This window comes from Catharus ustulatus, chromosome 1, assembly GCF_009819885.2.
Source record: "Catharus ustulatus isolate bCatUst1 chromosome 1, bCatUst1.pri.v2, whole genome shotgun sequence".
In the NCBI taxonomy this organism is placed as follows: Eukaryota; Metazoa; Chordata; class Aves; order Passeriformes; family Turdidae; genus Catharus; species Catharus ustulatus.
This window is the reverse complement of record NC_046221.1, coordinates 1,457,589-1,600,029: the sequence shown is the minus strand read 5'-3', so window position 1 is coordinate 1,600,029 and position 142,441 is coordinate 1,457,589. Positions and strand designations below refer to the sequence as shown.

Below are 142,441 nucleotides of genomic sequence, written 5' to 3'. Positions count from 1 at the left end.
AGGGAGGAGAGAGGGGCTTAAAGACACTAAAACCACTTAAATTCAAGAGCTGTCAAAGCTCAACATCTTCAGTGCTGAGTAAAAAAAAAATCTGATTTATTTCCCTGTGGCTGCTGAATGAGGAGGATTTTGTGCTGCAGAAATAAAATGGGTTTGAGGGAATTTTGGTTCTGACACTTATGGATTATGACAGGTCCAGCAAGGGGTTTAGGGAGAAGGAGTCTCCTCTGTTTGGAGCCTAAAAGGGATTTCCAAAGGGAGCAGGTTTTAAAGGAATGCTGACCTAAAATCACAGAATCACCATGGAATGGTTTGGGCAGGAAAGGATTAAAGCCCTGCCATGGCAGGGACACCTCCACTGTCCCAGAGGATCCAGCCTGGCCTTGGACATTCCAGGGATCCAGGGGCAGCCACAGCTGCTCTGGGAATTCCATCCCAGCCAGGAATTCCTTCCCAAAATCCCATCTAAATCCACTTCTTCCAGCTCAAAGCCATTCCCTGTGTCCTGTCCCTCCATCCCCAGCCCCTCTCCAGCTCCCTGGAGCCCCTTTGGGCACTGAAAAGGTCTCTGAGCTCTCCTGGAGCCTTCCCTTCTCCAGACTGAGCTCTCCCAGCTTTCCCACCCTGCTCACCAAACCTTTCATTCCCCACCAGACATTTGGAACAAACCAAACACTCGCAGAAAAATAATTTAAACTCAGAGGCAAAAAAGAGCCAGACCCAGGAGCTGTGAGATGCAAACATCACCAGTTTGAGCCTGCAGGCCAAAATTTGCTCCTGTTTAATGAGCAGAGCCAATGAGAGCTAAAAACAGAGCTGGGAAGTCATTAATCAGCGTGGGACGTGCAGGGTGGGAGGGGAGCTGGTGGATGGGGCAGGTAAGCAAACACAGAGTTATCAGCACCCTGTCATGCCCACATCCAGAACATCCAGAACATCCTGCCTGCCCTACACAGAGCCAGGGAGAGGGGCCAGGGTTGCTCGGCTACCCCGAGGGGGGAACAGGATGGAGGTGGCATTAATGAACTTCTCCTTCCCTTGGATGTCCTGGGAAAAAAATAGAAAGTCATCATTCACATCCTGCTGGGACACAGGTGCTTTTTCTTCTGCACAGAAAAAAAATAATAAAGTAAAATAAAATAAAATAAAATAAAATAAAATAAAATAAAATAAAATAAAATAAAAATAAAAATAATAAAATAAAAAATAAAATAAAATATAAAATAAAATAAAATAAAATATGAAATAAAATAAATAAAATAAAATATAAAATAAAATAAAATAAATAAAATATGAAAAAAAAGTCTTCCCACCCCAGGATTTAAGATTTAAGAACACTGCAAAGTCCTGAGAGCTCCCAGCTCATTCCATCCAGGACTGGGGTGAAAACCAGGATATTTCACCTGAATAAACACTCCCTATCATCTTTGCAATGCCCTGGGCTGATCTCTGTGTTCATTTAAAAATGAGAATAACCTGCATGGGATTTTAGGTTTGTTCTGAGGAATAACTGTGGTGTGCACAGATAATTTGGGGAGAAAGGAGGAGAAAACTGCAGAAAATCAGAATTTCTTGGAGCCACTACCAAAGATAAGAGAGGAATAAATTCAATCTCGATTTCTGGATGATGCCTTGCCTTGCTATTGATGTAAAATGCACAAAAGGCAGGATAGAGAATTTTTTTAACAACCTGCAACTCATTTTAGCTTTGTTCTGAGGAACAACTGAGGTGTGCACAGATAATCTGGAGAGAAAGAAGGAGAGAATTGCAGAAATCAGAATTTTTTGAGCCACTATCAAAGATAAGAAAGGAATAAATTTAATCTTGATTTCTAGACAACATCTTGCCTGCTGTTGATGTAACAGAGAAACTTTTTGAAAAGTGCAACTGATTTTGGGTTTGTTTGTTCTGAGGAACAACTGTGGTGTGCACAGATAATTTGAGGGGAAAGAAGGAGAAAATCAGAAATTTTTTGAGCCACTACCGAAGATAGAAAAGGAATAAATTCAATCTCGATTTCTGGACGAGGTCCTGCCTTGCTGTTGATGTCAATGCACAAAAGGCAGGAGAGAGCAGGGCACAACCAGACCCTGGAGCTGCCTTTGATCACCCAGGGAAGGAATGATTTCCTCTCCCTCCATCCCTTGGGAATTCAGACAAGTCCAAGGAGAGCCCGTGAAACCCTCCAACAAACCCTGACATCAAAAAGGGATGCCAAATCTGCAAAATCCCAGGCTCTGGGTTATTCCTGCTCCCTGCCCATGGCCCTGCAGTGGGATCTGCATCCAGCCCTTGCTCAATCCCATCTTTTTCCATCCATCCTCTCCCCTGTGCTGGGCTCCAGCTTTTCTCCCTGTTTATCCTCATTCCACTTCCCAACAAACAACTCTTCAAAGGCAAAGCTTGTTTTAATCACCCAAAAGTGAGGGACAGCTCTGCCCTCCTCAGAGGGGGAACAATAATTGTCAACAGGGCTGGAAAAAATGTTCTGCTTGGGAATAGAAACAGGCTGGAAGCTGCTCCTGGAGCCAGATGTGGTTTGGGAAGAGTTTAGGAGTTGGGACAACATTAAATTTCCATCCCATTTTATTAATCAGGAAAAGGAGTTGGGTGGGGAACTATTTATTTATTTATATTATTATTTATTTATTTATTTATTTATTTTATTATTCATTTATTTATTTATTTATCTATTTTTATTTATTTATTTATTTATTTATTTATTTATTTATTTATTTATTTATTTATTTATTTATTTATTTTATTCTCTTGGTCAGCACCAAGCTGGAAATTTGATGTCAACAACATTCCTCTATTTTATTTTATTTTTTTTTCAGCTTTTTTTCTCATCTCTCTGCCCATTCTCCAGCTTTAATCAGAATTTAAAGTAAACTAGAGACAGTCTTGGGAATGTTCTGTTGGAAATAATTTGCTTTTCCCATGTTTCAGTGGTTTTCTTCTCCTTTCTCCCAGCTGAGCATTCCCTGTGTTTTAGGGCAGTCACACCCCCCCTTCCTGGACTCATTCCCCAAGGATCCCAAGAAGTTCTCCAAGGAAATGGATCTCAGGATTTTTCTTTTTATTGTATTATCAGGACTCCCAAAAAAGCAGTGGGAATGAGAGCTGGATTTATCCTGCTCTGCTCCAGTCTTCTGGAAAGGTTTCAGGCTCTGAACTTGTATTCCCTGGAGATTTTGAGTTTCTGGGATCTCTGTTTCATGCAGTAAAAATTGGGAAATGCAGCCATACAGAAGAAATTTTACTCATCCTAACCTCTGGGAATTCATCCTGGGATGAATTCATGCTGGGAAATTCTGGGATTGGGAGAGCTTTGGAGACCAAGCTGTCTGCAGGAATGATCCCCTGGAATTCTTATCCTTCAGGCCAAAACTTGGGGAAAATCACAGCAAAATGGACTTTTGTTTTCCTTGGAAGTTGTTCTGTGTAAACAGAGGAGAAGAGACCCCAGATTAGTGTGGTGTCCTCGGGGGACATGGAATATTTTTATATATTTTATAAGGAGAATATATTATATTTATTTTTTATCTATATCTATATCTATATCTAATCTATATCTATATCTATACATATGTATATGTATATGTATGTATATTTAGGTTTATATTTATATTTATATTTATATTTATATTTATATTTATCTTTATATTTATATTTATACATGTATATGTGTATGTATATGTATATGTATATGTATATGTATATGTATGTATATTTAGGTTTAAGTTTAAGTTTAGGTTTATATTTATTTATATTTATATATATATTTATATTTATATGTGTATTTATGCTTATATTTATGTTTGTGCTTATATTTATATTTGTATTTATAATTACATTTATACGTATATGTATATGTATATCTATATGTATATCTATATGCATATGTATGTATATTTAAGTTTAAGTTTATATTTATATTTATATTTATATTTATATTTATATTTATATTTATATTTATATTTATATTTATATTTAAGTTTATATTTATATTTATATTTAAGTTTAAGTTTATATTTATATTTATATTTATATTTATATTTATATTTATATTTATATTTATATTTACATTTATATGTGTATTTATGTTTATATTTATGTTTGTGTTTATATTTGTATTTATATTTGTATTTATAATTATATGTATATGTATATGTATATGTATATGCATTTGGGTTTAAGTTTATGTTTATGTTTGTACTTATATTTATATTTATATTTAGATTTAGATTTAGATTTTTTATTTTTATATATTTTTATATTCCCCTCAACGATTCCATGGGAGCAGGTGCCACATCCCTGCTGGGAGAAGGACACTGCCCTGTAGCTGAGGAATGTGAACTTCCCAAAGTGACCTGGGAATCTTCCTCCACTGTTGGAATAACAACAGCCGGGGGCGTGAGGGCTCGGGACAGGGAATAAGAGAAGGATCCACGTGGGTCTTGTTTGGCACACGTGGGAATTGTGTTATCTTTGTGGTGGGTTGGGAATTTCCCGTGGATGGTGTGTGTGGATTCCTCCTCCCCCTCCAGCCTCGTTAGAATGACAGGGCTGGAATTTCCTTCACCTTGGACTCTCCCACGTCCTCGCTTTTCCCAAGGCTCCTTCCCTCTTTCCAGCGCAAATTCTTCCCATCCAAGGGCAAGGATTGGAGGTTTTGCCTCCATTTCCTCCGGAGTCAGAGCTCTGGAAATGCCTCTGGATCCATTTCTGCAGTGGGAGAATTCCCAATGGCTTTGGTTTGGGGCTCCACCATTCCCAAATTAAAAATTGAGAGTTCTCCATGGATTTAGGAAAGGGAGCTTTCTCCACCCACAGCTGAGCATTATTCCCTGGACATTAAATTGTAATTTTCTTTTAAATTTTCATATTCCATCAGATTTTATAAACACAAAATTGAATTATTTTCACAATCTGAAACAAAACACCAATGGCTTATTTTCTGTAATTTTAGAAGGAATTATTATGCCAATCAATTTAACGACAGACAGGAAGAAAAAAGATTGGAAAATATATTCCATGTTTTATATTCTGGGCTTCATCTTTAATTCAGCCTTTTTTCCCAGCAATATCCAGTCCAGATGAGCAAAAGTCATCCCAAATTTGCTTTTTTCCCACAGATCTGTCTCCTTCCATGACCTTTCATCCCTACACCCCCAGGCTTCTCAGAAAAATCCTTGGAAAATTACTAAATGCTCCAAATCCTGAAGTTTGGAGCTGGAATTAACATTCCAGAGAAGTCAGGAAGATGAAATGTCAGATTATTTTTATCTCCAATCCAAACCATTCCAGGATTTGAGATTTTTTTTCCATTCAGATTTTTCATTCACATTCCGAGATTGGAGTGATGGGGGGAAAAACCTGATTTTCCCCTTTGGATTTTTGCAAAGTCAGCACAAAATTTATGGAAGATACAAGAGGAACACCCAAAGATTTAGGTGGCCACATTTCTGTGAGAGCTGTCCCAAAAATCTTTATTTCCACACCGAGCCTGGAAAAGCAACTTGTGTCTCCTGCAGTCACAGGTTCCCAATAATTGAATTTACTCGAGTTCAAGTCACAGAGGGCTCCTGAAATTTCTCTCTGGCAGAAATCCCAGCTGAAGTATTTGCTCCTTGGGGAATGGTAATTCCTGCACCACTGGAATGGCCAATCCTCACGTCTGGGGCTCCAGTTTTTACTTCAGCACCATAAAACCGAAGCTGGAGCAGCTGAAGCCTTGTAAAGGCAGATTTGCAACTCACCCCCACCCCGAGGCAAAATATTTGTGTAAAGGATGCTGGAATAGGATCCCAGCAGGAGCAAATTAAGGGAATTTGTGCCTGTGGAGTATTAGGGAGATGGGAAACATTATTATTTTTTTTAGTTGTTTTATTATTTTAATTTGGGAAAACAATGTGTTTAAACAATGAGGAGAAATTATCTTCAGGGGAAAGGTTGCACGTTGGCAGGATGAATAAAATCTGGTCACACACCAGAAATAGCATTTCAATCAGGAATTTAAAGATGGAATCCAAAAATTCTTCATTTTCCTTCACAGAGGCCAGGCTGGATGGGATTGGGGATGGTGGGAGGTGTCCCTGCCAGAGGGGTGGAACTGGGTGAACTTCCAAACCATTCCATGATTCTATAATTCCCAATCTTTCACATCCTTGGAAGCTGCTGGTCTCCATAAACTCTTCCTCCTTTATTTTCAGGCCACTTTCTCTCTTCCCATCCCCACCTGCCAGGATTGGGGATCCGAGCACAGAGCAAGTGACACATTTTTCCCAAAAGTGAACATTGACAGCAGCAACCCAATGGATCTCAGAGGTGCTCCAGGGCTGAACTGGGAGCAGGAATGGGAAATTCCAGCTCCTGGAGCAGCTCCTGGAACAGGAAATGACCTCTGGACAATCTGCAGCTCCTTCTGCTGGGCAAGCAGCACCCTTGTCCCTCTCCTGTGGGACAAAATTAAACAGAATATCACACCAAGCTGTATTTATTGTTTAAATTGATGGCATTTCACCATGATCTTTCATCCTCAGGGTATTAAGGAATGAGAGGCAGCTATGGCCAAGTCCAGGGAGCCATGGGCAGCTGTTGGACAGAGAAAAGGAGGGAGGAGGCACAACATCAGCTCCCATGGTGAGGAAAATCCCCTTTTTTAACGTGCTGAAAGCTCAGTGCACCTCTGACTCATCCCAGAGAATCCCATCCTAAAGACTTACCATGAGCTGGCATCGTTATTTGTTCCAGCCCTCATTACCCACTAAGCCAAGCTTAGCTGAGCTAGACACGAGAACACCTCATTCCCAAAACTCCTACAAATGAGAGAGAGAGGAAAACAACCCCAGAGGAGCAGAGCCCAGCTCCTCTCACCCATCCTGGCTCCCTGCTGTTCTTGCACACCTTAAGTCAGGCTCATGGCCAGCCAAGACTAACAGCACTGAAAAGCTCAGCCTAGCACAAGGGTGGGAGGACCCCAATTCCTCCTCTCCCAAAGCAAGGTCTCCAGCTGGGCTTTAAACCAGGCTTAACAGGCAGGATCTGTTGGGCACAGTCCCCATCCCACATGGATTACTGGGGACATACTGATTTATTTCTGGGTGGCCCAGAAGTGCTCAAAAAACACCTTTGAAATTTATTTTTTCTCTTCCTAATTTTTTTTTAATCTCCTTGAACAAATATCAATGGAATATCAAGGATATCAAGGGCTCACCACCCTCACAGCCAGGAATTCCTTCCCAATATCCCATCCCAACCTTCCCTCCTTCATCTTCAGGCCATAAGGGCTGTGGGAAAATAATTTTATTTTGTCTTTGCAAGGAGAGCCCACCATGGATGCTGTGGCCGTGCAGAGAAGGAGAATCAGTGTCAGAATTCTTTCTCCATGCTGGTTTGTGAGTCCTTCCCATCCCTGCAGCAGACAGGAGAGAAAGGAATGTCCAATCCTAGATTTAGTGCTTTAAATTCCAGGATTTGGGGCAAAAGGGGCTGTTGATCCTTTTTTTAGTGGCTTTTCCTCCTAAAAAAAATTCTCTGGAAAATGGTGATGGGATTTGCTCCCAGTATTGAGATTCCTCAATATTTGATCATCCCCTGGAAAAGAATTGGAGGTGTGGGGTGGCAAGAATCCATGGCAAGGAATTATCTGGAGTTACCCCAAAATTGGATGTGGAAGAACACACAAATCCCTGATCAACCTAGCACCAAATCCCTGATAAACCTGGTACCAAATCCCTGATAAACCTGGCACCAAATCCCTGGTCAACCTGGCACCAAATCCATGATAAACCTAGCACCAAATCCCTGATAAAACTGGCACCAAATCCCTGATAAACCTGGCACCAAATCCTTGATAAACCTGACACCAAATCCTTGATAAACCTGGCATGAAATCCTTGATAAACCTGGCACCAAATCCCTGATAAACCTAGCTCCACATCCTTGATAAACCTGACCCCCAGTCTACCAGTAAAATACCCTGGGTTGGAGCCAAGGTGCTGAGAGAGAGGAAAGGAGGGAGAATCAGATTCAGATTCTTCCCCAAATTTGTCCTTTTGTTGCTCCCCACCTGAGCATCTCCTCCCACTGGAGTTTAAAAATTCCTGTTTGACATTTATCAAGTTATAAATGTGAGCTGCAGGTGAGCCAGACTCAATCCACTGACAGGGGGAAGATCTTGCTCCAATTTCTGGGATTTTGGGGGATTTAGGACCAAAAACCAGCGGAATGGGAACCTCTGCCTCACACAATATCCCATTTCCTAAAGCTGCAAATCCCAAATGAGTGCAAGGAATGCATGGAAAAGCTTCCATCAAATCCTCTCACAGTCTATAACAATTCCTGCTCTGGGGATTTCCTGAATTGGACACCATTTCTGCACATTTTAATGGTTTTCTCTGAAATTGCTTTTTTTTTTTTTTTCAGGGAAAAAAAACCCCCAGGATCAGGGACTTCCACACCCTCACTACCCAGAGTGACCCCATATCCATAACAAACCCCCTTGTTTTGTGGGTTTTGAACCCTAAATTTCTGTGTTTTGCAGTGGAATGTTTCCCTTTGCTCTGGATGGAATTTGAAGGGAAAATTTATCCCAAATTCAGGATGTTTTTTCATTTAGTTGTTTTGGTTTGGTTTTTTTTTTAACTTCATTGTACCAAGGTCATTTGAATTTTAATCCTGGTTTGGGACATACCTTGAAGTCCAGAACAGATCCTTCCCTTTTCCACACCCCCTGTCCTGGATGGAAGTGTGAATACCAGCACAGAGGACAACGTGTCCCCGCTGGATTCATCCTCCCTTTTGGACAGCAAACCCTTGGGAGCTGCCTCCAAACCCGATTTTATCCCTGCTCCTGCATCCCACACTTATCTGGCTCCTGTTTGCCCCTTGTCCCTGTACAAATGGATTTAAAAGCTGTGTGGATGTGGCACTTGGGGACAAGAGGCGTCTGGAGACTTGACAATATCTGTGAGTCCCAGCTCAGCTTTTTCTGGATTGTGGATTCTGCGTTTCTGGGATTTTCTTGCTCCTTATTTATGTTAAATATAAACTCCAAGATCTTCCCTCTCCCACTGGTTGAGGCAAATTCCTGTGGCCACTTAGTGGCCCAGAAATTGCTTTCTGGCTCCCAAATAGGTGGGCACTGTCACCAACCTCCTACAAATTGTCCCCAAGTCACACCACTCCCCACACCCCCCAGGGACTTGTCCTTGCACCGAGGGCTGTACCCAGGATTTGTGTTTAGATAAGGTTTGAAATACTCAGGATTGACAGCTAGCATTCCCAGGGGCTCAAAAAGGGGGAAAATTGCTTTGAGTTGGGGTTTTCCCCCCACTTCTGGGGTGAGTGTGAAGTTGTGGGGCTCTCCTGGGCAGATTTCCCCAAAATTCTTCCTGCCTGTGATTACCACAGTCCTGGATGGGGGTCAAGGTTTGGGGTGGGCTGGGGCACCAGAGGGTGGCTGGTCCAGGATCCCTGAAATGTCCAAGGCCAGGCTGGACACTTGGAGCAGCCTGGGATAATGGGAGATCCCTGCCCATGGCAGGGGTGGAATGGGATGAGCTTTAAGGTTCCTTCCAACCCCAAACCATTCCAGGATTCCATGAGAGGCTCATCTCAAGCTCTGCATAATCAACAGGGACAAATATTTTCACTCTTGAGTGGACATCTAAAACAGTTCAGACAAATAGAGATTTTTTTATATGATTATTTTTCCTCAATAGATTTGTAAATTGTGAAAATCCACCTTTAGGCTGGTCAAATACAGAGTTTTTCAGCTGATGGACTCTCTTCACTGATTTACAGTGCCCTGACTGTCAGCTGGGATGGTTTTACAAACCAGGATCAGAGCTGAGCTGAGCCACGAGAGGAACCTGGGCAGGAGCTTAGTGCAGCTCCAAACAACAAAAACCAGGAGATGTGCAAAGATATTCCTCTAGGGAGGAATGGAAAAGGGTCAGAAACGATGAAATGATTCCTCCAAAACGCACTTGTGCCGCAGCTAAGAAATGTCAGAGTGCTGTGAGGCCCCACGAGCACGGAAAAAGGAAAGGGACAAGATACCAATTCCTGGAAAAGCAACAAAAAATTCCCTGACCTGGGAGCCAAGGCTGTTTGGAGGAGAGATTCTGGTGACAGGCAGGGGATGGTGTGACAGAATTCCTTCTGGGTGCTGCTTCCATGACGCTGCAGCCTTTGGATGGATCCCAGAAAACCGCGGGGTAGGAGGGACGGGAGGATCTGAAAGGGCTCGACAATGGGAGGAAATGCCTCGGAGATAATCCCAGGAGCTCGGATATCTCCTCACCTAAGGAAATTAATTCCTATTCATTTCCTATTCCTGGCCTACACGCGTTCACTGAGCCCACTTCTGTCCTGTCACCTCGGGAAAAGCATCCAAAAGTCGTGGACGCAAATGGTTTTCCAAAGAAAGCTCAAGGCTGCCTCCTGTCTTCCCTCGGATGTGATTTCCCAGGAATTCGGTGTGAATCCAAGTGGGATGTCCTTTCCACTGTCACTGATCTCCTCAGTCACTCAAGCTGAAGAGCCAAACATCTTCCCTTGCTCAAATATCCACATCTTCAGGTTCATCCGGGTCCTCCAATGTGGAATTTTGGTGGAATGCAAGGCAAATGTTGGAATTCTCAGCAGAGACAAACGTGGATGGATGGACGGATGGATGGATGGATGGATGGATGGATGGATGATGGATGGATGGATGGATGGATGGATGGATGATGGATGGATGGATGATGGATGGGTGGATGATGGATGATGGATGGATGGGTGGATGGATGGATGGATGGATGGATGGATGGATGGATGGATGGATGGATGGATGATGGATGGGTGGATGGATGATGGATGGATGGATGATGGATGGATGGATGATGGATGGGTGGATGATGGATGATGGATGGATGATGGATGGATGGAGCATGGATGGATGGATGATGGATGGATGGATGGATGATGGAGGGGATTCCTCCCTCTGCCCCAGCCAGGTGTCAGAAACAGAGGGGAAGAACCAGGTTGTGGTGCCAGGCAGAGCCCAGGGGTGCTGCCTCCCTGTGTGTGAAGAGCTGACCTTCAAAACCTCTCCTCTGGTCCTCCTCTGGGAGATTGGAGTCTCCCAGAAGGATCCTGACACCCCTCAGGGATGGGGCCATCACTGGGAATTTCACAGAATTTCCGTGAAAATCCAGGTTTTGGATTTTGGATGAGGCTTGGACCAACCTGGGATAGAGGAAAGCATCCCTGCCCATGGCAGGGGCTGGAACTGAATGACCTTTAAGGGCTCTTCCAACCCAAACCATCCCAGGATTCCACAAGACCTGTAGGAAGCACAAAGCACCTCCAGCACCGGCGGCTGGAAAAGGGATCTGGAGGAATCCTCACAAGCCAGAAAGGTCGGAGTAAATCAGATGCTAGAAGACATCAGCTCCCCCCACCTGTCCTGCCCCTTTCCTGCCAGCCCACAGCCGTGGCTCCTCAAGGAATGGTGTCCAGATGTCTCCTCCTTGCCCAGGAATAACAAACACCTCCAGGGCAGCCTCTTCCCAAACCCTCTGCAGGCAATTCCTCATGTGAGGCTGTTTCCCTGCCTGACTCATTTCCTGTTTTGCCCAGATGGAAAAGAGGCACCTGGTGCCCGGCAAGTGCCAAAAGTTTCATCTTTGGGGTTTGGGGAGGGTGTGGGAATGGTTGTTGGGCTCCCTGGATCACCAGACCTCTCCATTTGCCAGGATAAACACCATCTGAGTCTGCTGGAAAGCAGGACAGGAGTTGGGATGTTTGCAGCTCTTTCCAACCTCCTGGTTGTGTCCTAACCTCTGGTTTCTGGAAGCTGGATGCCCAAAATCCATCTTAGAGACACACCATCCCCATCTCAAATTGGGAAAACCTTGAGCCAGAGGTGGATAATCCTACCCAGACCTGGAATATCCATCCAATCCCGAGGAATCACAGTGAACATGTCAGAGGAGGAAAGGGGAGCTCGGTGGTGATTCCCAAATTAAGGATCTCCTCAAGGGACATGTGGTGGCAGGGACAGGATGAGGGGGACATCCCATCTGTGGGGACATCCACATCTCACCTGATCCCAGACACATCCAAGGGAAAAAACGCGTCACCAAGAGCTTCTTCTCCTTTTCTACCTGTCCTAAAAACACCCCTGGATGGATCCAGCCTGGAACGCCCGAGGAGGATCCAGGGAAAAGCAGGAATCCCAGGATGGCTGTGGTTAAAGGCTGTCCCACCATGTGACTCCCAGCAAACATTCCCAAATAACGAGAGGCTGTCAGTGCCAGCTAATTAGCAGCCAGCTTGTGACTGGCTTCTGGAGCCCCTGGCTGCAGGGAAATTAAGTCAGAACAAAGGGAATGAAATCTCCTAAACGGAAAATGATTGGGGGGTGGGAGCCCAGGACAGTTCCAGGAATAAAGTTAATAGGCTTAGTAGTATTTAGGTGTAGCTAAAGCAGAGCAGGGCTTCCCATGCTGCTCGTTAATTTATTCCATCCTCTGGACTGAGGGGACAGAAAGGAGAGAAACCACGGAGTGGAAGGAAAGCTGACTCTTGCTGCCCCACACCTCCAATTCTTTTCCAGAGGATGATCAAATATTGAGGAATCTCAATACTGGGAGCAAATCCCGTCACCATTTTCCAGAGAATTTTTTTTAGAAGGAGGAAAAGCCACTAAAAAAAGGATCAACAGCCCCTTTTGCCCCAAATCCTGTAATTTAAAAGCACTCAGTCTAGGATTGGACATTCCTTTCTCTCCTGTCTGCTGCAGGGATGGGAAGGACTCACAAACCAGCATGGAGAAAGAATTCTGACACTGATTCTCCTTCTCTGCACGGTCACAGCAATCCATGGTGGGCTCTCCTTGCAAAGACAAAATAAATGATTTTCCCACAGCCCTTTTGGCCTGAAGATGAAGGAGGGAAGGTTGGGATGGATATTGGGAAGGAATTCCTGGCTGTGAGGGTGGTGAGGCCCTTGATATCCTTGATATTCCATTGATATCTGTTCAAGGAGATTAAAAAAAAATTAAAATAGGAAAAAAAAATATTTCAAAGGTGTTTTCTGAGCACTTCTGGGTCACCCAGAAATAAATCAATATGTCCCCACTAATCCAATAAAATATGTGAAGATACAAATTGACAAAAAATGACAATAAATTTATTTTCTTTGGTCAGGGAGAGAAGCTCTGATTAAGCTCAGTGGCCTGATGAGTCCCCAGCTTAAGCTCAGCTTTAGCCCTGCCCATGTGCAGCATCTCCAGGTGAACGATGAACTCTGGCTTAGCTAAGCCTTGGTTGGACTGAGCTGAGCTTTGACTTTGGGAGTCCCTGAGGAGCTCCAGTCTCATTTTTGGTTGGGGTTTGGGATTAAACATCGCCCATGGAGCACAAAAACCTCACCCTTTAATTCTCCATTAATTCTCCATTAATTAATTTAAAAGATCCCTTTGCAGGACCTTCATTTGGACCCTCTGAGACTTCCTGAAATTCCCATCCTGGTCCATCCTGCAGGAGAAATTATCCTGGGTTGTGTCCTGGTTCATTGCCCTGGCTGGGGGTGAAGATTCTCCCAAACTCGGGGGATTTCACATTTTTCCTTTTCACATTTTCATTTAAGGATTTTTCGGAAGGAATTCAGCAGGAAAAAGGGAGTTGGAGCATCCCAGAAGTTCCCAATCCCAACTCACCAACCCAATTCATTGCATATAGTTTTATTTATTTTATTGGGATATCAGAACATTTGGATTTTTTTCTTCATTTCAAAATCTACAGGATTTAGTTGAAGTTCCCAATAAAACCAGTTTAATTTTTTTTTTTTTTGCAATTTACACTCACAAACCCCATCAGGTTCTCACTGTAAGAGATTTTGGCCAAAATTATTTAGATGGAAAAGGTCAATTAAATCATAAAAAGTGGCTCCACAGCTCCTCTAAACCTGAAGGACATGGAAGATTTCTCTGCTTTCAGAAATGCAGGAAAATCAAATTGTTAAAGGAGATTTTTCTCCCTGGAATCTTGGATAAAGGCATTTTTAGGGGATAAGGGATATTTGGGAGTGAGGACTTGTCTTTATTCATTTTTATTGGTGTGAGATTTTAATAGATTAGATTTTAACAGTAAAACACAAATTAAAATATTTTTTTATCTCTTATCAAACCAGCAGTCAGGGAAAAGCCTCAGGATTTCCAGAAGGGTCATTCCTTCTGGTACCCACCCATGAATTGGGCAGCTCTCTTTAGTCATCCAAGCTGGCAGAATAAAATTATTTAAAATGAAATGAAATGGAATGAAACTAAATGAAATTAAATTAAATTTTAAAAATTAAGAAAAAAAATGAATGAGAAAAGAAAGGAAAAGAAAAGAAAAGAAAAGAAAAGAAAGACAAAAAGAAAAGAAAAGAAAGAAAAGAAAAGAAAAGAAAGAAAGAAAAGAAAAGAGCTATAAAATGAAATGAAATTAAATTAAATTAAATTAAATTTTTAAAATTTAGAAAAAAATGAAAGTGAAAGGAAATGAAAAGAAAATATAAAATGAAATGAAATGAAATAAAATAAATAAAATAAAATAAAATAAAATAAAATAAAATAAAATAAAATAAAATAAAATAAAATAAAATAAAATAAAAATAAAATCAGTCATGGAAAGCTCTCCCAGGTTATTTCAGACCAGAGGGATTCACCTGGGCTACCCATGAAGAAAGCTGGGTGGTTTTCATTTTCCAATGAAAAATCAGCGTGGGATGGGAAGTTTGAAGACAATTTTCCCATTTTTTCCATGTGTTTTAATCCACATTTCAACAGCCCCTGCTCATTCCTGATTATTTCCCAATTTCCCTAATTTTTTCCTGATTTAACACAGAATTTCTTTGTGTCCTGAGCCGAACAGGGACAGCCTGAGGAGCTGGAATTCCCCCACAGATTGTCTCCCCACATTGTGATAAATATTCCACATCCCATTTTTCCTTCTCCCCCTCCAGAGGCGGCCGAGCAGCCCATTCAGGAATGTCATTAGAGAGGGGCTTTAAAATAAAGCAGGGCACACAAAAATGTGATGACTTGTCAAAGGCGCAGCCTGCAAGGTGTTTAAGGCATGAATTTCCTCCTAACGAAGCCTCGCCCGGGGAATATTGGGTTCAGGCCGGAATGGGAGCGATGATGTGGCACAAATTTATGGCTGTCCCCCCGTAATTCCCGGGAAAGGGGGCAGGAAAAAGAGCCCCACATGGAAGGGCTCGTAAATCACCCCCAGGAAAAGCCTTGTCCTGGCTGGGAGCCAGCGGGATCAGAACTTTGGGATGCAGCACAGCTCAGCAGGAGCAGGGGTTTGGGGTGGATTTACCCCTTGGATGGGAAAATCCCTCGGGATTCTTTGGATTGAGGAATTGCAGAGGTTCAACAGCACAAGCTGTGCTGGAAAGGAGCTGGAGAAGAGAAAATTCCAGGGAAATCTCAGAGCCCCTTAAAGGGCTGAAGGGATCCAGGAGAGCTGGAGAGGGACTGGGGACAAGGGATGGAGGGACAGGACACAGGGAATGGTTTCACTGGTTGGATGGGATTTGGGGAAGGGATTCCTGGCTGGGATGGAATTCCCAGATTTGCTGTGGCTGCCCCTGGATCTCTGGAATGTCCCAGGCCAGGTTGGATCATCCTGGGACAGTGGGAGGGGTCCCTGCCATGGGATGGGATGGGATGGGCTTTAATCCCTTTCCATCTCAAACCCTTCCAGCATTCCATGATTCCACGATCACCTGAGTCACCAGAACTCAGGAGGGGCATGGAGTTTTTTCTCTCTTTTTCTTTTTCCCATCCCTCCACCAGAGCCAGCACCAACCATCCCCTGCCAGCCCTGGGGTCCTGGAAAACCAAATTCCAACATGAGGGAATCTCTGGTTTGTGCCAAATTCCCTTCATTTCAGGCTGGCACCATGTGGGTATTTTTAACCTTGAGGACGCAGAAATTCATGGAGTTGTGGCCATTCCAGCCCTTGTTCTTTTCCCATCCTTCTACCAAAGGCACCACTCCCCATCCCTGGCCAGCCCTGGGGGTCCTGGAATGACAAATTCCAATGTGAGGGAATCTCTGGTTTGTGCCAAATTTCCTTCCTGTCAGGCAGGCAGCAGGAGAAAAGTTAATTTATGGAATGGCAACAGGAGAAAGTTGTGATTTGGCACAGCCCTGAATAAAATCAAATTTCTCTCGGTGGCAGCACCATGATGGGATCATCACATCCTAGAATCTTTTAGGTTGGAAAAACCTTTAAATCCATGGATTAAAAGTTTTAAATCCAACTGCTCAAATCCACCACTAAACCACATCCACACATGGATTTTAAATCCCTCCAACCTGCACTTCCAGAAGGGATACAGCTGAATTCCCAAAATAAAACCAAACATTCTCCATGTGCCCCTTGTGGAACTGAGAGCAAATCAGGGCGTGGGGCGATTTGGGAAAAATAGTTGGATTGTGCAACGTTCAGGAAGCTCCTTCCTCCCTTCAGCCTCTCCAATTCCAAAGTGGAGTGAGGTCAGAGCTGGGCTGAGCCCTGATGGGGATGGGAGAGGGTTTGTGGGAGCAGGTGGAGCTCTGGGGTTTGGTTTTTTTTGGGATGAGTTTTCCGACTGGCGGCGTTCGGCGCAGGAAGCACAGTGTGCGCATTGGATCCCATTCAGCAGAGCTGGAAATCCTCAACTGACCCCAAAACCTGCCTCCTTTCACCACTGAATTACCTTTTATCCCCGTTTTCCCCCATTCTTTAAGGAGGAAAAATCGTTCTTTGATGCCTGGAATTGTGGGATTGTCCTGGGAGATAAAGGTCAGGGAGAAAGGAGCTGTGTATTCCTATTTTATCCTGAGGAATTCCGAGGTCCAGAGAGGTCACACAGCAGGTCACCAGGATTAGAATCCACATCCCTTGATTCCCAGCCCAAAATTTAATTTGGAGTCAAATTTGACTTGACAGGATCCTTGTAAGCCTGGAATTTTACAGGATATAAAAGCGAAGCGATCAGTTCTGACTCGAGCTCCTTCCTGACTTCAACAAACAAATTTAAAAATTAAGGAAAAGGAAAAATGAATGGCATAAATTCAGTATCAGTTTACAGGTTGTTCTCAATCCACTGAGATTAAAAAAAGGTGGAAAAAAAAATCCAAGCCTAGAGAACATTTTCCTCCAGAATTCAGGCCTGTGTCTCCCAAACTCCCCAATCCTTTGGGATCTTTCCCAGGTAATTTGAAGCAGCTGACATTTCCCCTCCATGAAAGAATAAACATTTAATTTGCACTGCCGAGCTGGGGGGGAAGAATTCTAATCCTGTTTGCTCCAGCTCAGCCAAAATTCAGGGAATGGGAGCTCTTCCCTAATTACTGCTCCCCACGGAGTGAGTAATTCAATTAGGGATCCCAACGGGCTGGAACAACCCAAACCCAACATTCTCAAACGGGATTTCAGTCCCATCCACTCTCCCAGGTGGGAACAGGCCAGGAGCGTCAGAAAATCGAATCCAAGGGAGTCTGGGGTTGAAGGATGAGCTGGTGGCACTTCCCAGGTGGATTCTTTGCTGTCCAAACCATTCCTGCCCTTTTGGAGTTGCTCCTTGTGGAATAGCCAAGGGTTAAAAGGGTTTCTGAGGAAGGGAAAATCTTTCCTAGCCAAAGGTGGCTCCTATGGAAGAGCCCAGCAGGAAATATTCCAGCTAAATCCACAAAATTCATTATTTTTTGGCCTTTTCTTTACATTTTGTGTCCCTTTTCTGTCACTCTGCCCCACATTTTTTATCATTATTTTTTCTTCTATTTCTGTTTTTTCCTTCTTTTTATCAATCTTTTCCTTCTTTTGGGATCAGTTAGGAATGGGGTGTAGCAAAAAAGCTACAGGTACAAAAAAAGACAGGATCATGGAGAGAAGAAAAGAAAAAATTTTCTGGAAGCAAAAATATGGAAGGAAAATTAAAGAAATGTCTTAAATAAGTGAGAGATTTCTGCAAAGATCACATGGAATATTTCTCCCAAGGAAATGCCAAAATAACTGGGACAGGATTTCTTTGTGCTGCTGAAGATACAGAAATGGAGTCAAGGAGGGAGCAAATTATCCAGACACAGAAATTTGGGATGAATTCAGGGAAATGTAATTTAGAAATCCCTTGATGGCCTGCAAAGGGAGCCCAGGGTGAACAAGCTCAGGGGTTTAAAGAGAAAATTCCTGAGATCTGACAGGAATATTATCTCTGGGAGAACTTTCCTGTAACATGATGGATGGATTCATCACTTGGGAAAAAAAACTTGGAGCCTTTGTTATTAGGGATTTAAATTCCATAAAAATCCCCTGAGTGGAAATTCCTGTATTTGATGCTGCACTTTGATTATCATGGAATTATGGAATTATCATCTCTGAAACCTCTCAGGCAGCTTCCTGAAGAATATTCCTGTGGGTAGAGGCTGGAAATTTGGAATATTCTCCATCCAAAGAGGGATATTTCCTCTAGAATGCACAATTCCTGTTCGGAGCAAGGATGGAAAATCAAACAGGATTTGCGTTGCAAAGGTCTCCGCTGCGTTGTCACCACCTGGGATGCCACATCTGCCCCACATCCTCGTGATGTCACCATCCCCATGGCAGCAAAGTGAGGGAGGAGGGGGGCTGGAATCGGGAATGGGATTTGCAGGATCCTTGGGAAAGGAGTCAAAGGGAAAAGAGGAGTGAAAGGAACAGATCAGCAGGTGAGGGATGTCCCTGTGCTGTCACGGGAATTACAAATCCCAGCTGAAGGGACACCTGGGAATTTCTGGGGAAATTATGTCTAAGATAGAGAAATAGAAAAGAGGAGTTAGAGAAGATATCTGAATTATCACGTTTTTCTAGGCAGGATCCTAAATCCATAAAATGTATTTGGCTAAAAAGGACCTTTAAATCTTTCCACCTCCCACTGTCCCAGGCTGCTCCAAGCCCTGTCCAGCCTGGCCTTGGACACTGCCAGGGATCCAGGGGCAGCCAAGATAATCTTGAATATCCAAAGGATTGCTCAAAGAATTCCCAAACATCTCCATACCAGATTCCCTTATCTCAAAAATCTCACCAAATATCACCACTAATCTCAGAGCTGAAACTGAGGTTCAGTGTGAACTAAGGAAGATATTTCATTTCCAAGGGGAGGCAGCTGGTGGGTGGGGTGCTAATTAGTTTAAATTAGGTTTTAATTAGGTGTTCAAATATTAATTAAAGCAAAAACTTGGAATGTTCGAGATCTAAAACCCCACAGAAATTATTTCAGATTTTTCCCTTTCCCTCATCAAAATGTACACCCAAGATACTTCCTGGAGGTTCTAGATAAACTTGCAAATAGATTTGTTTTTATTTTATATAAATTATATATTTTTAATTATATTTATTTATATGTTACAATTATTTCTATATCAAAAACCAAATTATTTGCCGATCCATCTCAAATAGGGGTACAAAAAATGCAAATATAAAAATACAGGTTTTGATATAAAACTTGGAATTTCCAGACCACAAAATCCAAGGGAATTGGCCAGGAAGAGATGGACTGGAGATGTTTTCCATAAGTTATGTAAGGAAAAATGGGGGTACACTTCTAGGAAAATCAGGGATATCCATTAATTGCCATCCAATCTTTAATCCCTTCCCAAATCCTGACAAAAATCCCATTCCACTGCCTGATTTTAATTCTTATCCAGGTCAATCCACCTTCCTAAAGGAAATGCAGTTCCCAGGGGCCCGGGATGCAAATCACCTCCGTGTTTTGCTGTATTTGTTCTGAGCCCTTCCCAAAGTTTGGGAATGGAGCACTGGAATGTGTAAATGTGGGATTGAACCCCCTTAATTTCCTCAGTGCTAATTAATTTGCAAATTTACACAGATAAATGTGGGTCCCTCTGGTGAAGAGGCTAGAAAAGGCCAAATTAGTCCAAAAATCCATATATAGACCAAATTTAGGGATCTGGGGAGACCTGGACAATTATTTAGGATACACTGGCTGTACAAATTCGGGTTTTAATTCCATTCCATCCCATCCCATCCCATCCCATTCCATTCCATCCCATCCCATCCCATCCCATCCCATTCCATCCCATCCCATTCCATTCCATTCCATTCCTGTTTCCTTACATAACTTATGGAAAACACGTTCTTTTAGATAGAGGGAACCTAGTGTGGGAAAATTGTCCCAGGTGGACACGGAGAGGACAGGAAAAGGACCTGAGACCACATGGATCAGCAGCTGGAACCCAGGACACCCCAAATGTGTCCATGGACAGCCCTGATCCCAATGGAGACACAGATCCCTGAACTCTCCATTTGGGAAAACGATCCAGGTGCCAAAGTGCATCCAGGGAGAGCTCTGGAGAGTCCACAGGACGTCCAGCTCCACAGGGATGTGTTCATTGGAAACTCTCCTGGGTTTTGGCACCTCCAGTGACCTTTGGCAGCTGATTCCTGCCCGGGTTGGATTTCCAGATGATTCCTGTTGTCCGTTCCTTGCTCAGGTCACCCGAAGAGCCACCAAAAGAGGTGAGGAAGGAATTTCAGCTCTTGGTCTGTGCTGGGGAGGATGAAACAGGAAAACTTTATAAATATGATTGCCTGGTAAAAGATTCTGAGAATATGGAAACCATGAGCGAGATTGCAATGAAAGCCATCTCTGAGATACCAAACCTTAGTTACTAAATAACTAGAAAACAATAGAATGGCCAGCTGAAAGTAATCCTCTCTGGATTGAACAATTCCCTCTGGATTGAACAATTCCCTCTGCTTGCAGACAGTCCAAGGGTCAGAGAAGACCCTGCTGGCTTGGCAGGAGGGGCCCAAAGAGTCATTTTTAGGGTTTAAAGTGTAACACAGCATGGTAATGCAATGATTCTTACAGGCTGTGTGTAAATGCTGTAGGATTTGTATCTTGTGTTAGATTGGTCAGTGGAAATCAGAATATTCAGCACAGAAGAAGATTTATTGTATTGTATTGTATTTATTGTATTTATTTATTATGTTGTAATGGGACCCTCGCTCTCTGAGCTCTCTCTCTCAACCCTTGCTCTCTCCCCCCTCACTCTGTCCCTGCCCTGCTCCGAGCTGTGGCTGCAGCTCCAGGCAGGGCCCTTCCACCCACGCCCTTTGCAATAAACCCAAAGTTCCAGACCTGGCTTTAGGGATCTCTCCATCCTGCCCACCGTCACTCCCACCCTGGGCTGTGGCTCCGTCCTGTTCCGAGCCCTCCTGGGTCACATCCCAGGACTCGGGTCCATCCGTTCCCCTGGAGCTCTCCCATCCCACGCAGGGCACTTTGAGCTGGTTCCAGCCTCTCCAGGAGGGGACAGCTTTTCCTGTTCCCAGCTCCAGCCAGCTCCTTAATCCCTTTATCCAGCCCCAGCCGTGCCAGCTTGTCCTCGTGTTCCTCCCTGACCTCACCTTGATTCCTTCTTCCCACCCTCCTCTCCCACTCCCTGCACCAGGAATCTGCTTTCAATGGAATTTTGGGGGGTTTAGGGGGAGAAACTCCAGAGCAAACGGGCTTAAACACAATTCCAGGTCATCTTTTTCCATTCCCCATCCAGCTGTGATCAGGAAAAGTCACTGAAGATTTCCCTGCCTGAGTTTGCCCAGCCAAAAAATTGGGATGCAAACATTTCCTTACTTCAGATCAGGCATGGTTTAATTCCTTCGTATTTCCAAAGTGCTCTGAGTTCCTGAAAAGGAGAATTGGCTCAAATTTTCTCAGGGAAGTGATTTTGGGATGCACAGTTGGAGATTAAATTTGTCCTCCCGGTGCTCAGTGGTTTCCCTCACCACCGGGAATTTTCAGGGAATCTCCAGTAAATTGTGCTTTTACATTAAATATGGAAAAGGAGTTTTGCCACAGAAAGGATGGACCTTTAAAAATTCCGAATAATTCTGTATTAAGCATTTCCTGCAGATCACTGAAATGCTCCCTGAGTTTGTGCTTTAAGATCCAGACAGGAATTGCTGGTTTGCACCAGGAGAAAACCCAGTTTTCACTGATTTACCCACAGATTTTAATTTTATAAATGAAATAAAGCCTTTTTTTTTTTTTTTACAAATCCTTGCTAAAAACTGTAAATACCATCATTTTATTTCAGACAAACAAAGATTGATGAGATTTTCTCCTGTGCTCATGTCCAGCTACAGGCAGATCCTGCAGCTCACCAGGAGGAGAAACACCAAAATCCAATGGCACAGAATTAAAATTTTCTATATTTGGCTTTAATTAAATCCCTGATTTTTTCAATCCAGGGGTCCTGGCCTCTAAAATAATTTCTTCATCTTCCAATGCCTTTCCAAAATGATGGCCCAGCCCAGAGAGGGGTTTTTTGGAGGATTTTGTGGATATTGAGGGAAATGCTCTGCTCCAAACTCTCTCATTGTCTCATTAACAACGTCAGTGGCTGCAGCAGCTCCTGCCCCCCTTCCCACCTCCTTTCCAGGCTGGAAGTTCAGCGATTCCAGGAGGAAATTTGGCATTTTCACCCCCTGATAAGGTGCACAGTGAGCATTTAAACCTGATGAAGATGACGCCTGCAGCATGGCAAGTAAAAGGACCATAAAGAAGTAATTTCCTATAATTTACCTAAAAAAATAAATAAGGCAGGAGCTGGATGAAATCCCAATTTTTCATCTCTCCTTCCTTTTTATTCCTCAACAGCTGCACGACTTCTGAAGGCTGTGCAGACACATCCCTCTTCTTTTTTTCTTTTTCCCTTTAAATTTCCTTTAAAAATTTCCTTTAAAATTTTGCTTTCAACCTTTTTCTTTTTTTTTTGTCCTCTTCACCCCCCTCACCTTCCCTACCCCATTTTCCAATCATTTTCCAGTGCCCTCCCAGCAAATTTGTCACCCAATTCCAAAGGAAACATCACCTTTGGATCGCTCCTTCTGCTTCCAGGGTGACCTTTGGAAACCAAACAGCCCCAGGCAAACACTGGGAGATAAGGAAAGGTTTGGAGCACAGTTTGTGTTTGCTCCAGGTGTGATTGATAAAGCTGCCTCTGAATTCCGGATGCACTTGGAAAAGTTGGTGCCAGAGGGAAGGGGTTTAACCCTTCAGCTGCATCCAAGGAAGTGGGAATTGTTTGGATTGTTTCTTTAACATGGAAAAGGAAAAATCCAGGATTTTATCCAGATGGTAACTTGGGAAATAAGAATTTCTGCCTTTGTTATCAGCTTGATAATTTATTTTGGATCACTCACATGGCTTCTCTGTTCCGTGGTTTCCTTGTCAGATCAGACTCAGGGCTCCCATGGAAATCAGGGAATCCTGGGATGGTTTGGGTCGGAAGGAACCTTAAGGATCATCCTGTTCCAGCCCCTCCATGGGCAGGGACATCCCATAAATAATAAAAAATCCCATAAAGTCTTTGGGGATTGACTGATGGAGACAATTATGAAAAAAAAAGAGCATCAAGCCTGTAAATCCAGAATTCCCAAGGCCACCACTGATCTGTGTCCCCATGTGCCACACCCACATTTTAAAATCCCTCCAGGAATGGGAATTCCATCACTTCCCTGGGCAGCTGTGCCAGGGTTTGAGGAACCTTCCCATGAAGAAATTTTTCCTCTTTTTTAATCTAAACCTCTCCCCTAAAATTTGCACTCCAACCTCCCAAATCTCCTGCAAGCCTTACACTTGAAGCAGCTTTTTTTTTTTCCATCGAAAGGAATTCAAGCTCAAAATCTGGATCAGCCAGAAATGTCCCAAAAACTGGGAATTAAGTAATTCCTTCACTCTGACATCCTTTTCCTCCTGGATTAAACCTCTCCACCTGAAAACAGCGATCCCTCCTCCTCTCATTCTCTGAGATCCAGGGATTGGAGACTCCCATCCCAAAAAATCAAAGCACCAAGTCCCAGTGGGACCCAAACTTTGGGATCAGAAAGGATTTTGGAGGCATTAAAGGCGTTAATTCCAGATAGAAGGATGGAGAAGGGGCATCACCAACCTGGAAAAGTCCCAAAATTCTGGGAAAACGAGTTTGTAACAGCAGCCCAAAGGATGGTTCCTCTGTCCCTGCACGATTTGCTGTCTTCTGTTTGGGATGAGCACATTCCAGCTGATTTCTGGCTGGTCCTGCCTGCAGGATAATCCAGGATCCTGCAGCATCTGTGAATTCCAGGCGTGGGGAGTGAGGATAACGTTCCAGTGGCAGGGGGACAGGAGGGTCCCTGGGCTCCCCTCCCACCTTTGCCTCCCTGGAAGCCCCCAGGTTGATTCCATGGAGGGAACGATGGAGAGGGGGATCAGGAGATGGCAGGAGCCATTTCTGCAGGAGCAGAAAGGACAGGAATTGGGTTCCAATTTCCATTTTCCACCTCTCCTGTTCCATGCCAGGAGCTGCCTGCTCCCATTCCCTCTTCCCAGCACATGGAATTCCCACATTTCTCGGAGCAAACAGACACTTCCAACTTCTGGGCACATCCCTCAGCCCCTGCATCCCAAAGCCTCAAATCCCAGAACAGGAGCAGGGCAGGTCTCAATCCTTCCCTTAATAATCCTTCCACTAATGGAACATTCCAGAGTTCCTCTCGTCCAACCCCCTGAGCCTCCCCAACCTCTGGGAGTGATGCCAGAGGGGCTGAACCCTGGGATATCATCCTAAAGGGCAGCTTCAGTATTTCCCCTTCCCTCATATTAGTGTTCACCTTCTTTTCCCTCTGCCTTCACTCAGAGTCAGGACTGAAGCACAAGAGATTGTTTTTTGTGTTCAGACTCAGTTGTTCATTAATTTTTATCTGCAATACAGTGAGTGCTACAGCACTTGTAGTTGAAAAGCTAAAAATTACAAAATGGAGCTGGATCTAGCTAGTTACAAGGTCTTTCAAGGCCTAACTATTAAAATTAAAATTTAATTGAATTTTAATTACATTTAAAATTGGAATTAGAATTAAAAATTAAAATTAAATTTAAAATAAAAATTAAATTTAAAATAAAATAAAAATTAAAAAAAAAAGAAATTAAAATTAAAATTAAAGTTAAAATTAAAATTAAAATTAAGAGTAATAAGTATATTACTTATACTTCTGACCCAATGACCAAACACTTGCGACTCACACTACAGTACTTTGTATCCAACCAAAAAGTGCCTGAAATCATGAAGAAGGAACAGGAAGGAAGAAAAAGTCAATGCCCCAGAACCTCCATCTTGTCCCATACCCATTGCTATATTCTAAACCCCAAATTCAAACCCTTCACCATGTGAAATCACACATTTCTATTCAAACCACACTGATCCCAACTCCATCACTCAATTTTGGAAGCTTCTCCAAGGCCTCAAGTCACAAGGAGTGAGTTTTGGGGGGCAGCGTCAGAAAGCACAGAAAGTTCAGAACTCCCAGGATTTAGGGTTCCAACACCCTCACCCCATTTTTCCCTCTCCTTTGAGGAGTGCCTGGATGCAGGAGGTGGCCCTTGAGTTGTTTTCCCAGCCATTATTCCCTGTCAGGGCGAGGTGTGAGGCGAGGCTGCTGAAAAAAGAGGATTTTGTCCATTTATTTAACAGGCGACACACTCCAGCCCCTTTCAAAACAAGGCAGCTTTGGGAATTCTCCTGGGAGCCAGCCCTGCAAATCCTGGTGGCTGTGGGCTCTCTGAGGGGTAATTAAGGCAGGAGTTGATTGACTGAGTTAAAATAGGAGAGGCACTGAGGGAAAGCAGCAGCTCCTTGGCGTTCCTGCTCTGGTTTGTGTCCCAGCTTGGACGATCCTGTGGCTCAGCCACTCCAAAGCCAGCAGCAAAACCCCTCCTTGGATTGAGCACAGCCAAGTGCTAAGCCCCAAAATAAATTTAATTCCAGGGAAAGCTCTGCTGATGCTGGTTTGGATGATTCTCCCCCAAATCACTCAGTTTGGAGCAACCCAGAAATGATCTGAACCAGAATAACCCAAATGTGATAATTGTAGATAATGATCACCTCCTTCACCCCCATAATTCAAGCTCCCTGAAATGAGTTTTCATTCCCTGTCCTCGTCCCATCCTTCATTTTCCATCAGCCACCCAGCACACCTGGAAAAGCAGCTCCCAAAAAATGCCCCAGAGCACATTCTGTCCTCATGGAGTTGTTGTTTCCTCCAGGAGAGCTCAGAGCCCCTTCCAGGGATTAAAGGGGCTCCAGGAGAGCCAGAGAGGGACTGGGGACAAGGGACGGACTTGGGATCCAGGGGCAGCCACAGCTGCTCTGGGAATTCCATCCCAGCTCCCTTGGCTTGGGCTCCATGGTGTTGAAGGTCTCTTCCAACCTGGTGATTCTGTGATTCCATCCCAGCCAGGAATCCCTTCCCAATATCCCATCCAAACTCCCCCTCTGGCAGTGGGAGCTATTCCCTGTGTCCTGTCCCTCCATCCCTGTCCCAAAGTCTCTCTCCATCTTCCCTGCAGCTCCTCCAGGTCCTGGAAGGTCACACTGAGCTCACCCCAGAGCTTCTCCTCTCCAGCTGAACTTTCCCAGCTCTCCCAGCCTTTCCTGCTCCATCCCTGGGATCATCCTGGAGCCTCCTCTGGATCTCTCCAGCAGCTCCAGCTCCTTCCTGTGATGGATCCAGGGCTGGGCTCTGCAGGTGGGGCCTCACCTGGGACAGGTCACGACAGGTGTGACACCACTGGGAGTTTGAAAATCGGAAAAATAAATAATTTTTTTTTAATTCCTTGAAAACATGGGAAAATGAGAACAGCAAAATCCTCAGAGGAGCTCAATCCCTGTCTGCAAAGGCAGCAAACCAAATTCCAGCTTTGAGCATTCCCACTTTCCTGATCAAGGGGACAACACTTCCACCTGGACATTTCCGTGATATTTCTGGCTGTGAACAAAATGCCACCAGAAGGAGACATTTCAGAAACTGCCATGATTTGGTGCAAAAAGTTCATTTACACCAAATTCCTCAAGCAGAAGGTCAAAAATTGTCTGAAATAATAAAGAAATATCCAAAAACTGCAGAATCAGAGGGGTTTGGGGAAGGAATAATCACTCATTCCAACCCCATTGCATTGCAGGGTATGGACACAGCCACACAAACATCATTGATCAAGAACAAATAATTTATCTGATTTGGGAACAGAGAAAATTAATAGAATAATTAGATAATAAGACAAAACCATCAGATAAATCTGCTCCTTTCCCCCATGATCTCCTCCAATTTCTCAGCTCTTCCTGACCAACTTTCCCTTCAACCCAGCTGAAGAGTTATTTCCCAGTTATTTTTCCCAGTTGGACACCAAACCTCCCCCAATTATTTGCTCTTAAAACCACCGAGTTTTCCTCTGAGGGGAGCAAAGCACGACAAGTTCAGGGGAATTAGGTCATGTTTTACCCCATAAAATTTAGGGTGCCAAGGGGACTGGGAGCTCATTCATCTCCTCAGCCTGGGCTGGGCTGCTCCTGCTGGAGTGGAGCTCATAAACCTGGAGATGGGATGAGGGAGGGGAGGAGGCTCCCGAATTTTTTTTTTTTTTCCTTTCAGTTTGGAGGGGTAAGCTTAAAAAAAACCTGGTCAGCAAACACCTGGAGCAGCACCTAATTAAGTAAAGTGGGATTTAATTTGGCAGGATTAAATACTCTGGGCTTTGTGGGTCTGGTTTGCTCAGAGCTGGGATAAAATCCTGCATTTCCCACCCTCTTGGGATAAAAATTCGGGGGAGGTATGAAACAACAACGGCTTTGATGCTCGATTTTCCCCGTGTGGATAACTGGGATTAAAATTCATTGGGAAGGGGGGGGTGCTAAAAGTTTTGCTGGGCTGGGCTGGAATTCCACCCCAATTCAAGTGGTTTATACTGGGGTGGGGGTGGCTCGAAGAAGCCACAAAAATAATATTAAATTCAAAATATGGAGTGGGGGAAAGTGATTTAAATAGGAAATTTCATCCTGGTTGTGTCTCCCGGGAAGCTCAAGCAACACTTCAGCATTATGGAAATGCAAAGTTGGAAAAGAAAGAATTTATGTCAAGTTTAAAAATTCACATCAGATACCAAGGCTTGGATGTCTTCATGGAGATAAAACTGAGATTAAACCTACAGAATTATGGGATCCAGGGATGGTCTGGGTTGGAAGGGATCTTAAGGAATGTTCCTCAAGGATCCAAACCCCTGCTTGGGCAGGACCTTCCCCTTCCATTGTGGGGGAAGGGAATTAGCACAATTAATATGGACATTCATTATATCCGTATATAATATCAATATATATATATCCACAAGTAATTATGTGGATATAATTAACAATTCTGATTGATTGATTGATTGATTGATTGATTAATTGATTTAAAAAGCAGTACAACAAGGGCAGAGAATCAGGAATTAACAGAGGGGCCCTGACAGCACTAAAGGCACAAACATTCCCAAGGATAATTTCCATGATTATCCAGATCCTAAAACTAAAGACACGAACATTCCCAATAATTTCCACGGATATTTTCCATGGGTATTATTCCCAAGGATAATTTCCACGATTATCCAGATTCTAAAACTGCTGTCAGAGAGACACCTATTCTTCTTCCCCAGTTTTAACTCCCAGAGCTTTTTATCTTTATGGTTGTGTGGAAATTTTAATATTTATTGTTCCTTAAAGATTAAAAGGTAAATATAATTATCATAATGGTGAAAATAAATTAAAATAAAAATTTAAAATATAATAATAGTAATAATAATGATGATAATAATAGTAATAGTAATAATAATAATAATTTTTAAAGTGAACAGGTGGGATTTTCTTATCTTCAGCACCAAAACTTGCCCCAAAAGAAGGGAATGGGACATTAAAAAATGTCACATCTGCAGGATGTTGAGAGTGTCAAATATCCCAGGGCTCCTGTTGGATCCCTGCTTTTTGCACTTCCCTGCTGGATCACAGAGTGTTGGATTATTCTGGGATGTAACTTGGGTCCATCCAGCCAAATCCTGCTGTCCACAGAAGGATCCCCAAAACTTTGGGTGGATGAATACATCCCTTGGCTGCTGGAGAATTTGGGAATATTGTTTAGGAATCTTTTGGCTTGGCTATTTTGGGAATGTGTTGAAGGAGAACATTTTTCTTGGGAATGTAAAGATCTTGCTGGAGCTTTTCCTTACAGGATTTTCCAGCTGAACTTCTAGAACATGGAAATACAAGAATTCCCTTTCCCTGCCTGTCAGGGATTCCAGGAATTTTTCATCCCCGTCCAGGCCCTTCCTCTGCCAAATCCAGGAGAATTCCTCAAAATTCAACCTTTTGTGACTTGGCTCGAAATTTTCTTTGCCCTGTTGCCTTTTTGGTCAATTCTGGGTTGTTTTTCACTTTCTTCTGGTTTAGCTTTCCTTAGCTTTTCCTTAAACTCGACATGGATTGAACATCAAAGGAATTCCCTCCTCTTTCCCAAATAATTTTTTAAGGTTTTTAAATTTTTTTTAAGTTTTTTTTTTTAACCTCAGTACAGCAGAAAAAAACTGACAGAATCAATGTGGAGGTAAGGTTGGTCCTATCCTGGAAGGTGGAAAAATCAAGGAAAACACATCCAGGAGAGTTCAAATAATTTGGTTTTAAGGAAATTCTGTTCCGTTTGAATTCCCAGTGCTGAGCTCTGCCCGTGCTCACAGGAAATCCATCAGAACCTCTTGGAATTCTGAGTGAATCCTGAAATTCTCCTAATGGGATGAGCTGCAGGTTTGAAGCCATCCGACTTACCACTCAAGTGGGAAAATCCAGAGGAAATTCAGATTCCCATAAATGGATAATATCCAAGGATAAACCAAGGGAATTCATTCCTACAGGATTTTTGTTCCTAAAATCCAAGAAGAGGGAGAAAATAAAAGATTTTTATCCTTAAATTCCCCAAATCCTCATATTATCCCTGTCCCCTTTCCTTCCCTGCAGAATTCCCCTGGTTTGAGGAGCAGCAGACAGCCTGGGAATGTCCCAAATTCTGCTCCCTCCCCACTGATTCCTCAGCTGAGATTTCATCATTCCAAGGCTCCTCACTCAGCAGCCACCAGAGCTTTGATTTCTTTGTGGTCAACCTGGGAATTCCCTGGGGAAGGATTGGATTTCCTCCTGCAGGCTTTGAACCCCTGGATTTGCACTTTCCATCCTGACAGAAGGAATTTGTTCCACAGCCTTTGGGGAAACCTCGAGGTAATGAAAATGAGGGAATCTGACAGCAAAATTCCAGTTTTCCTCATCCCAACAGCTCCCAGATTTTGCCAACTCAGGATGAGCTTTGTGAGGCTCCTGCCCTACAGAAAAGGCAAAATGGCTTTAATTAAAGATTTTAATTAAAATTTAAACACCTTTTCCTTTAACATTCCTATTCCTCAATTTTTTATTGGGTTTTTTAGAGACCTAAAAGCCCCAGAATCACCCTCCCATCCTGAATTTTCCACAGATTCCTGGGCTGCTAAAAAATGGTCAAATTCTGACAGGGAAATTTATGAAACCAGAAGTTCTCCCCATCTCAAAGGAAGCTTCACCAGCAGCTCTATTCCAATATTAGGATTATTTTCTCTCTGTGTGGATTTTATGGAAATCTGATTGAAAAATATTCACTGGATCCAGCCACTTCCTCATCCCACAGAAAATCGGGAACCACTGGAATAATCTCCATGGCTTTGAGGGTGTGGGGGGATAAACAAGAGCAGAATAATTTCTCATGATGGGGAATGGCTTGAAAATGCCAGATGGGATTTGGGGAAGGAATTTCTGGCTGGGAGGGTGAGAAGGGCTGGGATGGAATTCCCGGATTTGCTGTGGATCCCTGGAATTGTCCAAGGCCAGGTTGGATCACCCTGGGATAACAGGAGGTGTCTCTGCCCATCCAGGGGTGGAATTGGATAATCCCTAAATCCCTTCCAACCCAATCCATCCTGGGATTCTGGCTCAGAAACCACCTGCCCTCCAAATCCATTAGGATTTATTCAGTTATTCCCAGATTTTTCAGCTTTGTGTGGAAGCCCAACTTTGCCATACCCCCAGGGAATTTTTATTTCTTCACCAACCCCACACCTGCCCTGCAGCAACTCCAAGAGAACTGAAGGAACGACCCAAAAAAAGGGGAAAAATGAGTGGTTTGTCTGGAAATTTACAGGGCACAAAGCCCCTTTGGAACGGGAACGGGATTGGGTTTAACTCCACCCTGGGACTCGTGAGGAGAAACCAGAGACAAACCAGCGCTGGGAAATTAAAAAGGGACTTTTCTACCTGTGCATTCCTCAGCCTCCAGCCATTCCCACCTCATCCAGGGCCTCCAGGTGGATTTTATAGGGCTGGGGATGGATTGGGAGCTCAGGTCAGGAGTTGGGTTTCCACGGCTGATGGGATTTGCTGTCTGGACAGCCCTGGGGGGAATCCTCGTGAAAATAACTCACACGTGGAGCTTTGCAGCTCCTAGAAGGAATTCCAGCCATCCAGCAGGATTGTTCCATGCTGGAATGATAAATCTGCTGTGCTGAAGAGCCTTTGGAAGTCCAACCTGAGCTGGTGGTAATTAACTCCATGAATAATTAATGAAACTCTTGGAATGTGAGGAATGCGATTCCAGCTGTCAATCCATGCTCCAAGGCTGGAAATCTCCTGGAAATGGGAGGATTTTGAGGCTTTCACACCAAGGATTCCTCTTCCAGGAAGGGAATTCCATCTGGAACGGAGCTGTGAGGAGATTTAGCACAATCCCATCTTTTAATCACAATTAACTCTGAATTTCTCCCAGAGCAGTGTTAGCAGGAGCTCTGTCATTGTCAGCCGGATAATCCAACTGGTTTAAAACTGGAAAACATATTTTAAATATTCCATAAATTACAGAAAGCTTGGGTTAATCCCCCTTTTTGCTTAATTTGGGCAGAAATTGGGATTCCCATCTCACACAGAGAGACCCAGGATGGGTCAGGTTGGATGTGGAGAAGAAATTTATGAAAAGAAATAATTGAAGGGAATAAGAAAAGTCTGGGAAGAAGAAAAGTATTCCTGAAGAGGAAAGCAGAGAGATTTAGGACTCACTTTGTGGCTTCATTTTCTCATCGATGAGAGGGGGATTTTTCCTTAAATCCCAGTTTTTCCCACTGGAACTGGCAGGAATTTCATCTCCAGCAATCCTGGTCAGTGTAGGAGTTTCAGTTGTAGCAATGGATCTGGGGGGACCTCCTCACCCTCCCAAATTCCCTGATAGGAGCCTGGATCCAGGTGGGAACTGGGATCTCCTCCCAAGGAAAAAGGGACAGGATGAGAGAGAGCAGGCTCAAGTTGTTCCAGAGGAGATTTAGGTTGGATATTGGGAGCAATTCCTTCATGGAATGGATTTTCCAGCCCAGGGCAGTGATGGAGTCCCCCACCCCTGGGAGGATTTAAAAGCCATGGGAATAAATCTCTACCTGGTGGGACACAAAATATTTCCCATTTAAAGGCTCCAAGATCCAGGACCCTCCTCCAAATTTCCAGGGATCCAGGTGGATCTGCTTGAAATGGTTTATAATTCCACCTTTGAATGCAAGGCTGCTTTGCCCTTGTGTTTTTGTTTTCCTTATCCAGGAAATACATTTATTCCTTGGAATAAAAATGTTTAGGCACAGGCAAAAAGAAATGTTTATTTCCATAACCTTTTCCAACTTTCCAGTAGGAAAATTGAACCCAAAAAATAACCCTTCAATTGCAATTACTCTTTTAATTTTCTTTTTTTTTTTTTTTTTTCTTTTGTAATTAAAAGCATCAGTTTTGGTGATGCTTCCAAGAAAACTTTGTTACAAGGGTTTATTCCCTAAAATGAGGGAATAAAGGAGTTGGAATCAGATCTTTGGGATTCAAAGGCTGCCCGAAATATCCCACATTTTGGCACAATTCAGATTTCCTTTGTTAAGCACTTACAATTTCCTTGAGATGCTGCTAGACCTGACTGGGGCAGCTCAGTGCTGGCCAAAACCAGCAAAAATCAGAGGGTGCTCCACGAATTCCTGGTCTCCAGAAAATGCCAGGGTTTGGATGATAACTGGGAAGGGGAAAACCTCAGGAGAACATCCCCCATGCCTGTTGGAACAGGCAACGATCCTGCTTCCCACCGCCTGTCTCTGGTCGTGCTTCATGCTCAACATTCCAGCAATTTCCATGATTTTCACCTCCAGAGTTTTGGTGGAACCACGATGTCACCACCCAGCTTTGGATCTCCATGGAATCCTGGAATGGTTTGGATCAGAACAGACCTGAAGGGACACGGGCAGGGAAATCTCCATGGAGATCAGGCTGCTCCAAGCCCATCCAGCCTCTTCCCAGCGCTGTTCTACCAACCCACAAAGAGAATTCCACCTGTTTTCCGTTGGAAAATTGGTCATTCCAATCCTCTTCAGGTAATTTTCCCTAAAACCATTGGATTCTGGGCAGCAATGCTGAAAAACTTGGATCTCCTGTGGATTTCTCCCAGCCTGGAGAAGCTTTGGGGTGACCTCACTGTGTTTTTCCAAGACCTGAAAGAGGTGACAGGAAAGATGGAGAGGGAATATTTCCAAGGGATGGAGGGACAGGACACAGGGGAATGGATTCACACTGATAGAGGGGGGTTTAGATGGGATTTTGGGAAGGAATTCCTGGATGGGGTGGAATTCCCAGAGAAGCTGTGGCTGCCCTTGGATCCCTGGAATTGTCCAAGGAGCAGCCTGGGATAGTGGAACTGTTCCTGCCCATGGAATGGGGTGATTAAAGTCCCTTCCATCCCAACTCATTCCATGATTCCACGACCCTGGAAGGAAGCCCAGGATTTTCCCATGGCTGTGGATGAGGTGATCCCATTTTTCCCCCTCTGAGGATGGAGCACATGGATAAATGGATGCAAATCCTCCTGGATCCTGCAGAATGCAAACACTTGGGAACGTGCTAAACCATTCCAAGAGGAGACAACACACACACCTCCCCAAATCCCTTTTCCCAAGTGGAAATTCCTCATTATCTCCTGGTTGGATTTGCAAATCTGGGAAAGGACGGAACTCCAGAGGGTGAGGAGCAGTGCCAGGAGCTCCTTGCTGCCGAGGGCAGTGGTGGATGTGGAGCAGCAGCAGCAGCAGCTCATTCCCAGCAATAACAGCTATGTCATGTTTCCTGGAACATCGTCGGAGAAGGAAAACAAACACGGCCGCGCTCCGTGAATCACCGGCCGTAAATCCTCACCGGGGAGAAAAAACCAAAATAAAAAACAACTCCCCCAGCTCGGGGAGCCTCCCCAGCACAGCAGGGCTTGCTGATCCCTCTGGGGTGTCCCACTGGGATCAATCCCAGCTTTTCCATGTTGGGATCAAGCTACAGTGGGATGAAGCAAAGACAAACCGCATCCTCCTCCATGTTCTGAGGTGGGATGGAGTCTGACATTCAATCTGTTTGTTCTGGGTTTAAATCTCACTTTAATGGGTCCTTTTTCCTTTTCTCCCTCTGTTTTTTTCCCCTCTTTTTTTCTCCCCTCTTTTTTTCCCCACCTTTTTTTCCAAAGTTGATTGCCTTGGAAGGGAGATGGCAACTCCCCTAAAATCCCATAAAGGGGCTGCTCCTGGTGGCCAAAAATTCCATTAATTTATTTTAAAAATTCCAAGGACCAGATCTCAGTGGGTGAAAATAAACTGAGCCCAGCAGAAGCTCTGCTGAGCTGTGTTCCCAAAGCCTCCAAGCACACAGGGAGCAACATCTCCCAATTCCTGTGGGATTTGGGGAGAGAATTACGGAATCCTGGAATTATTTGGCTTGGAAGGGACCTCAAAGATCAGCTCCTTCCTATCCCTGGGACAGGAACACAGCTGGAACCAAGAGAGTGGGAATTTGATTTGGATGTCATGTTCTGCATTAGAAGTAATCATGGAATTATGGAATCTCATGGAATTATGGAATATTCTGAGTGACCCACAGGGATCAGGGTGCAGCTCCCAGTCCTGCACAGACACCCCAAAATCCCACCCTGGGCATCCCTGGGAGCAGTGTCCAAACACTCCTGGAGCTTTGGGAATGTGCCAGTTCCCTGGTGAGCCTGGGCTCATCTTTTCCTAAATCCAACCTAAACCTCCCCTGGAACATCTCCATACATTTGGGGGAGTCTTTTCTTAAATCCTTCCAAGCCTGTAAGACCCCCAAGGAGATTTTCATCCTGATGGAAGGTGGAACCTGTCCAAGGTGGGAATTTTTCTGGAGCAGCACAAGGATTATTCTGGCTGTCCAATCTGGCCTTGGATTCATTCTGCCCAAGTCAGGACAAACCTGGATAATTATTCAGGGAATTACATCCCTCAAACTCTCACCTGGCGTGGATGAATAAAGAAAAAAATCCTCATGATGAGGAATTCCCCAAGGAAACTTCTACCTGGAGGGATTTTGGGGAACATCCCTGCCAGTTAGAGCTCTTTATCCAACACCTGCACAGCTGAAGGCGGGGTGGAGCAGAGGAAATTCCGGGAGGCTCCGCGCCTCTTTTGACATCCGACGCCCTCTGAAGCCATTCCAGCAGCTTGGAGGGGTCCCGGGCTGGGATGGCTCTCCAGAGGGATGGGGAGATCCCTATCTCCCTCCTTCAGAGCCACAAATTGTTCACCTGCCTGCCAGCAACAATGGAGGCTTTGAGGCCATGGGTGACCAAGGCATGGAAAAAATTCCTTCCCGGACACTTCCCTCCTTTATATCCGTGCTAATCATCCCTCTGCTGTCAGCAGGGAATGTTATCAGCCTTCAGCGAGGCACCAAGCACAGACAGAGGGATCCCTAATCCCGCCCTGCCCTTCCCAGCCACATGAAAGGGGAAGAGAAAAAGGCTGGGAAAAGCCAGGGCAGGAATTTGGGATGTGGGGATGTTGCCTCTCTTTGGCTGCTGTGGGTCAGTTCTGCTCTTGCCTTCATTATTTATTTAAAATATCTATTTTTAATTTATTTTTATTAAGATAAATACATTATTTGGGAGCAGGAAATCAGGGATGTGGGGATGTTACCTCTTTTTTGGCTGCTGCCAGTTGGTTCTGCTCTTGCCTTCATTATTTATTAAAAATATATTTTTTTTCACTAATATTAAGAGAAATACCTAATTTGGGAGAAAGAAATCGGGGATGTGGGGATGTTGCCTCTCTTTGGCTGCTGTGGCTCAGTTTTGCTCCTGCCTTCATTATTTATTTAAAATATCTATTTTTAATTTATTTTTATTAAGATAAATACATTATTTGGGAGCAGGGAATCATGGATGTGAGGATATTTTCTCTCTTTGGCTGCTACCTGTCAGTTCTGCCCTTGACTTCATTATTTATTAAAAATATTTATTTTTTTCACTAATATTAAGAGAAATACTTAATTTGGGAGCAGGGAATCAGGGATGTGGGGATGTTGCCTCTCTTTGGCTGCTGTGGGCCAGTTCTGCTCTTGCCTTCCCTATTTATTTATTGGTTAACAAATTCCATCCTGCCCTGGAGTTTTGGGGAAATGTTCCATCAAAACTGGCTCCCAATGGGAAACTGGGGTTTGGGATTCTGGGGTTGTGACTTGGAAATGCACCTGCTTCCTGTAGGAGGGAAAATATTAATTAAAAATATATATTTTTTAGCTAATATTAAGAGAAATGGGAATATTTTTATAGGACCATGGAATGCTTTGGGGTGGAAGGGAATGGAATATTCTGAGTGGGAAGGGATCATCCAGAACACAGAACAGCCCAACAATCCCACCCTGGGCGTCCCTGGGAGCAGCCTTGGGAATGTGCCCATTCTCTGGGGAGCCTGGTTAGTGCCCCAGCACCCTCTGGGGGAAGAACCTTTCCCAAAAATCCAACCTAGATCCAACCTAGATCCAACACAATTTGATAACAAAATGTGGGACCTCGATTTTGGCTGGTCCTTGAACATCCTGGCTCGGATGCAGGGATTGGCTCCAAGGAGTTTTGTTCCTCCAGGATGTGTGCCAGGGGGTGATGGACTGCTGGAGCTGCTGCTCCCCAGGGTTGGCTCCTCCAGGGACATTCCAGGTGGCTCCTGGAATGTTGTCACCAGGCCATGGGGACAGCAGGGTTCAGCTGAGGGATGTTTGCCACCACCTGGTGAAGCAACTTCCCCTCATCCTTCCTTTGTCCAGGGAGTGACAACTTGGTGATTCCCTTCTCCCTGACAATTCCAGGCACTGGGAAAGACCCAAAGGAAAAGAAGAAAACTGAAGGAAAATCAGAGAACTCAGAGGCAGCCAGGCTCTTCCCACTCGGTGTGTGAAGCTCAGCAATTCCTGGATCATGATTCCATTTGCCTCCTGCACCCAGCACATCCCAGCTCCAAGAGGATCCCAATTCCTGGCTGCAGGAATGTGCTGTGATCCTCTTTAGGCCAATCAGGGATGGAAACGAAGCCAAGATCCCATTTCCCAAGGGATGGGGATCCACCTTTGGAACAGCTCCCGAGATCAGCCGGGGTCAAGGATAAGGAGCCGGAATCCTGAGGGAATTCCTGCAGGAGTGACCTCACAGGCTGTAAAGCAGCAAGTGTTTAGGGCCAGACCCCATAAATCCCCTAAATGAGATGTTGGTGACATTACAGACCCGGGCTGTTGGTTTTTCCAGACCACAGAGAATGATTTATATTCCAGGAGTTGGGATGGGGGGAAAGGGGAGTGGCTGATGGTGTTTAAATTCCTAATTAATTATTTTCTTCAGGAAGGAGGAGAAGAAGGAAAGAGTGGCTTGGTCTTGGTGCTGGGAAGTGAAAATTGCAAATTGGGGATGAGGGGGAGAAAGGAAAAAAGGAGCAAAAAATCCAAAGGGAAGAGAGGCACCAGCTCCTGTGGGAGGAGTGGGGCACAAACTTTGGGAAGGAGAAAGGGAATGGGAACACGTGTGAAAGGCTGGGAAATTTGGGATTGTCCAACCTGGAGAGCAGAAGGCTCCAGGGAGAGCTTCCAGCACATTCCAGAGGCTGAAGGGATTCAGGAGAGCTGGAGAGGGACTGGGGACAAGGGATGGAGGGACAGGACACAGGGAATGGGATGGGATTGGGATGAGCTTGAAGGTCCCTTCCCATTCCTCCTCCTTATCCCAAAACCTGGGAACAGAGCTGGATATGGGGGAGATTCTGGAAGGGGAACAAACCCCCCATGGTTTAATTTGACCAGAAAACCAAAGTCTTTACTGAAAGCAACAGTTTGGGAAAACTCCAGAAATCCACCCAAGCCCTTTCTCCTGGATTTGATGGACAACAAGGACTTGGATGATCTTGGAGCTTTTCCAGCCTTAGGGTTGGATTTTAGGATGGATGGGTTCCATCCATGGATTCTGCTCATCCTGAGGCTCCATTGGCAGGGAAGCCAACAGATTATTAGGGAAATGTAGACATCTGTATTTAATCCAGTTAATTCCATGCTGGAATTCTGATCCTGACACAGTTGCACAGAGGGAAAATACAGTTTGGAATATTATGCAAAATATAGTTTGGAATATTATGCAAAATATATTTTGGAATATTATGGAAAAATATCCTTAGGAATATTCTGAAAAATATTTATTTCTGCCCTCTGAAAAACACAGAGAAATGGAACAAGTAAATGGCCAAACCAGAGCCAAAAATCATTGAAGTTTCCTCATGGAATTCCCAGAAATTCCTATAAATTTTTTTTAAATACAAAGAATCATCCTTGTGACTGAAATTTGCCTGGATAACAAGGAAGAGCAAACAGAATTTGAAAGTTTTTTTTCATGATGGGCAGAGAAAGGTGAACAGGGTTAGAATGAAAGGAAATCTTTCCCTCCTGGTTTTTTGCAAATGTCCCAAGGGAACATTTTCACCCTGGTTTGAAGGATTCTGACAAGCCTGGGTTGGGTTTTCCAGGGATGCCAATCCATCCAAGGAATTCAGTGGGATCCTGCCCCAGGAGTGGCTCCAGGTGAATCCTGGGCTGGGTCCTGCATGGAACCCAGAGCCAGCGGGTTCTGGAGATGCAGGAGGAAGCCCTGGCTTTTATGAGGTGAAATGTTTAATGCCAGGGTTTAAACAGGAAATATCATTTTTAAAATGGATTTTAATTGTTATTTATCCAATTATTTAAAGCTCATTTCACCAGGAAAAAGTTTATCCTCGCTGTGACCAACTAAAACATTCCTGGGATGTCACCTGTGTCCCCATCTCCCTCCTTTCCCCTCTTTGTTTTTTATCTGGGATCTTCTTTTCAGGTTCTTTATTTAGGATTTCCACATGGATTTCATGCCCACTTTTCCAATCATTCCATCCACCAGAATCACCTTTCCTCAGGGTGGCTTTCTGGTGGTTTCAACCTCAAATTTGGATAAGACACCAATGCAAAAGAGAAGGGATGGAATTACAGAGAGAAGGTTCCAGGATCTCCTCAAATTTTGGGAATCAGGATCAGTTTTTAAAGTTGACCTCAGCATCAAAAAATAAAAATATTTTTGGTTTTTATATTTATATATTGTATTTACAAAAACAAATTTATGTATTTATGTATTTATATATTTACATAATAGGCTGTAAAAATACAAATCCAGAGGGATGGATCCCCATGGGATTTGGGAGAGAAACCCAGGAATGGGAAGGGGAAAGTGCTGCAGGTGCAGGTGGGAGGTGCTGGTGTTTTCACAGCTGGAGAACCAGGATGCTCCCACTTTTCCCTGGCTTTGAGGCATCACTCAGACTCTGCAATTCCACAGCTGCTCCATGAGATTCTCCTCAGATCCATCTTTGCTGCCAGAGTTGGGATTTTCCAGAACTTCAAAGCAAGGAAGAGGATTTTCCTGGTACAGCACCTGAGAGGAGATTTAGGGAAAGAAAATGGGAATGCTGAGCACTTTTCTGAGCACAATATTCCCATCCCACCTTCTCACCCCAGGGCAGTGCTAATTCCCACATTTTGGAATTCCTGTGCACAATATTCTCATCCCATTCCTCCCTCTCACTTCAAGGCAGAGAGATAATTCCCAAATACTGGAATTCTTGAGCACAATGTTCCCATCTCATCCCGCTGTCTCACTCCAAAGCAGAGATAATTCCCACATTTTATGATTCCTGAGCAGAATATTCCTATCTTATCTCCTTCTCACTCCAAGGCAGAGCTAATCCCCACATTCTGGGACTCCTGAGCACAATATTCCCATCCCATCCCATCCCATCCCATCCCATCCCATCCCATCCCCTGCTCACTTTAAGGCTAATTCCCACATCCTGGGATTTCCAAGCACAATTCCCATCCCATCCCCCTCTCGCTCCAAAGTTAATTCCCACATCCAGGAATACGAGGCCAATAATTTGTGGAATTCTCCAGGTGAGTTCCCACTTGCAATGAGCTCGATGTCACCCGAGGCTGCTCCCGCTATTCCCAATTTTTATCCATCCAGCACTGCGCTTCCCTCTGGAGGAGCCGCGAAATTCCCGACAAATCCTTGGGAAACACTGACCCCTTCTGGGAATCTGGGAATCTGGAAACTGCTTCCCCCAGGAATTCTGGGCAGCAAACCCTCGGCATCGGCCGTGAAACCTCTCCCAGGAATTTTCTGGAGACGTTTTCCTAAGGATGCTTTTTCCTATTTCATAATTTCATATTCTCCCTCACATTCCCGGATTTTTAAGGTCAGTGGTGCTCCCTCAAATTATCCAGTTCTGCACCATCCTCCTGCTCCTCCTTCCAGTTCTTCCCTGATATTCCAGCCTTTTTCCCGGTGCTGTTGGGCAATCATCCCACATATCCCACAGGATTTTGTCCTGTTCCAGTCTCCAGATGTGGGATGGAGCAGGGGACTCTGTGGGATTTGTGTGGGATCAGGTCCTTGGCCACCCCAGTGATGGGAATTGTCCTTTCCAAACTCTGGGGACATTCCCATGGATCTGGCTGAGCGGGAGCAGGATTTGGAGTTTAGGCTAATAATTAATATATTTCCCTAATATTAAATTAAACCGCTTAGGGGTGAAAAGTAGGAAGCAACCAGGAGTCAGGAATTGCTCATGGACACTTCCCACTGTCCTCAGGTTATTTGGGCTTAAATCTATTTCAATTCTTGAAAATCCTGCTTTAAAAGCTAATTTCAGACCAGATAAATTGGGTTAATTCATGCAGCTAAGCTTGGCTCACTTAGGAGCAGCTTAAAGACGAGTTTTCCAATGCTATCCACTGGGTTTTCCATTTGCCTTTTCCATATTTCCTTTTTATCCATATTCCCTACCAGACTGAGTGAATTATTTTCCATAAAAACCCCAGACACAGAGGATCAGTCTTGATAAACTTTAATTTTCTTCAGTTTTTTCAAAAAGCAAACAACCCTCTTTCTTTGTTCTGTTTTGTTTGTTTGTTTGTTTGTTGTTTTGTTTTTGGTTTGGGGTTTTTTTGTTGTTGGGTTTTTTGTTTGGTTGGTTTTTGTTGTTGTTGTTGTTTTGGGTTTGTTTGGTTTATTGGTTTTTTTGCTTTTTTAATATTCCCAGAATATTCCCATGAACAGGAATGCTTTTGTGAAGTCTTTATGATTTCCATTTGCAGGATAAATAGATAATTTTTTTTCATTCTTCTCCCTTGCTGGCTCCCATCACAATTGTTTTGCTTCCTGCAAACCTCAAGGCTTTTTCTCTCGGAGTTTTAATCCTCTTTTATAAAGTTTTGGATGTTTTCACATTCCAGGAGTTGCACCATTATTTCCTCCTTCGGGAACAAGCCACGTTTTCCCTTTTTGGACACAGCCAGTGCCAACACCGGAATCCTTCAGCTGAGACAGCAGCCAGGATTTGGGATTTGGAGAAAGGAGCATCAGGTACTGCAAGGATGAGATTTGTGGTGGATAAATTCCACTAAAATTCCATTTCTTGCAATGTGGCAGCAAAAAAATCCAAGTTCAAAATCTTTTCTCTCCTTTAATTTCATTTCTTTTTTGGTTTTTTCCTTTTTTTTTTTTTTGTTTGTTTTGGTTTTTTTCTGATTCCTTGTCATTCCTGAATCCACCCCTTCATTCCCAATTCCACACGAACCAACCCTGCTCAAACCTCATCAAACTTCTGCCTCCAGGGCATTCCATCCTTTCCCTAAAAATATTATAGTGCCATGGGAATGGCTGATGGGATCAGGCCTAAACATGGAAAAAAGTCATGGAAATGTTGAGGTTGGAAAAGCCTTTTTTGGATCCAGAATTAGGAAGGATATTCCTGAAGTCACCCATAAAAACTCCTGAAGTTTAAAGTGATTTAAAGAAATTTTTAAAAATAAAAAGAAAAAAAAAATAGCAAAAATAGGACAAAAGCAGAAAGAAAAATTCCTTCAATTTTGGCAGAGGAAAAATGAGACAAAAAAGTGGGAAATGAGACAAAAAAGTGGAAAAATCAGACAAAAAAGTGGAAAATGAGACAAAAAAGTGGAAAGTGAGATTTAAAGTTTCTGATTCAGTGGACATGAGTGTGGCACAGGGTGGAAGGGTCTGAAATCCTTGTCAGCCAGCAGAATCTATCCTTGATTTATTTGATTTTTTCTTTGCTCCACAAAGTTTTTCCCAGCATCAGCATTCCCACAGGAATCCACACTCGGGATTCCAAACAGAGCAGGGAGAACAAAACAAACACAAAATAAACAGAATTTCCCCCTCTTAAAAAAAAAAAAAAAAAAAAAAAAAAAAAAGGGTTTGGAATATTTCTGTTTTGCTTTGGTCTTTTCCTGGGAAAATCCCAACTCTCAGAATCTGAGGAAAATCTCAGATTTCTTTGGGAGTCAGAAGTGAATTCCCAGCTGCTGCAACCACCATGGAAATTTTGGGAATGTCACCACCAAAGGCCCAAAATCTTGGAATTTTGTTGCTAAAACTCTGATGGTTTTGAAGCCAAATTTAAAAGTTCTGAAGAGAGGGATAAACCAATGGAATCCCAGGATGTGGAGAGGTGGAATTGGAGATTTTCAGCAAACCCAGAGTGGTTCTGCCCCTTGAGGAGAGGGAAGGGCACAGGTGGGAAGGAGCAGCAGTGCCCAGGGAATGGAGCTGGGAAGGGCCTGGAGAATTCCTGAGGGAGCTGGGAATGTTCATCTGGAGAGGAGAAGCTCCAGGGAGAGCTCAGAGCCCCTGGAGGGATCCAGGAGAGCTGGAGAGGGACTGGGGACAAGGGATGGAGGGACAGGACACAGGGAATGGAGAAGGGCAGGGATAGATAGATATTGGGAAGGGATTCCTGGCTGGGATGGAATTTCCAGAGCAGCTGTGGCTGCCCTGGATCCCTGGAGTGTCCAAGGCCAGGCTGGATCCCCTGGGGCAGTGGGAGGTGCCCCTGCCATGGCAGGAGTGGAATGGGATGAGCTTGAAGGTCCCTTCCCATTCCTCCTCCTTATAGATTTGAGCAGGACAGGGATGGATTTAGGGTGGATATTGGGATGGAATTCCTGGCTGGGCTGGAATTCCAGGTTTTCTGTGGCTGCCCCTGGATCCCTGGCAGTGCCCAAGGCCAGGCTGGATCCCCTGGGACAGTGGGAGGTGTCCCCATCACTGGATGGGATTTAAGGTCTTTCCAACCCAAACCACTCCAGGATTCCCTGAGCAGATCCAAGTCTCCTCTGGCTGCTCCTGACTTTACAATGAGATGAAATCTCAAATATTGGTGATCTGGGACACAATCAGCCTTTCCCCCCTCACCAAAGGCTCCCTGAGGCATCCCTGAGGAATCTGGAGGAAAGAGCTGCTGGGGCTCACCAAAGGATGGAGCCGGATCTTTTCCACCCTCAGCCAAAATCGGGATGGCTGCAGGGATTTCAGCAAATTGTTTGTGCCAAGGAATGTTCCCTGACACCCAGCTCCAACTGCATCCCAGCAAACTGTGAGGACAACCCATGGCACTGCCCTGCTCTGGGTCAGCAATCACCTCCACCGAGCATTCCTGGGAAATCTTTGGGAATTTTTGTTGCTCCTGCCTGCAGGGGATTGTGGACAAGCAGAGAAAAGGGGATTTGATTGGGGTGTAGAATTTTCATTTAATTAAATTTAATTAAAGGTTGAGGCTTTCTGCCTGCTCCATTAATCTGATTAAAGCAGGCTGGAATTTTGGGAATAGGGGCCAGTGCAGGTGTGAGCGTGTGATGCCGAGGTTGGAATGGGATGAGGAAAACATCCCCTTTCCTGTCAGGATATTGCTGCCAAACAGTTCTGGTCACGGCAGCTCCCACAGCCAAACAAGGCCTGGAAACCACAACAAAGATGGAAAAATGGGATAAAGGAAAAAAAAAACAAAAAAACCAAACCAAACAAAAAAACAAAACAAAAAAACCAAACGAAAAAAGACAAACAAAATAAAAAACAATCAAAAAACCACCCCACAAACAAAAAAAAAAACCAAAAAAACCAAACAAAAAACCCACGAAAAACCAAAACAAAAAAACACAAAAAAATCAAAAAAATCCAAACAAACAAATTAAAAAATAACCAAAACAAACCAAAACCAAAACAAAAACCAACCAAAAAAAAAAAAAACCACAAAAAACAATTTTAAAAACCCTAAAAAAAATAAAAGGGATGTGAGGAATCATTAACAATGGAAGAACTGAGGATGGATTGCGGGGAGATGATGGAGGGTTATCAAATTCAGGGAAAAGGATTTCAGTGGAAGAGCCAGAGAGGCCCAAATGGAATCAGAAATTGGAATGTCCAGCACCAATTCCCTGCCAGAGAATCCATGGGTGCCTGAAACCAGCAGGGCTCCAAAATCAGACCCATCTCCAGCTCTCCCAGGTCCAGACATGGATTATTTATTATTTGGGGAAGAGAGCAGTGACATCTGCCCTGCTCCAGCCTCCCTGCCAGAGCAGGGACACAGGGAGGGACTGGGGCTGGCCCAGCGTGGCCATTCCATGGATTTGGGGACAGAAATCCACACCAGGGATTGGGAAATGGAATTCCAGTCACTCACCCTGGGGGCTCCCCAGGCTGGAGAGGGATTGGCGATAAGGTGATGATCCCAAAGATGATTGGGAGGTGATTCCCAAGGGACAGGACACAGGGAATGGCTCCCAGTGGTTAGGTGGGATTTTGGGCAGGGATTCCTGGTTGGGCTGGAATTCCCAGAGCAGCTGTGGCTGCCCTGGATCCCTGGAATGTCCAAGGCCAGGTTGGACACTTGGAGCAGCCTGGGGCAGTGGGAGCTGTCCCTGGATGATCTCTGAGGGCCCTTCCAACACAAACCTGGGATTCTGGGATGCCCCATCCCACCAGGAATGCCATTTCCCTCTCAGTTGCTGGGCTGAAGGTCCCTGCTCAGCTCCAGATCCCCAAATCCCCCAGGGGCAGCAGGACAGGGGGATCTGAGCCCTGGAGGCACAGCTGGATCATCCCTGGCTGCTGTGAGCCCCCTCTGCATGGATTCAAGCCCTGAGCCATCCAGCCCTTCCACATTTTATTTGGAAAACGTGAGCCCTTTGTGGCAAGCGCTGTTTCAAATTTCCCATTTTGCCGTCGTCGTTCCGGCCGACACCAAACTCCCCGGATTTCTAATTCCCATTTATTAAACTCCATTAAAAAGGCAAAAATAGCAACTCCCCTTTGGAATGGCTTCCTTTCCCTTTTCCCCTTTAATTGATTATTTCTCCAAGGTAAAACATTTCGTGCAATGGCCAAACATCAGCATTAATTAGATTAAGTAGCGGGGGGAGCTGTTAATTATTTCTTTTTTCAAGGGCTGTAAAGCAGAAATGAAACAAAACTCACTTTATATTCCCAGACAAGTGTGTGTGTGTTTATATATTCCCTAATTCCTGCCAGTTTTCCTCCTTTTTTCTCCTTTCAAAGCACTCCAAGCAATAACCCTGGGGAGGAGAGAAGCCTTTCTGTTTATCCTTGTTTTCCTTCCAATAAGGAATGAGCTCCAAGGGCATTATTTTAACAAGGCCCTCGTAATCCTTTAACAGGGTTTGTTGAAAATAAGACCCAGCACTGCCAGACACCAGGCAGCAAAAAGCTGCTTAGTGCCAAACTCCTTGGCACTGGAGAAGCTGGGAATTGGCTGAGTTTTCCTCCTGTTTTCTGGTGGAAAATGCACTTTCCTGGGAGCTCAGGCAGCACCTGGGACGTGGCTCCTGAGCCCAAGGAGTGGCCAGGATCAAACCTGCTCTGCCTGGTTCCAGGATGGGATGAGCCTGAAGGAACTGGAGGATGGAATTCTTGAAATCCCACAAAGATGTGGATCCCAGGTGCTGGTGAAAAAAAAAATTAAATGTGGCCATGCTGCTCTCCATGGAGAAACACCCAAAAGCACTAAGTCTAAAAATCCTAAACCAGAGAGAAATTTTTAAAAATCAAACTTGGTATTAATCATGATCCTAGGAGGGATTAAGGCAACAGATCCTGGCTGGGACACCCAGGGGAAGGGGAAATTCTGCAGGAGAGATCCAGAGGAGGCTCCAGGATGATCCCAGGGATGGAGCAGGAAAGGCTGGGAGAGCTGGGAATGTTCAGCTGGAGAGGAGAAGCTCTGGGGTGAGCTCAGTGTGACCTGCCAGGACCTGGAGGAGCTGCAGGGAAGATGGAGAGAGACTTTGGGACAGGGATGGAGGGACAGGACACAGGGAATGGCTCCCACTGCCAGAGGGGGAGTTTGGATGGGATACTGGGAAGGGATTCCTGACTGGGATGGAATCACAGGATCACCAGGTTGGAAGAGACCTTCAACATCATGGAGCCCAACCCAAGGGAGCTGGGATGGAATTCCCAGAGAAGCTGTGGCTGCCCCTGGATCCCACGTCCATCCCTTGTCCCCAGTCCCTCTCTGACTCTCCTGGAGCCCTTTTAATCCCTGGAAGGGGCTCTGAGCTCTCCTGGAGGAAACAACTCCATGAGGGCAGAATGTGCTCTGGGGCATTTTTTGGGAGCTGCTTTTCCAGGTGTGCTGGGTGGCTGATGGAAAATGAAGGATGGGACGAGGACAGGGAATGAAAACTCATTTCAGGGAGCTTGAATTGTGGGGGTGAAGGAGGTTATTATTATCTGCAATTATCACATTTGGGTGTTTTGGTTCAGACCATTTCTGGGCTGCTCCAAATTGAGTGATTTGGGGGAGAATCATCCAAACCAGCGTCAGCAGAGCTTTCCCTGGAATTAAATTTAATTTGGGGCTTAGCACTTGGCTGTGCTAAAAAATTTCCCCTTCCCAACAGCTCCAGTGGTTGGTAGCTGATATTTTCCCTGGGATCCTGGATTTTCCTCACCTCCAACCTTCCCAAAAAGTCCAAACTTGCCTCACCTTGCCCTGGCTGCTCCTGGGGGAGCCACCAGCTCCTCCTGATCCTTTGAACCCAAAGGAAAAGTGTTTCCAAGGGCTGGAGCAGGGCTGGATCAATCCCACCCCACATGAATAACAAGGAGTGTTGATCAAAGCTTTCACAACCCCAGCTCATCTCCCCTGATCCTTCCCCTCTGCCTGAGCTCATCCCAGGGCTCACATTTTCCACTGGGAAAAAGGGCAAAGGGAAGGAGCCACCAGGAAAAACAAACGGCCTGGAGATCAGAGGGAGTGGGAGAAGGGAGAGGAGGGAAGGGATCCAAAGCTCTTCCCTGTTTTTCTCTCCCTCTCCATTTCCTCTCCCTCCCACCTGCACTGCAGGTGACAGCACAGCTGTTGTTCATGCAGGAAAGCTTTTCCTGAGGTTTTCCAAAGACACTAAAAATCCTAAATTCCCCTGTTCTTACCCAGTGCTGGAGAGTCCCAGGTGTGTCAGGAGATGCCACGGGAATTCTGAACATCAGGGACAGGACACAGGGAATGGCTTCACTGCCAGAGGGCAGGGATGGATGGATGGATGGATGGATGGATGGATGGATGGATGGATGGATGGATGGATGGATGGATGGATGATGGATGGATGGATGGATGGATGGATATTGGGAAGGGATTCCTGGCTGGGATGGAATTCCCAGAGCAGCTGTGGCTGCCCCTGGATCCCTGGCAGTGTTGGAGCACCCTGGGATGGTGAGAGCTCCCTGCCCATGGAATGGGATCATCCTTAAGGTCCCTTCCCACCCAATCCATCCTGGAATTCTGTTATCCCACAAACAGCATGAGCAGCAGAATCTCAATTCCAAATCCAGCTCCCATTCCCAGCTGACCCAGCCACATCCACACACAATTCCCACCAGCCTTCCCTTCCTTTTCTTCTTGAATTTTTTTAAGGAATTTGGCCCAAGGTATTTCCTTGTAAATTGGAACAGGATTTTTTTTTCTCCATTATTTCCATAGATTAAAAAAAAAAAAAAAAATCCAACCGTGGTTACAGCCAAGGAGAGAGGGGGGAAAACCTCACCCCATTCTCCAGGGGTGTTTATGAGTTGAAGTTTCCCCAACTTTTTTTTTTATGGAAAAGTGGAAAACGATGCATTTCAGCAGTTTTTCCTTTTCTTTTTTTTTTTTTTCCTGGCCCACCTCCACCCCTCCATCCCCTAATGGCTCTCCCAGAAAACATCCCGAGGGCATTTACTGAACTAAAGCACAAAAACGAGGCCAGAGGGCCCCGGGGGAGCCAAACCCAGCCCGGAACGGGATTTTTCTCACTCTGGGAATTTGCTGTGCTTGGAAGCAGCAATCCATAAAAAGTGTGGAAAAACCAGCAGCCCTAAGGGCACAGAGCAGGGCTGGCACCGGGATCGTGGAATTTCTCCCTCTGGGATACAACAGCAGCGAATCCCAAGATGTTTCCTCTTTTTTTGGGGATGTGTTTTCCAAGTTTCACTCACCTGTGGGAGCTGGAGAGGATTGGATAAGGAAGAATTCCCAAATCCAGGAATCTCCAGGCTCCTTTGATGATCCAGGTTGTTCAGAGGGAACCATCCCTGAGGTCTCCAGAACCTCAGTTTCGGATCTTGTTTTCACATTTGTCACCTGGGACACGGAATTCCCAGTTGGAATCCCTCAAATCCAGCAGCACAGGGGAATTTTGGGATTCCCCAAGGGAATTTCTATGCCTGTAGGGATTCCAACAGAGTTTGGGAGTCAGGAATAGGGCACAAAGAATCCCAGAAAATCCCAGAATGGTTTGGGATGGAAGGGATCTTAGGGATCATGCCTTTCCAATCCCCCTCTCATGGGATAAACGGTTTGGAGCAAGCTGGGAGAGAGGGAAGTGTCCCTGGGGATGGGACTGGATGATCCTAAAAAAATCCCTTCCCACCCAATCCATTTGGGAATTCCATCCTTTTTTCCAGTTGGGTGTTCCCAGGATTCCTCCTCCCCAGGGCAGGATTTCTGCTGGTGAAATCCATCAGGATCCTCTTCCCAGGATTTTGAGACCCCTCTGGAATATCAGCCACGGAAATCTGGAATGGTTTGGGTTGGAAGCTCAAAGCTCATCCAGAGCCACCTTCCAGCAGGGAATATTTTCCATATTTTTAATCCCAAATAAACCCATCCTAAAGCCCAACCCCCCAGGATCCACAAAATCCCATTCCACAGGGATGGATTTTCCCCATGAATTCCCAGCCCAGTGAAGACAGGAGAGAAAATCACAATTCCAAGAGATTTATTAAGAAGGAATGACAGGTGGAAAATCCTTCTGGCACATGGAGTTCAGCCAATGTACAGCTCCAGGATGGGGTTCCCAAGGAATATCCCAAGTTTTTTGGGATATGCTGGACTCAACACAACCCACAAAATACGGAGTCGGCGCTAAAACCCCACGACAATAAAAAAATATGGCACAAAGAACACCCAAAAAAACCACTCCAATCCAAAAAATTTCCTTTTGGGAATTCTGGGCTGGACTCACCTTGCTCCCAGATCCCATCCCAGCCTCAACAAACATGGATTTGGTGCAAAATCCACCTGGAAATCCATGGAAAAATGAGGTGTGGGAAGTTTCTTTTCCCCTCTGAGCAAAGCAGCAGCGATTTGGGGGTGGGAAACAACAGCAGAAGCTCCAAGAGGATTTTATTTATTCCCAGGAAATAATTGATGGATATGGAATTACCACTGGATTTTCCAATAAAGTGCATGCCAGGAAAAAACTTGGAATAATTTTTATTCCAGTCCTAACTAAGATGGAGGAATACAAACCTTGCAAGCAACACCCTCGACGTGGTTTGGTGGTTTCTCCCAAAATTGGGCTGGATTCCAAAAAAATGGGAAAAATTCCCACTGGATCCAAGGATTTGAAGCTTCACTGTTGAAAAATATTGCACTGGAAGTGTTGGATTTGAAAGCAACACTAAAAATATTTTAATTAAAATTTAAAAAATAATTAAAGAAGATATTTTATACCAGTTCCTTGGAGGTAAAACGGCTGGAAAGTCAGGATTGACGAAATGGGAATTTTTCCTATGGAATATTAATAATTTAGGAGGGGGAATCTGCTCTCAAACAGAGCCAAGTGTAAACTTCAGACTTTAATTGAAATACTCCCTTTTTTAAGGAATTCTGGAAAAGCCTGATGAAATGTTTCATCACCACTGAGTGCAAATAAATAAAAAAACAGGATCTGAAGGATTTTAGGGAAAGAGCTGGAGAGGGAATCCATGGGCTGGAAAGCAGCAACATGAAAAAGCACATTAATTAATGAATTAATTAAATTAAGTCAGGTTTTGTCACATCCCTTCCTATTTACAGGGGTTTGTAGTGGAGAATCCATGAGTTCTGTTTCATCCTGATTGGAAATTCGGATCTTCCCATCAAAAAAAGGTTCCAAAGCTCATCCAAGGTCCAACCATGACCCAAGATCCAAAACTCATCCAAGATCCAAAACTTATCCAAGGTCCAAATGTTATCCAAGATCCAACCATGACCCAAGATCCAAAACTGATCCAAGGTCCAAAGCTCATCCAAGGTCCAAATGTTATCCAAGGTCCAACCATGATTCAAGATCCAAACCTCATCCAAGATCCAACCATGATCCAACCATCCAAGGTCCAACCATCATCCAAAGTCCAAATGTTACCCAAGATCCAACCATTATCCAAGATCCAAACGTTATCCAAGAGCCAAATACTATTCAAGGCACAACCACGATCCAAGATCCAAACACCATCCAAGATCCAAGCATGAACCAAGATCCAATCATCATTCAATCTCCAACCATCCTCCAAGATCCAATCCTCACCCAAGGTCCAAACCTCATCCAACCATTCAAGATCCAAGCATCATCCAAGGTCCAACCATCATTCAGGATCCAAAACTCATCTAAGATGCAAACATTATCCTAGATCCAACCATCCTCCAAGATCCAAACCTCACCCAAGGTCCAAACCTCATCCAAGGTCCAACCATCATCCAACCATTCAAGATCCAACCATCATCCAAGGTCCAACCATCATTCAGGATCCAAAACTCATCCAAGATCCAAACCTCATCCAAGATCCAAACTTCATCCAACCATTCAACCATGATCCAAGGTCCAACCATGATCCAACCATCCAATCTCCACCCAACCATCCAATCTCCACCCATGATCCAAGTCCCGGAATCACTTCTCTGCTCTCAGGACCTCACCCCCAGCAGTGCCATTGTCCCAAGCTGATCCCAACCCCTCCCACAGAGTCTCTGGAGCAGCCCCTCGTGGCACTGCAGCCCCCGGTGCCGTTCCTGCGGGTTAGGTCAGCCTGCGCATGCGCCGGTTCTGCCGCTCGATGGTGAGCGTGGCGCGATCCACGGCGCTGCCGATGGAGTCCAGCGCCTCATCCTGCCGCTCCAGCTCCGCCTCCGTCTCCAGCGCCAGCCCCTTCAGCTTCTGCAGGATCTGCCAGGGAACGTGGAGTTGGCACCAGGGGGGTTCAGGGATGGTTCAGGGATATTCAGGGATGTTCAGGGGTGCTCAGGGACGGCTCAGGGATTTCCAGCCCAATCCCTCAGTTTGGGTGGGAAGGACCCTCAGGACATCCCACCCCATCCCATCCCATCCCACCCCATGGACACCTCCCATCACCCCAGGGTGCTCCAGCCTGGCCTTGGACATTCCAGGGATCCAGGGGCAGACACAAATCTCTAGGAATTCCAGCCCACCCCTTCCCAGGCAGGAATTCCTGCGCTGTGTCCCATCCAGCCCTGCTCTCTGCCTGGATATTTTTCCCGTTACCAAAAAATCAAATAATTTTTTAAAAAATTAAAATTAAAAAATTAAAATTTTAAAAGAGAAATATTTTTCAAATAAAAATAATTACATTTTAAAAATAACATAACATATATATAAATAACATATAAATATATATAAATAGCAAAAATTACAATTAAAACACAAATAGAATATAAATAAAGATAAAATAAAATTAAATTAAATAAAAATTAATAAAAATAAAAAAAATCAAATTTTATAAAGGAAATAAAATTTTTAAAATAAAAATAAAATTTAAAAAATAAATCAAATTTTTCAGAATTAAAATAATTCCAAAATAAAATAACATAACAAAAAGAAAAGAAAAAGCAAAATAAAATGGAAAAAAATAGAAATAATAAAAAATAAAATTAAATTTAAAAATTAAAATAAAACTAAATAAAAATACAATATCATACAATACAATCCAATAACATAAAAATAAAAATAATAACAAACTAAAAAAAATTAAGATAAAATAACAAAATAAAAATGTAATTAAAAAATAATTCTTAAAAATTAAATAAAAAATAGAAATAAATCTAAATTAAATTAAAAAATAAAATACTGCAAAATACAATAAAATAGCTGGAAAATTGCAGGCAACTGAATTAGCACAGAATTCAGAAAAAATAAGATGTCAAAAGGAAAAAAATTCACAAAAATAATTTTTCCCTTGAAGTTCCGTGAGAGGAATTCCTTGAAAAGTCATTTAAGGAAAAATATCTCACCAGATTCCTTGAAATACTGAATTTTCCCAGTGAAATCTCAGGGAAATTTCATTCCTTTACTGAATTCCACATTGATTCCTAACTCAGAATTCCCTCTGTGTGTTCAGGGAATATTTTGTGGATTTTTCTGGAATAAGACACCAGAAGGAAAATCCAAAAAAATAAAAAAAGCTGGAAAATTATGAAATTGCTCAAATCAGCATTTTCCAGAGGTCACATTCCCATCAATCCAAGGGGGTAGAAAATCCCTGATTTGGACCAAAAAAATTAAACCCCAAATTAAAAACTCATCCCGAGGTTGAGGAATATTTCAAATATTCCCATGGAAACTATTGAGCAGGAATATCTGACGAACGCAACAAGGAAATTCAGGAACTTAATGATTAATTTAATGGATTATTGATTATTTTTTCACCTGGTTTTTACCTGTCTGAGCTCCTTGGCTTCTTCCTGGGACACTTTCTGCAGCTGTGCCTGCTCCTGGTCCGGCCCCGCCGCAATCCCGGGATCTGCCGTCGCTCCCAGCATTCCGCCGGCTGCCAGAGAAATTCCATGCTCAGCCAGCTCTGCCCTGCTTGGATATTAAGGAAAAATTCCTGCCTGGAAAGGAGGGGAGGCTTCAGCATTCCCACAGAAGCTCCTGGATATCCTTGGGAATGTTCAAGGTCGGCTTTGGAGGGATTTGGCAGAACGGAATTGCCGCTCGCGGAATTAGTCGCGGAATTTTGGGATCAAAAGGATTGAGCTCCCTCAAGCAAAAATGGGAAATTTGGTTAATCCTCATTTCCAAATGGCAATTTGGGAGGGCTCAGGATCCAACTTTTCCCATTAAATTCAATTTTCCATTTTCCTATTAAATTCAATTTTTCATTTTCCCATTAAATTCAATTTTTCATTTTCCCATCAAATTCAATTTTTCTGGGAATATTCAGGGTGTAATTCCTTATAAATTTTCTCCTGGACATGGCCAAATTGCCAGGAGAGGATTTTTTATTCCAGGGAGCCTTTGGAAATTGAGAACATTTGGAATGTGGGGATTCATCAGAGCAGCACATTCCCAAAAATTCGGGATTATCCCAGGATTTGGGTTGGAATGCACCTGAAGGATGATCCCATTCCACACCTGCCACCATCCCAGGCTGTTCCAAGCTGTCCTTGAACACTTCCATGGCTCAGCTTCTGTGGGAATTCCAGCCCAGCCAGGAATTCCTTCCCAATATCCCAACCATTCTTCCCTGGGAAAAGCTGCCCCAGAAGCACCAAACCCTAAACCCCTCCCAAGAATTCCTACAAATTCCAAATCCTTGGGATTTATCCAATGATCCCTGGATTCTGCTTCCATCCAAGTGGAAAACAAGGAAGTTTTTCCTTGGTTTTGTTTTTTACAGGGGGCCAAACCAGGCACTGTTTATTGGGAATTCATGTCCTGCTTTTCCTCAGGAAAAGTGGGAATGACAGAATTAATTATGTTAGGCATCAATTATGCCAGCTGTTAATTATTCCATGAAAATCAATTAATCCATCCTGCCCACCCCACTCATCCCACAGGACAGGAACAATTCCTGGAATAAGGAAGAAAATGTGGGAATGCCAAAGAGCCAGCAAAAAAAACAACAAAAAAAAAAAGGATGAGGAAGGAGAGCTGGAATTCCCAGGAAATGTTTAGGGATGGAACTGGCTGAAAATCAGGAATATTTGGGTTCATTCAAATCAAAGACAAAAAAATATTCAATTTTTCCCTCAATTTTTCCAGGAATTCCAAAGTGATCAGGGAATTTGTTCACAAGGATAATATGGAAAATTCACCCCCTCCAGGGATAAAAATCTGGGAATACCAGGATTAAGGTGACCTAAATGATTCCTCTGAAGGTGGAATTCAGGATTTGAATCCCGGTTTTTCATCCTGGGAAGTTCCCAGCTGGTTTTTGGGATAAAATTGGAGAAAAGCTGTTCCAAAATCCAGCATTTATGAAAAAAAAAATAGATGGAAAAAAGTGCAAAGCAGCTAAAAATAATTGCAGATAATCCATAAATTCCTTTTCCACATGGAATGAAGCCAAAATTGACTTTTTTTGGGAATTTAATTTGATAAATAAACTGAGGGAAGGAAAAGGATCCACGCTGGATTGTGCCCAGTTTTGAGGGAAAATTCAGATTTTTCCAAGAGATTCCCATGCCCTGCAGGGATATTTACCCTAAAAATCCCTGGATAAATTCCCTATTGGAAAACAGAGAGGCACAGAGAAAAACTGATTTTTTTTCCCTCTTGATATGAGAAAAACAGAAAAAAATCAGGAAAAAAAAAATCCCAAAGGATCCCCTACAGTCCATGAGCGCCACCTCGTGAAAGAACGGGGATGGCAACAAATCCAAGGAAAATACAAAAAAACCTGGAAAATTAAATGGGATGAAAAACCAGGAAAAAAAAAAGATTCAGGGATGTTGGGAGGAATAAATTCCCAAATTCCCAAGGTTGGGTTAAAAAAACCAACCCATGCTGGAATTTTAGGATTAATAGTAGGGAATGTCAATTTTCTTGTTGGGAATTTTCAATCTCCAAAGTTTTCTTCAAATTATTCCAAAATCTCTGGAATTCCAATACCTGGACTTGTCTAATATCAAAATCCTCGGTTTTTAATCTGGGAAAATCAGGTTTTGACTAAAGATTTCCTGGGTATCTATTTTCAGGATTTGAGGGAATTAAAGGTTTAATATAACTACTAGATTTTGGATATGGGAAATTGAATGTTGGTTATTAATTACTGGATATGGGATATTAAATATGGATATTGATTATCAATTATTGGATATTGGGAATTGGATATGGGAAATTAAATATGAAATACTGAATATTAAATATTGGATGCTGGATATGGGATACTGATTATTAAGTATTGGATACTGGACATTGGATATGGGATATTTATTAAATATTGGATATAGGATGCTGGATATTAATTACTGGATATGGGACACTGGATATGGGATATTCATATGGGATATTGGATGTGGGATATTAAATATGGGATACAGGATATTATGTATTAAATATGGGCCATGGGATATTGATTATTAAATACTGGCTATGAGATACTGGATATTAATTATTGGATATGGGATATTTGATATTAAATATGGGATACTGAATATCCAATACTGGATGTTGGCTATGGGATATTAATTATTGCATATGGGACATCAGATATAGGGTATTAATTAAATATTGGATATGGGATACTGGATATGGGATATGAGATATTGGATATTAAATACTGTATGTTGAATATTAATTATTGGGTATTGGCTATGGGACACTGGATATGGGGTATTTATTAAATATGGGATACTGGATATGGAATTGGATCTGGGATATTAAATATTCGATATGGGATATGAGCTATTGGATATTAAAGACTGAATATCAACTACTGGATGTTGAATATCAACGATTGGGTATTGGTTATTAAGTACTGGCATTGAATATTGGATACTCCCTTAACTCCAGGAGATGCAGCAGTGCCAAAGGCTCTGGAGCCACCTGGCGTTGACTCCTTGGATTTCTCCTCCCCAGGGATGATCTCCCTCTGAAACATTCCCTGGAAAACAGCTGGAAACCGCTGCAATTCCCTACCACCCACCTGCCTGCCAGAGGGACGCTCCCAACTCCCCCTGAGGCGATTTCCCGGCTCCGGCAAAGCCCAGAGCATCCTCCAGGAACTGGATCTTGGTGCTGAAGTGCAGCTGCAGGACGGGCAGCAGCTCGGGCATGCGCGCGGCCAGCAGCCGGCAGCAGTGGTCGGGTTTGCCGATGAAGCGCTGCCGCACGCTGATCTCGTAGGGGCTGTGCACCCAGATGTCGTCCACATCCCGCGTCTCAAAGCGGTGCAGCAGCTGGGAGCTGCAGTCCCGGATCTCCAGCCCCGAGGGCAGCAGGGTGAGCTGGCCCGGCTTGGCGCTGGAATCCGTCCTGTGGGTGATGATCACTGGGATGCGCAGCAGGATTCCCTCCTCCTGTCTGGGAGCTGCTGGTGCTTCCTTCGGCTTCGATTCCAGGGGGGTTTTCCAGAGTTTGGTGCTGAAGGGCCACCAGGAGGGAGATTCCAGCTCTGTCAACAGCCTGGAAGAGGGAAGGGAGGGTTGGGAGAGGAGAAAGCTCCAGATATTCCAGCAGCTCCAAGGAAATCCCCACAGATGTGGAAATTTCTTAATGCCAAATCCAGCCTGTTATTCCTTCCTCAAACCCATCCACAGTTTCCCAGGATCTAGCCAGTTCAATCCTCCCCTGTTCCTCAAAATCCATTGGGAAAACTCTCAGGATCCAGCCAGTTCAAACCTCACTTTCTCCTCAGAATCCATAGGGAAAACTCTCAGGATCCAACAGTTCAATCCTCACCTTCTCTTCAAAATCCACTGGGAAAACTCCCAGGATCCAGCCAGTTCAATCCTCACCTTCTCTTCAAAATCCACTGGGAAAACTCCCAGGATCCAGCCAGTTCAATCCTCACCTGCTCCTCAAAATCCATTGGGAAAACTCCCAGGATCCAGCCAGTTCAATCCTCACCTGCTCCTCAGAATCCATTGGGAAAACTCCCAGAATCCAACAGTTCAATCCTCACTTTCTCCTAAGAATCCACAGGGAAAACTGCCAGGATCCAGCCAGTTCAATTCGCACCTGCTCCTCAGAATCCACTGGGAAAACTCTCAGGATCCAGCCAGTTCAATCCTCACCTGCTCCTCAGAATCCATTGGGAAAACTCCCAGGATCCAGCCAGTTTAATCCTCACCTCATCAGAATCCACTGGGAAAACTCCCAGGATCCAGCCAGTTCAAACCTCACCTTCTCCTCAGAACCCACTGGGAAAACTCCAGGATCCCAGCTGCAGGGAAGGAACTGGAAGTGGATTTTTCCAGGCCCATTCCCATGTGTCTGCTCCTCAACATTCCCACTCCTGCCCATCCATCACCACTTCCAAGGCTTTTTCCTGCTCCTTTCCTTCACCCTCTCATTTCTTCCTCCCTTCCACACCCAAATTCCCAGATAAAACATGAACAATTCCCTTTTGGGGCCCCAAAATCCAGCAGAAACTCCCCAGAAATGTCCAGGCTTCCCATCAGTGTGGTGCATCTCCCTAAAGAAAACATTCCCAGCAAACAGGGAAGGGAGCCAGGGGCTGGAGCTGAATTCCCAACATTTCCTGGGCCCATGGGCACCAAAGGCTTGGATTGGAAGGGATCCTAAGGATCACCCCATTCCATGGGCAGGGATCTCCCACTGTCCCAGGGTGATCCAGCCCGGCTTTGGGCACTGCCAGGGATCCAGGGGCAGACACAGCAAATCTGGGAATTCCATCCCAGCCAGGAATCCCTTCCCAATATCCCATCTAACCAGTGGGAGCCATTCCCTGTGTCCTCCATCCCTTGTCCCCAGTCTGTCTCCAGCTCTCCCTCCAGGGGCTCTGAGCTCTCCCTGGAGCTTCTCCATGCTGAACATTCCCAATTCCCTCATCCTTTCCTGCTCAATCCTAACTCCACAGTTTCATTTCCTGAAGACCTCCCCCAGGAATTCCAAGCCCCCCAAAGCATTCCCAGCTCTGGGAACACTCCCATCCCATACCTGTCAGCCACATCCATGTCCCCCTCGATCTTGTGCAGCCCCCTCATGATGTTGTCAAACTGCTCCCCCTGGGAATGCAGCACCTTGGCCGTGTCCTCCAGGCGTTTCTGGGATCCCTCCAACATTCCCGTTAATTCCTTGCCCTTGCTGGATTCCAAGGCTGCTCCAGCTCCAGCCTCCTGCCTGGACAGCAGCTGCTCCCTCCAGAAATGCTCCAGGATGTTGAACACCACATTCCTGTTGGGATGCAGGGAGCTGAACCAGTGCTTGGTGCCCTTCTCCAGGATGGTCAGGGAGCTGAAGATTAAATGGGAAGATTCCTTCTTGATCTCGCTGATGGCGGAAAGGTGGAAATCCAGCAGGAGCTCTCCTGTCCTGCCAGCTCTGAACTGGATGGAGAGGGGAGTCAGGGAGAGCTTCCCAGGGATCCATTGCTTGCTGCTGTCCAGGTAGTAGGAGCAGGGCCAGGAGTGGATCCGGATGTCCTCGTTCATCAGCTCGCCCAGGGAAACGCCCTCCAGTCCTGCAGGAGACCCTGAAACAGCAGGAATTCCTCAGGAACACACAGCAATTCATGCCAGCCATGGCTGATCCCAGCTCTTTGCAGCTGGATAGCCAAGGAAAATGGGAATTTTGAGCCACAGGAATATTTGGGCTCTAGAGAAGCCCGCTGGTCATGCATTTTCCCAGTAATTCCATTCATATATGGGAATATTCCTATTCCCAGCTCATCTCAGCTTCCCACAGACCAACAGGCACTGCAGAAATTCCAGGATATCCCAAAATTCCAGCTCATCCATCTTTACAAATGCCTTCTCCCTCCCCTTCCCCTCTGGCATCTCGACACCCAGGCACGTCAAGAACATTTCAGGAGTTCCCCAGGAATTGGCAATATTCCTCAAGAATGTCAGTATTCCTCAGGAATTGTCAGTAATTGTCCTCAGAATTGTCAATATTCCCCAGGAAATCCCAGTATACCCCAGGAATTATCACACTCTCAGACCTCCCCTCCAGGTTTCCAGAGAGACTTTCCCAAATGATCCCAAAAATTACAAATCCCAGCAGATCCTGGAACTTCTGGCGGAACAATCCTAAAAAAAAACCCCTCAAATCAGATTTTGGAATGGGCAAATTATTTTACTTAAATACACTTAAAATTCCAATATAATTAAGGATTAGTCCATGCTATATCCCAAAAAACATCTTTATTTGGTTTCCATCCCTTATTTCCATGGATTTTAGTAACTTTTTTTTTCATCATTAATTTTTAGAGATTAAATGGGGGGGTGGAAATCAGCCATAAACTGACAAAAAAATAATTGGAATTTCAAGTGAAAATTCTCCATCTCTTTGGATTCAATAAATCCACAGCCCTGAAGAAAACTGCAGGAAAAGAGAAGGAGGAAAATTGTAGAAAAAATCTGATTTAAAGGAGTGGTTACAGCCAGGTTGTCAGCAAGGAAAAAATTCCAAAGGGAAATACAACTGAGGCTGCTCCCAAAATTAAAAATTCCTTTAAAAATCAAGAATTTATATCTAATTATAAATTAAACACTTCCTGAGCCTTATCCATGGAATCTTCACGGAAGAATTTTCTCCCTGTGATTTTATCCCAAGTTTTCACAAAGGAAAAAAATTCTAAAGGAAAATACAACTGAGGCTGCTCCCAAAATTAAAAATTCCTTTAAAAATCAGAGATTTATATCTAATTATAAATTAAAATTAACTCTTCCTGACTCTTATCTCAAGTTCCTTACCTGGATTTGCATCCCTGGAATTCTCAATCAGCATTTTTTCCCTCAGGGAAGAATTTTTTCCCCTCAGGGTATTTTTCTCTTCCAAGTTTTGAAAAAAAAAACAACTTGAAGTAAAGGGAAATACAATTCCCAAAATGAAAATTCCTTTCAAAATTCCAGGATTTCTATTCCATAAGGAATAAATCTAAGCCCTGACAGGCAGAGCTGTCACTTCCCAGGATTTTTATACCTGGATGTGCCCCTGGTCTTGTGATTCCTGACTCACCTGAGAGCTCTGAGCCTTTACTCAGCTCCTTGCTGAGCCTGAGGGCAAATTTTCCATGGAAAAATCCAGCTGGGAATGAAATCCAGTTGTTTTTTTTTTCCAATTTAGTATTTTAATTAGCAGCAGATCTGGAGAATTCTCCTCTCTCAGAGAAGAAATTTAATTTTCAATTAAAAGAGAAAAGGATTTTTCCCAATGTTGAACAAAGGGAATGGTCAGAATTCTTGGAAAACAAATGGTCAGAACTAGCCTGGATTTTGGAAATTGGAATTTTCAATTGGAAACTGGAATCCAGAACTATCCTGGATTCTGGGATTAGGATCAGGGAATGGTTTGGGAAGGGATCTTTAAGGATCATCCAGTTCCAGCTGCCATGGGCAGGGACACCTTCCATTATCCCAAATATTCCACAAGAAATTCCTTTTATTTCTTCCCAAAATGTTCCTTCATAATTTGTTCCCAGATCAGATCTGGACTCTCCCATTATTAACACCTTTGTTAAGGATATAATTGGAATTTTGGCCACATCTGCCCCAAAATCCTGGAATTCCATCCACACCCAGCAGTGTCACGGGGATTTTGCAGGAATTCTTTCCCTGGACCATCATCCAGTGGCTGCTTCCATAAAAAGGAGCTGATTCACCTTTGGTGAGCTCACCCAATTAACTGGGAGTGTAACTAATGAGTTAATGAGGGATGAGGAGCTGTCAGCATCCCTGGGTGACGTTCCCATCACCACTGAATTCTCAGGTTTTTATGGCCAGAACATTCCTGAATTTTTTCTTGGGTTTGTTTTTCTTTTTTTTTTTCCCTCTCCTGCACAGTTGAGAATTCCACAGGGTGGTTTATTCCCAGAAAGAAATCTGGGAAATGCTGAGCTTCAAACTCCTGGGAGCCACCAACCTTCAATAAAGGAGTTTATAAATCTTATCCTGTCACCCTCCCTCTTTTTTTAATTAAGATTCAACTCCAGGATTAATAAATCCACAAATTCTGATTTTGGGATTCTCCAAGATGTGAAATGACCTCATTCCTTCCTCCCTCAATATCATTCTCAAGCTCACTTCTGTTTCCTCACCCCAAGCTGGAATTCCTCCCTCCTGCCAATGATTTCCATCCTTTTCTTTTCCTTTTTTCCCAGTTTTCCTCCTCCTCATCCCAAAGAACAGAGAGTTCCAGAGAATTCTTGGGTTGGGAAGGATCTTAATGGGCAGTGACACCTTCCAGAATCCCAGGGGGATCCAAGCTGCCCTGGGACATCTCCAGGGATCCAGGGACAGCCACAGATTCTCTGGGAATTCCATCCCAGCCAGGAATCCCTTCCCAATATCCCACCCAAATCTCCCCTTTCTCAGCAGGAACACATTCCCTGTGTCCTGTCCCAAATCCCTCCCCTTCAGGCACTGGAAGGATCTTTCCCTAATCCCAGAAAATTCCCCATTTTCCCATTCCCACTTGGGAAAGCCACAGGGCAACACCCAAACCCCTCTTTCACTGCGGGGCCTGGCTCCTCCAGGACTTCAGAATTCCAGAACCAAAGAATTCCAGAACCACTGAGCCTGGAAAAGCTATCCAAGGCCATCAAATCCGCGCTGTGCCTGATCCCCACCAGAGCCCCGAGTGCCACATCCAGGAATTCCTTGGGCACCTCCAGGGATGGGCACTCCAAACCTCCCTGGGCAGCTCTTTCCGATGCCTTTCCAGGAAGGAATTTTCCCTGTCCCTGTTTTCTGGGAACAGATCCCAAATTCCCAACCCCCTTCTGTCAAGGAACTGTGCAGAGCCACAAGGTCCCTCCTGATCCCCCTTCTCCCAGGGATGAACATTCCCAGCTTCCCCAGGAATTCTCTAACCCCTCAATGGCCACACCTGCACGCAACTCGGTGTTATCCAGGAATTTATTGGAGATCCGCCCCAACCCTTTCACCCACATCATCCCTTCCCTATCCATAAACTCCCTGCTCCGCTTCCGAGCCCAGCCCAGCTCCGGGTCGGGCCCCGGTTCGCTGCGGAGCCAACTCCGGCCAGAATCGATTCTGGCCCCGGGCTCCTTTCGGAGCCCCCCAAACCCCATTCTGGGCCCGGCCCCCGCTCCAGGCCCCGCCCCGGGCCCGGCTCGGAGCCGACGTCAGTGCCCGGAGCCCGGTTCGGAACCTTTCCAGACCCGGTTCGAGCCCACCCCAGGCCCCCACACCAAACCCACCCCAGCCCGGGTCGGACCCGCCCCAATCCCCGGCTCGGAACACCACCGACCCCGATCCGAGACCACCCCAGCCATGGACCGCAGCCCCTCCATTCCCTTCCCGGCGCCCTCCCACGCCCCAATCTCTGATCCCTCAGCCCCATTTCCAACCCCAAGCTCCATCTCGAGCCCCCACCGGGTCCATTCCGAGCCCCCCAAGCCCGTCCGAGCCCCCCCGGCCCCTCACGCACCTCCCTCAGTGCGGCACCGGCCCCGCTCCGCGCCTGCGCTCTCTGCGCGCTCCCATTGGCTGAGCCCGCGCCTCTGCGCGTTCCTATTGGCTGAGCCCCGCGCCGCTGCGCTCCGCTTTTCGCTCCCCCCCAGCCCCACCCGCCCGATGCAGAGGTTCCGGAGCACCCGCCATAGCCTCTCACTGTCGCCGCCGCCGCCATTCGCACCAAGGGCTGCCCCGCGGGGCGCGGAGGTGAGTGTGGCTCCCTCGGGGTGCCCCCGGTTCCTGCGGGCAGCGAGGGTGGGAAGGGAGAGCGAGGCGGGGATGGCGTGTGCGACGCGCTGTGGGGTCCGGGTCCTCCCCCAACACCGGGGACCTCCCTGAAGGGAATTCCCTCATGGACGTCCCTTAATTCCAGTGTTCCCTTGGAGATCTCTGAGGAGGGATTCCCTCATGGACGTCCCTTAATTCCAGTGTTCCCTTGGAGATCTCTGAGGGAGGGATTCCCTCATGGATGTCCCTTAATTATAATATTCCCTTGGAGCTCTGTGAGAGAGCTCCATTTTCCCGTGATTTCTCCTCACTTTCCCCTCAATTTCCCCATAATTTCCCTTCAATTTCCCCGTCATTTTCCACAGCTTTAAAGCCCCAAATCCCATTTCTTAGTAGGGAATTCCCTCAGGGATGTCCCTTAATTCCAGTATTGTTTTGGAGATCTCTAAGGGAGAAATTCCCTTATGGAAATCCCTTAATTCCAATATTCCCTTGAAGCTCTGTGAGGGGGGAATTCCCTCCTGGAATTCCCTAAATCCCCTTTTCTCTCAGTGTCTCCCAAACCTCATCCCTGCTGCCTCTTTGCTTTATTCCCTCTCTGCTCAGTCTTTCCTTTACCTCCGTTTTTTTTCCTTTCCCATTTTTTGCCCTATTTTTATCCTGCCATTGCTCCAAATCCTTGGGAAGAGCTCTGCGGGAAGGTGGGAGGTGCCAGACCTGGGAACAAAGGGATGATCCCAGAGCACTCCGCATTTTCTCAATTATTTCGGGAATTTCTTGCCCTCCACCCCTGCAATTAATTAATTTTTTGGGGGGAGTATCCCACTGAAATTTTCTTTTCTTGCTCTTTTAGGATGGAACCAGCTTTGGCAAGAGAGAAGAGCATCCAGAGGGTGATTTCCCAGCTCTAGAAACGATGGAAAATCCCAATTATGCCAACACTCCTGCACCACTCCTCCTTTTCCCTCACTTTTCCCAGGATTTCCCCTCAGATTTCCTGTGATTTTCGACAGCTTTAAAGCCTCAAATCCCATTTTTTAGCAGTTTTTGCTGGTTGGTTTTTTTTTAGGAGGGATAACACCTGCTTCAAACTTCCTTGGCTCAGCCAGGAAATTTTTTCCAGCCTGCATGGACAGAGCAACCTTTGCCTGTTCCACCGCTTTTTTCCGGGATTTTGGGAATTCTGCTCCAGGTGCTCTTCCCGGGGGCCACGTGGATTTTATTGACAAAGCTGATTCCTTCACTTACTCGGATTTTTTTCGGGATTATCTCATTCCCAACCATCCCTGCATTTTCTCAGCCAAGTTCACCGAGGATTGGGGCAGCAGGAAAACTTGGGTGACGTGGGATGGGAAACCCAACTTTGAGCATCTCCTGCAGAAGTTTGGTAAGCCCTGGGATTTTTTCCTGCCTGATTCCAAATCCTAAAGGATGCAGCTTTTTAGGATTGAATTTTTTGGGAAAAAGGACAAAAACCCCTGAAATTCCAAGGTTTTTGCCTAAATTAATACATGGAATTTTTCTTATTTATTCACGATCTGGTTTGCAGATTCCAAGCTAAAATTTATTCCCAAATTTTATTTATTATTTGTATTTCAATCAGTTTAATATATTGGATAATTTAGTTGTTCCAAATCCTAAAGATGCAGTTTTTTAGGATTGAATTTTTGGGGAAAAAGCACAAAAACCCCTGAAATTCCAAGCTTTTTGCCTAAATTAATACATGGATTTTTTTTTTTCCCATTTATTCATGGTCAGGTTTACAGATTCCAAGCTGAAATTTATTCCCAAATTTTATTTCTTATTTATATTTCAACTAAATATCATTACATTAATAAATATTATTATATTATTATTAATAAGTATTATTTATAAGTCAATTTTAAATGTTGGGTAATTTAATTATTCCAAATCCTGAAGGTGCAGCTTTTTAGGATTGAATTTTTGGGAAAAAAACACAAAAAAAACCTAAAATTCCAATTCCATGAAGATGAGCTTGAGGGAGGTGATTCCATGAGTCCTCCTCATTCCTGAGGAGAATTCCTGAGGAATTTGAAATTCCTGGATTGTGTTTCCCTGGGATTATGGTTTTGGGATATAGGGATGGTTCCTTTGGAATATTTGGGGGCCAGAATTCTGCAGGGATGAGCTTGAAGGAGGTGATTTGATGAGTCCTCATTCCTGAGAAGAATTCCTGCAGAATTTGAAATTCCTGAATTGAGTTTCCCTGGGATTATGGTTTTGGGATTGGGATGGTTCCTCTGGAATATTTGAAACCTGGAATTCCGCAGGGATGAGGGAGGTGATTTGATCAGTCCTCATTCCTGAGGAGAATTCCCAAGGGATTTGTGATTCCAGGAGAAGCCGTGGTGCCCGTTGCCAACTGTGATGTCAAGGAATACAATTCCAACCCCAAGGAGCAGCTGCCCTTCAAGGAATTTGTGGAATACTGGCGGGAATACATCAGGAATGGCCACCGCTCCTCCCGTGGCTGCCTCTACCTCAAGGACTGGCACCTGAGCAGGTCAGGGCTCATTCCCAAAGCTCCAGCACTGGGAATGTTCCCCTGGAGAAGGGAAGGATCCAGGGAATCCTCAGAGCCCTTTCCAGGGCCTAAAGGGAGAGCTGGAGAGGGATTTGGGATAAGGCATGGAATGACAGGACACAGGGAATGGCTTCACGCTTAATTAAAGGAATTCCTGGCTGGGATGGAATTCCCAGAGAAGCTGCTCCATCCCTGGAAGTGTCAAAGGCCAGCTTGGAGCACCCTGGAACAGTGGGAAGTGTCCCTGGCACAGGGCTGGAACTGGATGTTCTTTAGGATCCCATCCAACCCCAAAAATTCCAGGATTCCCTGATTTTGAATTGTTCCCATTGGGGTTTTGAGGCAAAGCTGACGAGCTCAGCATCAGCACAGAGGAAAAATATTCCAACATTCCCTGAGGGATAAAAAGCTCAGAATTCCTCAAATCCCCGATATTCCAGACTGCTGTCATTCCCTCAGCCTAATTCCCAGCTTTTATTCCAGGCTCAAGATCCATTTAAACTCAGTGTGGGATGGAATTCCTGCCTGGGAGGGTGGGAAGGGACTGGGCTGGAATTCCCAAAGATTTCTGGCTGTCCCTGGGATCCCTGGAAGTGTCCAAGGCCAGGCTGGAGCACCTTGGGATAATGGGAAGTGTCCTTGGCCATGGAATGGGATGATCCTTAAATCCCTTCCCACCCAAACCATTCCATGTTTTCTCCCTATGAAAAATGGGACTGGAACACCGCCTGCAGTCAAACCTAAACTGGGATTGGAATTGGGATTATTCCATGGATATGTTGGATTTGGGAACCTTTCCAGCTCTGCCTTTCCTTCTCCAGCTGGAAAGGAACCTTGGGAAGGAATCTTCCCTGTGGGAATGGGGAAGGGCTGGGATGGAATTCCCAGGGAAGCTGTGGCTGCCCCTGGATCCCTGGAAGTGTCCAAGCCCAGCTTGGAACAACCTGGGAGAGTGAAAAGTTGGGATGAGCTGTTCCCAAACCACTGGAATTCCATCCTAAAGGATCCACCTTGCTCTTCCCACTGGATTTGGGGGGACATCCCATTTTCCTGAGCTGCTTTTCCAGGTGATTTTATTTTCCAGAGCTTTCCCAGACCAGGATGTTTACACTACGCCCGTGTATTTTTCCTCGGATTGGCTCAACGAATATTGGGATGCTGTGGCCGTGGATGATTTTCGCTTTGTCTACATGGGACCCAAGGGATCCTGGTAAAGTTCTCATCCCAAAAAATTCCTTCTTTTTCCAGCTGAATATCCCAGGAAATGATCCCATTATCCCTCAGGATACCCAGGCAAATCTCCCGGTGTCCTGGTTGGCTCCGGATGGGAGGGAAAAGGAAAAACCCCAAATTGTGCCCACAAAAAAAATTTATCTGGGAGATGAGAGGAGGAATTCCCTTGGGAATGTGGAGGAACCTGGAATGGTAGAGATAACTCTGGTGTTTTCCAGGGAAAAATTTCCAGGTGAAAATTCCAGCCCAGTGTTAGTTCTGAAGTTGCATTTGGGGTATTTTTAATCAGAATTCGCTGCCCTTGAGGAATTTTGGGATAAATTAAAGAGAAAAAGCACACAGGATATAAAACACTCCATTATCCAGATAGAATTCCATGAGGAATTTTAGGATCAGGATGGATACAGTGGATTTTCATTGATTCACACTCCATAATCCAACTAAAATTCCATGAGGTATTTTGGGATCAGTATCCATATAATTGCTTTTTAATAGCTAGAAGTCCTTAATCCAACTGAAATTCCATGAGGAATTTTGGGATTGATACAGATACAGTGGCTTTTTCTAGCCAAGAGTCCATCATCCAACCAAAATTCCATAAGGAATTTTGGGATTGGTATGGATACAATGACCTTTTTATAGCCAAAACTCCATCATCCAACCAAAATTCCATGTGGAATTTTGGGATCAGTATCCATATAATGGCATTTTAATAACCAAAATTCCATCCAACTGAAATTCCATGAGGAATTTTGGGATTGGTATGGGTACAGTGGCTTTTTGATAGCCAAAATTCCATCATCCTACCAAAATTCCATGAGGAAAAGGATGGGTGGGATCAGGATGGATATCGTAGCTTTTTACCAGATAAACTTCCATAATCCAACCCAAATTCCTTGAGGAAGTTCAGGATCAGTTTCCATATAATGGCATTTTAAAAGCCAAAACCCCATCATCCAACCCAAATTCCACAAGGAATTTTGGGATGAGTATGGATACAGTGGCGTTTTAATAGCCAAGACTCCGTAATCCTACCAAAATTCCATGAGGAAGGTGAGGATCAGTTTCCATAAAATGGCATTTTAATAGCCAAAACTCCATCATCCAACCCAAATTCCACGAGGAATTCTGGGATCAGCACCTCAGCTCCTCAACACCTCGAATCCCTGTTGGAACTTTGTGGGAATGATTCCCTCCCATCCCTGATCTTCCCAGGACTCCGTTCCATGCCGACGTCTTCCGCTCGTACAGCTGGTCGGCCAACGTGTGCGGCAGGAAGAAATGGCTGCTGTACCCTGCAGGACAGGAGGAATTCCTCAAGGATTGCCACGGGAACCTCCCCTTTGACGTGACAGCTCCGGATCTTCGGGATAAGAGGATTTATCCGCGCTACAGCCAGAGCCAACCCCCTCTGGAAATTATCCAGGAAGCCGGAGAGATCGTCTTCATTCCCAGCGGATGGCACCACCAGGTTTATAACCTGGTGAGGGAATGGATCCTGCTGGGAAAAGCTCCTGGATTGGGGAGTCCAGCAAGGGGGATCCCAAAGGTTTTGTTGGGATGGACATTGGGATTTTCGGGATTGGGATTTGAGCCGTTCTCCTGGGCGATGTTGGGAAGGAATGGTGGCCTTGGAATGGTTTTCCCAGAGAAACTCCATCCTTGGAAGTCTCCAAAGATAGTTTGGATGAGGCTTGGAGCACTCTGGGATAGTGGGAATGGGATGATCCTTAAAGTCCTTTCCCACCCAAACCATTCCAGGAATTCCATGGCATAGAATTGGGGTGAGGAGGAGGAAGATCCCAGGAAAAAGGAAGAGGAAAGGATGGAAATCCTTCCCAGGAAGGAGGAATTCCAGCTTGGAGCACCCTGGGATAGTAGGAATGGGATGATCCTTAAGATTCCTTCCACCCCAAATCATCCTTGAATTCTGGGATGCTAAAACCATCAAAAGCTCTTTGGGGCACTGGAATTCTGGAGAGTATTCCATGGAAAAAGCTGCCTGCATCCTCTTTTTCCTGCTCTTTTGTCAGGAAATGCTTCCAGTGCCTCAGGAATGGGATCCTGGATGAGCCAGACCCAGGGTGGGGTTGTTAATGCCAGGAATTTTAATTGAATCACAGCCAATTAACAAATTATTCCATAGGATTCCATTTCAAAATTCCTGCCGCATCCTCCCACCTTCTGGATTTCGGGAATGAGGGGTGTTTAGGGTTGTTCAAATATGGGAAAGGGAATTTTCCAGGATTTTGATATTAGGGAAGCATATTCCCATCAGAGGAATGGGAATCTTGGAGCAGCAAATTCCATATTATTATTGTTACTAATAACTTAATTAATTAATCATTAATTAACCATGAGTTATTCCAGATTTTTCCATCAGGAAGACACCATTTCCATCAGCCACAGCTGGGTCAACAGCAGCACTTTGGGAATTAGGGACATGTTTGGTTTCTAAAGAATGAATTTTACAGGATTTTGATACCAGGGAAGCATTTCCTTTCTCAGCAATGGGAATTTTAGAGCAGCACATTCCATAATATTATTCCCAATAACTTAATGACTAATCATTAATTATCTGTGGGTTATCCCAAATTTTTTTCTTCAGGAAGACACCATTTCCATCAGCCACAGCTGGGTCAACGGCAGCATTTTGGGAATTGGGGACATTTTGTGTTGCTCAGGAAACGGATTTTTGGAACAACAAATTTCATATTATTATTAATAATATATTAATTAGTGGTGAATTGTTAATTATCTGTGGGTTTTCCCAAATTTTTTCCTCAGGAAGACACCATTTCCATCAACCACAACAGCAATTTTGGGATTTAGGGACATTTTGGCTTTTTAAAGAAGGAAATTTCCAGGATTTTGATGCCTGTGAAGCCTTTCAATTCTCAGGAATGGGAATTTTTGAATACCAAATTCCATGATACTATTCTGAATAAATTAATTAGTAACTAATCATTAATTATCCGTGGGTTATCCCAATTTTTTCACTCAGGAAGACACCATTTCCATCAACCACAACTGGGTGAACGGCTGCAACGTGGCCGTCATGTGGAGCTTCCTGCAGGACGAGCTGGCGGCCGTGCAGCGGGAAATCAGCCAGTGGAAAGATCCCATGGATGACTGGCACCTCCAGTGCCAGGTACACCCCATCCCAGATTATCCAGGAATTCCAGGATCACTGGAGCTCAAGTTTGGCCTCTCACAGCGGAATTGCCGTGGTTTATAAGGAAGAAGGAGCTTGGTTTTGTTGGGAAATGTTCCCGATAAAAAGTTTGGGAATTGCTTCGGTTTGTTGGTTGTGTCCAGGTTGGAATGTTGGTTGGAAAACTGGAAAACTCCAGGATCAAGAGAGGTGGGAATGTTCACCTGGAGAAGGGAAAATTCAAGAATCTCAGAGCCCCTTCCAGACCCTAAAGAAGCTCCAGAAAAGCTGGAGAGGGATTTGGGATAAGGCATGGAGTGACAGGACACAGGGAAAGGCTTCCCACTTCATTTCAGTGGGATATTGGGAAGGAATTCCTGGCTGGGATGGAAATCCCAGACAAGCTGTGGCTTCCCTGTCCCTGGGGCTGGGAAAAATTCCAAAACTCCATAATCCAACCAAAATTCCATGAGGAAGAGGATGGGTGGGATTCCTTCCAGAATCTCCTGGATGAGGTAAATTCCAAGTTTATTTCTGGAAGCTGCTCCCTCTCCTTGGGTTGATTTTCCTCCAAAAATTAATTAATATTTGGCAAAATTCCCACAATGCTTGGGAAAAACAACCTGGTGCCTTTGGATCCAATTCCAAGTTAAAAAAAAATATTGAGCAGAATTATTTATGATCCCAGGGAATTCCTAACTTCATAAAATCAATTTGGGGGATTTTTCCTGGATTTTTCCTGCCATCATTCCCATTCAAATTCCGTTTTTCCCCCTTTAGCTGATCATGAAATCCTGCACGGGCATCGACTACAAGGAATTCTACAACTTCCTCAAAGTCATCGCGGAAAACCGGATCTCCATCTTGGAGAAGGGCCTGGATGAGGAATCCTCATCCCAGAACAATTCCAAAGCCGCCATCTCCACCTTGGGAATGTTGCACGCCGTCTTCGACCTCAAGAGGACGGTGAAGGTGCTGAGCTCGTTAAGCGCTAACGAGGATTTCCGGAAGCTGGATCTGAGTTCCCTCTCTCCTTCTCCGGAGGCTCTGCTCCAGCTCCTGGAGTCGGCCATTGACACAGCCCTGCTCTGAATTCCTGCTTTTCCAAGCTTCTTTCCAAAGGGTTTGGAGGGAAAGGACTTGGACAAAAGAGAACATTTAGGAAGGAGGGAGAACGTTCCCAAAGTTCTGAGCGGTTTGGAGGAATTACAGAAGAAACAATCCCAACCAAAGGAAAATCCCAAACTTCCTTAGGATTCTGAACATCTCTCAGGGAAAGAATTCCCTATGGATCAGGTCTAGTGTTGAAATGAAGCAAATTCCCTGTGCTTAAGCTCAGCTTTGTTAAAACCTCTTGACTTCCAGGTACAGCTCAGCTTTTCCATCCTTATTTTAGGGAATTCCAGCTAGTGAAGCTTCCATGGAAGCCTGAGCTGGAGCCAGCACCTGGAATCGGCCATCAACACAGCTCTACTTTGAATTCCTGCTTTTCCAAGCTTTTATCCAAAAATTTTGAAGGAAACAGACTTGGACAAGAGCTTTACTTCAGGAGGAGGGAGAACATTCCCAAAGTTCTGAGCAGTTTGGAGGAATTACAGAAGAAACAATCCCAACCAAAGGAAAATCCCAAACTTCCTTAGGATTCTGAGCATCACTCAGGGAAAGAATTCCCTATGGATCAAGTCTGGAAGTGGAATGAAGCAAATTCCCTGTGCTTAAGCTCAGCTCTGTTAAACCTCTCCTCTTCCAGGTGCAGCTCAGCTTTTCCATCCTTTTTTAGGGAATTCCAATGGATGAATTCCATGGAATTCCTGGAGCTGGAGCCTGTATTTGGGAATGTTGATTCCATGTCTTCCAAAGCCGAGAAGCTCAGGATAATTTAGTTTAATTAAACTCCAAGCCTTGACTCATCCCAATAAAAAGCAGGAATGGGAATGTGCTCCCACAGTTCCAGGCTCCATCCCAAGGCCCAGCATTCCCTCCAGGAAAAATCGGATCCAGCACTCCCCGCATGGTTCCACAGCACAATTCCCACCCAGAATGGCACCAGATATTCCCAATGGAACATCCCTCTCCTGCTTTTCCTTGGAAAAAAAAATAAAAAATAAAAACCTGGAAGCACAAATGGCTGCACACTGTTACCTTCAGGCCTCACTTGAATTCTTCCTGAAATAAAAACCGAGAAAAACTTGGAATTTCGGGAAGTTTTAGGAAACTGAAAATCCACGTCGTTTTCCAGAGAATTCCTTGGAATTTTTAACCCTCCCCTTGCACTTTGCATGTCCTTTTCCAGGAGGAAATTTGCATTTTTTTCCTAAAAATATCAAGGAGCTGCTTTTCCTGTATTTAGAAATTTCCCAGATTCCTGAAGACGACAAAGATTGGAATAATGAGCACGTGGAGCCTGGAATTTCTTCAAAATTCCAAGAGTTTTATTTAAATAAAAATTCCTGGCAAACTTCCAGTGGGATTCTCTCATTAATATATTAATTATTGTAATTAATCTGTTATATATTAAAGCATAAAATTTGGGGAATATGGGAGGAGAAAACCTGAGGGGTTTTGTTTTCTGGGAGTCACCTGGATAAGGAAAAAAAATTCCTGGGAAAAATTATTATTCCTGAGAAAAATTTAAAAATCCCAAGGGAAAAATGACAAAAATCCCATTTTTTGAAAGCTTTGGACTTCCAATTCTGCATCCCCAAAAATATCAAGGATCTACTTTTTCTTCATTTAGAAAATTCCCAAATTCCTGAAAACAAAAGCATTGGAATAAGGAGCAAATAAAGCCTGGAATTTCTTCAAAATTCCAAGAGTTTTATTTAAATAAAAATTCCTGGCAAACTTCCAGTGGGATTCTCTCGTTAATATATTAATTATTGTAATTAATCTGTTATATATTAAAGCATAAAATTTGGGGAATATGGGAGGAGAAAACCTGAGGGGTTTTGTTTTCTGGGAGTCACCTGGATAAGGAAAAAATTCCTGGGAACAATGAATATTCCTGAGAAAAATGAAAAAATCCCAAGGGAAAAATGACAAAAATCTCATTTTTTGAAAGCTTTGGACTTCCCATGTTTCATTCCCAAAAATATCAAGGATCCACTTGCCTTAATTTACAAAATTAAGAAAACCTGGAAAAAACAGCAGGAAAAAGCCTGGGGAATTTTGTTTTCCTGGATAAGGAAAAAATTCCCCAGATAAATTTGAAAAATGGGATAAAAACTGTCAAAAATGAGATTTTTGGGGGCTATTTTAAAAATATTTTGGAAGGCTGGGAACAGCATCCCAAATATCCATTGGGAATATCCCAAAGATTCTTATTCCAAAGGGAAATTCCAGTTCAGGGCACAAATCCAGCTGGGATTGGAGTTTCTGTTCCATGCTTTCTGTTTGTTTTCCCGGAATTTCCCAAAATCCAGGATAAATCTGAGCTTTTTTCAAACCCCTGGAATTCCAAAGCAGTGCAGGATCACCCCTGAGGTCTCCCAAGGAGAAATAAAAATATTAGAGCATTGAAAAAATCAGGAAATTCAGGAATAGCAGCTTCCAAATGCAATGGGAAAAGTCCTGAGTTGGGAAAAGTAGGAAAAGGAGTGGTGGGAAAAATCTCCTCTCATTCCAGGAATTCTGAGGAGCTTTGGGATGAGCTCTCCATCCCATCCCATTCCAAGAAATCCCATCCAAAATTGATGCTTCCCAAAAAAAATTCCTTATTTTTCTGGGAATTCTCCAGTGCAAAAAAAACATCCAGAGCAGGAAAAGGAGATTTTTTTTCTTCTTTTTTTTTTTTTCCCTGGGAATTTGTGGAAAAAGGGGATAAAAAAATATAATAAATCTTCTCTGCTTGGGAAAAAATTCCCAAATGTCAGAGATGGAAATTCCAGCCTTTCCAGTGTGTTTGGGATCAGGAAAACCTCGGCTGGGGAGGATTTCTTCCCTTTAAAGGCAGCCAAGGGTACAATTCCCACTTTTCCCAGTTCAGGAAAAGGAGGATTTTCCCTCTGGATCAGGAGCTGTGGGAGCTTTCCTTTGGATGCAGCCGGATCCTCTGGATGTGTTCATAGCACGACTGGGGAGGGAACAGAGCAAAAATTAGGGAAAAATTTAGGAATTCTGGGATCAAATCCAAACTCCTGCAGCCAGACAATCCCTGCTGATCCTGAGAGTAATTCCAACAGGATTCACTCTGTCTGAAATTAAGGATAAGGATTTTTTTCTCAGCCTGACAAAGGAACAAATTCCTGAAAATTCCTCTTCAGAAAAGCTGGAATTTTGCTGCTCAGGCTGTGCTGGAATTCCTGGGAAGGATTCCCTTACCTCCAGTGCTGTCAGCAGAAAGTCCAACATTCCCCCTTGGTTGGTGGGATCCATCAAATCCCGGATCAGATGGATTTCAGCTCCCAGGTGTTGGATCCTAGGGAAAAACCAATCCCAAAATCCAGGAAAAATCTCTGGGCATGTGGCGGGGGAGGGTTGGAATTTTGGAGAGGAGGGAAACTCTGGAATTGCAGAGCTCATTCCCCTTGCATCCCAGATCTGGGGTCTCAGAATTCCAGAATCCCAGAGTTCCAAAGGGTTTGGGGCTGGAAAGCTCCTTCAGGATGATCCATGGGCAGGGATCTCCCATTATCCCAATTTTCTCCAAGCCCTTCAAACAGGGAACCCTTCCAGGGATGCTCCATTGCAAGGAAATTCTGGATCCATCCACAGGAAATTCCAATTGCTGGATGGAATTTTGGATTCCTCATCTCCCAACTGAATCCCAGCCCCTGCTGAGATGGGAAATTCCTGTTAAGAATCCCAGAATTCCAGAGTGGTTGGGGTTGGAAAGGTCCTTCAAGATCATCCATGGGCAGGGACCTCCCACTATCCCAATTTTCTCTGGGATAAGAGATGGACACTCTGGAATTCTGGGATAATAGAAATGTGATTTTCCATGGAATATCCTTTGGGATAAGACATGGACACTGCAGAATTCCAGGATAAAAGGAATCTCATTTTCCATTAAAACCCTGGAATATCCTCTGGGATAAGACATGGACACTCCAGAATTCTGGGATAAGAGGAACCCCATTTTCCATGAAATATCCTTTGGGATAAGACATGGACACTCCAGAATTCCACGAAAAAAGGAATCTTATTTTCCATTAAACCCCTGGAATATCCTTTGGGATAAGACATGGACACTCTGGAATTCCGGGATAATAGGAATTCCATTTTCCATGGAATATCCTTTAGGATAAGAGATGGACACTCTGGAATTTTGGGATAAAGGGAACCCCATTTTCCATGGAATATCCTTTAGGATAAGACACACACACTCCAGAATTCCATGGGCACTTTATATCCCAAAAACCCAACCACACCTCTGGATAAAAAAAAAAACACATCCAACCCCCAAATCCCAAAGGTTTTCACTGGAATTCTCCCACCTGGGAATATTCCAGAGGGGAAAATTCCCACTCACTTGGCTCGGGACACGACGAACATGAGGAGGGGCAGGAGATCATCCATGGGCAGCCGGAATTCCTGCTCCAGCAGCCGGGACACCGTGCGCTCCAGCTCCTCGTAGGTTTTCCGCAGGATTTCCAGCTTCTCCCTGGGATCCACTGTGGTGCTGTTGGGATAGCAGAGCCATGGGAAAGTGGGATTAAAAATAAAAAAAATTAGGGATTTCAGGAGATTTGGAGATCATGGATTAGCTCCCAAAGGGTGGAGGGAAGAGGAGGCAGCGAGGTGGGGCCAGGAGATATTCCAGGGTGGAATGGGACATTCCTGGGATCTCCAACATGGAATGGGACATTCCTGGTGTCTCCCATATAGAATGGGATATTCCTGGGATCTCTCATATAGGATGGGACATTCCTGGTGTCTCCAACATGGAATGGGACATTCCAGATGCCTCCAATGAGGAATGGGACATTCCTGGGATCTCTCATAGAGGATGGGACATTCCTGGTGTCTCCAACATGGAATGGGACATTCATGGCATCTCCAACGAGGAATGGGACATTCCTGGGATTTCCCATATGGAATGGGACATCCCCAGAATCTCCAGTATGGAATGGGACATTCCTGGGATCTCCAATGAGGAATGGGGCATTCCTGGGATTTTCCATATGGGATGGGACATTCCTGGGATCTCAGGTATGGAATGGGACATTCCTGGGATCTCCAATGAGGAATGGGGCATTCCTGATGTCTTCAAGGTGGAGCTGGGGGAAGGGAACTTGAAGGACTGGGAATGTTCCCAAAAAAGCCAATGGATACAAAAGGATCCCAAATCCAGCATATCCATGGAATAATCCCAATTCCAATCCCAATTTAGGTTTGACTGCAGGAGGTGTTCCAGTCCCGTTTTCCATAGGGAGAAAACATGGAATGGTTTGGGTGGGAAGGGATTTAAGGATCATCCCATTCCGTGGCCAAGACACTTCCCATTATCCCAAGGTGCTCCAGCCTGGCCTTGGACACTGCCATGGATCCCAGAGCAGCCAGAAATCTTTGGGAATTCCAGCCCCTTCCCACATTCCCAGGCAGGAATTCCTTCCTAGGGAATATTTGTGGGAAGTGGAAGGTGCTGACCAGGGAATTGCTGGATTTAATCATCGCTGTCTTTACAGAGTTTTGGAGGGAAAAATCCCATGGAATTCACTTGGAAACAGAAAGAACATCCCAAACAACTTTTCCTTAAGAAATGAATGGAATGGCCTTGGAATGCTTCTGAAACAGGTACAAATTCCTGGCATTTCCCAAAAACCTCCCTGGATTTCAGAGGGACTCACATGAGCTTCTGCAGACACTCGGTGGCAGACAGGAAACATTTATCCTTGACCAGGGAGCGCCTCTGGAAAAGAGACAGCGATGCCTTTGGAATACCAGCAGCAGGGATTCCAGAGCCATCCCACAACAACTGGGAGGGAAATCCAAGGAAATCCAAGGAAATCCACAGGGAGTGACTCTGGATTGGAACTGATCATGGAGCTTGGATTCCTGGGATTGATTTGGAGAAGCTCCATTCCATGTCCCATCCCCATTCCCAGCTGGCTCCAAGGGTTTTCCTCACCTGGTTGGAGGTCAGGGTGAGATCCTTGAGAGGCCACAGGTGCCTGGAAAGGGAAAACTGGGATTTAGGATGGATTCCATCTGGAATTTCAGTGGTTCTTCCATCTCCTTCTAGGAGCTCCATCCCATGGATTTCCTTCCCTGGGATCTCCATCCCATGGATCCTCTTCCCTCAGAGCTCCAATCCCATGAATCCCCTTCCCTGGAATCTCCAGCCCATGGATCCACTTCCCTCAGAGCTCCCATTGGAGTTTGCATTCCTCAGGGACAATCCTGGGATAATCCATCAGAAATTTTGGCACTTTTCCATCCAGTTCCTCTTATTTCTTTCAACAGAATCCAATGAGACCTTGGATCTGCTGCTCTCCTGAAATCCCAGAGGAAAATTCCCAAGCTGCTTTCCAGAGGTGGATCCAGGAGCAGTGATGGATGAGGCAAACATCTGCCTCCAATTTTTCCGTCTTTTCCATCATTATTCCTACATTTTAACAGGGAACGAACATTCCAAGATATTTCTAAATTTCAGATGATTTGGAGCAAAAAATTTGGGAATTTTCTATATTTATAAATTTATAGACATTTCTAAAATTGAAATTATTTGGAGCAAAGAATTTTGGAATTTTCCATATTTATAAATTTATAGACATTTCTAAAATCAGGATGATTTGGAGAATAAAATTTGGGAATTTTCCACCCAGAAATGAGGATTAGTAGGGATAACAGCAGTTTTCCATTAAAAATTCGCCTTCCAACCAAACACTCCAGAACAGGAATTCCTCCAGCAACCTGGCAGAAACTCCAGTTAAAAACTGAGAAAAACCAATCATGAATCCAACGGTGACTCAACCTCTCTGGAATTTTCCCTGGGGATGGAAAATTCCCTCTTACTTCTGCACATCCAGGAATTCCAGGAGCTGGATGTCCGAGAAGAGGCTGAGCTCCACGATTCCCTGGCAGTAGAGCTCGTCCTGGCGCTGGTGCTGGAGCATGTAGAGCATGGAGAGCTCGGGGTAGAAGGTGGGCAGGATCAGCGGCAGGACCAGGCTGGAGCCCTTCTGGAGACTGGAAAAGAGGGGAAAAAAATGGGATTTTCCAGGGAAATCCATGGGGATGTTCCCAAACCCACCCAGCATCCTGTGGAAGAGGCGTTTCCAAGGTGTTCTTGTGTTTTGTCCTCCTGAGCTTGGCACGGTTGGGTTGTGGTGGCCACAAATTGATCCAAGAGATCTCCAGGAAACTCACTGGGAAAAACCTGGAGCTCCAGGAGATCTCCAGAAGCACCAGGAAGAAAAACCTGGAGCAACAGGAGATCTTTGGATTCCCTGGGAAAAACTCCAGGAGATCTCCAGGAAATTCATTGGGAAAAAAACCTTGGAGCTCCAGAAGAACTTTGGATTCCCTGAGAAAAACCTGGAGCTCCAGGAGATCTCCAGAGGCACCAGAAAGAAAAACCTGGAGCAACAGGAGATCTCCAGGAAATTCACTCCAGGGAAAAACCTGGTTGCTCCAGAAGATCTCCAGACTCATCAGGAAAAACCTGGAGCACCAGGAAAACTTCAGGAAATTCACTGGGAAAAAAAACCCTGGAGCTCCAGGAGAACTTTGGATTCCCTGGGAAAACCCTGGAGCTTCAGGAGATCTTCACGAAATTTGCTCCAGGGAAAAACCTGGAGCTTCAGGAGATCTCCAGAGTCACCAGGAAGAAAAACCTGGAACTTCAGGAGATCTCCAGGAAATTCACTGGGGGAAAAAAAAAACTGGAGCTGCAGGAAATCTTCAGAGTCATCAAGAAAAACCTGGAGCACCAGGAGATCTCCAAGAAATTCACTGGGAAAAACCTGGAGCTGCAGGACATCTCCACAGACCCTGGGAAAAACCTGGAGCACCACAGGCCAATTCCCAGCTGGTTTTTCCAAGATTTTCCCATGGAATAATGTGACCACCAAGCCCAAATAAATCGACTCCAAGCCATTTTCTTGGGCACTAAGCCTGGCTCAAGGACGCAAAGTCTGGGCACTAAGCCTGGCTCAAGGACAGAAAATCTGGGCACTAAGCCTGGCTCAAGGACACAAACACAAAATCTGGGCGCTAAGCCTGGCTCAAACAGACAAAAACAAAGTCTGGGCACTAAGCCTGGTTCAAGGGCACAAACACGAGCTCAGCATTCCCAAATTTGGGAGCCCCCCAGTAAATCCCTCGGTGGCACCGACCTGGGATCCGCCTCCTCCGAGGGCGCTCGGCCCCTCTGCTCCAGGGCCAGCCCCAGCAAACCCCTGGAACAGCAAAAACCAGGATTAGTTCCTTCCCTGGGGGCTTAAGGATAATTTGCTCCCAAAGGAGCAGCTGTCCCAGTGGGAGATGGATGAAAACCCCTGGAATTCCAGCAGGGTTGTTCCAGGGCTGGAGGGGTTTCTCCCTGAGCAGCACAAGCATCAGGAATGGCTGAGAATTCCGGAATTTCCGTGGATTCCCAAGAGCAGAGTGGTCCCGATTCCCTGATCCATCCATGAGCGTTCAAGGATGATCCCACTCTGGAAAAACAGCTGGGATTTGTCCTGATTTCCCAGAGAATCCCGGAATGGTTTGGTTTGGATATTGGGAAGGAATTCTGGCTGGGATGGAATTCCCAGAAAATCTGGGGCTGCCCTTGGATCCCTGGAAGTGTCCAAGGAGAGGCTGGATGGGGGTTGGAGCAGCCTGGGACAGTGGGAAAGGATTGGAGGTGGATGAGATTTCCAACCTGAACCATTCCATGGTCCCATTTTTCCTTCAGTCCCAGATTTCCAACCCCACAGATTTGTGCTCTGATTGACATCGTCACCTCAAGGAATCAACTCTCCCAAGAATTCCCATGAACACCCAGGAACTCCCAAGAATTCCCAGAAACTCCAAAGAACTCCCAAGAACTCCCAAGAATTCCCATGAATTCCAAAGAACTCCCAAGAACTCCCAGGAGCTCCCAAGAATTCCAAAGAATTCTCAAGAACTCCAAAGAACTCTCAAGAATTTCAAAGATCTCCCAAAACTTCCCAAGAACTCCAAAGAACTCCCAAGATCTTTCAAGAATTCACAAAAATTCCCAAGAACTCCCAAGAACTCCCAAGAATTCCCAAGAATTTCAAAGATCTCCCAAAAATTCCCAAGATCTCCCAAGAACTCCCAACAAAAAAGGAATGACAAACAGCACGGCCCCTAACGCCACAATCCCAAAGATCCATTCCACGCTCCCACTCCAAGCAAAGCTCCATGTGGGACTCACTGGTAGAATTCCCAAATTTTCTTGGCGTAGAACTTGACCTCCTCCTGTGCCATGGCCAGCAGGTGCCGGTTGGCTCCGATCCCGGAATACGTGGCCTGGAACGCCGTGCTCAGAGCCCTCAGCAGCTTTCCCAAGGGATGCAGGGAAGATCTCAGTGCCTGGAAAATCCCATTTGATGGATCAGGAAGGGAGGGAAATCCCAAAATTCTACTGGAATTCCCAGCTGGAATATCTGGGATATTATGGGTGCTTCCTGCTTCCCTTTTCCAGCTGGGATTTGCTGGGATGGTCCAGAGGGAAAAGCTGCTCCAGGGAAAAGTGGGGGAGGGAAAAACAACTTTGCTATTTATTATAAAAATTCCTTATTAATAAAATTTCTGTTCTATAAATTCTCTGGTTTTAAAATAAATTCTCTATTTACTATTATTAAATTCTCTATTATTAAATTCTCTATTATTAAATTCTCTATTCCTTATCTAAATCCTTTATTATTAAATTATCTCCTATTAATATATTTATTAAGTTCTCTATTAATTATTCAATTCTTTATCATTAAATTCTCTATTTATTAATAAATTCTGTTATTAAATTTTCTATTTGCTTTAAATTCTCTATTACCACATTTTCTATTTATTATATAAATTCCCTATTAATAAATTCCCTATTAATAAATTCCCTATTTATTATCAAATTCTCTATTTATTATTATGTTCTTCATTATTAAATTCTCTGTTTATTGTTCAATTCTTTATTATTCGATTCCCTATTATTAAATTTTTATTATTAAATTCTCTATTAATTCTCCATTATTTATTATTAAATTCTTTATTATACCAATTTTCTATTTAATTTTCTATTATTCAATTCTCTATTAATTATCTATTATCAAATTATTTATTCTATAAATTGTTTATTATTAAATTCTTAATTATTAAATTATTTGTTATTAAATTACTTCTCATTAAATCTGGATTTTGATAACTTTAAGGAATAATTTCCATTTTTACCTTCTCCAAGTAACTTTGGAGCGACGGCAGCTCCTGGTGCTGGACGAGTTCTTCCAGGATATCCTCGGAGATCTCCTCAGTGCCTCTGGAAAAATGGGAAGTGAGGAGGGAAAAATGGATAAAAAAATGGCAAATTCCAAAGGGTCATTAAAATCATTCCAATAAACGGAATTTCCATGGCTGGGGATGAACCTCAGCAGCAAAAATTCCACCTGAGGTGTGAAATTCCTCCTGAGAGGGAACAACGGGAAAATTCTTGGAATTGCATTACATCCTCAGTGGGAATGAGGGTCTGCAGAACCTCTGGCAGAACAGGAATTCTGGGATTTCCTCGGGGATTTCTGGGATTTCCTCGTTGACAGAACAGGAAAGTTTCCTCAGGAATTCCGGGATTTCCTCAGGGATTCCTGGGATTTCCTCATTGACAGAACAGGAATTCCTGGGATTTCCTCAGGGATTTTTGGGATTTCCTCAGGGATAGAACAGGAACTCCCAGGATTTCATCTGGGATTCCTGGGATTTCCTCTTTGGCAGAGCAGGAATTCCCAGGATTTCCTCAAGGATTCCCGGGACTTCCTCAGGGATTTCTGGAATTCCCTCTGTACCTCTGGCAGAAGAACAATTATGGGATTTCCCCAGGGATTCCTGGGATTTCCTCATTAACAGAACAGGAATTCTCAGGATTTCCTCAGGAATTCCAGGATTCCCTCCATACCTTTGGCAGAACAGATATTCCTGGGATTTCCTCAGCTCCTTGCTGGACTGGATGTGGAATCCCGTGAAAGATTCCTCCATTTCCTCCTTGCAGCCAGAATGGAGGAATTCCTGGAATTGCTCGAAGATTCCCGTCCATCTCTTTTCCACTGGGAATTCCTTGAGGCCCAGCTGGCTGCAAAACACAAGATTGGGATTTTCTTCCCAAATTCTTGTGGATTTCCCCCCTCAAAAATGGGAAAACTCTCTGGGATTTGACAGAAACACGGGGCTGGGAGAGCTGGGAATGTTTTCCTGGAAAAGGGAAAATTCCAGGGACTAAAGGGGCTCCAGGAAAGCTGGAGAGGGACTTGGGATAAGGGATGGAGGGTCAGGAAAACAGGGAATGGCTTCCTACTGGAAAAAGAGAGATTTAGATGGAATTTTGGAAGGGAATTCCTGGCTGGTATGGAATTCTCAGGGACAGAAATAATCCAGAATTTTTTAATTAATCCCAGTATTCCTGCTCCATGCACTGCTGGATATTCCTAGATATTCCCAATTACAGATTCTTTATCTCCTCAGAATTCCTGGAGAAAAGCTGGATAAAAGCTGAGCTCCATTCCCAGGAGCTTTCCTGCCCTGGAAAAAGGAATTTCTGTCCTACGGATGCTCTGAGGGGCTGGGAATGTTCTAGAGGTGGAAAAAGATGGAATTGGACTGGGATTTGTGAGGGGACCTGGAATTTGGAGAGAATTTGGGCTGGATGGCATCAAAACATCCATTCCTGCTTCCCTATGGAATTAACTCCATGAAAATCCCAGAAATTCAGGAAAACATCCATTCCCACTTCCCACATTGATTTAACCCCAGGATTACATGGAATTAACTCCATGACAACCCCAGGAATTCAGGAAAATATCCATCCCTGCTTCCCACATGGAATTAACTCCCGTCCCAGGATTTCAGGAAAACACCCAGCCCTCATTCCCATATGGAACTAACTCCATGAAAACCCCAGGAGTTCCATGAAAACCCCCATCCCTCATTCCCTATGGAATTAATTCCATGAAAACCCCAGGATTTCCATGAAAATCCGCATCCCTGCTTCCCACATGGAATTAACTCCATGAACCCCAGGATTTTGCAGGAAAACATCTATTCCGTCATCCCCACATGGAATTAACTCCATGACAATCCCAGGAATTCAGGAAAACCCCCATTCCTCACTCCCACATGGAATTAACTCCATGAAAACCCCCATCTCTCATTCCCTACAGAACTAACCCCATGAGAACCCCAGGATTTCCCACAAAACCCCCATCCCTCCCTCCCGCCTGGAATGACCCCTCCATTTCCCATCCCTCTGGCCGGGATGGATTCCCGGTTGCCGTGGGATGTGGATTCGTGCCGGTCGCGCTGCTCACGTTGGTGGCCGCGGCTCCCGAGGCTCGCTGCCGGTGTTGAGCACGCCGCGGGTGTGCAGCCCTCGGCCGCCACGCGCGCTGAACGTCCCCTCCAGCACGAACCCGTTGGCCAAGGACAGCTTCCCCTGCGGAAATACGGGATTTGGGAATTCCTTCCTGGCATTGCAGGAATCCCTTCCTGGCATTGCAAGAAATCCTTCCTGGGATTGTGGAATTCCTTCCTGGGATTGCGGGAATTCCTTCCTGGCACTGCGGGAATTCCTTCCTGGCACTGCGGGAATTCCTTCCTGGGATTGCAGGAATTCTTTCCTGGTCATTTGGGAATTCCTTCCTGGCATTGCGGGAATTCCTTCCTGGCATTGCGGGAATTCCTTCCTGGTGTTTCTCTGCATTGGCTCTCCATGAAATTCTCTGTCCTTAAATTGTCTATTTAGTATTAAATTCTCTATTTTTAAATTTTCTATGCTTAAATTTTTTATTCTTAAATGTTCTATTTATTATTAAATTCTCTGTTCTTAAATTACTTATTATTAAATTCTCTATTGTTAAAATTTCTATTTAGTATTAAATTCTCTATTTTAAATTAGCTTTTATTAAATTTTCTATTTATTATTAAATTCTCTGTTCTTAAATTACTTATTATTAAATTATTTATTGTTAAAATCTCTATTTAGTATTAAATTTTCTACTATTAAATTTTCTATTTACTATTAAATTATCTGTCATTAAATTCTCTATTTTTAATTAAATTCCCTATTACTAAATTTTAAATTTAATATTAAACTCTCTACTATTAAATTCTCTATTACTAAGTTGTCTATTTTTATTATTAAAGTCTTTATTATCAAATTCTCTATTACATAAATTCTTTATTATTAATTTAATATATTTGAGTATTAAATGTATTATTAAATTTTCTAGTATTAAATTCTCCAATTATTATTAAATTACATTATTAAATTCTTCATTTATTATATAAATTTTCTATTAAAGCCTCTATTTATTATAAAATTCTTTAATTTTAAAATATGTATTATTAGATTATTTATTTATAATTCAATTCTCAATTTTATATAAATTCCCTGTTTATCATTAATTTCCCTATTTGTAATTCAATTCTCTATTTCTAATTTACTTCTCTATTAATTATTAAAATCCCCCAAATTTAATCCAAATAAATATGCCAAGATTGGCTTGCTGAATTCCCGCCAGAAAAGCAGGAAGAACATTCCTGAATTTTCTGGACTCACCACTTAATCTAAATTGGAATTTTGGTGGGAAAAATATCCCAGCACTGGAATTAATCCCTCCTGGAGGTTCCCAAGGATTTCCAGATTTTTCACATCCCAGAAATGTGGAAATCTTGGATTCCCCACTTTTTTATCCACACAGAATGGCCTCTGCAGGAGGAAGATGACGACAAATTCTTCCTCCGCTGCCAAAGCTTGTTTGCGTTAATTAACGAGCGTTAATTATGCAGCATCCCAGAATTCCTGCTGGGCTCATCCCAGATTCCATCCCAGAAAATTTGTTTTCCCCACCCTGAGGATTTTCTCAACAGAAATTTCTGTGTGAATCCAACCACAAAACCTGGGACGTGTCAGGGCAGGGCCCGGGTTGCGAAATCCCGAATTTCCGCTGCCTCGGTTACGGCAGCTCCGGAGGTTTTGCAACATTTCCTGAGGCCCCAAGGGCTGAAATGTTCTTGGTTCAAAAATAAAAAAGGAACTCGGGTGCAGCTGCAAAGCACAGTCAAAAAACGCCCCCAAAAAAGCACCAATAAAAACAGAAAAATGAAGGAAAAAAATCTCAAAAATTCTCAACCAAAAGTGTCCCATAAAACCCAATAAAACCCCAAGAACTCAATCAGAAATGTCCCATAAAGCCCAACAAAAAACCCCAAAACTTCAACCAAAAAATGTCCCATAAAATCCCAACAAAAAATTTAAAAAACCAACAAAAATCCCAAAAACTCAACCAAAAATATCCCATAAAATCCAATAAAAATCACAAAAAATCAAGGAAAGAAACCCAAAAACTCAGTCAGAAAAATCCCATAAAACCCAATAAATCCCCCAAAAATAGAGAGAAAAAAACCCAAACACTCAATCTGAAATGTCCCACAAAATCCAATTAAAAACCCCAAAAACTTCAATCAAAAATGTCCCATAAAATCCAATAAAACCCCAAAACTTCAACCAAAAATGTCCCATAAAGCCCAGTAAAAAAACCCATAAAAGCTAAAAAAACACAACCAAAAAAACCCCAAACAAAAAAAACCTGAATTAAACAAAAACCACTAAAATCCCAAACTCTTCCCAAAATGTCCCAGCTGCAGCTTTCCTTCTGGGAGAGAATCCCAAAAATTTGGAAAACAGGGGTTTTTTCAGAAAGCTCCAGGAAGCGGAACAGGAAGAAATGAACTTGGAAGATGAATCCATTGGAAATTCCTGGAGGAGAGGGAGGAAATTCCCACCTTTCCAACAAATGCCAGATCTTCCGTGAAGTTCCCTTCGTAGACGGAGTCGTCTTCCAGGAGCAGGATTCCTGAACCCTTGGGATGAAAGGAAAAGTCGGGAATTCCCGGCACAAACTTCCCACCAATGGCTCCAACTCCTCCCAGAAAAATTGATGGGATGCAGATTCCAAGAACTTTTCATTTTTTTAAAGCCCAACATTTCCTTTCAATGTTCATGGGAAAAGCCACGAAGAAGTCCTATAATTTATTCCATGGATTTTCCATGGAAAAGGAACAAAAAGTAAGGAAGGGCCACCAAGGATCATCAAGTCATAAACTTGGATCATCACACAAGGATCAACTCCCAGTCCTAGGATATTCTAGGGAATCACCATCCTTTGGGAAATTATTCCAAGAAAATGGAATCATTGGAAAGTGGAATGGTGGAATTCCCTGTAGGAAAGGGATCCAGAAGGATCCAAATCCAGCTCCTGGCACAGGAGACATCCCAACAATCCCACCCTGGGAATGTGCCCATTCCATGGGAAACTATTCCAGGGAATAATTCCTATCCATAGGGGATTTTCTGCCCTCTGGGAATTACTCCAGAATTTAAACCCAAAGGTTTCTTCAGCCCCAAACCAGCCGGAAGCACGGCCACTTACAGAGCTGGATTATTTTCCCCTGGAATGGTTTCAATATTTTCCCCTGGAATGGTTTCCTCCATGGAAAAATCCAAGTTTTCCAAGGGAAGCTGCTTGGACTTTCCAGGGAAATCTGGGGTGGCTGCTCCCACCTGGAAGCCTTGGGAAGTTAAAGAACCCTCCAGGATTTGATTTTCCATGGGTGGAGGTTTTATGGGAAGTGCTTCCCGCTGAGTTTCCATCCGAAACATTTTTCCCTAATTTGGGAAGCAGGAATGGGATTACTGAGTTTTTTAAAGGATGGTTTTCCCATGGGAAACTATGGTTTTATTCCAGTGCCAATTCCCTTTGCTTTCCCCACCAAATTCCCAACTTTTCATGGACTGCACAGGTGACTTCACATTGGAAAAGTAAGGATTTGATGATTTCCAGGAAAGATGGAATGTTACGGAATCTTGGAATGGTTCGGGCTGGAAGGGACCTTCAGGATCATCCAATCCATGGGCAGGATGGATTTTCACTATCCCAGATTTCTCCAAGCCCCATCCAACCTGGCCCTGGACACTTCCAGGGATCCAGGGACAGCCACAAATCTCTGGGAATTCCATCCCAACCCCTCCAAGACAGGAATTCCTTCCCAATATCCCATCTCTCCCTCTGGGAGAGGAGAAGAAACAAGATTTAACCCAGGCCTTGTTCTTCCAAACCATTATTCTAGGAAATCCTGGAATATCCTGAGTGGGAAGGGCCCACATCCCAACAATCCCACCCTGTCCTGGAGAGGTGTCCAAACGTAATCTTAGAATATAGAAACATATAGAAAACAAAATGAAAGTTTCAGGGCAGGAGGTTTTGCCCTTTTTTTTCACCTCTTTCATGAGTTTGGGTGATGTTTTGTAATTAAATAAAAAAATCCACATTGCGGGCTATGAGTTGGTAATTATTGAGTCAAAAATAAAAATAATTTCAGTGACATTTCTTAATTAGCCAATTTGGCTTTAAAAGGCCTTGTTAAAAAATACAACTTCATTTTTAAATTTGCTAATTAGAAGTACTGTAAAACTCACTGCAGCACAAATAAAAATTCATCAACATCTAAATCCAAACAAAACACACCGTCTCTCGTACATTCCATCCCAACCCAAATAAAAAGAAAATAAATACAACAAAATAATCCAGGGTGAATTAGGGAATGAAACCCTTGGCAGTGCATTCCCCATCCCAGGGATTTCCAGACTCCACGGAAATCTTGGACTCACCACCATTTTATCCGCATGGAATGTCCTCTGGTAGCAGAGTCCCGACTGGGTCACCACGACGCCCTCTCCGTGTCTCAGGTCATCCAACCACATCCCGATGTACCTCTCCCCTCTGGAATGCAAGGGAAAGCCAAAGGATGGATTCTCCCTTTTCCCAGCTCTCAATCCAGCGGATTTGTCCTGTGGGTGTTTTTTCCTGACACCGCTCCGGCCTGGATGTCCCACACAAACTCAGCTCTGGGAATGTTTTCCAAGGAATTTGAGCGTTCCGTCCCACCCCATCCATGCCAAATCTCCAGGATCTATCCCACCAAACCCAAAGCTGTCCCACACCTCTGATCCATCCCTCCTTTACCTCTCCCTGTCTTCCCAGACTCCGTATCCGTTCTTTTTGTCGTTTTCCCACTGTCCCGTGTATTTGAAGGGACGATCTGTGGAGAAGTTCTCCAGGATCCCAAACCCTTGGCGCACGTTGTCCTTGAAGTAGCCCTTGTAGACCAGGTCACTCCCATACCTGCAGGAAGAGGGATGGAATTCCAGTCTGGGAATATTTGATTTGATTGGGAATATTTCTATTCCTGGAGTAGAAAAGCAGGGAAGCGAGGAGATGAGGCTCATCCATCTCGAAATATTCCAAATATTTGTCCAACAGCGCTGGATTTCATCCTTGTTTACTGTTGGGAATGTGCACCACCCAAAACAGACATTCCAGAGCTTCCCAAATTATCCAAGGACTCAACACACGGGCTTGGAATTGTCCTGGGAGAGGCTTTGACCTCTCACCAGCCTGGGCTCAGGGAGTTCTGGTGAATCCAGGCTGGAAAATTGGATCCATAGGGAAGAGGTCAGGTTTGGATCCAGCTCGTCGTGATGGCCACCAGCCCTTCCCTGGACTGGTCCCTCTGGGAACTGCAGCTCCAGATTTAAACATGGAGCAGAAGATCCGGGTTGGAGGACAGGCTGATCCCAGTTGGAATGCGGGGTCTGTCCCACTTGGCAGGGAGAAATCAGGGATAGGGATGAGTAGGAAGTGGGAGCAGCCCAGTGTTCCCAGTGGCCAAAGCATTTGGGGTGACCTTGGAAGAGAAAATTTCAGGGAAAACTTGGAGCCCCTTCCAGGGCCTAAAGGGGCTCCAGGAGAGCTGGAGAGGAACTGGGGATGGAGGGACAGGACACAGGGAATAGCTCCCAGTGCCAGAGGACAGAGATGGATGGATATTGGGAAGGGATTCCTGGCTGGGATGGAATTCCCAGAGCAGTTGTGGCTGCCCCTGGATCCCTGGAATGTCCAAGGCCAGGCTGGAGCAGCCTGGGATAGTGGGAGGTGTCCCATGGAACAGGATGGGAATGGGATCATCCTTAAGCTCCCAAACAATTCTGGAATTCTAAATGCCCACAAAGCATTTCCAGACCAGGTTCCAAAGATTTCAGGGAATATTTCCATCTTTAAATCCCTGGAATCCATCCTGGATTTTACTTACTCACAGATTCCATAGCCCTGCATCTTGCCCTGGTACCAGTGGCACTTGTAGCAGTCGTAGCGATCCTCGGAGCGCCGCGGGACCAGGCAGATCCCAAACCTGCCAGGGACACGTGGAAAAGGTAAGCGTGGAAAAATCCAGCATGGAAAAAATCCAGCATGGAAAAAAATCCAGCATGGAAAAAAATCCAGATTGCAAAAGGTTAGCATGGAAAAATCCAGAATGGAAAAATACAGAATGGGAAAGGTCAGCATGGAAAAAATCTAGAATGGATAAAATCCAGACTGGAAAAAATCCAGCATAGAAAAATCCAGCATGGAAAAATTCAGCATGGAAAAAATCCAGATTGGAAAAGGGCAGCATGGAAAAATCCAGAATGGAAAAATCCAGAATGGGAGAGGTCAGCATGGAAAAATCTACAATGAATAAAATCCAGCATGGAAAAATCCAGCATGAAAAAATCCAGCATGGAAAACAGATACTCCATTGTAGTGGATAAAGTTTAAAAATCTATTTGAATGTTGTGGGACTGGGTTTCTTTCCTGTTCAAATTCCTCATTTAAGTGAGGTTTTCAAGGGATCTAAAAATAACTTGAAGACACTTCCTAGGAATAAATTCCCACAAATTTAGGGATCTGGGATCAGGCTCCAGCCCATGGGGTCAGTCACTGCCAAACCCCTCTCTCCAGCCTCTGGAAGGAACCATTCCAGAGGATTTTAAGAGCAGGGAATGTCCCATTTTCCAAGGCTTACCCATGCTCCAGGCCCTCCTGGAAATCCCCGACGTGGTTGCGTCCATCGTGCCACTTCAGCGTCCCCCTGGAATCCAAGGAATTCTCTCATCACAACATTCCCACATGGAATATTCCTAAATGTTTTGGAGAGCTTAGACAGAGCCCTGAGTGCAGTGCGAGGTGCCCATGGCAGAGGGTTGGAATTGGATCTTTCCCAAAGTTCTTCCCAACCCAACCCACTCCCAGATTTGATGGCAAACGTCCCAAAAATCCCTGGGAGGACAAGGACACAAAAGGCAGCTCCAGGCCTCGCTTTTCAGCAGGAGGATTTAATCCCAGCACGTTCTCCTGCTCTGGTATCAATGGAAAGAATCCATGCCATTCCCTAATCCCAAAAGTATTTTGTGGAGGTGCTGCTCGTGCCTTGAGGAGCTTGCAGACAATCCAGAATTAATTACAGGGATTAATCCAACGGCAGTTCCAGCCCGGTACGGCCCCGTGGACACGGTGACAGCACAGCCTGGAATTCCAGCGGCTCAGGCACTGGGAACACACAGAGGAACCCCAGAGCAAGGGATGGGAATTCCATGGTGTGTGGGGGCTGGAAAAGCCATTCCAGGAGCTGATCCCAGAGCCAGCAGAGCCGGGAATGCTCAATGATGGAGAAATTCCTGCCTGGCCATGCCAGGCCTGAGTGATTTCCAAATGGAATTCCAAAATCTTGGGATGGTTTGGGTGGGAAGGGCCTTAAGGATCATCCCATCCCAGGGCAGGGACACTTCCCACTGTCCCAGGCCGGCCAAGTGTCCAACCTGGCCTGGGACATTCCAGGGATCCAGGGGAGCCACAGCTGCTCTGGGAATTCCAGCCCAGCCAGGAATCCCTTCCCACACTGAGTTTAAATGGATCTTGAGCCTGGAATAAAAACTGGGAACTAGGGAATGACAACAGCCTGGAATATAGGTGATTTGAGGAAATCTGAGCTCTTTTTGGAGCTGGAGGCCAAAGTTTTGGAATTCCTCAGGGAATGTTGGAATATTTTTCCTCTGTGCTGATGCTGAGCTCGTCAGCTTTGCCTCAAAATCCCAATGGGAACAATTCAAAATCAGGGAATCCTGGAATTTTTGGGGTTGGATGGGATCCTAAAGCACATCCAGTGCCGGCCCTGTGCCAAGGACACTTCCCACCATCCCAGGGTGCTCCAAGCTGGCCTTGGGCACTCACAGGGATCCAGGGGCAGCCACAGCTGCTCTGGGAATTCCTTTCCAGCCCCTCCCCACCCTCCCAGCCAGGAATTCCATCCCAAGGTTTCATCCAACCTCCTCTGGGTCAGTTTGACAGGAGATGGTGCAACACCAAAACCATGACGGGGTTGTTTGACTTTCACCAAGGTTGTTGTTTCAAACACCTCCACGAGAGTGGCTCTTTTCCAGGTTTTCCAGAGGATTGCTTGGATGTGTTGGAAATTTCAATGTTTAAATTTAAATTTAAATTTAAATCTCCTTTGGCTTTGTGTGGAGGAATGGGAAAAGGGAGCAGCCAAAGGGGATGAGGGAACAGCTGGAGCTGGGTCAGGTTAGGGCTGAATTTTAGGGAAAATCCAGAGGGAGTCAGGCACTGAATATTCCCCAGGCAATGGGCACATTCCCAAGGCGGCTCCAAGGGTGGGGTTGTTGGGATGTCTGTGCAGGGCTTGGAGTTGGACTTGATCCCTGTGAGCCCTTCCCACTCAGGATATTCCATAATTCCATGTCTGCTCCAGGCACGAGGATGTTTCAGCATATCTGAGTGGGAGTCTGGCCTTCCCCCACCCCAGGTCACCCAGAATTCCAGGAGAGCCAGCAGATAACACCAATGTTTTTTACCAAGAGCCCAAATTCCCACTCCCACAGCTCTCCTCCCTCAGAAATCCCACAGCTGCCACCAAGGCCGGGATGCTGCTCTGGAACCTTCCAGCAACCAAATCCCAGCATAGGAATTCCAGGAGTGGGAAGGGAACTCAAATCCAAGGAACTGAACACGTGAAGTCCCTTAATTCTGCCACAAACTTCCTGGGATGCCTCACCCGAGTCATGGGAGGCTGGAGAGGTTTGGATTCATCCAAATTTTCCAGCCCTAAGGCAGGAGAGGACAAAAACCAGGAGATTGTTTTGAGGGAATGAAGGTGGGAATGATCCGAAGGTCTCCTGCCCTAAATGCTCCTTTATCTCTTCCATGGAATATTCAGGGTTCAGTTTTGGATTTGGGGTTGGAACTGGATTCAAATCCCGTCCAAGCCATTTCTGTTCTGGATTCTGTCACTATTTTAAGGCTCTCTCAAACCAAGTTTCTCTCCATCCTTTTTGCTTCCAGAGCAAACTCTGTCAAACTCATGGAAAAGAAAATTTCCAAACGTTTTGGTGCCTGAGAAGCTTGGTCATATTCCAGATTTCTTTCCAAAGAAACCCAGACTCTTCTCTATCCCATATCCAAAAAATTTTGGTTGGAATCTTGGATTTACAGACATTCCCTCAACTTAAACTCGGATTTACTGAACAGTTCCCATGTTCCCATTTGAGCTCCTGTTGTATTTCAGCTTTTCTTAATTCCTGGGATAAAAGTTTGGATGTTTCAAGTTTGGATGAAGTCCAAACAGGTTTTGATAGCCAAGAATAAAACTGTTCTCCACAAAAGGTTTTTAGTGGAGATTTTCCTCCTTGTGAGTGAGATTTTCATACCCCAAAGTTGAGATCTTGATTTTAGGCCAAGCCTAAATCCTAAGTGGAGGCTCAGGGTGATCAAGACTACATTTTTAGCGCAGCCTTTAGGATTTAATCCATAAACCACAGATGAGACATCCACAATAAATCCCAAGTTTTAGGACTCAGGTTTTGCTAAACCTGCCCTCAAGGCCAGAATTCCCTCAGGGAATGAGTGAGGCAGAGCCTGGATTCACATCCACAACCTCATGAAGAATCAAATTCTGGCATTAGCCCCACCCTGGAAGTGCCCAAAAAAAAGGAGCAGATGTGGTTCAGTGACTTGGAGATCCTTCCCAACCTTCATAGAAATTCCAAGCCAGCACTCCCAACCTTTTTCCCACTTGGAAAAGTGGCCCAGCAGGTTCCTTACTTGCCATGGGGCTTCCCCCAGAGCCACTCACCTTCACAGGTGGCCCCCAAAGCCTGCCCAGAAAAGGAGCAGCCCCTTCATGAGCGACCTGGAGATGTTTGGGTTGACCTTGGAGATCTTTCCCCAACTTTCATGGAAACACCAAGCTAGCACTTCTAATCTCATTCCCATTTGGAAAAGGGGTCCAGAAACTTCTTTACATGCCATGGGGTTTTCTCCAGTGCTGCTCATTCACGGCGTGGTTAAGCAACCTGGAGAACTTTGGGTTGACCTTGGAGATCTTTCCCAACTCTTATAGAAACGTAAAGCCAACACTTCCAACCTCATTCCCACTTCAAAAAGGGGCCCAAAAGGCACTTCCAATCCCATTCCCACTTGGAAAAGTGGCCCAGAAGGTTCCTTACTTGCCATGGGGCTTCCCCCAGAGCCACTTGTTCATGATTTGAGTGACCTGGAGAACTTTGGATTGACCCTAGAGATCCTTCCCAACCTTCACAGAAATTCCAAGCCAGCACTTCCAACCTTTTTCCCACTTGGAGAAGGGGTCCAGCAGGTTCCTTACTTGCCATGGGGCTTCCCCCAGAGCCACTCTCCCTCGTAGGTGGCCCCCCGGAGCCGCCCCTCGGTGCGGAAGGCGTAGGTGAAGAAGCGTCGCGCCGGGGGCTCGCTGCCTTCGCCGCTGCGGCCCCAGAGCGGAAAATCCCGCTTCCCGTGGAGCGCCTGGCGCACAGCCTGCTCCAGCTTCCAGCGCCACACCGCCTGCGGGCACGGACACGGGAATCAGCCCAGATCCCGGGAAAAGCAACTGCAGGCTGTAGGAGTGACAGTGGGCAGGATGGTCGGGACAGAGGGAGAGATCCCTAAAGCCAGGTCTGGAACTTTGGGTTTATTGCAAAGGGCGTGGGTGGAAGGGCCCTGCCTGGAGCTGCAGCCACAGCTCGGAGCAGGGCAGGGACAGAGTGAGGGGTGAGAGAGCAAGGGCTGAGAGAAAGAGCTCAGAGAGCGAGGGTCCCGTTACAATACAATAAATAAATACAATAAATACAATACAATGCAATAAATCTTCTGTGCTGAATATTCTAATTTCCACTGACCACTCTAATACAAGATACAAATCCTACAGCATTTACACACAGCCTGTAAGAATCGTTGCATTACCATGCTGTGTTACACTTTAAACTCTCAAAACAACTCTTCGGGCCCCTCCTGCCAAGCCAGCAGGGTCTTCTCTGCCCTTGGACTGTCTGCAAGCAGAGGGAATTGTTCAATCCGGAGGGGATTACTTTCAGCTGGCCATCCTATTGTTTTCTAGTTATTCAGTAACTAAAGTTTGGTATCTCAGAGATGGCTTTCATTGCAATCTCATTTATGGTTTCCATATTCTCAAAATTTTTTGCCAGGCAATCATATTTATAAGGTTTTCCTGTTTCATGTTTCCCAACAGCAACAGCTCCAGGAAAGCAGCCAGGAATTGCTGGGTTCCCATCAAAGCCCATCTGCAGCTTGGGCTCTGCTAGAAGTTGGATTTTGCACCAAGGCTCAACAGCTCTTGGATGTTAAAAAACAGGAAAAAGTTCTGCTTGGATATTAAAAAAAAAATAAAAAGGAATCAAAATTTCAAGGTGATTTGAAAGAGAGGAACTTCAGGAAAAGCAGCAAGAAACCGATGGGCTCCCACCAATATTCCTCACCTGCCATCAGCTCTGAGCCACCTCTGGCCAGGATTTTCTTGGAAAAGGAGACAAACATCCAGGATTTTCTCAGAAAAGAAGCCAAAAATCCCAACCCAACCCCAGTCTGGATTATTATCCTGCTTTAAATAATAAAGAGAGGGGAAAATCCCAATGCCTGACCTTCATCTGGGGGTCCTTGGTGGAGAGGACAAACGTCTCTTCTGGGGTTGTGATGCGCAGGTTGTACCTGGGAGGGCAAAAAAAGGATGGAAAACACAATCCCCAATCCATCAGCTCTTCCCATTCCTCTCCTGGTGCTTTTCCAGGTGGTTTTTCTGGAGAGATCTCAAGTTTGACAGGGTTGGATTAAATAATTTTGGGATTCATTGGAAATGAACGGGATGAGAGGGAACGGCCTCAAATTGTGCCAGGGGAGAGTCAGGTTGGACATCAGCAGGAATTTTTTCATGGAAAACCTGGTCAGGCACTGGAATTGCCCAGGGAGGTTTGGAGCCTCCATCTCTGGAGGTGTCTGAGGAATTCTGGGCTGGGAACAAGGTGGGGATGGGACACAGGTTGGGTTTCATGATCCCAGAGAGATTTTCCAACCTCAGAGATTCTGGGATTTCAATCCAGCAGCAAATTCCAAGCTTCTGAGACCCCATTATCCATATCCCAACCCCACTGCTCAGAAAGGAGATGGGACAAAGCTTTGGGTCATTTTCCCATCTCCCTGAATGTTTTTATTCCTTTTTTTTTTTAACTTCCAGTGGGAATTTCTCACTCACAATCCTGGAGCCGATTTCTCTCCACAGTTTTCATCCACCCACACCAGCTTGAGATCAAAACTCTGGAAGCTGTTTCCCTGGAAAAAAATGGGGAAAAGATGGTTCTGTTATTGCTGGAATCATCCACGGAATGGCAGAGCTGGACTGGCAGCACAAATTCCCAATCTTCTGGTCCATCCATCCCACATTGGGATGAGAGGCGTTGGAGATGGAAAAACCATGGGAAAAGGAGGGAAGTTCTTGTCTGAACATTCCTAAAGCTCTTCCAAAATTCCATGGCCACATCCAGGAGTAAAACCTTCCCTGATCTCCACACAAATTACTTCTCTATCCCATGGTAACATTCCCAAATCATTCCAGCCAATATTCCCAGAAATCTGAGGCTGCCCCATGCCTGGAAGTATCCAAGAAAGGTTGGACAGGACTTGGAGCAACCTGGGATGGTGGGAACTGGACTGACCTGGATGAGCACCAGGACGTCGTCGAAGAGCAGGAGCCGCTCGGAGCGGGAGCTGCCGGAGGCGATGGGAAGGTTCCTGCTGTCCTCCAGGAGCCTCCTCTCAGGGACACACAGCACGTCCTGGAAAAGGCCAGCATGGGGAGAGGACATGGAATTCCAGGCAAGAATTCCTGTAGGGATTCCAGTGACAGTGACATTCCTGGGACACCAACTCGGCTTGAAACCCCCAGAGAGTTTCTCCAACTCTTCCACCCCAATTCCAGCCTCAAATCCTTAATCTGAATCAAATCCATATCAAATTCCCAATCCATATCAAATTCTGATCCATATCAAATTCCTGATCCATACCAAATTCCCAATCCATAAATTCCCCATTCATATCAAATTCTGATCTGTATCAAATTCTGATCCATATCAAATTCCTGATCCATACCAAATTCCCCATCCATACCAAATTCCCCATCCATACCAAATTCCCAATCCATATCAAATTCCCTCTAGCTCAGGATTCCAGTGATGGACTTGGCACACAACTTTTTTAAGCCCCAAGAGAGTTTCTCCAACTTTTCCACATTTCCACCCAGATCTGTTGAATTCCAGCCTCAAATTCCTTATCCATATCAAATTCCTGACCCATATCAAATTCCCTTTCCAAATCAAATTCCCTCTCACTCAGTGTTTCAGTGACAGTGACACACTTGAGACACAAATTCTTCTTTAAGCCCCCAGGGAGTTTCTCCAATTCTTCCACCCAGCTCCGCTCTACGAAATTCCAGCCTCAAATCCTTAATCCATATATAATTCCCAATCCATACTGAATTCCCTCTCACTCAGGGTTTCAGTGACAGTGACACACCTGAGACACAAATTCTTTAAGCCCCCAGGGAGTTTCTCCAACTCTTCCACCAACTTTGCTCTATTGAATTCTAGCCTTAAATTCCCAATCCATAGCAAATTCTTCATCCTTACGAAATTCCTCATCCATATCTAATTCCCAACCCACTTCAAATTCCTGACCCAAATTCCCGATCCACTTTTAATTCCTAACCCGTATCAAATTCCAGACCCTTAGCAAATTCCTCATCCCTAGCAAATTCCCAGTGCACTTCAAATTCTCACTCCATATCAAATTCCCAATCCATCCCAAATTCCCAATCCATGCCAAATTCCCATTCCATCCCCAATTCCCTCTGGGCTCACAGTGAATTTGTAGCCCAAGGATTTCCAGAGCTCCTTGGTGAAGCAGGCTTCATCCAGGACCTGGCTGATGAAAGATTCCAGCTTCCTGAATTCCCGGATGACAGCGGCCACCACATCCTGCTCAGATCCCTGGGAAAAGACGGAAAAGCTTCAGGAACGCTTCACATTTGGGTCGAGGGAGGTCCAGGCTGGATTTTTGGGAATATTTAGCAATGTCCAGGTTGGATTTTAGAGAATATTTAGCACCATGTCCATCCTGGAATGAGGGAGATCCAAGCTGGATTTTAAGGAATATTTAGCAACGTGTCTATCCTGGAACAAAGAAGTTCCAGGCTGGATTTTCAGGAATATTTAGCAAAAGAGATCCAGGTTAAATTTTCAGGAATATTTATCAAGGTCCAGACTGGATTGTAGGGAATATTTAGCAACATGTCCTTCCTGGAACAAAGGAGTTCCAGGCAGGATTTTTGGGAATATTTACCAATGTCCAGACTGGATTTTTGGGAATATTTAGCAGAGGAGGTCAAAGCTGGACTTTAGGGAATATTTATTAATGTCCAGGGAATATTTAGCAATGTGCCCATAAAAATCCATGCTGGATTTTTGAGAATATTTAGCAAAGGAGATCCAGGTTGGATTTTAGGGAATACTTAGCAAAGGAGATCCAGGTTGGATTTTTGGGAATATTTATCAATGTCCAGGCTGGATTTTAGAGAATATTTAGCAATGGAGGTCCAGGTTGGATTTTATGGAATATTTGTTGATGTCCAGGTCGGATTTTCAGGAATATTTAACAATGTCCACGTTGGATTTTAGGGAATATTTAGCACAGGAGATCCAAGCTGGATTTTTGGGAATATTTATCAATGTCCAGGCTGGATTTTAGGGAATAGCTAGCAAAGGAGATCCAAGTTGGATTTTCAGGGATATTTATCAATGTTCAGGTTGGATTTTCAGGAATATTTAGCAATATCCAGGTTGGATTTTTGGGAATATTTAACAATGTCCAAGCTGGATTTTAGGGAATATTTAGCAATGGAGTTCCAGGTTGGATTTTTGGGAATATTTATCAATGTCCAGGCTGGATTTTAGGGAATAGTTAGCAAAGGAGATCCAAGTTGGATTTTCAGGGATATTTATCAATGTTCAGGTTGGATTTTCAGGAATATTCAGCAATATCCAGTCTGGATTTTAGGGACTATTTAGCAACGCATCCATCCTGAGCCTGGGAACACCCAGATTGGATTTCAGGGAATATTTCTTCCCACAAAACCGACCAAGAAGAGCCACCCAGCACTCCAGGGGAATTCCCACCTGCTGGAGCTGCCCCTGGAGCTGGGACAGGAGCTGGAGGTGGCTCTGGACGTGCTCCCGGAAGGGTTTGTGGAGCGCGGCGTGCAGGGCGGGTGCCAGGGAGCTCTCCGAGATGAAATCCCGCAGGAATTCCTTCAGCACCACCTTGTGCAGCTTCCAGGCCTCGCTGGAAAATTGGGAATTATGAGAAAAGGTCATTCATTATCCCGGAATTACCACTCCGGTGTTTTCTGCGTGATGAGGATGGAGAAAGCCGTGAAAAATCAAGGAATGTGCTGCTTGTAATTTCAAGGCTTTCGTAAAAATCTGGGATTCGTGGGAATTTCCAGATTCCCACCCCTTCCCTAAACCCCTAAATCCCAGGTTTCCAACTCCAGAAGGAGCTGGGGGTGGTTGGAAAGAGGGAATCCACCCCTGGAATTGTCCAAGGTTGGACAGAACTTGGAGCAACCTGGGATATTGGGATCCATGGAAAACCAGGGAATGTGCTCCTGATAAATCACATTTTCATTCCCTGCTTCCACACAAATCTGGGATAAGTGGCAATTCCCAGCCAGATTCCTCTCTCCAATTCCATCTTTTCCCTAAATCCCCAAATCCCAAGTTTCCAGCTCCAGAAGGAGCCTGGAAAGAGGGAAATCCAATCCTGGAATTGTCCAAGACTTGGAGCAACCTGGGAGCTGTCCCAGTATGGAATGAGAGGATTTTTGGAGGATTTTTGCCCAAACCACTCTGTAATTCTGGGATTCTCAGAGCTGTCCCCGTATCCCAAGGATTCCCAAGATTCCCAAGGATTTTCCACCTGCTGACCTCTTGCTCTTGCTGGCCCGCTCGAAGCCCTGGACCACGACAAAGTTGGCGAAGGTGACGAAATACCTGGAAAAAATTCCAAGGATACACAACAGGAGTTTGAGAGGGGAAATCTGGGATGAGTTTACCATCAGAATTCAGAAAATTTGGGAATTCTGGGATGCAAACAATGGAGCTGTCACACTCCAGCTCTGAGCTTGCTTCATTTTTCCAACTGAAACTCAGAATTTTCCTTTTCCATTTTATATTTGCCAAGATTTTCTTCCAAGGGTTTCATTTTCCTGGACCAGAAATTCCCAGTAAATCCTACATTTTCTCCCAGCAAATCCCACAATTTCCATGCCAATCCCACATTTCCAATGCAAACCCCGAAGTTTCCCTACAAATCCCACATTAAACCCAGGTTTAATTCCAAAAGAAATGGGAATAAAATCTCAGGATAAATTCCTTTGGAACGATCCCAATTGGAAAATCCAAACTGGAAAATCCAAACTGAAAAATCCAAACTGAAAAATCCAAACTGAAAAATCCCAACTGAAAAATCCCAACTGAAAAATCCCAACTGAAAAATCCCAACTGAAAAATCCCAACTGAAAAATCCCAACTGGGAAATCCCAACTGGGAAATCCCAACTGGGAAATCCCAACTGGGAAATCCCAACTGGGAAATCCCAACTGGAAAAGCTTTGGCTACTTTTACAGAGAAGAAAAAATCAGGAATCAAAGATTTTTATGGAATTTCTGCTCTCCATAATCTTTCATTCCTGCTGGGATCCCAGAACCAAACCCAAAGGTACAAAATTATGGAAAAAACACATCCAGAGCACTTTTCCAAGGATATTTTCCCTCTGTGGTCTCTCATCCCAGTTTTTCCCAATATTCCCACTTCCCCCTCCAGAATTCTCCCAATGGGATTGATCCAATCCCAAATATTCTGGCACTCACTGGATGTAGAGGCTGAGGAAAAGATCTCCTTTCCAGAGGATGTAAAAATCCTGGATCCCGCCGGAGTCGGAGCTGCCGCATTTTTCCCTCAGGATCCGCGAATTCTCCTCTGTGAAATTCCAGAGGGCTTGGAAGCGATCGTTGAGGAGCACCAGGAGCTGGAAATTCTCCTTTTCCTTGGGATCATGGGGTTCTGAGAGGGGAAAAATCGGGAAAAACGCCATGGGAAAGTCGGGATTTCCAAAGAATTTTGTGGAATGTGTTGTCTGTGTCAGATAAATCCTCAAAACGGAAACATGAAACTCCAGGAATTTTCCGAGTCCATGAGGTTGTTTTGGAATAAAGAAATTTAAAAATTTGGGTAAGTGGGGAGGGGAAGAAAATGGGGAAAATGGATCAGAAAAAGGGGGAATTCCAGGAATTTCTGAGTCTGTGGAGCTGTTTTGGCTGGAATAATTTGGAAAAATAGAGAGAGAAAAAAAAAAAAAAAAAAGAGAAAAATTGATCAGAAAATGGGGAAATTGCAAGGAATTTTCTGAGTCCAAGTAGCCATTTTTCCTGGAATGGGATAAATCAAATAATTTGGGAAAATACAGAGAGAAAAAAAATGGGGAAAATTTATCAGAAAAAGGGGAAATTCCAGGAATTTCAGAGTTCATGGAGCTGGTTTTGTTGGAATGGGATAAACTCCATCCTAAACTCTCTGGATGCTCATCCCAGTGCTCCAGAGGGAAAATTCCCACCCTTTTCCCAGGGAACCATTCCCAGTTTCCTTGGAGTCATCCCAAAAGGAATTCCTGGAAAGGCCCCAAGTGGGCAAGTCACGGTCAGGGATTTCCCTGGATTTGCCATTTCCCTGGAGCTCCCAACCTGTTCCCACAAATTTTCCCTGCTGGGATGAGCCTGGAATGGGAGCAGGGCCCAATTTTTGGGATTTGTGGGATGAATTTTCCATTTCCATGCTGGAAACGTTGGATTGGGAATGCTGACCCCACTGAAAACATGGATTCATCCCTAAAAACCTCCACAACATAACCCTGGACTTGTTCCCTGTCCCTTATTTTAGGGAAAACTTTCCTACAAAACTCTTCCCAGTGGGAATTCCAGCTGGAATTCCTTCTTTGATTGACTCCAAGTGGGAATTCCAGAGAAAAATTCCAGGGATTTACCTGCCTGGAGCAGAGGTTTGAGGATGAGGGCATCAATCCGGGCCAGGCAGGAGGAGAAGTTTTCCTCCACTTGGAGCAGCGATCCCAAAATTCCAGCTGTGGACATGGCCTGGAAAACACCAGGAATTAATCAAATCCCTAGAAAACACTGGGAATTAATCAAATCCCTGGAAAACAGAGCAGCCATTGATTCCATCTCCAAAGTTTTCCCTTGAATTTCTCTCCCTAAGTTTTAGCAAAGCCTCCCTGCCCTTGGCTGCATTCCCAGGTGGGGTCAATCCCAAAAATCCTTGGGAAAGTTGGGAAAGGAACAGAAAGCAAACAGCTCAAGTGGAGACAACCGAGCCAAATTTTCCCAAATTCTCCCAAATTCCCAATGATCTCTGGGTCGAAAACATCTGGAAAAGTCTGGAATTCCTCCTGGTAATCCAAATTAATTCCAGAGGGAATTAAATCCCAGAAATCCAAAGGATGAAGGAGAAATCCCTTCCCATCCTTTCCCATCCTCTCATTCCCATCCCACTCATTCCCAGCCCTCTTTTCCCAAATTCTGGACAGCCTCAGGGCCACAAAACCTCTGGAGAGTCCGGAATTCCTTCTGGTAATCCAAACAAATTCCAGAGGGAATTAAATCCCAGAAATCCAAAGGACAAAGGAGAAATTTCTTCCCAACCTCTCATTCCCATCCCACTCATTCCCAGCCCTCTTTTCCCAAATTCCCGATGGTCTCAGGGCCACAAAACATCTGGAAAAGTCTGGAATTCCTTCTGGTAATCCAAATTAATTCCAGAGGAAATTAAATCCCAAAAATTATCCAAAGGATAAAGGAGAAATCTTGTCCCACTTCTCTCATTCCCGTCCCTCTCGTTGGAATTCGGGCCCAGCTGCACTTCCTGGGATTCCAATCCCAAAAATCCCCTTTTCCCAGGAGCAGCGCTTTGGGATCGCTCCCTTCCCAGCAGTTCCGGATGCGCAGAAAGTTCCGGAACTTCCTCATTCCCGCGGCTCTCCGGAAAAACGGCGAGCAGGAAATGAGCTCAGAGCTCAGGGCACAGAAAATTGCCAAGAATGGAAAATTCACGGGGAACAATCAGCTGAGAGCACGGGAAGCAGGAAAACCACAACATCCCACGATTCCTGCAGCGTTGGGAAGCAAAATTGGGAATTCAAGGAAAATGGGGAGGGAATCATGGAGCACTTGGAGAAATGGAACCGCTTCCAGAAGAAGAAAAATGGGGAATATGAGGAAAAGTTTGCTCCAATCTGGTCTTGGATATTTCCTGGGATGTGGCAGCCATGAAATTCTGGGAATTCCATCCCAGTCAGGAATTCTGTCCCAATATCCCATCCATGCCACTCTGGCATTCTCTCTTTTCCCATCATTCCATCCTTTATCCCAAATCCTTCTCCAGTTCTCCTGGCACTTGGAAAAATCCCAGAATTTTCCCTGGAATAGTTTCCAGTCCCAATCCAAAATCAAGAACTCTCAATTGTTTTTCCACCAATTTTTTTCCCATGGTCTTCCCAAAAATCTGGGACCACCAGGAAGCTCCTCCTGTCCCATCCAACCCTTTGGATGCTCTTGGAAAACAAACCCCAAGGCAGGACAAAAACCAGGAATGCCCAGGGCTTCCAACTCCTGCTCAGCATTCCAAGGAGAATTCCCAGAGGAAATTCCCCCAATTCCCACAGGAAATTCCCACAATTCCCAAATGAAATTCCCACAACTCCCAGAGGGTATCTCCCTTATTCCCAGAAGATATTCCCCCAATTTCTGTAGAAAATTCTGCCAATTCCCAATGGAAATTTCCCCAATTCCCAGAGAAAATTTCCCCAATTCCTGGAGGAAATTCCCATGATTCCCAAAGGAAATTCCCACAACTCCTAGAGGATATTCCTGCAATTCCTCGAGAAAATTACACAAATTCGCAGTGGAAATTCCAACAACTCCCAGAGATAATTCCAACAATTCCCAGAAGAAAATCCCCCAATTCCAGAGAAAATTCCCCCAACTCCTAAAGGAAATTTCCCCAATTCCAGAGAAAATTCCCCCAATTTCTAAAGGAAATTTCCTCAGTTCCCAAAGAAAATTCCCTCAATTCCCAGAAGAAATTCCCCAGGCACTTTCCTGCCCAAAGTCTTTCCCAAGCAAATTCCAACTCGGGAAGCCCAAGGTGCTTTTCCAATGCCAATGGAATGTCAACATTCCCAAACAGGTCGGGCCTGTGGTTCAGCTAGGCTGGAATTAACCAGAGCCGGTTTTAGCAGCCAAGCCTAAACCCAGGAGCTTCCCGAGGTTAATTCCGCTCTTATTCCCCAAAAAAACCCCTCCAACTCTGGAATCAGGAATCTTCAAATTCCCACCTGTATTCCCTGATCTTCTTGAATTTCTCTGGAATTCACAGATTTTTTTTCAAAATCCACTCAGGGCAGGATTTTCGGGATAATCCTACCCACATTCCTAAAAATTCCCATTTTTCTGCCCTTTGGGGATGAAGCCATTCAGGGAGCAGCTGCACATTCCAGGAATTCCAGGGCCAAAGGGATTTTCCCTAAATAGCCTGGGCTTTAGGCCAGGCCTAAAGAAACCCGAGTTTAAACCCAGCCCCAAATTAAACCCAAATTTAAACACAACCCCAAATTAAACCAAAGCTAAAACCCAGCATCAAACCAAACCCAAACTAACCTCAAGTTTAACCCAGTCCCAAATTAAGCCCCAGTTTAAACCCAGCCCCAAACCAAACACAAACTAAACCCAAGTTTAACCCAGCCCCAAAATAAATCCAAATCAAACCACAGTTTAAACCCAGCCCCAAATCAAACTGAAGTTTAAACTCAGCCCCAAACTAAGCCCAAATCAGACTCAAGTTTAAACCCAGCCCCAAACTAAACCCAAATTAAACCCCAGTTTAAACCCAGCCCCTCCTCTGCCTTGAACTCTTTATTATTTTCAAAACGCCTCCAAAGCGCCGCTTTTCTCTCCAAACCGAGCCTTGAATCCCGACTTTTCCTGGAATTCCAGAGCTCCTGGAAAGTTTTTTTTTGGGATCGCCTCCCCCCGGACAGAAACCTGCTAAACCGAGTTTATCAACCCGGCTTTAATTCTGCATCTCCTTTCCAGTTTTGTTTAATCAGCCCTGGAATTAATTCCAGGGGAGGCTGGAAAATCCCTCCCGGCTGCACAGGACCGGGAATATTCCTGGAAAAGCCGCAAGGACAGGGTTTGAGTTTGGGACAGGGTTTGAGTTTGGGACAGAGCGAAATTCCTAAAAAACAAACGGAAATTCCTTAGGGGAAAGTGGAGGGTTTGGGGGAAAATCCGCTCCGGAACTGGATCCCGGTTCTACCTGGGGGAAAACATTCCCAAATTTCCTCTGGAGCAAATCAAGTTCTGATCCCAAAACCAACCAGGAAAATCCCAAATTTTGATGGATTACGCAGCGACCTACCTGGCATGAGGCAGTGCAGGGAAATTCCTGGTTGGAAAAAACTTCGGGAGCCGCAGAAACCCGGGAATTCTCGGGGTTCCCAAGGTTGGAATTTCTCCCTCCCATCTCTCCCTCCCACATTTGGAGGCAGAGCCCCAAATCCCAACCACCCACGGGATTACAAAACCCCAATTCTGGGGCTTCCCAAATCCCTGCTCCTCCTCTTCCCCTTTCCTTTGTTTTTGCTTGTTTTGTTTTTTTGGGGTTTTTTTCCGGGTGGGTTGGGTTTTTTTTGTTTTGGTTTGGTTTTTTTTTTTTTTCTTTTTAATCATCCCGGATTTTGTCATCCCGGATTTAGTCACGCCGGATTTAGGGGAAGTTGAAAATTTCGGGAAGTGAAAGGTCAGGAGAAGTTTTGGGGGCAGTCTCGCAGCTCCCGGCGATTTTCCAGCCCTTCTCTTTTCCCACAAAAAAATAAAAAAAAAAAAATATTGTGATTTTTTTTTTTTTTCCTCGCCCGGCTCCCTTCCATTCTCTGAAGATTCCAGGAAATCCTTGGAAAAGTTTTTTCTTCCGAGGGATGGGCAGCGCGTGATGCAGAACGAGTTTCGCTTCCTCCCAAAAACCCCAAAACCAACCCCAAACTGCCCAAATCCTCCTCTCAGGGGGCCCCAGAGCTCTTTGCTGCCTTTAACCATTTCCATCCCTCCCAAAAAATCCTAAACCCGCCCCCAGAATTCCCAAATCCGTCCCTCGGGAGCTCCCCAAGTTCCCTGTGCAGCTCAGCCCCCTTTAACTCTTTCCTTTCCTCTTAAAAAAAATCCGAAATCCGACCCCAAAATTCCCAAACCCGCCCCTCAGGAGATCCCGGAGTTCTCAGCCACCTTTAACTCTTTCCGCTCCTCCTAAAAATTCCTAAATCCGACCCCAAAAATTCCCAAATCCAGCGGTTAGAAGCTCCCAAAATTCTCTGTGCACTTCAGGCACATTTAACTCTTTCCCTTCCTCCCAAGAAATCCTAAATCCAGCCCCAAAAATTCCCAAATCCCTCGGTCGGGAGCTCCCGGAGTTCTCCGTGCAGCTCAGCCCCCTTTAACTCTTTCCGCTCCTCCTAAAAAATCCTAAACCCCACCCCAAAATTCCCAAATTCCATCGGGCAGGAGATTCCGGAGTTGTGTGCAGCTCAGCCACCAGAAATTCTTTCTCCTCCTTCTAAAAAATCCGAAATCCAATCCCAAATTTCCCGGATCCATCGGGCAGGAGATCCTAGATACCTCATCGCCAGGAATTCTCTCCTCTCTTCCTAAAAAACCCTAAATCCAACCCAAAATTCCCAAATCCGTCTCTCAGGAGCTCCCAGAGTTCTCTGCTGCACCTCAACCTTTAACTCTTTCCCTTCCTCCTAAAAAATCGTAAATCCAAACCTAAAATTCCCAAATCCATCAGTCAGGAGATCCCAGATTCCTCAGCCACCTTTAACCATTTCCCTTCCTCCTAAAAAACTCTAAAAACAACCCCAAAATTCCCAAATCCAGCGGCCACGAGCTCCCAAAATTTTCTGTGCAGTTCAGCCACCTTTAACTCTTTCCCTTCCTCCTAAAAAATCCTAAAACCAGCCCCAAAAATTCCCAAATCCTCGCTCAGGAGATCCCAGACATCTCAGCCCCAGGAACGCTCTTCCTTCTTCCTAAAAAAATCCTAAATCCCACCCCAAAAATTCCCAAATCCTTTTCTCTGCGGATCTCAAAGTTCTCTGCTGCAAATCAGCCACCAGGAATTCTTTTTCTTCCTCCTAAAAAACCTAAACCCGACCCCAAAATTCCCAAATCCAGCGGTCGGGATGTCCCGGAGTTCTCTGTGCAGCTCAGCCACCTTTAAATCTTTTTCCCTTCCTCCTAAAAATCCTAAATCCAGCCCCCAAATTCCCAAATCTCTTTGTCAGCGGGTCCCCTGGTGCATCTCAGCCACCGGGAATTCTTTTCTCTCCTCCTAAAAATCCTAAACCCGACCCAAAATTCCCAAACCCATGGGTCAGGAGATCGCAGACTCCTCAGCCACCTTTAACCATTTCCCTTCCTCCTAAAAAACCCTAAAAACAAACCAAAATTCCCAAATCGATCTCTCAGGGGGCCCCAGAGTTTTTTTTGCTGCACTTCAGCCACCTTTACCCATTTCCCCTCCCCCTAAAAAATCCTAAGTCCGACCCCAGAATTCCCAAATCCTCTCCTTCTTAAGGATTTTTGTTTGACATTCCAGCAGCATTTTTCCCTCCAAACCTTATTGAGAACTCAGACATGCGAGTTGCAAAAAAAAAATTCCCAATTTCTGGAATCACCAGATCCAGAATCCCGGCTAATCCCAATAGGATTTCCACTCCTTTGCTCCAGGACAATCCAAAGTTTTGGAAAAGGAGCTCAGAATTTCCTGGAATTTTCATGGATTTGCTCTGCTTTTAAGATCTGATGCTGTAAAAATACGGGATTCCCTTATCCAGGAGATTCCTAAAATGGAGGAATCTGTTCCAAGCGTGGAATTCTGTGCCTTGCAAGCCCAGAATCCTGGGATGTTCCTGGGAAACCAGGATGGAATTCCCTGTTTAATTCCAGGAAATTCCATTTGAAACCAGGATGGCAATTCCTATTTAGTTCCAGGAAATTCATCTGGAAACCAGGATGGAATTCCATGTTTAACTCCATGAAATTCTATTGGAAGCCAGAATGGAATTCTGTGTTTAATTTCATAAAATTCAACTGGAAACCAGGATGGAAATTCATGTTTAATTCCAGGAAATTCAACCGGAAACCAGGATGGAATTCCACGTTTAATTCCAGGAAATTCCGTTTGAGGCTTTCTCCAGCCTCCCGTTGGGATGAGCAGGAGGATTTGGGGAAGGGTGGGAATGAAAAGCCAGAACATGCCAGGAGAGGCTGGAATTCTGTGGGAATTCAGCTGCAGCTCCTGGGGCACTTCCACCCCGTGGCTGCCGCTGGAATTCTCCCGGGAAGTTACGGAACTGGTCCGGCTTGACTGACAGGCACCAGGAATATTTTATTCCTGGGGAATTCTCAGCCCTTGGAGGGGGATCAAGGATTTGGGATCAAGGATCCAGTTGGGATTTGGCCCTTTCCAGCTTTTCCAAGGGCGTTGTCTGAAAATTCCATGAATTATTTTTCCTGTGGTCTCATGGAGTTGGTGGCCTTGGAGTGACCTTTGCATCCGTATTCGACCTTTCCCAAATCCTTATCCAACCTTTCCCATCCTTATCCAACCTTTCCCAGATCTGCATCCAGCTTTTCCCATACAAATCCAACCTTCCCAATCCATATCTGACCATTCCCAAATCCATATCCAACCTTTCCCATCCTTATCCAGCCCTTCCCAATCCATATCCAACCCCTCCCATCATTATCCAATCTTTCCCAGATCCATGGGGACAATCTGGATCTGTCCCACTGGGGTGGAAGCCACTTCCAAAGGTGAGGGACATCGGCTCTGGAATGATCCATAAAAAAAGGGATCCTCCAGGGTCATCCCAGGACATCCCAAAACATTTCTGGGAGCGTTATCCAAACATTCCTTGAGCTCCATCACCACCCAGAGAGACCAAATCCCCTCATCCCGGGGAATCCCAACATTCTACCCAATTCCCAACATTCCATTGGGACCAGGATTTGGGAATATTTATCCACTGTTCTATCCCATTCCTGATATTCCACCAGGAATTCAGAGATTTGGGAATATTTATCCCACCATTCTATACTATTCCAAATATTCCATCCCACTCAGGGATTTGGGAATATTTATCCCACTGTTCTATCCCATTCCCAACATTCCATCAGGAGCTCATAGATTTGGAAATATCTATCCCACCATTCTATCCCATTCCTGATATTCCATCAGGAACTCAGGGATTTGGGAATATTTGTCTCACCGTTGTCTCCCATTCCTGACATTCCATGGGAACAGGATTTGGGAATATCTATCCAACTGTTCTATCCCATTCCCAATATTCCACCTAACTCATGGATTTGGGAATACTTATCCCACCATTCTATCCCATTCCTGATTTTTGATCTATCTTGGGGATTTGGGAATATTTATCCTACCATTCTCTCCCATCCCAAACATTCCATGGGGAACTCAGGGATTTGGGAATATTCATCCCACCATTCTATCCCATTCCCAATATTCTGTCAGGAACTCGGCGATTTGGGAATATTTATCCCATTGTTCTATCCCATTCCCAACATTCCATGGGAACCAGGATTTGGGAACATTTATCCCATTGTTCTATCCCATTCCCCATATTCCATCCAACTCAGGGATTTGGGAATATTTATCCACTGTTCTATCCCATTCCTGATATTCCACTAGGAACTCAGAGATTTGGGAATATTTATCCCACCATTCTATCCCATTCCTGATATTCCATCAGGAACTCAGGGATTTGGGAATATTTGTCTCACCGTTGTCTCCCATTTCTGACATTCCATGGGAACAGGATTTGGGAATATCTATCCAACTGTTCTATCCCATTCCCAATATTCCACCCAACTCATGGATTTGGGAATACTTATCCCACCATTCTATCCCGTTCCTGATTTTTGATCTATCTCGGGGATTTGGGAATATTTATCCCACTGTTCTATCCCATTCCCAACATTCCATCCAACACAGGGATTTTGGGAATATTTATCCCACCATTCTATACTATTCCCAATATTCCATCAGGAACTCAGGGATTTCAGAATATTTATCCCACTGTTCTAACCTCTTCTCAAAATTCCATGGGGAACTCTGGGATTTGGGAATATCTATCCCACTGTTCTATCCCATTCCTGATTTTCCATCCAACACAGGGATTTTGGAATATCTCTCAGAAACTAGGCACATTCCCACGGAACAGGATTTTCCAGAATTCCCAGTTTCCCACACTCCCCCGTGCCTTTGGATCCTTTCCGAAACCTCCCAAACATCGGCACAGAAATTCCCAAATCCCAAAATTCCCGAGCTGGCACCACCCAATCTCCACAACATCCAGGGGATCAAATCCCACAGGATCCCTTCCCGAACAATTCCAGAGGCATCTCCCAATAAAATTCCCTCTCACCTCAGGATTAGCCGGATTCCAGATCCATGGGAATGGGAAGAGGAAAATTCCCAGCTCCAGCTCCGCTCTGGACTCAAATCCAAAGGGAGGGAAGGGAAATTCTGGGAATTCTCCTTTCTCCCAAGGTGCACCACAACATTCCTGGTCGGCATGGAAACCTCTGGCAGGCGGCCATCCCAGGAAAATTCCAGCAGTTGTAATCTGAGCCTGGAGAGGATTTAAAGGGAAACGCCACAAAATTCCCGATATTCCCAACTTTATCTCCTGGAATGATGGAGCTTCCGGATTTTCTCCACCAAGAATTTCCAGCCACAATCTGCAGGGAGAATTTCAAATCTGAAATGCGAAGGGAGAGATTTCCCCCTTTTCCAGGGATTTCCCTGCAGCCAAAGGGATTTGAGAAGAATTTGCCTGGATTTTCCTGGATTATTTTCCTGGATTATTTTCCTGGATTTTCCCAAATTTATCAGGATTTCCCTGGTTTTCCCAGATTTTCACGGATTTTCCTGCATTTTCTGGGATTTTCCCAATACCCAGCCCCAGTTCCCTCCTGGCTGGGATGAACTGGGATCCTCCCAGATTTTCCCGGATTTCCCTGGATTATTTTCCTGGATTTTCCCAGATTTCCCTGGATTTTCCTGGGTTATTTTCCCAGATTTTCCCAGCACCCAGCCCCAGTTCCCTCCTGACTGGGAAGAATTGGGATCCTCCCAGATTTTCCTGGAATTTCCCAGATTTCCCCAGTTCCCTCCCAGCTGGGATGAACTGGGATCCTGGAAATCTCCGAACATCCATAAAAACAGGGAACACTCAGATCTTGGATTTGCTGCTCCAGGGGAAAAAACAAGGAAAGCAGAGAAATCTTGGAAGTGATTCCTGGAAATTTGGGAAGAAAGGGATGGAGATGATCCCACAATCCACAGGAAAAGAGCCCTGAAGTCCCCAATTTCCACTGGGAGTTCTGAAAAAAGGGAAGCAGCGGATTCCCAAATTCCCTCTTCCCACAAAAGAGATTCCTGTGGAAAATCTGATTGGAAATTCCCAAGAAATTCAGGATAAACCTGGATTTCACCCGGGATGAACCTGGATTTATCCCGGCTTGGAGCATTCCCAAGGAGATCAAACCACTGCAGTTTTCCTTCCAAATTCCTAACATTCCAATAAAAAAACTGGGATGAGGAAGATTTCCCCATCATTCCAATAAAATAAAATAAAATTTTAAAAATAAAAAGCAAAAATTTAAAAAATAATACAATAAAGTTAAAGTAAAAAAATTAAATTAAACAATAAAAGAAGCCAAAATAAAATAGAAATATATAAAAATTTTTAAACACTAAAATAAGTAATAAAAATAAAAATTAAAATAAATCTGAAATTTTTGAAAAATAAAAATAAAATTTAATTAAAATAATGAAATAAATTATTTTAGTTTTGCCTCCTTGTTGACATAAAAAAGAAAATCAAATTAATTAAAATAGAATAAACAGCAAAATAAAATTTCAGAATTAAATTAAAAGTAAAAAAAAAACGAAAGAAAATCAACAAAAAATGAAATAAAAGAAAATAAAAATTGAATAATTTTTTTCAAATTAAATGAAAAAAATAAAATCGAAGGAAAATTAAAAGTAAAAAACAAAATCAAAAAGTTTAAAATAAATTAAAATCAAAATAGAGAAAAAAAGAAGTAAAAATCAATAAAACAAAATAAAAAATTAATAATTAAATAATAAAAAATAAAAGTATAAAAAATTAAAAGAAAAATTTTAAAAATAAATAAATAAAAAATTTAACAAATAAGACAAATAAAATTAAATTTTAAAAAATTAAAATAAAAGTCCTGGGAATAAAAAGAGCTGGAATTCCAAACTCATGGATGGGAATAACCTGGAATTCCCACCCAGAATTCTCAGAGTTTATACCCCGAGCATCTGGAATGCATTCCCAGAAAACCCTCGGAACCAGATCCCAGATTCCCACAGAATTTTCCAAAAGGGAAGAATTCCATAATTTGCTTTGTTGTGGATTTGAGAATCCAAGTTTCCCATGGATTGGCCGGGCCCAGCATTCCCAGATCCTTTGGAATCCAGGATTTATCCCGGATTTTATCCCTCTGGCTTCCATAGGAAATTTTTTATCCCAAAACAAAAATCCCTGGAATTTCTTGAGATCTTCTGGAGTTTTCTCCGATTTTTTTTGGAAACCACAAATTTGGGAAATCAGGGACAAGGAAAATAAAGAAGGAGGGAGAGGAAGATGGACAAGGAAAATCTTGGATCCAGGAACCTCATTCCAAAAAAAAAAAAATCTGCTGGAAAAGCAGCTCGGGGAATGAGTCTTTAAGATCTTGGAATTCCAGAGGAAATCTGGGAAGCGGGAATTCCATGGCTCGCTGCTGCCACCGCGTGGCTCTTCCCACATCCCGAATTCCCAACGATTTTCTCCCGGGAAATCTGCTCCCAGCCCTTTGGAATTCCTCCAAATCTACATTGGGATCATTCCAAATTCCTGGAATGTTCCCAGGCTGATCCATGGAGCTGATGGAATATTCCTTCCCCTTGGGAATGTTTTTATCCTGGAATTCTGTTGGATTTCCAAAAAATGCTGGGATCGTCCTGGATCCCGGGTTTTCCTGGCTGAAATCCCAGGATTCTCCCAGGCCAGAATCCCCAAATCCCAGAAATTCAGGAATCAGGGAAGGAGGGGAGGTTTTGTGGGATTTTGGGATGGAATTCCCAGAAAAGCTGTGGATGTCTGGAATATCCAGTGGGATATTGCAATGGGATGAGCTTTAAAGCCAAAGAATTTGGGAATTCCACAATTCCATGAGAATCCAGGTGGAGGAACACATCCCTAAAATCCACGTGGGATCAAAATCCCGGAATTCCAAACATCCCCTTCCAGCTTGGCTTGAAACCTCTTTTTTTTAAAGGAAAAAAATAAAAAATCCCTTCCTAAGACAAGAGCTCGGGAAAACAGCTGGGAAAAAACCTGGAAAACCTGGAAAGGCAAAGCCAGGCTTGGAAAAGCAGGAATTATTCCTCTGTGGAAAAGCAGGAACTTCTTCCCTCTGGAAAAGCAGGAATTGATCCCTGGAAAAGCAGGAATTATTTCCACTCTGGAAAAGCAAGGATAATTTCTTGGAAAAGCAGGAATTCCTCCTTGGAAAAGCAGGAATCAATCCTTGGAAAAGCAGGAATCCATCCTTGGAAAAACAGGAATTCTTTCCCCTCTGGAAAAAACAGGAATTCGTCCTTGGAAAAACAAGAATCCATCCTTGGAAAAGCAGGAATCCATCCTTGGAAAAGCAGGAATTCTTTCCCCTCTGGAAAAGCAGGAATTTGTCCTTGGAAAAGCAGGAATTTTTTCCCCCTGGAAAAGCAGAAATTCCTTCTTGAAAAAGCAGGAATCCATCCTTGGAAAAGCAGAAAACCATCCTTGGAAAAGCAGGAATCCATCCTTGGAAAAGCAGGAATTATTTCCCTCTGGAAAAGCAGGAATTCGTCCTTGGAAAAGCAGGAATTTCTTCTCCCTGGAAAAACAGGAATTCTTTCTTGGAAAAGCAGGAATCCATCCTTGGAAAAGCAGAAATACATCCTTGGAAAAGCAGGAAGCGCTCCCGGTGCTCCCGATCCCCCCTCCCGGGGTTCCGTCATCGACACCGCCTCATTAATTTAATTAATTAATGAACGGCTCCGAGCCGCCGCTCCCGCTTGGAAAGCGCCGCTGGAAAAGCCAGGCCGGGACTTTTCCCGAGATCCCCAAAAAAATCCCAAACTCGGCAGGAGGTGGAAAAAAAAAAAAAATAAAATAAAATCCCGGGAAGAGAAGAGGGAAGATGGCGTGGGATCCACCCTGGAATTCTCTGGGATTTTCCTGCCTCGTCCTGGCCCGTTCCAGACTTTCCCTGGCGCAGCTGATCGAGGTAAGGAAAAATCCCGCTGGAAAAAAAAATGGGAATGAGCCGGGAATGAGCGTTTTCCCTGGAGAACAACCAGCCGGGAATTTAAGGTGGATCCAAGGAGTTCCGGGATTTTTTGGGGGATTTTTGGTGCTTGCTAAAGGATTGGGATTGGGAATTTTGGGTTGGCATCACGGCTTTTTCCCAGTTTTCCAACAATTTGAGGAGCAGGAGGGGAAAAAAAGTGGGAATGATATTGATGATGCTGTTCCTGCTGGATATTCCCAAGGGAAATATTTGGGATGTGTTTTCCTTCTCCCACCTTCCCTCATTCCCTGTAATCCTGGAAAAACCTGGAATTCCCAAAGAATTCCCAGGGAATTGCTCCCCCTCCCCAAGAGCTTTTCCCTGAGGATGACTCTGCATTCCCACTCATTTGGAAAAACTGGGAATTATCCAGGAGGGAAAAGCAGCTCCTGACCCCTGCCAGCAATTCCAGAAAAATTCCTGCCTGGAAAAGAAAATCCCAGCTCCCAAAAACTTTCACTTTTTCCCCTCTGGATCCTTTTCCCTACTGGAGCCGCTGCTCCACCTTGCAATTTTTGGAGCAGGATTTTGCTGCGATTTCTGGGATTCGAAAATTCCAGGAATTTCCCAGGATTTCCAGCCTCCCCTCCCTCCCTTCCCATTTTTCCAGGATATCAGGCCTCTCATCTCTGCCTTTTTTTTTGTTGTTTTTTTCCCAGGATTTTCCTTTCCATATATTTTTCCAGGATTTCGGGCTTCTTGTCCTTCCCTTCCCATTTTTCCCAGGATTTCCAGCCTCTCATCCCTGCCCTTATCCTGATTTTTCCAGGATTTCTCTTTCCATATTTTTCCCAGGATTTCCAGCTTCTCATTCCTCCCTTCCCATTTTTCCCCAGGGTCTTTGGCCTCTCATTCCTGCTCTTTTCCATCTTTTTTCCCCCAGGTTTTTCAGGCTCTCATTCCTTTCCCTTTTCCTGATTTTTTCCCTGATTTTTTCCCAGGATTTCCAGCCTCTCTTTCCCCATTCCCAACCGAATCCCTGATTTTCCCCCATCCCACCCTACCTGAGCATCCCATAAATCCCCAGCAATGAATCCAGGAATCCTTTCCAAGCCCAGGCTGCTGCTCCAGGAAGAATTCCAGGTTTTCTGAGCTGTCCAATCATTCCCAAGGGGAGAAATGAGGCAGAACTTTCCCTGACAGCGCAGAATTCCCAAATTATCCTTCCCTGAATCCCAGGGACGATCCAGCCAGCCGGAACATTTTCCATTCGTTTTATTCCAGACAATTCCCAGAAAACAGAAAACATCCAAGCCCCAAAAATTGGGATAAGCCAGGGAGAATTTCAGGATCTGCTCTGTTTATCCCAGTTGTGTTTTTCTTTTTTGTTTTTCTTGGAAAAACAAAAGCTCTGTGAGGAGTTTTTTCCTGGAAATAATTGGATAATGGAGTTATCCTGAATAATTCGATTCCAGCTTAGCCAGGCTGGAGCAAACAGACAAGGAAGAAAAAGGAGGAGAGGAAAATAATTCTGGCAGCTGGAAAAATTCCCAGAAAAACCCCAAAGATAAGGGAAAATAAAGGGGAAAAAATCAAGGGAATATTTGGGAAAGAGGCAAAAATCCTTTTAAATCTTGGATTTGATTGAGGAAAAGCTCAGCTCCCTCCCAGGCCTTTGGAAAAATTCCCACTTATCCCAAAATTTGGGAAGAGAATCAAAAAATCCTGGGATGGGTTCAAAATCCCTAAATCCCAGGATGAGCCCCTAAATCCCTGCTTGATCCCAAAAATCCTCTTCCCTGCTCCTGATCCCAGAGAAGACAAAACAATTCCAGGATATCGAGGGCAGGGATTGACCTGGGAATCAGATCCTGAATCTGAGCCAATCCCGGGAGGATAAATTGGGAATAATCCTTTATTAAGGATTGAGGATAAAATTCCTTGAGGAATCACCTCATTCCAGAGGGATTGCTCGGGAATTCCACTTCCCAAAAAATCCAACTTTGGGCACTGGTTTTATTCCAGCTGTTTTCCAGCTGCTGTTCCAAGGTCTTCCCGAAAAAATCCTGTGGAATATTTCGTAGGATTTCCAGCCTTTAGATTTAGGCTGAGTTTATTTTTCCATCCAAAAATTCCACAACTTTTTATCCCAGAATTCCACTCTGCTTCCTCCTGGATCAGCAGCTTTCCCACATCCCTGTATCCATGATCCCGAGAATGTGCTTCCTTTAAAATTCATTGGGAAAGTGAAGAGAGGAATTTTTCCAGGAATTTTCTCATTCAGGCCCTCATTGACTGCAATTCCAATCCTTAAAATCCATTAGAAAAGTGGAGGAAGGAATTCTCTGGTCCTTAAAATCCTTTGGGAAAGTGGAGAAGGGAATTCTCCAATCCTTAAAATCCATTGGAAAAGTGGAGAAAGGAGCGAGCCAAGAAAAGGTTGGAAAAAGATTCTCCTGGATCTCCTGCTCCCCTTCCTGAAAAATCCCTCCAACATTCCCAAATGATCGAGGACTCACCAACCAGTCCACCATTTCCCGTGCTCTCATCACTTCCTGGAGTATTTTTGGGAATTTTGCCATCCTAACCCATCTTTTCCTGATGGTTTTTCCTCTTTTTCTCCCCAGGCCACGACGGCGCCTCCCAAGAAGAAGCCGGATCCGGTGACATCGGAGACCGTGGTGATCTGGGGGCTGCGCCTCTGGCAGGTGGTCGGGATCTTCGCCCTCTTCGTCCTCTCCATCAGTGAGTCCCGGAATTCCGTCCTGCCCCATTCCCAGAGGGATTCGTTCCCATAAAACTCCCCAGAAAGGTGCCAAAAAAAGTCCTGGGAGTGCGCAAGGAGGGATTCTCCAGTGGGAATCACCATGGATTCATCTCGGGATCATCCCAGAGGAGACATCCAAGGGATGGGAATTGGGTCCAGCTCCACATTCCTGCCTGAGTCTGGGTTGGAGCCATGGGCCTGGGAATCATGGAATGCGTTGGGGTGGGAATCACGGATTGGGTTGGGTTGGGAATCGTGGAATGTGTTGGGTTTGGATTCATGGACTGCATTGGGCTGGGAATTGTGGAATGCCTTGGGTTGGGAATTGTGAAATTCTTGGGTTGGGGATTCCAAACATTCCAGTGGTAGAACCCCAAAAATTCCCAAATTTCCCTCAGGACACCCCTTGGAATACATTGTATTGGGAATGGGCATTCAAGGCAATTTCATTCCACATTTTTCATGGGAAAGGAGATCTTACAAAAGGAATTTTTGGCGTTCTACGAGCGGAATATTTGAAATTCCAAGATTTTCCACTTGATTTTAGCAGGGATCTTAAATCCCCAGGATTTTTTTTTGGCCCCAGTCACTGGGACGGATCCAGATGGAAATTCCAGTTGGAATGATGTATCCTGATCCGTCCCAATGACCTGGGCCAAAAAAAGAAAAAAAAAAAGGATTTAAAATCCCCGCTAAAACCAAGTGGAAAGTCGTGGAATTCCAAATATTCTGGTGTTAGAACCCCAAACATTCCTTCTGGAGGATTTCCCTTCTCATTCTCTGGAATGCCCATTCACAATCCAACCCATTCCATGGGGTGTCCCGAGGCAAATTTGAGAATTTTGGGGGGTTTGTAACTGGAATGTTTGGAATTCCAAGGTTTTCTCTTTGGATTTAGCAGGGATTTTAAATCCCTGGGGTTTTTTTGGCCCCAGTCACTGGGATGGATTTGGATATGGCCATTCCCAACTGGAATTTCATCAATTCATTCCATAGTTGGAAAAAATAAAACTGAACATAAAAGTATAAAATTTGACATAAAAAGAAATAAATCCAATCAGATCCATAAATCCCATCCAAGTGTGGCTTCCAACCTCGGCTCCCAGCACATTCCACAAGGTGGCACCATCCAATAAAAAAAAAAAGGCAGAAAATCCAAATCCCAGATTTTCTTCTTCATCCTTATATCCTGGGAAAACAACTGAAATTCCGACAGAAAGGGATTTTTGGGAATGCAAAACCAGAAAAAAATTTGGTTTATCCCTGTAATCCAGGGGGTTTTTCCATCTTTCCTGAAGCATCTGGACCCAAATTCCTTGGGATCCCACTGGAAACAATTCCCTGGCAGATCCATCTGTCGCTTTTTCTTTAATTTCTGCTCTGGAATTGGATCCTCGCCCTGTCCAACCTGGCCTTGGACACTTCCAGGGATGCAGCAGCCACAGCTGCTCTGGGAATTCCCAGGGATTCCTTGTTTCCCTCTCTCATTCCCAGGAACTCACTCAGAATTCCATGTTTGCCATTCCCATTCCCAGTTAAATCCTTGTTTCTCTCACTCCATTTCCAATAACTCACTCAGAATTCCACGTTTCCCATTCCCAGTAATGCCCCAGAATTCCACATTTCCCATTCCAAATAACTCACTCAGAATTCCACATTTCTCATTCCCACTTACCCCCCAGATTTCCACATTTCCCATTCCCGGTAATCCCCCAGAATTCCACATTTCCCATTCCAAATAACTCACTCAGAATTCCACATTTCTCATTCCCACTTACCCCCCAGAATTCCACATTTCCCATTCCCAGTAATCCCCCAGAAGTCCGCATTTCACATTCCCAATAACTCACCCAGAATTCCATATTTCCCATTCCCAGTAATTCCCCAGAATTCTATGTTTCCTATTCCTGGTAGTCCCCCAGAATTCCACGTTTCCTATTCCCAGTAATCCCCCAGAATTCCACATTTCCTATTCCAAATAACTCACTCAGAATTCCACATTCCCTATTCCCAGTAACCCCCCAGAATTCCACATTTCCTATTCCCAGTAACCCCCCAGAATTCCGTGTTTCCCATTCCCAGTAACCCCCCCAGAATTCCATGTTTCCCATTCCCAGTTATCCCCCAGAATTCCATGTTTCCCATTCTCTGTAATCCCCCAGAATTCCATGTTTCCCATTCCCAGTTATCACCCTGTGCTGCATCTTCAAGTGCCGCATCCCGCGCACCCGCAAGGAGATCGAGGCTCGCTACGCCCAGCGCAAGGCGGCCAAAAACTACGCGGACAAACTGGACACAGTGCCGCCCCTGGAGGAGCTCACTGACATTCCCGGAGGTAATTCCCACTTTTTTTGTGCATTGTGGCAGCCCAAAGTCCCTCCATGAGCTCACCGACATTCCCAGAGGTAATTCTCTCATTTTTTTGGGATTGTGTCAGTGCAAAATCCCTCCATGAGTTCACCGACATTCCCAGAGGTAATTCCCATTTTTGGGGGGGATTCTGGCAGTGCAAAGTCCCTCAGTAAACTCAATTACATTCCCAGAGGTAATTCCCATTTTTTGGGGATTCTAGGAGTGCAAAATCCCTCAGTGAGCTCACCAACATTCTGGGAGTCATTCCCACTTTTTTGGGGGGGATTGTGGCATCCCAAAGTCCCTCCATGAGCTCATTGACATTCCCAGCGGTAATTCCCATTTTTGGGGGATTGTGGCAGCACAAAGTCCCTCAAGTGAGTTCACTGACATTCCCGGAGGTGAGTCCCACTTTTTTTTGGGATTCTGGGAGCTCAAAGTTCCTCCCATTGCGCCACCACCAAGATCAACCCTCCTAGTGAGGACTCAAGGTATTGGGATAAGATCCTTCGGATAAGAGGGAATTTTTCCATTGGTTCAGGTCAGAATCATTCCTTCATTCCCAAATTGAAGTTGGAAAAGCTCCTCAAATTCATCAAATCCTATTTTTCATCAAATCCCACAAAAGAATTCTGGGAAATTCCACATCATCCAGCTGTTTTGAACCCTTCCCAGTATGGCGATTCCAACACTTCCCAATCCTAAACCACTCTTCCAGTTTGGAATTCTTTTCCCAAATATTCAATCCAAACCTTTCCTGGGAAAACTGAAGGCCAGATCCCATTTTCCCATCAATTTCCCTCCTGTCAGGGTGCTCAAAAGAGAATTCCATGTTGAAAATTCCCAGCTGGAATTAATTTCAGGGCCTACCCTTGGGTTGGGGAATGCCAGGAGCAAAAACGGCGTGGTTGGAATTCCACATTCCCGGTTTTTTCCTACTGGAATGTTTCTTCTCCGCTGCTCTCACTCTCCTTTCCTGATTCCATAGGCTCTCCCGAAAATCTCCTCACTCTCTCTGGCCATGGCCAGTCCAGACCTCTCCACTCCCTGCCTGTGCTGAAGGAAGAGGATGAGATGGTTCTCCAAGGAATTTAGGGAATTTTGGTTCCTGGCTTCCTGTGGCTTCTCTTTTCCAAGGGGATCCACCGACCCTTGGAATTTCTGCTTCTCCATTCCTGGATTTTTCCTGTTTCCTCAACACTTTTGATGGCTTTCTAATTTTGCCTCTCTCCTGTGTCTCTCTGGGAGCTGTAATTCCATAAAAATTGCGGTTCCATAATCCATGGGGAAAGAGGCAGATCCCACCATTGTAGGAATTTAGGAATTCCTTGGAGCAATTCAGTCCTACACCAGCAAAATACAGAATTACAAGCTGAACAATGGGAATTTGCACAAATCCCAGGATTTCAGGGGTGTCCAACCTGAAACTGGGAATTCCCAACCATGCCTCTGGAGCTGAACCCAATTCCATGAATAAATCCTTGTCCTTCCACTGAATCCTTGTCCTTCCAGTTAATCCTTATCGGATGAGATGGTTCTCCAAAGAATTTAGGGAATTTTGATTCCCAGCTGCCTGTGGCTTCTCTTTTCCAAGGGGATCCATCAACCCTTGGAATTTCTGCTTCTCCATTCCTGGATTTTTCCTGTTTCCTCAACAATTTTTGTTGGCTTTTCTTTCCCCTCTTTTTCCTGTATCTCTCTGGGAGCTGTAATTCCATAAAAATGGTGATTCCACAATTCCATAAAAATGGCCTTTCTGTAATTCAGGATGTGCTGCTTCAATCTGTGGGGAAGGAGGCAAATCCCAACATTGTAGGAATTTAGGAATTCCTTGGAGCAATTCAGTCCTACACCAGCAAAATGCAGAATTATGGGAATTTGCACAAATCCAAGGATTTCAGGGGTGTCCAACCTGAAACTGGGAATTCCCAGCCCTCCCTCTGCAGCTGAACTCAATTCCATGAATAAATCCTTGTCCTTCCACTGAATCCTTGTCCTTCTATCCTTAACATCCAACTACTTGAAATTCCAAGGTCATCCAAAGGTCCGGAGGATCCAATTCCATCTCTTGGAGCAATCCCACACAGAAAATGCCAACATTTTGGCAGAAGTGCAAAGGATTCTTTGATTTACTTCCCAAAAAACCAAATTCTGATTCCTAGGGATCAGTAATCAAGGGAATTTAAAGGATTGTGGCTGTGGATAGCAGAATTCCAAATCCATTCCTAAGAATATCCCAAAAAGACAGAATGGGAATTTGATTTCATCCCAGAATAAATTTGGATCTCCTGGAAAAAGCCTTTACATCCACAGATATCCAAAGGCAGGATATTTGATCCATTGGAATCATTCCATTGGGAATTCTTAAAGTGGGAATTCAGGAATAAATTTCCACAATTTATCCTTAAGAAATCCATTGATTTGGAGGCATTTATTTGAATATTCCAAGAGGAATATTCAACCTTTTTCCAGTTAAATGGTGATAACCTGTGGAAAATTTCAGGAATTCTGGTGCTGATGTTTGGTGGTAGCTCAGGAAAAGCTGTTCCCAGAAGCTCTCACTCCTCTTGGATTTGGCAAATCCCAAAATCTTCCCGAACTTCCCAGAAGGAATCAATACTGGGATGGGAATCATCTCTTCCCAAGCACGTTCTCCATATTTATGGATAGGGAAAATAAAGATTCCCTGTTTCCGTGGGAGGGAAGGTGCCCGAGTGGAAAAGGTAAATTGGGCCTGAAGAATTCCTGGGAGTCTCCAGCCTTGGGAATTCCGAAGGAATTGCTCGGATGGGGGCACCTGGAGCTGGCAAAAACTCAGTGAGACCAAATTTCCAGGTTTTCCCTCTGGGAATGCAACCAGATCCCAAAAATTGTTTAGGAATTCCAGTGGGAATTGTGGAAACCTCTGGGATCCATTCCCATGCTGGAATTTTTGTTGGGACACTTGGAAAACTTTGTGTGGCCAAATTCCCAGGTTTTCCCTCTGGAGATCCATCCTGATCCCAAAAAAATCTTACCTGTGCGATTTAGTGGTGATTCCAGTGGGAATTGTGGAAAATTTTGGGATCCATCTCCATTCTGGAATTTCTGTCTGGACAACTGGAGTTGATAAAAGCTCTGTGTGACCAAATTCCTTAATTTTTCTCTCTGGAGATGCCTCCTGGTCCCAAAAAATCTTCCCTGTGTGATTTAGGAATTCCAGTGCAAAGTGTGGAAACCTCTGGGATCCATTTCCATGCTGGAATTTTTGTCTGGACACCTGGAAAATTTTGTGTGATCAAATTCCCAGGTGTCCCCTCTGGAAATGCATCCAGATCCCAGAAATAATTTAGGAATTCCAGTGGGAATTGTGGAAACCTTTGGGATCCATCTCCTTGCTGGAATTTTTGTTTGGACGCCTGGAGCTGACAAAAGTTCCATGTGACCAAATTCCCGGGATTTCCCTCTGGAAATGCATCCTGATCCCAAAAAATCTTTCCCACAATGAAGCTGCTCCAACTCATTTTTTGGGAATTCTGATTCTACCCCATTTTTGAGTTGTTCTAATCCCATTTTTATGGAGAAATAAATGGCCATTCCCAAAGAAAAATGATGGAACTTTATTTTTGTGGCTGCACCAAAGGAATATTTTAGGGAAATGTGAAAAATCCAGGGATCTCCCACTATCCCAGGGTGCTTCAAGCTTTCCTTGGACACTTCCAGGGGCAACCACAGCTTCTCTGGGAATTCCATCCCAGCCAGGAATTCCTTCCCAATATCCCATCAAAAGCTCCTCTCTTTTGGTTCTAAGCCATTCCCACTTTTCCTTTGTCCAAATCCCTCTTCCTTTCCGCAAAAGGCAAAATGATGGAAAATTTCCCTGATTTTCCATGGATTTTGTAAAATTTTATCCTCTACTTGTCTGGAGCACAGGGGAAATTTTCCATGAGAAACACCTGGAATGTGATCCGTGTTTGTGTCCAGAGATGAGAGCTCAGGGCAGCAATCCCGAATTTTGGGAGCACTTGTGGGGGATGGAACCACTTCCCACAATAAAAAAATGGGAAAATGAGGAGGGGGGAAGATACTGGGAAAATGAGAAAAAGTTTGGTGCTGTGAAATTCCTTCTTAATAATGGGGAAAGGAATTTAAGGATCATCCCATTCCATAGGCAGGGGGAAATTCCACCATCCCAGGCTGCTCCAATCTGGCTCCACTTCCAAGGATGGGGAATCCACAATTTCTTCAGGAATCTGTGCTGGAGTTTTCCCACCTTTAAAATAAAGATTATCCCAAATTCCTCTCAAAATAAAAAACCCTCAGTGGGAGCAATCAGCTGGATGGGAAATTCCCCAGTAGGAATATTTTCCCTTTTTCCCAGATTTCCAGCAGGGAGCTGGAATTTGGACAATTCCTGGGTTGTTTAATCCATGTCAATTCCTTTCCTGTTTTTTTTTTCTTTCTTTGGAAACAGCTCAGGTACCGGAAGAGAAAAAAGAGGAAGAAGTTCCCACTGTATCTGGAAAAGTGGACAAGGCTCAGGGAAAGAAGGATGGATCCAAAAACAAGGACGGGGAGAAGGAGCAGAAGGAAGAATCCAAGAAGGAAGGGAAGGACGGAGGCAAAAAAAAAGATGGAGAAAAGGGGGGAAAAGGAGAAAAAGGAGAAAAAGGAGAAAAAGGAGAGAAAGGAGAGAAAGGAGGGAAAGAGGAAAAAGGAGGAAAAGGAGAAAAGGGGGAAAAGGAAAAGGGGGAAAAGGGAAAGGACACAAATGACAAGAAACAAGGGAAAAAGGGGGAAAAAGAAGGCGAAGCTGGAAAATCCGGAGGCGACAAAACCAATGGAAAAGCCGGTGGGAATTCCAAAACTCCGGCAAAGAAGAAGTGACTTCCCAGAAAGAAAATGCTGGAATTTTTTGGGGAATGCTCCAGGAAATTGCTGGGGGAGGAGCACTTGGAGCAGGATGTGCTTTTCCAGTTATTCCCGTGGGATACTGCTGGATGCATGGATTTATTCCCATTTGGAGATCGAGCCGCCAGGATTCAGCTCTCCAAAGGAAAACTGGGAATTTGGTTGGAATTTGGTTGGATAATGAGGAAAAATACCCAGTGGGAATGGGATAGAACCAAACTGGAAGCTGGAATGGGAATGAGGACTTTGGATAAATGTGGGAATGCTCAGGATCCGAACTAAAGGAAAATGGGATTCATCCCAAATTTCTTCTTCCGGAGGACCTGGAGATGTTGGATAAAGATTTCCTGGCACTTCCTCGTGGGAAATTTTAGGGAATATGAAAATTCCCAGAAAATCCCAAAGGATGGAATTCTCCAAGGCCTGGCTCCTGTGGATTCCAAGAGGTTTTTGGACACATGGGAATTTTTCCTTCTTTCTCCGGTGCCTCTTTCCCTGGATTGCTGCAGGAAACACCAGGAATTCCATCTTTTCCAGGAGATTTATCCCGATTTTTTGCTGAGGAAAGCCAGTTCTGAGACCAGGAATTCTGCTCCATGAGCTTCCATGAGGCTGCTTCCGTCCCTTCATGGGAATTCCTGCCAAGTGGTTTTGTCAGGAGTGGCGTTTTCCAGCTGTTTTGGGAATATTCCAACAATTTCTGCCTTACAATTTCCATCTGGGGGGATTTAACTCCAGATTTCTTTTGGGGATAGCATGGAAAATCTTGGGGTAATTAAAACTCAGGATATCCTGGAATTGTCTGCTCCACAGGGAGAATTCCCAGCAATCCTTTATTCCCAGGAAGGGGATTTATTTTATATTTAATTGATTTTATTCCAAAAATTTTCCTGCTGTTTTTCAAACCCAGATTTATTACTGCCAAGACATTTCCCATTTTTCCCACTTTTCCTTGTCCCAATTTTCCTTTCCCTTCTCTCCCACCTGACTCATCCTGGTGGGAAATGAACCTGGGAAAATGAAAGGAATTTTCTGTCTGAATGACGTCGCTCAGCTCCAACAAGTCCCAAAATTCCAGAGCTCCTGAAAAGGTGGAAAACTCAAGGAGAGAGGTTGGGAATGACATCCAGAACCATGGGAACATTTGGGAAGAGAATGATCAGTGCTCCAGGGAAATCTGGAATTCCAGGGTCAGGAATTCTGCCCCTGGACACAGAGCAGCCCTAAATCTCCATCCTTGGAATGGCACCGATGGAAGAGTGGGAATGTGGATACAAAGATTGGATTTCTTTGGGATTTCAATCCCAATCGCAATTTTTCAAGGCCCTGTTTTTTCAGGAATCACAACAGAAAAAAAAAAAAGAAAAAAAAGATTTTTCCATTGGATTCAGGCTTTGCCCCCAGATCCATGGGAATTTTGGGAAGGGATGTTTATGCCTTAAAAACTCCAGGATGGGATCCAGCTGGGATTGGGGTAGGAAAATTCGAATTCCCTGTCCTGTAGTTGGAATCTCACTGGAAATTTGGGATGTGGCTCCATTTGGAGAGGGAAGAGGAGGGGATTAATTACTGATCCACAGGTTCCCAGGAGGAAAATCCCTTCCTTTTCCATGGAATTCCTTCTCCCTCATCCAACTTCCATCCCTATCCCATTAAAAATAATTAAAACCCCAAATAAAATATTCACTGGGATTGGGAAATCCTTTAAAATCCACTTCAATCCCTTTTTTCCAACCAAACATTCCAAATGTTTGGAATCAAGGATCAGATCAGAAAAATTTGTGGGAATGTCTTGTTGGTTTAAAAAAGGGGATATTCCATTTAAAAAAAAAATTAATTTATCCTTTGGGAATAACTGGGTTTGGAATTATCAGGGTGGGGGTGGAATGCAGGGAATCCATCCCTGGGATCAGGGAATCCATTCCTGGAGTTTCCAGGGATCATCCTGCCCATAAAACTCATCCCAGTACCTGAAGTGGAAACAGAGGGAAGGAATTCCCAACCCTGATCCAATGTTTTCCCTGTTCCAGTGGGATCTGGAAGTCGGGAAGTGAAAAAAAAGGTGGAAAATTCCAGCCCAGAGCAATTCCAACATTTTGGGAGTTGCTTTTCCACCAGCAGATGGAGAGATTGCCTTGGAAAAGCCACAGCCACAATTTTAGTGGACAATTGGATTTATTGTCCTGGATTTGGGTGGGAGTGGAATTCCAGAGGCCAAAAGTCGCATTGAATTCCCAGAAATCCAGGGAATAATGACAGGATCTCTCATTTTCTTGGATTCAGGTGATGGTAGTCCTGGAGGAGGAAAAATCACCCGGCCAGGACCAGGAATAAATTCCAGGATCTTCACATATTCCAGAAATTCCCACTAGAGGGGATCTTGTCTGGGATATTAGACCCAGTTTTAAGGAATTTGGGCTTATTTGGGATGGGAAATTAAGCTTGGATTTGGGAAATCTTCCAGCTAAAGTTGCTCCTGGTGCTGGCTTCTCCCGCTTTTCTCCCTGGATTGGTTTTCCATGGAGAACAGAAGGAAAACTGGAGTGCTCCAGCATTTGTTGAACTCATTCCCAGCCCACCTGGGAAGGGATTGTGCTGCTCCCTCGGTTCTGCCCCAGTGCCTGGGAGTGAGGAATCCATGGAAACAGCGAGGGCAGCGGGGATGGAGGGAATGATGCTGGCTCAGCCCGGGGCAGCGGGAGCAGTGACCTGAGTCCCGGCCCCTGTGGGACATTTGTGGGACATTTGTGGGACATTCCTGTCCCCTGTTAACCAGCCCTTGGAAAATCCCCCTCGGGAACACCAGGAACCGCCTGACCCCTCTTGGAATGAGCCCAGGGAAGCAAATCCATGAAAAACACATTCCCAGCTCGCTGCTGCATCCTGGAGCTGATGCACCGGGAATTTCCAAAGGGAAAAGTCAGGGGAGCTCTGGGTTTGTGGTTTTTCCAAGGTAATCCAAGGAAAAGAAATGAGGGGAGTGTGGGTGAGCAGGAAAAAAAACTCCACAGGATTTTGTGGAAGTGTCACTTCAGCTGAATGTTGGTTTAGGAACATGGATGTCTCTGGAGAAATCCATATTATCCATCTCCGTACAGAGAAATGCAGAGAAAGGAACATTTTGGGAATAATTTGCATTTCAGTGTTTGCTGTGGGAAGAGAGGAATCTCCCTCAATTCAGGAATTCTTCCCTTAATCCCAACAAGGATCCTTCCCTCTTGGACTGAGCCCTGGGAAGCAAATCCATGAAAAACACGCTCCCAGCTCCCTGCTGCATCCTGGAGGTGCTGCACCAGGAATTTCCAAAAGGAAATTCTGGGTTTGTGGCTTTTCCAAGATAATCCAAGGAAAAGAAATGAGGGGAGTGTGGGTGAGCAGGAAAACAAACTTCAGGGTCATGTGGAAGTGTCACCTCAGCTGCATGTTGGTTTGGGAATGTGGATGTCTCTGGAGAAATCCACATTATCCCTCTCCATACAATCCATGAGGAGAAAGGAACGTTTTGGGAATAATTTGCATTTCAGTGTTTGCTGTGGGAAGAGAGGAATCTCCCTCAATTCAGGAATTCTTCCCTTGATCCCATCAAAAATCCTGGAGAAAAGGAGGCTCAGGAGGGGCTTCCTGGGATTTGGGATCTGCTCCCAGGGAGCAGGGGCAGCAGGAGAGGGAATGACAGGAGATGTTCAGCTTGGACATCAGCAGGAATTTCCTTGTGGAAAGGGTGGTCAGGGATTGGAGCTGCCCAGGGATGTTTGGAGTCCCCATTCCTGAAGAATTTATTATCCATGTGACACTTGGGGACACGGTTTAAAACTCAGACCTAGTGATTTTAGAGGATTAAAACCAATCCATGAGTCCACAAAAAAAGCAGGAGAAGGGCTCTGAAACCACCTGGGTTCCAGGACTGGAAGATGTAAAGTTCAGGTATTCCAGAATTTCCTGAACATCCAACCCATGGGATGCACCAGGTTTTCCAAATACTTTTCCAGGATGGATCCCATGGATCTGGGGAAGACAGGGAGTGCTCAGGAAAAAAGCAGGAATGACAAATCCCAAGTCTTTGAAGCCAAGATTTTCTCAAACCTTTCTCTCTGCCAGCTGTGTGTGAATTTTCTTGGAGGATTTCTCCAAATCCCAATTTATTTTGTTAGCGGGTTTTTTTTTTAGGGTTTTTGGGGTTTTTTTTCTTTTTCTTGTTTTTTTGGTTGTTTGGTTGTTTGGGGGTTTTTTGTTGTTGTTGTTGTTTCTTTCTTTCTTTCTTTGTTTTGTTTTTGGGGGTTTTTTGTTTATTTTATTTTATTTTATTTTATTTTATTTTATTTTATTTTATTTTATTTTATTTTATTTTATTTTATTTATGCGAAGTAAAATCCTCTCCTTATTTATGGAAACTGCTGGATCATGCTCCCATTTTTTATTGGATTAAGGAAGCCAAACCCCTCTTTCCATGCACTCAGGCATGGAAATCAGCATGGCACAACTGGAATGAGTTGTTTGAATTGAAACCCCGGAATCCTGGAATGGTTTGGGTTGGATCATCTCATTCCAGCCATGGCCAGGGACACATTCCAAAGGGATCTTTATCCATGATGGAACTATCCAAAATCAGGGAAGCACTGACAGAAAAAGGAGTGGCTTCCATGGCAACCATTCCTCCCTGTCCCCACCATTCCTGTTCCCATTCTTGGTTTGTTTTTCCTTCCTGCACCTTCCCTTTCCAGTGTGTCACCTTGGGAAAGCCAAGGCAAAGAGCACTGCTGCTCTTGGAGCGTTTTCCCTTCAGGATTTGTCACCAGGAACTTGGGATATCAGAGCAGGTTCAGCTTGGAGACCAAAAAAAATTCCAGGCTGGGAGAGTGGGAAAGGGCTGGAAAGGAATTCCCAGAGCAGCTGTGGCTGCCCCTGGATCCCTGTGAGTGCCCAAGGCCAGCTTGGAGCACCCTGGGACTGTGGGAAGTGTCCCTGGCACAGGGCTGGAACTGGATGTGCTTTAGGATCCCACCCAACCCCAAAAATTCCAGGATTCCCTGATTTTGAATTGTTCCAATTGGGGTTTTGAGGCAAAGCTGACGAGCTCAGCATCAGCACAGAGGAAAAATATTCCAACATTCCCTGAGGAATTCCAAAGCTTTGGCTTCCAGTTCCAAAAAGAGCTCAGAATTCCTCGAATCACCTATATTCCAGGCTGTTGTCATTCCCTAGTAACCAGTTTTTATTCCAGGCTCAAGGTCCATTTAAACTCAGTGTGGGAAGGGATTCCTGGCTGGGCTGGAATTCCCAGAGCAGCTGTGGCTCCCCTGGATCCCTGCAATGTCCCAGGCCAGGTTGGACACTTGGCCGGCCTGGGACAGTGGGAGGTGTCCCTGCCCTGGGATGGGATGATCCTTAAGGCCCTTCCCACCCAAACCATCCCAGGATTTTGGAATTCCCTTTGGAAATCGCTCTGGGCCTGGCAGGCCGGGCAGGAATTTCTCCATCATTGAGCATTCCTGGCTCTGCTGGCTCTGGGATCAGCTCCTGGAATGGCTTTTCCAGCCCCCACACACCATGGAATTCCCCATCCCTTGCTCTGGGGTTCCTCTGTGTGTTCCCAGTGCCTGAGCCGCTGGAATTCCAGGCTGTGCTGTCACCGTGTCCACGGGGCCGTGCCGGGCTGGAACTGCCGCTGGATTAATCCCTGTAATTAATTCTGGATCGTCTGCAAGCTCCTCAAGGCACGAGCAGCACCTCCACAAAATACTTTTGGGATTAGGGAATGGCATGGATTCTTTGCATTGATGCCAGAGCAGGAGAACGTGCTGGGATTAAATCCTCCTGCTGAAAAGCGAGGCCTGGAGCTGCCTTTTGTGTCCTTGTCCTCCCAGGGATTTTTGGGACGTTTGCCATCAAATCTGGGAGTGGGTTGGGTTGGGAAGAACTTTGGGAAAGATCCAATTCCAACCCCCTGCCATGGGCACCTCGCACTGCACTCAGAGCTCTGTCTAAGCTCTCCGAAACATTTAGGAATATTCCATGTGGGAATGTTGTGATGAGAGAATTCCTTGGATTCCAGGGGGACGCTAAATTAATGATCCCTTGGGGTTGCTGTTCATCTTTGTTTTTCCAGTGTCAGACCTGCTGGATTGTATCTGGGATTTCAGAGAATTCTCGGATCAGGAGCTCTAATGGGGAGAGGATATTTGGGATTTCAGGAAATTCCAGGATCAGGAGCTCTAACTGGGAGATATTTGGGGTTTCAAGGAATTCTGGGATCAGCTGGGAGGTTATTTGGGATATCAGGTAATTCCAGGATCAGCAACTCTAACTGGGTGGATATTTGGGATTACAGGGAATTCTAGGATCAGCAGATCTAACTGGAAGGATATTTGGGATTTTAGGTAGTTCCAGGATCAGCAGCTCCAGCTGGGAGGATATTTGGGATCTCAGGTAATTCCAGGATCAGCAGCTCCAGCTGGGAGGATATTTGGGATTTCAGGTAATTCTAGGATCAGCAGCTCCAGCTGGGAGGATATTTGGGATTTCAGGTAATTCCAGGATCAGCAGCTCCAGCTGGGCGGATATTTGGGATTTCAGGTAATTCCAGGATCAGCAGCTCCATTAAAAGACAAATTTTCCTTTTTTTCTTGCATGCATCATCGGGGCTGAACTCAGGGTTTGGTTTTGCCTTTCCAAAAAAAGAACCTCCCACAGCGGCTGAGTTCAGCTCTTTATTTTTGGATTTTGGTTTTTTCTCTTTGCCTGGAAGGATCCTCACCTCATTTTTGGGTGGTCAAATATATTTTGAGCACTTTGGGTTGTTGTTTTCTTTTTTTCTTTTGGTTTCATAAGAACCCAAAACTCTGTCTGGAATTTAATTGTGGGGTCTGCACGGAATATTCTTCCTGGAAAAACACGGAGGAGGTGGAGGAGTGAAGCTGGTTAACCAGAAAAGCAAACAAAGGCAGCCAGGGGCGTTTATTGGGATCTGAAATTTGTGGGATATTCTGTGGGAGCGCTCCTGGGAGGGGATCTGGGCTTTGGGAAAGGAGGAATTCAATTATCCAGGTGTGGGGGGGGAAAAAGCCAAGTCTGGAATTTTCCAAACTGGGAAAATTTGGAGCAGGAGCCTTTGGGATGTGAGGTGGATTCCCCAGGAAATGGAGGGGCTCAGCTCAGCGTTTTCATCCAGGCATTAATGAATCTCTTTTAATTAATGAATTATTGGAATTTTTATTTCATTATCTCTTCTTTATTTTCTCATGGAAACCCTTGGATCAGTGCTAAAATCCATGGGCTCAAAAAAAGGGAAAATAACGGAATTATTTTAAATTCTATTATGTAATATTAAATGTATTATTTATAATACATGTATTATTTATAATAAATATATTATTATATCATTAATTATCTCTTCTTTGTTTCCTAATGAAAACTCTTGGATCAATGCTAAAATAAATTGTTCTGCTTCCCTTAGCATGGCAATTATCTGGTAATTAATGAATGTCTTCTTTATTAGAGAATAATTAATTAATTATAATAATGATTATTATTTTTATTTAATTATCTCTTCTTTATTTCCTCATAGAAACTCTTGGCAAGCCGATAAACAATAAAGAAATTGAGATGCAGCTGATTGTGAGGTTGATAAGAGGTGATTGTGAATTGATAAAAGATGATTGATTATGAATTGATAAGAGGCGATTGTGAATTGATAAGAGGCGATTGTGAATTGATAAGAGCTGATTGTGAATTGATAAGAGCTGATTGTGAATTGATAAGAGGTGATGGATTGTGAATTGGTAAGAGGCAATTGATTGTGAATTGATGAGGTGATTGTGAATTGATAAGAGGCAATTTAGAATTGATAAGAGCTGATTGTGAATTGATAAGAGACTGTTTGGAATTGATAAGAAGTGATTGTGAATTGGTAAGAGATGATTGTGAATTGATAAGAGATGATTGATTGTGACTTGATAAGAGGTGATGGATTGTGAATTTACAAGGAGTGATTACGAACTGATAAGAGGTGATTGATTCTGAACTGATAAGAGGTGATGGATTGTGAATTTATAAAAAGTGATTATGAACTGATAAGAGGTGATTGATTCTGAACTGATAAGAGGTGATTGAGTGTGTAAAGGGAGTTTTTGTGCCTTCAGGGCATTTATGGGAGGCATATTTCTTTCCTGATGCCACTCTGCCCCCGCTCTTTCCATTGGGATGATTCCCAGTCTATGTTTCATGGAGACACAGATACACAGATTCCCAATTTCTGCCCGTGGCACCCAAGGCAGGGATTTGGGCCTGGAAGGGACCTTAAACTCCATCCCCATCCCAGTGTCCAACCTTGGACTCTTCCAGGGATCCAGGGCAGCCACAGCTTCTCTGGGCATTGGGAAGAGCAAAATGTCCTCTGGGAGCTTTAAATCTCCAGGGTGCAGGAGAACCTTCCCTGGAATTTCCCAGCTCCAGACTCATCCCAGAAAGTTGGGAAGTTAAACTTTATAGTCTGGGGTGATCCTTTCACTCTTCCCACTTTCCTGGTCAGGAGCCAGAGCTGTTTCCTTGGCATCCCTCTGCTTTTCCTTGCCCTGATATTCCAGGTCTGCAGCACCAGGAAAGGGAAGGATTTAGGGAAGGCTGGCAATGGGATGAATCCAGCAGGAGCTGAAGATCCATTCTGAGGCAAACCCAAGTGCTTTTCCTTGGGAATCCTCCATGTCCTGGCAGTCTTTGACTCCACTGGGATTTGTTTTGTTAAAAGAAGTGCTGCACAACCCTGGAATTCCAAAATTAGGGCTGGGAGGGATCGGAAGGATGATCCCATTCCCACCCCTGCCCTGGCAGGGACACCTCCCACTATCCCAGATTGTCCAACCTTGGACATTCCAGGGATCCAAGGGCAGCCACAGCTGCTCTGGGAATTCTCTTGCAGGTCCTCCCCCTTATTTTTTTCACATTTTGCAGCTTTGTTTCCTTTGACCTCCCTTCCATCTCCTTTGGCACGGGCAATTCCCAGTTATCCCTTGGGATTGCCCCTACCCCTGCTCCTCTACCTCTTCTGGCCCCTTTCCACCAATCCTCCACCCTCAGGGATTTTCTTTGGGCACTTCCCAACTTGAGTGAAATCCAGGAATTTCATTCATGCCTGTGTTCAGTTCTCTGCCAGCTCCAGAACGTGGATGTTATCTCCTGCTGATCCCTGTGGAGATCCCACTAAACTGCTTCCCTGCCACACCATGGCATGTGAGGGATGATTTTTATTTATTTTTTTTATTACCCTCAGCTCTTCCTTTGCAGCTGCTCCCAGATTGGAGTTTCTGTGGCAAGAACAAGTTTGTGAGGCGCTGCTCGGCACAGATCAGGGGTTTCCAATCTGCTGGAATTGTTTAATCCAGTTATTCCATTATAAAAAGGGATGGAGCCCATGTGGATCTGAGTTTAATCTGTTGAAGCTCTTGTAAAGTTAATCAAAATTAACTCAAAACAGCGGCCCAGCCTCGCTTCTTGTTGCAAAGGACAGGAGATTGAGGCTTAAATTAACATGGAATTGTGGAATTTTGAGGTTGGAAAAGACCTTTGGGGTGATCCAGTCCGAGCATTAATCCACACTGACCGTGTCCCCAAGTGCCACATCCACAGGGATCCCTCAGGAACTGAAAAACCTTTTTAGTGAAGGGATTTTTCCTTACATCCAATTTAAACCTCTCCTGGCACAAATTCCCTCTTTCCTTTTCCATGGAGAAGAAAGAGGCTGGCTCTGCTCAGCTCCCAGAGATTTCAGGATATTCTTCCCAGTTCTGAAAAATAAACACAGTTCAGGGAGCCTCAGCAGCCAGGCCAGGATCTGTGTGGATTATCCAGGAATTCCAAGGAGCCTCAGGAGCCAGGCCAGGATCTGTGTGGAAATCCAGGAATTCCATCCCATCAGTGAGCAGTGGCTCTGCACCTGCCTCAGGCAAAGTAATCCATAACCCCCTTTTCAAACTCTTCCCAAGGGATTAAATCCTGCTTGTCAAAAGGTGATTAAATTAAATCCAAGTGAATTTCTGTGCATGGAAAGAATGGAAAAGAGAGGTGAACAAAGAGATGGAAGAAGCCACAGTTTGTGAGGGAAAGGGACGTCAGGAATAGTTTCTAACTCTGTTCAAATATCCAAATTTCTTTGGTTTTTAGGGAAAACATTTCCTTCTGTGTATCCACAATTTTCCCTTTCCTTCAGGGACTGAATTTAATTGGGCACCCTCTGATTTTGTCAAGTTGTGCTGAATTATTTCCTGTGCTCCATGAAAACTGCAAAATCTCTGGAGTAATCCTGAAGGGATTCCTGCAAAAATTCCAGAGAGGATCTGTTTAATTTTGGAGAGACAGGAGAAGTGGGAATGGCTTCAAGCTGAGGGAGAGTGGCGTTAGATGGGATATGGGGAAGGAATCATTCCCTGGGAGAGCAGGGAGGGACTGGATTGGATTTCCTGGGAAATTGTGGTTGTTCCATCCCTGGAAGTGTCCAAGGCTGGACTGGATGGGGCTTGGAGCAGCCTGGGATGGGATAATGGGATGGGATGGGATGGGGTGGGATAATGGGATGGGATAATGGGATGGGATAATGGGATAATGGGATGGGATGGGATGGGATGGGATGGGATGGGATGGGATGGGATGGGATGGGATGGGATGGGATGGGATGGGATGGGATGGGATGGGATGGGATGGGATGGGATGGGATGATCTGCTGGAATTTTCCCTCATCCATCATTTCATCACATCCTTTGCCAGCTGAACTTCAAGGGGAGTGACTGAGCACGGAACCCAAGTCAGAGCCAGGGAGTTGGGAATAAAAAAAATCTTCGTTTTGTGATCCCAGGCCAGCAGAAAAGACATCTGTGGATTTGGGGATGAATCGGATTCCTGCTGGAAGCCATTTGCAGGGAATGTGTTCCTGGTGCCTTCCCTGCCAGCAGTGACAGCAGAGTCTCTGCTGATGTCACTGCACATCCAGGCCATGCCTGGATCCTCATCCCAAAGTTATTCCAGGCTCTCAGCAGGAGTGATTCCCAAATTTCATTAGAGCAAAAGGTCCGAAATCACCACAGTTCCTGTGGAGGGCTGGGAGTGGATTTAGGCTCAACAAACATCTGGATTTGGAATCAAGTTACATTTTTAGCCAGATTTCTCCTCAAAAAAAGCAGGATTTTGGGGAAGAGGGCTCCACTCCCCAGCAGCCAAGGAGGGGATTTACAAGGCAGATGGGGATGCTTAAAATAAAGAATGAAAAATGATGGAAGTTCCTTTTTCCTGCCAGTCCTCCCCCTGTCCCCATCTCCAGATGAACAAGTGCTCCACCCTCATTAAAACCCTCTGCACTAATTAAACACCATTTTTAGGAATGTTGGAAGCTTTGGAAGAGACAAAAAAAATCTCATCTTTATTAAATAATTAAGGATAGAAAAACTGGAATGGATTGAGAAGTTCTCCCTGCTGTCCCCCCTCAAATGAGTTTCTGGCTTTCATTAGAAAAAAGGATTTAAAATGTGGGGGAAAAAAGAAAATAGGTTTAAAAAGAAATAATTTCTGGCTCTGAGTAACCAAGGGTTTCTATTTTCAGTTTATAGCCAATGGGTTTTGGGAACTGAAATCCAAAATCACCCCTGGCTTTGAGCAAAACCACCCAAAATGAAACCAGCAAACCACTGGAGAAGCCTGGCTCTCAAAATGCACCTTTTTTCTCCTCAAAAGTGGTTTGGGAGAAAAAGCTTCATTTTACAACCACAAAATGCTGAGTTTCAAAAAAAACCCAGTGCAAACCTTCCCTCCTGACTCCCAGATTTTGCTCCCACGAGGGCACCAGGACGGGTGGGAGTGGAGAGCTCTGGATTTTGGTGGGTTCTGAATCCAGGCTGCGACTCCTCATGAGGGATTCAGGGAATTTGAAATCTTGTGGAATTTAATAACCTGAGGGAATGGTCTAAAAAAAAATCCTTTTTGTCCCAAATATCTGACAAATTCTCTGTGACAATGCTGAGAGGGCCCCATTTCCTTCCCTGAAGATTCCGGAAATTCCGCTGAAATTCCTCAGCCATGTGGTTCTGGAAACTCCAGGTGATGAAAACCATTCCTGTGTCCAGCAGGGAATCATCCCAGTGTGTCCCATCCCAAATCCTGGGATGGATTCAGTCCCAAAGCCCTCCAGCTCTGCCCATTAATGAGAGGGATCCCATTAATTAGAGGGATTAATGCAGTGGGAGAATGAACAGATTTTCCCCATTTAAAATGAAGATTTGCTAAAAAAGGAAATAATTCTCTGTTCCTTCCACAACCCCTGACTATGAGGACTCAGACCTTGGAAAGTCCTGGGATTTTTGAGCCTCTTTTTTGCTTCAGCAGAGTCAAACTGAGTTTAATTCAGAGAATGGAAAATGGGGAAAAAATTTTAAGGGAGAATTCCCTTTAAAAATTGGAAGCTTCTCTTTAAAAAAAGTGGAGCATTCCCTTAAAAATTGAGATTTCCCTTTTAAAAATTGGAGAATTCCCTTAAAAAATGGAAAATTCGCTTTTAAAATGGAAAATTGTCTTTCAAAATTGAAAATTCCCTATTCCAAATTGAAAATTGTCTTTAAAAATGGAAAACTCCCTCAAAAAATTGAGAAATCCCTTTTAAAAATTGATAATTCCTTTTAAAAAAAGGAGAATTCCCTTTAAAAATTGAGACTTCTCTTTCAAAATGGAAAATTCCTTTTTCAAAATTGAAAATTTTCTTTACAAATGGAGAATTCCCTTGAAAAATGCTGATATGGAAAGCTCTGAAATCCTTTGCTCTCCCTCATCCCATGGAAATGCTGGATTTAAATTCCTCCTCTCCACAGAACCATGGAATGGGTTGGGTTGGAAGGCACCTTTAGGATCTCCTGGGGATATTTTGGAAATTGAGATTTTTCCTGCTTTTGGATCCTCAGGCTCGAATGTCCAGCCTGGAAAAGGAAACCTGGATTTGTTGATAATATTTGGGAAGAGCTGTGGATCCCCTTTCCCAGAACAGCTTTTCCCCCTCATTTCCTCTCCTTGTCTCATTCAATTCCCATCCCTATCTTCTTTTTCTTTTTCTTTTTTTCTTTTTCTTTTTCTTTTTCTTTTTCTTTTTCTTTTTCTTTTTCTTTTTCTTTTTCTTTTTCTTTTTCCTTTTCCTTTTCCTTTTCCTTTTCCTTTTCCTTTTCCTTTTCCTTTTCCTTTTCCTTTTCCTTTTCCTTTTCCTTTTCCTTTTCCTTTTCCTTTTTCCTTTTTCCTTTTTCCTTTTTCCTTTTTCCTTTTCCTTTTCCTTTTCATTTTCCTTTTCCTTTTTCTTTTTCTTTTTCTTTTTCTTTTTATTTTTTTTTCTTCTTCTTTTTTATTTTTTTTTTCCTTTGCTGTCTTAATTTCACCTCTGGCTGCCAAGCCCAAACTGCAGGAAGAAATAAATCCCAGATTTTCCCATTCTCCCAGCAGGAAGCTCCATAAAGATTCCCCCATCAGCAGCCTCAGAGCTGCTCTGCAACAGCTCCGTCCCCTCAGAGCTGTAGGGGCTCAGATAATCCAAATAAAAATGAAAATACTTTCTTTTCCTGGTTACTCCTCAGTAGGAAAGAGATTCCAGGCATGCCAATCCCTGATAATCCATCCCAGGGCTGCAATTCCTGGCCTTTGGAATGCAGAACTCTGCAAGGATCAGCGGATCTATCAAAAAACTCTGGCATCGCTTCAGGATTTTTTTGTTGATTTGGTTAATTTTGTTGATTTTGTTAATTATTTTGATAATGCAAGGAAAGGGAAATGTGCCTCCAGTGGCTCTGGTGCTGGGATTTGGTTGGACAGGGCTGGGAGCAGCCTGGGACAGTGGGAGGTGTCCCTGCCATGGCAGGGGTGGGATGGGATGAGCTTTAAATCCCTTCCAACCCAAACCCTTCCAGGATTGGTTTTGCTCTCCTCAGGTTCCTCAGTCTCCAGACTGGTGGAATTTCAGCAGGGGGTGGATTTTTGGGATTTGATGGAAGCTCCATGATGGTGTCAATCCATCCTGCCCCCCCTCAGGTGAGCCCAGCCCTGGATCCAGCACGGGGAGGAGCTGGAGCTGCTGGAGAGATCCAGAGGAGGCACCAGGATGATCCCAGGGATGGAGCAGGAAAGGCTGGGAGAGCTGGGAATGTTCAGCTGGAGAGGAGAAGCTCTGGGGTGAGCTCAGTGTGACCTTCCAGGACCTGGAGGAGCTGCAGGAAAGATGGAGAGAGACTTTGGGACAGGGATGGAGGGACAGGACACAGGGAATGGCTCCCACTGCCAGAGGAATGGGATAGATGGGATACTGGGAAGGGATTTCTGGCTGGGATGGAATTCCCAGAGCAGCTGTGGCTGCCCCTGGATCCCTGGCAGTGCCCAAGGCCAGGCTGGACACTTGGACAGTCATGGGATGGGATGGGATGGGATGGGATGGGATGGGATGGGATGGGATGGGATGGGATGGGATGGGATGGGATGGGATGGGATGGGATGGGATTTAAGATCCATTCAAACTCAAACCATTCTGGAATTCCATGATTTTCCAGGTCTCTGAAGAACAGGTCCATGCCCACAAGAGACTCAAGGCCATCCCTCATTCCAGGTCATCCTGAACCCCGAGCAGAAAAAGATTGGAGTAAAATGTAATTATATTTTTGGACATTCCAATTCCCCCCTCCTCTTTTAAATCTGACTATTTTCATCTGCTTTTAATTAACACTCAAATCCTTCCAGCAGCTTTAGATCCTTCCCTGGCCCTTCCAAGCACCCCCAAATTAAAGAATGCTTCCCCTGTACTTAATCCATTAAAAACCAGGAATACAGGGTTTGGATTCCCTTTCTCAATTTTGTTTTTTTTTTCTGGAACTGAGACATTCCTTGTTTTATTATTTCCCCACATTTTTCAACCACCACAGAAAGGGCTCCCATTTGCAGGTCCCAAATTCTGGCTCTGAGTCTGGCTTGTAAAATATTCCCTGAGTTTTCAGACAGAGTAGTACAGTGGAGTTATTTATAGGGATTTTTTTTTTCTCTCTCTCTCTTTTAGGAAAAAAAAAAAAAAGGAAAAAGAAAAGGGAGAAAGGGAATTGTTTGGTGATCTGGCAGCTCCTTCACGGATGGTTTTCCTTCAAAATCAGCACAATTCCTCAGCTTTCCACCCGAAAGGAGCGCTCCATAAAAACATGTGGAGCTCATTCATGTGGCTGCGAGAGTTGTGTTTGGCTTGGCAGCTCCCAGTCGAAAATGGACGCGCTGGATTTGCTCCAGAGCTTTCCAGAAGTGCTCAGGATGGATCAGGGTGGAAGGGCTGGAGCTCGTCCTTCATGACCTTCCCTTGCTCCTGGTTGGGCTGGGGACAAAGCCAAGCCTACAGACTGAGCCCAAAAGCCGGGCTTGCAAAAAACAATTTGGATTTGCCGAGAATCGCCTGACCTGTGCCACACATCCATGGGAAGGGAAGGGAAGGGAAGGGAAGGGAAGGGAAGGGAAGGGAAGGGAAGGGAAGGGAAGGGAAGGGAAGGGAAGGGAAGGGAAGGGAAGGGAAGGGAAGGGAAGGGAAGGGAAGGGAAGGGAAGGGAAGGGAAGGGAAGGGAAGGGAAGGGAAGGGAAGGGAAGGGAAGGGAAGGGAAGGGAAGGGAAGGGAAGGGAAGGGAAGGGAAGGGAAGGGAAGGGAAGGGAAGGGAAGGGAAGGGAAGGGAAGGGAAGGGAAGGGAAGGGAAGGGAAGGGAAGGGAAGGGACTCTCTCCTGGATTGTCCACCAGGATCTGCTGTGGTGGGACGAGAGGAGGTGACTTCAGGTTGTCCCCATGGTGAAATCTTTCCTGGCTTGTTCCCACCTCATCTGGGGATTTGTGCTCCCTGTGCCAGCTGGGCTCCAACCAGTGCTGGATTGGAGCTCCTGGTGCTACTGGTGAAGCTCAGGAGCTGCCACCATGGCTCAGATTTTCCCAAATTTCAGTGCCTGCATCCAGGGATTTCATCTCTGCCAGAGTTCAGTGGGATTTTCCCAGTAGATCCATCATGTATTCCCACAGTGCCGGACTGGGGCTGTGCCCTTGCTCCAATGTCAGTGAAGGCTTGGGTTGGTTTTTCCCAACATGGAATCCATTCTTTTCCCAGCTGGATCCAAGCGGTCTCCTCATCCTTTGGGATGCACCCAGCAGAGCTGGAGGTTGGGAAGGTGTTTGTGATGTCAGGGCTGAGCTCTTTGTAACCCAGGGCTGAGCACCGCTGACATCCCGGGGCTGTTTTCCTGTCAGGTCATCCAGATTTGCTCACTCCCGGTTCCAAAGGTAATTTTTCATCCCTAAAATCATGGATAAAGTCTTAGATCAAGATCCTCGATTTTCCTCCCAGGGATCACCAATCCATGGGGAACTGCCTCCTCCTCCATGCTGGGATTATCCCACTGCTTCATCCATCCAAGAGGAGCTGCCAGGCAGAGCCATTCCCAGGATCGCTGCCAATCAGGAGCTCCTTGGGCAGATTCCAGCTGGGATGAGTTCCCCAGAACTGCTCCAGGCTGAATCCAAAGGATTCCTTGGATTTATCCAGGAAGCTCCATGTGAAGCAGACCTTGGGGCAGAGAATCTCCAAAGGGTCGAATGGATGCTTTGACTCAGATGGAAAATCCAAGGATCCAGATGTTTATCCAGGAGCCTTTGATCTCTCTGCATGGAAGGACTCTGTCAGGATTTCAGGCTCTTCCTTGAAAATTTTGGGGTGTTTTTAGTCCTGCTTGAAATCCATCCATCCCTTTCTGTATCCCAAAAAAAAAAAAAAATCCCAAAAAAGGAAAAAAAGGAATTAAAATGTCAGGACGCTCATTCCCATTCTGGGTGTCCTTTGAAATTAAATTTATTAAAAATCAATTTAATTTTAAATAAAATTAAATATTTTAAATAAAATTAACTTTCTTAAATTAAATATTAAATTATTTAAAATCTATTAAATGCATTAAATTTATTAAATAAAAATTAATTCTAATTAATTAATTAAAATTTAAGAAATTTTTAATTGTTCCAAATTTTTTCACAGTTTCCCAGGCTGGAGACCTCAAGACAAAAATAACAATTTAAAAACCATTATTAAAATAATTGAAGTCATTAATTAATGAAGAAAATAGAGGAAAGGGAGGGAATATAATTTCTTATAATCCTACAGAACCATCAATTGTGGTTCTTACAGACAGAAGCAAAAATCTCATTTGCATATGATCAAAATTAATTTTCCTTAAGGATGATGACAATGACCTAATTAATGGCATCAGCAATTATTTGAGTAAAATCAGTGCTGAAGGGGGAAAAGGGAAATGAGAGAAAAGGAGGGGAAAAAGGAGCCACTTTAAAGGTTTTGGGTGAAATTTTCCTCCTCTTGCTCCAGCTGCTTGGAAAGGATGGGAAATACATCCCTCACTTTAGTCAGAAATAGTAAAATAACTAAAAACTGCAATTTTTTTATTACCAAGAAAGTGCCTCATTTCAATAAAAGATTCTCATTCATGTCAAGAATTGTTATTAATAATAATATTTATTGCTATAATATATATTTACAGTAACAATTTTTAAGCTAATAATAAGCTAACCTGAATAGTTCCCTGGCAATTTTGATTCCCTCTCAAAGCCCAGCGTTGTTTTCTCAGTGTTTGGCTCTGAGGAAGCCCCAGAATAAAAACAACCCCTCCAATCCATGAATGGATTTTTAAAGCTCTGCAATTACAAAGAAAACATTGGGAAAAAGGAGAAAAAAACAACACCCAGACACCATTCAGAAGCAGGAAAGCTGGAAGAACTCAAAATATTTTGATTTAATTGGCAGTAGCAGCAGGAAGAAACGTCCATAGGATTGTTCTGGTTTTCTTGGATGGAATTCCGTGGGATGAAGTGAAAATTTCTCCCAGTGCCAAAGCTCTTTCCAGGAGTTCCCAGTGGCTCTGGGAACGCTGAAGAGGGGAAAGTTCCCCCAGAGAGCCTCAGCAGGGATAGAGGAGGAGTTGGATCTGAAATTAATGCACCTCGAAGCTCTTGAAAAGGAAAATTATGGATGAGGAGGCGCTGGAATGTGGTGAAAAATTATCCCAGAGTGTTGGTGGCCTCCAGGATTGGGATTAACGACGGGGCCCTGCTGGAATTTGGAAAGGCTGGGCTTGGAGAAAACCAAGGAATTCTGCTTTGCAGGGGCCAGGTGGTTCCAAGAGGTGAAGTTCTTTCTTCCTTCTTTTTGGGGAGTTTTTTATAACTCTTCTCTCCCTTTTTTTGGGAGCTTTGGCTGCAAAATTTCCCAGGAATCTGAGGCAGCATCTCAAATCCAATTAGCATTAATTACTGTGCTTTAAAAAGGTCGGGAGGAGAGGGATGGAGAGGGAAAATGAGGAATGTGAACACACAAATGGATGGAATTTGGGAGGTCTGGAAAGGGGCATTTTTTAGGAATCCAGGAGAAGCTCAAACCTGTGGGACAGGTGATGTCCA

The 142,441-nt window shown here is 44.6% G+C and overlaps 4 protein-coding genes across 12 annotated transcripts; 2 read left to right on the top strand and 2 right to left on the bottom strand.

Annotated features, from left to right (window-relative positions):
• Nucleotides 1-49,432: 49,432 nt before the first annotated feature.
• SNAP47 (synaptosome associated protein 47) lies at nt 49,433-62,860 on the bottom strand. Of its 5 annotated transcripts, XR_004419691.1 has the most exons (6): nt 60,111-60,132; nt 58,354-58,888; nt 56,378-56,856; nt 53,166-53,275; nt 51,267-51,657; nt 49,433-51,150 (listed from the first exon to the last, which is right to left on the bottom strand). XR_004419691.1 is itself a non-coding variant. In XM_033075953.1 (5 exons), exons 2-5 carry the CDS (start codon nt 58,845-58,847, stop codon nt 51,511-51,513), a joined length of 1,230 nt encoding a protein of 409 aa, XP_032931844.1. In that variant the 5' UTR covers nt 58,848-58,888; nt 62,809-62,860; the 3' UTR covers nt 49,433-51,510. The 5 variants fall into 5 exon arrangements, 4 of the variants coding, with proteins under 4 accessions (XP_032931844.1, XP_032931834.1, XP_032931851.1 ...); XM_033075953.1 differs by lacking the exon at nt 60,111-60,132 and adding an exon at nt 62,809-62,860 and having other exon boundaries at nt 49,433-51,657; XM_033075943.1 differs by having other exon boundaries at nt 49,433-51,657.
• Nucleotides 62,861-62,955: 95 nt separating this feature from the next.
• JMJD4 (jumonji domain containing 4) lies at nt 62,956-72,458 on the top strand. The gene is made up of 7 exons (XM_033063752.1): nt 62,956-63,041; nt 63,916-64,449; nt 65,421-65,586; nt 66,692-66,817; nt 68,056-68,323; nt 69,845-69,991; nt 70,775-72,458. The coding sequence occupies exons 2-7, from the start codon at nt 64,191-64,193 to the stop codon at nt 71,084-71,086; spliced, it is 1,278 nt and encodes a 425-aa protein (XP_032919643.1). The 5' UTR covers nt 62,956-63,041; nt 63,916-64,190; the 3' UTR covers nt 71,087-72,458.
• Nucleotides 72,459-73,789: 1,331 nt separating this feature from the next.
• ALS2CL (ALS2 C-terminal like) lies at nt 73,790-113,052 on the bottom strand. 5 transcript variants are annotated; one of them, XM_033063742.1, is made up of 26 exons: nt 113,029-113,052; nt 101,494-101,602; nt 100,325-100,517; nt 99,381-99,446; nt 98,571-98,736; nt 97,257-97,385; nt 96,057-96,176; nt 95,597-95,673; nt 94,989-95,055; nt 93,698-93,894; nt 90,044-90,109; nt 89,291-89,389; nt 88,165-88,323; nt 87,810-87,921; nt 85,925-86,002; nt 83,449-83,573; nt 82,044-82,217; nt 81,329-81,413; nt 80,322-80,479; nt 79,273-79,335; nt 77,951-78,124; nt 77,064-77,106; nt 76,783-76,844; nt 75,465-75,614; nt 74,315-74,411; nt 73,790-74,066 (listed from the first exon to the last, which is right to left on the bottom strand). In XM_033063742.1, the coding sequence occupies exons 2-26, from the start codon at nt 101,597-101,599 to the stop codon at nt 74,004-74,006; spliced, it is 2,829 nt and encodes a 942-aa protein (XP_032919633.1). In that variant the 5' UTR covers nt 101,600-101,602; nt 113,029-113,052; the 3' UTR covers nt 73,790-74,003. The 5 variants fall into 5 exon arrangements, with proteins under 5 accessions (XP_032919633.1, XP_032919623.1, XP_032919607.1 ...); XM_033063732.1 differs by having other exon boundaries at nt 113,020-113,037; XM_033063716.1 differs by lacking the exon at nt 113,029-113,052 and adding an exon at nt 104,943-105,187.
• A 600-nt stretch (nt 113,053-113,652) lies between these two features.
• On the top strand, nt 113,653-120,926 carry TMIE (transmembrane inner ear). The gene is made up of 4 exons (XM_033070091.1): nt 113,653-113,953; nt 116,584-116,701; nt 118,909-119,058; nt 120,064-120,926. Exons 1-4 carry the CDS (start codon nt 113,867-113,869, stop codon nt 120,168-120,170), a joined length of 462 nt encoding a protein of 153 aa, XP_032925982.1. The 5' UTR covers nt 113,653-113,866; the 3' UTR covers nt 120,171-120,926.
• Nucleotides 120,927-142,441: the final 21,515 nt, after the last annotated feature.

Bases quoted from the DNA above. Each gene is read 5' to 3' on its own strand.
- SNAP47 (XM_033075953.1), bottom strand. From the start codon at position 58,847: ATGAACGAGGACATCCGGATCCACTCCTGGCCCTGCTCCTACTACCTG. The intron at 56,857-58,353 runs GTATGGGATGGG...TCCCTCTTCCAG, and splicing joins GACATGGATGTGGCTGACAG to GCTGTTGACAGAGCTGGAAT. The intron at 53,276-56,377 runs GTGGGTGGTAGG...TTTCTCTGGCAG, and splicing joins AGCGTCCCTCTGGCAGGCAG to CCGGCGGAATGCTGGGAGCG.
- JMJD4 (XM_033063752.1), top strand. From the start codon at position 64,191: ATGGACAGAGCAACCTTTGCCTGTTCCACCGCTTTTTTCCGGGATTTT. The intron at 65,587-66,691 runs GTCAGGGCTCAT...TTTATTTTCCAG, and splicing joins AAGGACTGGCACCTGAGCAG to AGCTTTCCCAGACCAGGATG. The intron at 69,992-70,774 runs GTACACCCCATC...TTCCCCCTTTAG, and splicing joins ACTGGCACCTCCAGTGCCAG to CTGATCATGAAATCCTGCAC.
- ALS2CL (XM_033063707.2), bottom strand. From the start codon at position 102,490: ATGAGGAAGTTCCGGAACTTTCTGCGCATCCGGAACTGCTGGGAAGGG. The intron at 87,922-88,164 runs GTAAAGGAGGGA...CTTGCATTCCAG, and splicing joins GTCTGGGAAGACAGGGAGAG to AGGGGAGAGGTACATCGGGA. The intron at 78,125-79,272 runs GTCGGTGCCACC...CCTCTTTTCCAG, and splicing joins TCGGAGGAGGCGGATCCCAG to TCTCCAGAAGGGCTCCAGCC.
- TMIE (XM_033070091.1), top strand. From the start codon at position 113,867: ATGGCGTGGGATCCACCCTGGAATTCTCTGGGATTTTCCTGCCTCGTC. The intron at 116,702-118,908 runs GTGAGTCCCGGA...TCCCATTCCCAG, and splicing joins CCTCTTCGTCCTCTCCATCA to TTATCACCCTGTGCTGCATC. The intron at 119,059-120,063 runs GTAATTCCCACT...CTGATTCCATAG, and splicing joins GCTCACTGACATTCCCGGAG to GCTCTCCCGAAAATCTCCTC.